Source organism: Salvelinus alpinus, chromosome 31 (genome assembly GCF_045679555.1).
Source record: "Salvelinus alpinus chromosome 31, SLU_Salpinus.1, whole genome shotgun sequence".
NCBI classification, from domain to species: domain Eukaryota; kingdom Metazoa; phylum Chordata; class Actinopteri; order Salmoniformes; family Salmonidae; genus Salvelinus; species Salvelinus alpinus.
In genome coordinates this window covers 10484541-10628719 of record NC_092116.1, presented here as the reverse complement: position 1 = coordinate 10628719, position 144179 = coordinate 10484541, and the positions used below count along the sequence as shown (strand labels likewise).

The window sequence follows — 144179 nt, the reverse complement described above, 5'->3', positions numbered from 1 at the left end:
GTTTACTTTAGAATGTTTTTTTCTCCAGGAAAACAAGGAAGAACTCGATTGATCTTCGATTTGCATAATCCATTTGCGATTTTACACGCCTCATTTTCACCTAGGGGTCTACTGTGGATCGTCAAACTTTGATATACCCAAAACCTGCAACTTATAAATATGTATCGAACTAACTGAGTCCAATTTCAAACAGGGAACATCTCATGGCATGTTGTGCAAGTTAGAAATGTAAGCATGTCTACCGGTAGATGCCAGAAATGACATTGAGGTCAATATTTATAATGTTAAGTGCATACATTCTGATTCCTCTAGGCCCTGTCTGTTGCGAGCAAATAAAGAAAAGACCAGATACTCTTCTATACACTACCGCCCATCCCTACACCCATCGGACTGCCATAAGCCTTTAACACAATGAAGACCTCTTCATAGTGCCAGAGACCCCTTACCATCCACCACTTCACCTACATGCAGCTAGTCTTTTAGGGAGATTGAGTTCTCTCTGTGTGCATTAAGTGATGAAAGTCAGGTGCTGCCATATTAGTTGTCACTGAGGGATTCCGCAGGTGAGCCTTGAAGCCCTCCTCCTGCTTTGACCGGAGAGAAATAAGAGGAAGGGTAATGCCACTTTGGCAACACCAAGGCAGCGCAGGAGCTAAGATAGAGTGGGCGGCCTGAGGCATGACGCTGCATACAAGTCTATAGGCTGCATTTACACACAACACACACACACACACACATCTCGAAGAACCAAGCCCGTGGACACAAAGCGCTGTCTCCCAAATCATTTCTAATTACCGAACCCTGGAACGGTGGGCGCGAAGCGGGACTGGAATCGATACTAAAGACTAACACCAAGCTAATTAATATCAAGGTGATCCAAATAGATTTCCATAAACAGGTAGATGAGTTGGACAGACCTTTTGTGGGGTTGGCTTCATTGTCATTCTGCTGCTGGTGGCAGCTGGTGTTTGAGATTCCGCCATCGTGTCCCTTATGTAACGACTACAATGACATGACTAATACAGTGAAAATACTGAGAGAGAGAAGAAGAAGAAAACTAACAGAACTCTGTGTAGAGGACTCCCGCATAGAGATTACACTACTTGAAGTAATACGTCAAATAAATAAAAGCTGAAGTGAAATGCTTGGAGGCGGAATGCATAATGCCGGGAGATTTGTCGGCAGAGTAAATAACACCACAAGGTTGGAGGGTTCGATGTACGGCGGCGAGGTGGCAGCAAACAAACCGCAAACAGCGTTTCACGCTGAGGAGCTGTCAAAGCCTGTTCGCAGAGGCTGACTTATTCAATAGGTTACAAGGGCTGACCAAACAAGAGGTTCACTTCGCATGCAGCCCTAACATTGGGCACTTACTGATGCAGTATTCTTGGTTATGATTGATCACGTGAGAACAAAAAGTGTTTCATTTGGAGGCTGAGTGTATGCATGCATACAATCCAAAACATTTATCTTCATGTAGTCACTGGTTCCTTGTAAAGATGTCATGCATGTCATTTAAAAAAACAAGGTTGAATGGCGTGCGGTGATGAACCGAAATGTGATCGAACGGACACGTGCTTGCATAAAAAGCAGCTCAGCATCCCTTCTAAAGGTTCTCCCTTCCATACGGTTATCAAAAGCCCTTTTCAAAATGTAACTGTCACACAACGGCTTATGTGGTGCACATCTCTGAACCGATCAAGTTATACATAAACATTCCCCTAGCAGACTCAGATAAGCTAAGCTATAGACATGCAGAGGGTGGAGGAGGAGAGGGAGAGTTATCAGGGGTCAGGTCGACCCTGTCCATTCAAACTCCCCTCTCCCTCGCTGGCATTTTATCCTAATTATAAGATTTACTCCGTAATCCTGAGCAAAGCCTAAATCTGTCATATCGAAAAAATATTTATACGCTGGCCAAAGGGGAAGCTCATAGACATTCTCTGCGCTTCATGGCTTCTGGTATCCTTTTTTACCCCCTGCTCCGCAGGAGGTCAGATACCTACGTGGCAACACAGACTTATGCAAATAGAGCCAGCACACCTGCAGTGTTTGTGTGTGAGGAGACGCACGTAGCATGGAATCACGATCCCCGCTGGGGGTCTAGAGACCACAATGGAAGTTTAGCTCCCAGCGGGGAGGGTTAAATACGTAAACCATTATGAAGGTCAGGCGTTCGGACTGTTTTGTTTTACTGGGGTTCACTGGATCTAGTACACCAAGGGTTGGCCTTGACATCAACAGAGCATGACTTAGCCCTAATGGACTTATCCTTCTTTGCAACACTTGATTGAACAGAAAACGCAGAACACTGTTTTTTTTATTTTTAAAAGGTCGTAATGAGTTGCTGATATTAGCTGAAAACCAGGAAATTAAGAATACCTCGAGGACTGGAACCACCAGCCAAAACATCACAGCTTTAGAAGCTTTGAGACAGTCACGCAGGGGTTAAACGCGGCGCCTCCTCTGACAGCCAAGGTTGGGGACCACCAGCTAATCGCGTGCCACTACAATTAGAGGTGACAGGGAGGAGGGTCCTGACTCCTGACCCCCATAAACCTTGTCTGCAGAGAGTTGTCAATCAGCTGCGAACGAGGGAGGCGAAGGGAGAGAGACCAGTGGCGTGGCCGTTATTGGCGTGATGGGCAACCGGGAGTCCGTCGGAGATATGAGGCAGTATCAGGGGGAGTGGGGAGATGGGGGGGGTCATTAAATGACAGCCATATCAGTTGAGGTCATGATGAGGGGGTTAATAGCTGGCATTCACACATAGGAGTCACACAGCTGTTTCCCATTGTCGTTATGCACGTGAGTGTCCTTATCCAGGATAAGGTCTCCAACAAGGGCTTTGTTCCACCATATATGTCATGTAAGACATTGTGAGAGAGAATGTTACTGTACATGTGGTTCCACACATTTCATAAACAGTAGCAGCAGTAGCAGTAGAAGTAGTAGTAGCAGCAGTAGTATCCAGTGGTGGAAAAAGTACCCAATTATCATACTTGAATAAAAGTAAAGATGCAGTACCTTAATAGAAAATGACTTAAGTAAAAGTGAAAGAATTTGGTTTTAAATATACTTAAGTATCAAAAGTAAAAGTAATTTCAAAAATATACTTAAGTTTCAAAAGTAAAAGTATAAATAATTTCATTGCTTATATTAAGCAAACCAAAACAGTACATTTGATCAAAATTAAAAGTCTAAATCAAATCAAATTGCTTATATTAAGCAAACCAAAGGGCACAATTTATTTATAAAAATATTTTTACAGATGTTGGAGTGTGCCAGGGGCACAAACACTCAGACATAATTAACAAACGAAGCATTTGTGTTTAGTGAGTCCACCAGATCAGAGGCAGTAGGATGACCAGGGACGTTCTAATGATAAGTGTGTGAATTGGACAATTTTCCTGTCCTGCTAAGCATTCAAAATGGTATGGGTACTTTTGAGTGTTAGGATAAATGTATGGAGTAAAAAGTACATTATTTTCTTTAGGAATGTAGTGAAGTAAAAGTTGCTAAAAATATAAATAAAAGTAAAGTACAGATAAAAAAATACTTAAGTAGTACTTTAAAGTATTTTTACTTAAGTACTTTACACCACTGGCAGTAGCAGCAGTAGAAGCAGTAGCAGCAGTAGTAGTAGCAGTAGCAGAAATGCATGGTAGTAGTAGTAGTAACACATTCAAATGTACAATTTGAAATGTATAAATGCTTGAAAGCAAAGCAACAAATCTCATATGTATGCATAAGGTACTACAGTGAGATCCTGTTTAGATTCCATCAAGATGGACTTTTCAATACAAGTGAATAGAAATTTAGTAAAGATAACGCTTCTGAAATACATAGGGACTCGCATGTTTGTTAATATTCTCCAAACAACAAGATTAAACAAAATATGAATGCTAACTACAGCAAATAAGTGGCAAAGGGTGTTCTGGTGAATACCTAATCACGCATATAGTTAAAATGGCAGTGAAAGGAAAAATAATAATTAGTTCCAATACCCCGAGGGCTGGGATTTTATGGCTGGGATGCAGAGGTGATCCCCAATTCCCACACAATATAAAATTCACATTTACCAAAAAGAAAAGGGCATTTTACGAGCTTTCAACAAGAACATATTTTCCTTCGTCCCATTTTGCCTGAGAAGGAAGAGAGAGTGAGAGTGAGAGAGTGAGAGAGTGAGTGAGTGAGTGAGTGAGTGAGTGAGTGAGTGAGTGAGTGAGTGAGTGAGTGAGTGAGTGAGTGAGTGAGTGAGTGAGTGAGTGAGTGAGTGAGTGAGTGAGTGAGTGAGTGAGTGAGTGAGTGAGTGAGTGAGTGAGTGAGTGAGTGAGAGAGTGAGAGAGTGAGAGAGAGAGAGAGAGAGAGAGAGAGAGAGAGAGAGAGAGAGAGAGAGAGAGAGAGAAAGAAAGAGAGCAATGGCTGTATTTAGAACACTGGGCTGCTAAAATAATATCACACTCATTGTTATCCCAGCCCGGCACCACATTTTTCTGTTGCTCTAATGCACTCAGACATACTGTTGTCCTGACAACACAGGCCGCCTCCCCCGCAATCCCCACTTCAGACAGATTTGGAGATACCTTGACACTGACGACAATACAGGCAATGTCATGACAACCTGTTAGTAGGGTAGAGTGTTTCCACATGGGGCGGGTGATGGAGTAATGATGGAGAGGGAGAAAGGTACCGAGAGACACACAGTCCTAGTCGCTGTTATTTTAGAGAGGGTGTGATGAAGTTAGTAGCACCAGCTAGTTTTGCCTTTAGCTCTTTGCTGGTGGCCTTGTTCCTCCTCCTAACCGTGCCTTCCCCTCAAAAGCCCAGCACAATACATCATCAGGAGCACCAGGCAGCAGCGCTGTAATAACTCTGCGATCTCTAGAGCAAACAACCGGTCCCACCGACCGCATTAGAAACTTTTTTATTTTTTCTTGTTATCAGCTGAATGCGTCAACGACACACCGGCAAGCGCCATGGAACAGAAAAGCTGCACGGGCTGAAGGAAGAGTGATACACAAACACACAACTAAATCACCAACTCAATACAGATTCAGCGAGAGAATAAAAAACAGAGGGAGAGAGAGAAAAAGGGAGAGTACAGAGACGCTCTCAATCAGTAAATGATGCCCATTCAAATTTTGTTCCCTTCCATCACTTTAAGAATTAGTTATTTTATCACTACAGAAAGACCAATTGTCCCTAAAGCTGTATTTTACATTAGCGGAGTATGTGTAGAGCAAACGACTTTCAATAAGCTGACTGACTAGCTTTTATACTCAAAGGAGAGAGAGCGAGAGAGAGAGACAGACAGAGAGACAGAGAGCGAGAGACAGAGAGAGGGGTAAAGATGGATGTGAGGAGGGAATATCAGTTCACATGCACAATGGATACAATTCATCTTTGGCGGTGTAATTTCTTATTAGAAGATTATTTTGAGAAGGGGGCTGGTGAGATGGGAGGGAGGCTGAGGCTAAAGTGATAGATAGCGAGTGTTCGACACAGCTAGCGGAGGTAGCGTCTTTCACCAGCGGCGGGATGGAAGGAAACGGGACATTGCAGCAAATATTTCCCCCAACAATCACGGCCGATGACAGGCCGAATCAACTATGACATCCCCTAGTCAATATTTTAGACGGCTACAAATTGAGATGGTTGGGGATAAAAATACAGCCTGACAGCAGAACTAATATGCCTTTCTTGTGGTGTTTCTGCCTCTGGTATTTTTCTCTGACTGTGCTGTCGGGTTTGGAGGGTTGGCAGTACCAGCATGCCTTGACGTACCTTGGTGCCTGATGGCCGTAGTTGTTGCTGCCTCACATTACTACAGTGATATAATAATATAATAATAATAATAATAATAATAATAATATAGGCCATTTAGCAGACACTTTTATCCCAAGTGATTTACAGGCATGCCTGCAAACATACAGAAGAGGTAGGGAATCCGCTAACTTTAACGGGCCAAAACCTTTGAAATGTCCTCTCGAACGTTCTGCATCACTGCATCTGTTTTCCAACTAAGACTTACTACTGCGAGAAGGCCTATATTCCCCTCATATAACCACAATATAATGCAGCATGGTCATGGCACCAGAGGTATCCTGCAAAACTTCAGTATTAAACCTCAGGATGACAGAGCAATACCTTAAATTTGGGTAGGGTGATACGGACAAACGACAAGCCATTATGGGAAGATGTGTTTGACATTTTAAGTCTGGGAGACTTGGAAAGGCATCACGTGCAGCATGGAGATCATTGCCCCGTGGGTTCATTTCTGGTGGCTCACAAGGCCACGATGAGCACTGTGTTAATCTCACCAGCCAGAAAAATCAACCCAGGCACAGCCCTGCTAATACCAAGCCCCTCTGGAACTGCTGGCTTTTTTTTTTCTTCACTATGTTTCACCATCAATAAGAGATCAAGTACCCCTCGCTAATGATTCTGCCGCTAATATTGATGCCCTGTACTTAGAGGGAGGCCAAGCCTCCAAAATGTCAACAGTGGCATTTTTATGCACTAATGCCATATGGGTGCAGTGAGCTGGTAAAAAGCTTTTCCTCACATCGTGCCACGCTCAAATGCTAATACCTTCTGTGCTCGCAGGTCTTCGCTTCATTTTCAGGCGCCGTTCGGCTAGATTAGCCATCGGTGAGCGTGGGTCTCGCGGTGAGCGGTCAGCCCTTGCTGATACAGAGGAAGTTAGCGGCGGGGGGGTGGGGGTTATGACTCAAACCCAACAGATTGGTGTGGCGCTGAATGAGGACGCACAGTGCGTCGCCCAACCCGACGTCCCAGTATTCCTCTGGTTAAGGACCTTGCCACTCCAGCTCGCCATTAGAGAGAAGCGGGACAATAATATCCCCCAAAATTCCGGGGAATAACAGTCTTTGCATGGGCGCTATAATAGGTGACCGTGCATGACAGTGCTCAGAAAGTGTGACAAACAAAACAGTGGGAGATATCACTCAAGCCCATTTTAGGCTATCACTGTTATTCAAATGTGCTTTCTCTGTGTCCACAGCCCCATGCCCGCGGTGCTCATTTCTGTTTTTGCACCTTCACACCCTATTTTAGTTTTCTTTCACATCAGGGTTATTTTGAATAATCTTAGGCAAACTGCCATCCTACCAGGGGTCTCCAAATAGTATCCGGCAGCAAAAGCCTGTGCCGACAGGCAGGCCGAATCACGCATTGTGAATGGATTTACTTGGAAAAGAGAGGAGGCTTTTTTACTACAATATTTCCACTCGCACGTCAAAAAAGCAATTGCGGTTTTAAAAAATTAACATTTAATTGCCTAGGTATGCATAATCATTAGGATCTCTCAGGATCATTAGTTTATATTTCTCCTCAGAAATCACAGTAATATGCGGTGAAAGATGCTGAATGTTTTCTAAGCTGGAGTCCAGGAGAGAGCATGGGGTTCCTTTCTCTGAGACAGACCGATACAACGCCATCCTCAATTTGACAGGCCTGCAGGCCACTCTCCTTCTCCCCCGCCACACTCCACAACCCCACTGACCGACACTACTCATCTTGTCACTCCTCTCCCCCACAATGGCTGCCATTGCCTTCTTTTTTGCCTCGTCAACCAGACTCGCTCTAAATTATGTTTTTTTTGTATCTCTCTGTACAGAAGGGGATAGGGAGAGAGAGACAGGACTTTACTCACGGAACAGGTTTCAAAAATGAGGTAGATAACCTCTGGAGCGCTTCCCTCTCTTGCACACTTGTTACAACTCGCAGATGTTGCCACCCCTCCTCACCTCCTTTGCGGCGAAGCAGAGGCCTATACACTGGATGTTGGTACATTGCAAAAAAGCGCTGAGGCCAGGAGAACTGCAATGTTTATCTGTTGTGGAGATCTCGAGATGAGCTGACTTGATCTAAAGCAAGCAGGGCTCGGGGGGAAAAAGGAGATTTCTAATCCTAAACAAAGGAGAGGAGAGATGGGAGCCGCTTTACCTGATTTACATACACTGGCATCACAAGCACAAAGTGACGGGGTTGCAATCCTGGCAAAAATGTCACCCTCATTTGAGTGACCTCCATGACTGGCATAATCTGCCATTTAGATAGCAAGGAGTAATCCAAGAGATGTAGATTATTTGGCCTGCTGAGCCATTTAGGAGATAGTGTCACGATGCTGACCGAGCAATCCAAGATGATATGCACTGCCTGCGCATTTCCAAAGCATTGTGTTGAATCAAAGCTTTAACAGCGATGTATCGTCTATGGCATGTGTGCCCAACATCAACACCTCTTCCCCATCTCACCTGGAGCAAAGGAAATTGCTGATGCAGTTGCCAAAATCGGGTCTCTCAATCTATATGTGCATATCTTATTAGCCAGCTTATTGTTCCTAAGCAATTGGCTAGCTTCTCGCCCGTGTCTTGCTCTCCATTCAGCCAAAAAAAGCAATGCATAAAGGACAGCTTATGGGGGGGCTACTGCTCAAAGATTTTACATCTGCCTATTAAATGGCAAAGATGACCTCTGCGTAAAAACTCATTCTGGGCAACCAACCATATCTGCCCATTCAAAACTGTGCAAAAATAGTCTCATAATTCCCATTTCAAGCTCTCTATTGCGATATTAATTATAAAATAACAGATCTATAATAAATTAATTTGCCGAAGCGAGGGAATGCATCAAACGGCGGGCCAACCGGCTCTGGAATCAGAGATAGTCTTTAATCATCTGTTGTTCTTCAATGGCGAGCAGAATGAAAATGGTTCCTCAAATTAAAATGTCCGGTCATTTTTGGCCACCATTTGAAGCCAGCAGCTGTGGAACAAAAGGCCTAATGCAGTGTTCTTCCCAGTTTGTTGCCGGGTTCCTTGCTGCTTCCTTCCTATCATGCCGAGATAGACCGCTCTGGCTTTTCTCGGTGAACACACTTTCCCGCCAAGGGAACCCAATCTCCATGCAGAGATGAAATGCATGTCGATTTTAATAAGCATTTACAGGGGCACGTATCGATGTGTGCACACTTCCGCTATAAATAGATTATATTTAAACCAACAACGCAACGGTCTATATGCATGCATGTGTGGGGGGAAAAACAGGAGGATGAGACAATCCTGGCGAAATGTGATTTACCTTTAATAATGTACTGATATTCGGCTGGCTCGGGGGAGTGTGTGTGTGTGTGTTTGCATGTAGGACAGGACATTATCTCATGACAACTGGCAGCCGCAGCAGTCAATTAATAAAAAATGGCAGGGAGCATTCACAAGAAGCTGGTCCATGAGATCGGCACTATTCTTGGGAAGCATAATCATTCCACCTCCCTCCGACTGTGCGTTCCTTCGCCACTGTGTGACGTCAGGCGCAGCAGTTATTGTAGGTAGGACAGGGGTGCTCCATTACAGCACAGACATCTGAAACACTACTGACACACATATCCCGGCCGTGCAATGTGGACGAGGGGTTAGTGGTGCTAGGGTTAGAGAGCTCCACACACGACAATGGTACTGCAACGGTCGACATACCGCACCTGATGCTTACATAAGCAATTGTCCAAACGAGGGCAATTCTTTGATCCCCTCGTCTCAACCCCCTTGCTTTATTAAAACAAGCTGCAGAGAGCTTGCCATTTGCATGCTGGATGGTGGGTTGGCACCGGGCCCACACCACGAGACCCTGGCACAGGCCAACGTAGCGCCACGCGCCTGCCCAAAGCTGGCGCCAGCCTCTCCCTCTCAACCTACGTCCAGGGCCAGGCGTGACGTAAGCCAGAGATGGGGATATTTTGGGGCGATGGAGGCATACACGATCTCGCTGAACGTAGCAGGATAATTTTAGACAGATAGGCGAGATTCCTTCCTAGCACTACGCTTTATGAGGCAACAGCCCCAGTGGAAAGAAATACCACACAGGGGGAAAGAAAGACAGGAAATAGCTGACACCATTTACAGGCCAAAACACAGCGTTGGCTGCTACACTGACTTTTGACCGTCTTCTAGTTACAGTCATGTGAATAGCATGCAGGCTTCTGGCAGGATGCCACGTCTAATTTAGTGTGCCTTATCATGACGATATGGAGCTAAAAACAGCAGTCCTGACATCTTTAGATGGTAACCTTGGTATTCAGACCTCATTTCGGGTATCCCATTAACTGAAACGCAGTCCCTTTGCTAGCCAAAGTCGTTTTCCAGTGATGTTGTTATGCCAGTGATATTCGTTTCAACAAACCCATGCAGTGAAAAATGTGTGGGGGTATATTCATGTAACGTCTTCAAAAATAAAACACTTTTGGAGGAAAGGTATTTTGCACAATGAAAGGACAACAAGGGTTTAAAAACCAAGTAAGCCATCTGAATTAAACAAGCAGCAGCTTCTCCAGGCTTAGAAAAGTGCTGCATCGCAAATAGTACAGCCGCAGCACTTTATCTTCGGTAATTCATATACATGTCTGCACAGATACTCATATTACATTGTCACTGCCTGGCCTCCCTGTGTGTATTTCCGTTTCCCAGATTCAGTGCACACCCTGCGCCTTTACATCATGTGCTCCGGAGAAATGAGAAATGCGAACATCCTTATAATAGTGGCGAACAAGGTGCTTTGACTGGGTACACAGGCTTCCGCTTTCCGGGCTTCCTGTTGCACAACTTTGTGTGGACGTTGCAATTTCCCTTTCCCAGGCCTAGTGTAAAGCGATACTACCATCTCTCAGAGCGGACCTCCGTTCCGGACCATCGTGAGTGATCCATTGCTCAGCGATGCCAAATGCACCCTTTTAAGTCCTCGTTCTTCTAGCCCTGGCAGCATCTCTCCTCGTGCTGACCAACAATCAGCAGTTTCATCCTGGCTGTGTTGCGCTCAACCAACGTCTCACACAACCCACACACACACCTGGTAGAACAGGTCAATGCCTTGGAGCCTGTGATGTGTCTCCTTATTAATAGGCAAATCAAATGCTTGAGTACCCACTTTTTCTGTATGTTCCCTCTCAGTTCTATGCTCTTACAGTACAGTTGGATTTACCAGCATCTCATGGGCGCCCAAACCACATTTAAACAAAAACGGCACATGGTCACTAAAACTACAACAACTACTGGTATATTAGGTAGCAATTCCTCTTCTTAAAGGTTTCACTGGCAAGTACAATGGTAACACTAAAGTTCAGTGTTACCATTGTACTTGCCTGACTGAAGCACAAATAGTGTGACAATAGTTCCAGCAGCGGATTGACTATGAAATGCTGTTTCTAAACAACGCTCTAGGGTCACGTTCATTCTTTCAGAATAATGTTTACAAATGGAGGCATTGCTCTACAGTGTTCCAGAAAACACTGCTTGAAGTCTGGGCCCAAAGGTGAAAGTCATTTTGTGCACATTCATACTACCCATTAAATTTCCTATATCTCCTTTGAATGACAGCATTTTAAAAGCAACTTTCCAGCCTGAGCTGTTCAGTGCATCTCACCTATTATAAAGCATGTCATTAAAAATGGGTAGGCAAATTAAACATACATTTTTTTTCTAAATTCCTATCAACTTGCCCTCCGGCTACACAGCACAAAGCCAGTAAAGCCTGATTGCACTCATGATGATTCCTACTCAGACGAAAGTAAATATGGCACACCTAGTTCACCATACCTTATGCAATAATTAGCTCCCGGAACAACCAATAAAAGAGGGAATGAATGTTTAGTAGCAAGGAAATACAAGTCATGAGTGGGAATGAGAGAGGGTAAAAGATGGGGGGGTGAGACACAGCTGTGTGTAATCTCGGTGACATTGCGCTTGTTCAGCAATTAGCGGCCGGGGAGAGAACATACGAAGAAGTGACAAATGAGAACCCACTACCAGCTCTAAAAATAAAATCACACACAAGAAAAAAAGTATTGAAAATTACAAGGAAACAAAACGAGCAGATGTAAAATTACAAACAGTGTCGACATTCTTCTGGAGTGTCCGTGTGTTTAGTAGGTCTCCGACTGAGTGGTGAAAACTTGGCCCTTTCCACGGCTCGTTCCGCTAATCGCACGGAAACTCAGACTACTTACAGGAGCAATAATGAGAAAGTATTTTTTTTACTAATTTCTGCTGGCTCCGCTTCCATTCAGTTTGATTGTGTGAGCCTTCTGCATCATTACGGAAACATCTGCAGTGACTCACAGAGCATAAGCCACCGAGAAAAAGAGTTAAGATGGAGAAGAGAGAGCGGGAGGGATGGAGAAGAGACAGGGAGCGGGGCATTAGAGAGAGAAAAACCACAAGCCGGCGGAAAAAGATTGGGTTTTAATGCTGCTCGAACAGAACATGGCGTTACTTCATGTGCATACCGCCTCCTATTGTCCAGATTTCTGATATGGAAACAGACAAGAGCTTGGATACCATGGCCAACGATAGAGATGTTTCCAAACTTCCACCTCCAAGCAGCTGCTTGCTAATCTCCTCTACCAGAACACACTAAACAGCTGACGACCCCGTAATCTGATCCCAGTGCAGTCATTAACTCTGGAGCCAAGAGTGGGTGTCTTCCCAATATACAGTCGCGTAAACAAATGAAACCCGATTTATGTCCATTGTCTGTCATTCGACTGGGCCTTTCATGTAATCTCATTTGAATATGCTTGTTAGGCCAAATTCACTATCATTTCATCAAGCTGTCCCGCGGCTCGTTACATAGGCGGCTCAATGTTTACGCAGTCTGTCTGCTTGTGTGTGTGTTGTTATCCTTCTTCAGTATGAAATGGCTGGGCTATAGGGTTCAACTGTCATGCTTGTTTATGTCGTGGTTTTAAAAAAAAAAAAAAAAATCACCTTTATTTAACCAGGTAGGCTAGTTGAGAACAAGTTCTAATTTAAAACTGCGACCTGGTCAAGATAAAGCAAAGCAGTGCGACACAAACAACAGCACAGAGTTACACATGGAATAAACAAACATACAGTCAATAATACAATAGAAAAAGTCTATATACAGTGTGTGCAAATGAGGTAGGATAAGGGAGGTAAGGCAATAAATAAGCCATAGTGGCGAAATAATTACAATATAGCAATTAAACACTGGAGTGATAGATGTGCAGAAGATGAGTGTGCAAGTAGCGGTACTGGGGTGCAAAGAAACAAAATAAATCAAATAAATAACAGTATGGGGATGAGGTAGTTGGATGGGCTATTTACAGATGGGCTATGTACAGGTGCAGTGATCTGTGAGCTGCTCTGACAGCTGGTGCTTAAAGCTAGTGAGGGAGATACGAGTCTCCAGCTTCAGTGATTTTTGCAGTTCGTTCCAGTCATTGGCAGCAGAGAACTGGAAGGAAAGGCGGCCGAGGTAGGAATTGGCTTTGGGGTGACCAGTGAAATATACCTGCTGGAGCGCATGCTACGGGTGGATGCTGCTATGGTGACCAGTGAGCTGAGATAAGGCGGGACTTTAGCCAGTGGGTTTGGCGACGAATATGAAGCGAGGGCCAGCCAACGAGAGCATACAGGTCGCAGTGGTGGTTAGTATATGGGGCTTTGGTGACAAAACGGATGGCACTGTGATAGACTGCATCCAATTTGCTGAGTAGTGTTGGAGGCTATTTTGTAAATGACATCGCCAAAGTCAAGGATCGGTAGGATAGTCAGTTTTAAGAGGGTATGTTTGGCAGCATGAGTGAAGGATGCTTTGTTGCGAAATAGGATGCAGATTCTAGATTTAATTTGGGATTGGAGATGCTTAATGTGAGTCTGGAAGGAGAGTTTACGGTCTAACCAGACACCTAGGTATTTGTAGTTGTCCACGTATTCTAAGTCAGAGCCGTCCAGAGTTTTGATGCTGGACGGGCGGGCAGGTGTGGGCAGCGGTTGAATAGCATGCATTTAGTTTTACTTGCATTTAAGAGCAGTTGGAGGCCATGGAAGGAGAGTTGTATGGCATTGAAGCTCGTCTGGAGGTTAGTTAACACAGTGTCCAAAGAAGGGCCAAAAGTATACAGAATGGTGTCGTCTGCGTAGAGGTGGATCAGAGACTCACCAGCAGCAAGAGCAACATCATTAATGTATACAGAGAAAAGACTTGACCCGAGGATTGAACCCTGTGGCACCCCTACTGAGACTGCCTGTCTGAGAAGTAGTTGGTGAACCAGGTGAGGCAGTCATTTGAGAAACAAAGGCTGTTGAGTCTGCCAATAAGAATGTGGTGACTGACAGAGTCAAAAGCCTTGGCCAGGTCGATGAATACAGCTGCACAGTATTGACTCTTATCAATGGCGGTTATATCGTTTAGGACCTTGAGCGTGGCTGAGGTGCACCCATGACCAGCTCTGAAACCAGATTGCATAGTGGAGAAGGTACGGTGGGATTCTAAATGGTCGGTGATCTGTTTGTTAACTTGGCTTTCGAAGACCTTAGAAAGACAGGGTAGGATAGATATAGGTCTGTAGCAGTTTGGGTCTAGAGTGTCTCCCCCTTTGAAGAGGGGGATGACCTCGGCAGCTTTCCAATCTTTGGGGATCTTAGACGATACGAAAGAGAGGTTGAACAGGCTAGTAATAGAGGTTGCAACAATTTCGGCGGATAATTTTAGAAAGAGATGGTCCAGATTGTCTAGCCCGGCTGATTTATAGGGGTCCAGATTTTGCAGCTCTTTCAGAACATCAGCTATCTGATTGTTTCTCGCTCGGTCCAAACACCATCTTCTGTCTGCCTTTAAACACAGAGAGACACTCAAAACACACATACAGTGCCTTCAGAAAGTATTCATACCCCTGGACTTATTCCCCCTAGAAAATGTATAGCCTGAATGAAAAATTGATTAAACATTTTTTTTCCTCATCCATCTACACACAAAACCCCAATTAAAAACATGTTAAGAAATGCTTGCAAATGTATTGAAAATGAAACATATAAATCTCAATTACATCGGTCAAATCAAATTTTATTGGTCACATACACATATTTAGCAGATGTTATTGCGGGTGTAGCAAAATGCTTGTATTCACACCCCTGAGTCAAAACTTTGTAGAAGCACCTTTGGCAGCGATTACAGTTGTGAGTCTTTCTGGGTAAGTCTAAGAGCTTTCCACACCTGAATAGTGCAACATTTGCCCATTATTCTTTTCAAGATTCTTCAAGCTCTGTCAAAATGGTTGTTGATCATTGCTAGACAACCATTTTCAGGTCTTGACATAGATTTTCAAGTAGATTTAAGTCAAAACTGTAACTCGCCTACTCACTGTCTTCTTGGTAAGTAACTCCGGTGCAGATTTGGCCTTGGGTTTGTCCTGCTGAAAGGTGAATTAATCTCCCAGTGTCTGGTGGTAAGCAGACTGAACCTGGTTTTCCTTTAGGATTTTGCCTGTGCTTAGCTCCATTCCATTTATTTTTTATCCTGAAAAACTCCCCAGTCCTTGACGATTACAAGCATACCCATAACATGATGGAGCCACCACTATGCTTGAAAATATGGAGAGTGGTTCTCAGTAATGTGTTGTATTGTATTTGCCCCAAACACAACATGTAGTGTTCAAAACAAAAAGTGAATTGCTTTGTCACATTTTCTTCAGTGTTACTTTAGTGCCTTGTTGCAAAATATTTTGGAATATTTTTTATTCTGTACAGGCTTCCTTTTTTCCCACCTCTGTCAATTAGGTTAGTATTGTGGAGTAACTACAATGTCGTTGATCCATCCTCAGTTTTATCCTATCACAGACATTAAACTCTGTTTTAAAGTCACCATTGGCCTCATGGTGAAATCCCTGAGAGGTTTCCTTCCTCTCCGGCAATTGAGTTAGGAAGGACGCCTGTATCTTCGTAGAGACTGGGTGTATTGATACACCATCCAAAGTGTAATTAATAACTTCACCATGCTCAAAGGGATATTCAATGTCTGCTCTTTTTTTACCCATCTAACAATAGGTGCTCTTCTTTGTGAGGCATTGGAAAACCTCCCTGGTCTTTGTGGTTGAATACAGATTCAGATACAGTTTCAAATTCACTGCTCGACTGAGGGACCTTACAGCTAATTGTATGTGTGGGGTACAGATGAGGTAGTCATTCAAAAATCATGTTCAACACTATTATCGCACAGAGTGAGTCCATGGTAGTTATTGTGTGACTTGTTGAGCACATTTGTACTCCTAAACGTATTTAGGCTTGCCATAACAAAGGGGTTGAATACTTATCAACTCATGACGTTTCAGCTTTTCATTTTTTATTCATTTGTAAAAATTTGAAATGAATTATGGGGTATTGTTTTAAGGCCAGTGACAAAAAAATGTCAATTGAATCCATTTTAAATTCAGAATGTAACACAACAAAATGTGAAACAAGTCAAGGGGTGTGAATACTTTCTGAAGGCACTGTACACACACATACACACTCTCAAATACATACAGAGACACTCAAATACATTCCAGCCATGACACTGACACCCTACAACCGACCCCATCAACTTTCCAGTGGCCTTTGTGAATACAAGGCCAGGACAGTTGGGAGGGAGACTTCTGCTTGCTTTTATCATTTGGATCATGTCTGCACATTAAACTTACAGAAACCGAGCGGCCCCTTCAGATGGCAGCCTCCTCCGTTTGCCAATCTGTCAGTGTGAACACGACTGCACATGTAATCAACGGTGAGCCCATCAGAGTAGAGAACGCCTTGCTTTTTTTTTTCCACGGCAGAGCTTCCTGGCTCGGTCCCAGTGGTTTTAGAAGAATGGGATTCGACTCCTCTCTCCCGCTGAACGTGGAGGAACAGGTGCCCGTGAAATTAAAGTTTGGCTGTTCAGACGTGTGGCAGGAAATATGAAAAAAAAAAGAGCCAGCGTTGCAGACAGAAGATTACCTTGTGAGGGCGCGAGGGCCAAAAAGGATAGCAGAAATGTCCATAGTCAGGGTTTCCACAGAGTGAAGACAACCCGTAACAGTACAAAGGCCAAGAAATCCCCTATGAATTGGGCAATAACGTCTGGATATTTTCTTCCTTCTCTCTTGGTTTGGTCTCTGGAGAAAAAAAACTGGACCTGCCCACAGAGCTTTGGCTGGGTCCCGACTGCTTGCTTCCTGCCTGAAGTGCTATCCAGAGATACTGTGGCATTCTATCTTTGTGCCCCTCTGCTTATTATAGATTGCATTAAGATGCCTCTAAATTGGACTTCTCTGGCAGCTTTCGAGCACCTTGTTTGTTTTAGTCTTCTTGACGCTGTGAGTCAGAGTTGTATTATTAAGCCTTTCAGAGATAAAGGATGAATTAAAGGGACAATCAAACAAAAGGCTGTTACTTCTATCACGTATTGCTTTTCTGTCAGCAAGACACAAATGCACTTAAATGCTAAATACTTAATGAAGACAAAATAAGAGTGGACAACACTTCCTTGCCTTTTAAACAGTATGAGCTCATCTCTTGCTGGGGTACTATGAGGAACAACACCCCCACACACACACACACCCTGCCTCTGTAGAGGTCACTGTTCTAAAATACGAGCCAGTTTATTACCCCCATTTCCTGCATGATGTCTGTTGAAATGACGACTGTTGAGAGGCCATCTCCTTCACCAGCGCACTACACAAGGGTTCAGAAAACCGCCACACACAAAACAGAACTAAATAGGAAGGGATAGTGGTAGGACAATAATCTGCTGATTGTCTCCACAGTGCTCAATTCTACACTGTAAGACATTTTCCTCGGTTGGCTGGGGATGGAGCACAATGTAAATGAACGATTACATTTTGCTACATTATGAAGAGGTTCCCCTCTTAGGTTAGGCTGATTTGTGGGCCCATTTGGTTATATTTCCAACACAGCTCACTCCGTAATGCTTGTACCGGGCCTGGAATGGTTGTGTGGTGGAAGCAGTTCAATTAATACCGTGCCACCATAAAATAACTATTGAACTGACAAGCGGCTGAATGGATGAGCGTAGACGCCCCGGGCAAGGGGGGGATGTTTGACTGGTTGAAATGTACACTAGCAAAGCATGCACTTTTGGGGAAGATGTCTATGACTAAATATTCAACTCCCACTATCTCGTAGCAGAAGAGACAGGTGACAGATGAGCCCGTTATTTCTCAAGGCATCGACAAAAAGTTGGCTCATTTGAATATGTATGTCCGCCACTAAGGCTCGTAAATGATCGCTGGTGATCAGGCCGCAGCCCTTCAGTGAGGCGATGAGATGGATCAACAATGGCAGCTGTGGAGGTGAGCCATATGAAGGTATGAAAAAGCTGCCAGAGGTGAGAGCATTCAGAGCTAACCCAATCTCCCAAACAGTGAGAGAAGAGGGGGAGAAGAAGCACAAGGAATCAGAACCACCTTTATGTACAGGAATTTGACTCTGAAATGGCGCTGCTACAGAGTTACAGACAGACAATAACAGACAGACAAACAGACTAAATATATAGGCGCAGAATATACACAATCCGTACACTATATGCACTGAAGCCAAAAATGACAGACTATAAACACTATAAGCTACATTATGTGTAAAGATGGAGGACTGAAAACAAATTAAAAGAGAACAATTTAACAGGATGATGTGCAATGGGGGAAATATATACAGTATGTGGGAGTCAGTCCACAGACAAAACGGATGCAGCAGGGAGACAGGGAATCTGGGGGAGGCCGGAGAACACTCACACAGCAGTCAATAGAGAGAGAACTCCTGGCCACACTCAAGCCCACAATGTTCCCTGCATGCTGATTAATCACTCGAGAGCGCGGATGACTAAGTCAGGTTCAGACAACTGCGGGGCACATGGGACTTTTTAATTGACACTTTTTCCACATCCAGGAAGTAGTCTTGTCTTAGTCACGGCTGCCATCTCTGATTGCAGTCCATCAGACTGAGATAAGTTTTGACTGTACTCACAGCAGGTGTTATTGCTCGTGATGGTGCCACAGTGAGTCGTGAGATTAACATTTCGCCGTGGTTGTCTACTTTTGCAGTTTCCAGGGAGGCTGAACTTTGACAACAGCTTTCATTAAAAAAGATGAGCTTCCAGGAGAAGGAAAGAAGTAAAAAACAGTACCAAGTAAATTCATTCAGATTGTTCGGGCATTAGAAAAGTGACAGAACTCCTGAGAGCTGTCTTTTTTTATACACATCCCATGCAACAAAAAAAAATGGTTGGTGTCATAACATGGTTCACATTAGATTCAATTAGCGTTTGTCTAAATGAATTAAGAGGCTTTAATGCTGTTGCTGTCTCAGTGGTGGTATTAACCTGGTGGCTCTCATTAGACACCCCTGGCTGATAAAGAGAGTAGGGAGCGGCAGTGAAGACAGACACCTCGCGCTGACAGGGGTGACAGAGTGGATCAAGCCAGCTCATGAATAGTAATGGCCGCCGCCATGTCCCCGCCGCTCTCCCTCATGTGAGGAGTGACTGACTCCGTGTCGACAGAGCCCAGGGCTGCGGGGAAAGGGAGACAAGGCGAGAGGGGAAGGAAAAGAAGAAGAAAAACACCAAGCCACCACGACATGAAGGCAACGTCATAACGTTCTTTGAGCTGTCAAAGTTGCTGCCGTCATCTCCTGGAGATAGGCAAATAAACACAGTAAGAAGGGAGGTCGGACTAGATTTCCGGTCTGTGCCCTTTGGGGGAATAGGGAAGGCACTGGAGCATCTCAATAAATCAGGCCGAGGTGCCGTTCTTAATGCACTCCCCAGAACTATCGATAAGGGAAGAGAAGGCAAACACTGCCATTCGGAGGAGTGATGTCACTGATAACCTGCCGTGCCCGTACTCTTCCCAGCTCGGCGGGCCTGGGCCAATCGATCACGGCACAATGCTTCACTTGGCAAATGCATAGGTGAGCAGAATGTGAAATAAAGAGTGTAGAGAGAGAGTGGAACAAAGCCCCGCTCTTCAATAGATCTGGGTATGAGAGCTCACTGCAACATACAGTCCTGTATCGACAGACGCCAGGGCTGCTCTCCTGTTCTCCTACTGAGCAGAATGGACGTCACACTCCAGTCGACTTTAAAGCCTTGAAAGAGTGGAGCGAAAAGGAGCAGCACCTCCGCTCCCAATGTGTTTTTAAATGTCTTGTCTGTTGTTCTCCTCTCTCCTGTTCCATTTATCTCAGGGAAGAGGATGACGACTAGAAGTGGGGAGCACAGCTGGATCCCTGAAATGTTCATTTGTTCCCAGTGAACCCCCCTGGCCCACGGAGAGATCTCGCTTACGGCCCTTCCTTTTAGCCCCCAAAAAAGGTCATACTGCCAGCCAGCTCTTTCACGGGAACATGCAGTTCCTCTCATTTAAAAAAATCTGGACTGCCTCTAACAGCATCTCTCTCTCAGCACTCAGACGCGTTGGCTTTTTTATTCAACTGTAATGGAACGTTATTTTCCTGCAATTTCTTGTTAAAGGTCAAATGCAGCTGTTTTTATCTCAATGTCAAATCATTTCTGGTTAACAATTAAGTGCCTTACTGTGATTGTTTTGAACTTTGCTAAGACTGTCTGGGAGTGGTCTGAGTTGGGAGGGGATATGCTGTTATACGCGGAGCGCTTTGGAACTGTCTTTCTTATTGGTCTACTAACTAATTTACTGCCTGACTGCCAACATTTCAGGCAGTCAGTCTTATGAAACAGCTCTTACACTTAAAAGGGCAATGTCATAATTTTCACAATTCCACAGTATTATTCCAACCTCACAGTGTGGAAATACATAAAACACAGGGAAATCACGTTTTGTACTGCACTGAACCTTTAAGGTGTGCTATGTGGCATCGAAAGCTAGGTGGGTGTCCAAATAGAAAGACACATGGTGGCAGGTGAAATCTAAAAGACACATGGTGGCAGGTGAAATCTGATTTGATGGAATGTTGTTGCTTAGATACAGGATTCTACTGGCATATATGAGCAATTGGAGGGTGTTTTATTTAATATGACTTAATTCTGACTAACAACAGAATAATAGGCTGCATGTTAGCACATTTACTGAGTCCTATGGCAATTCATTTTTCTATTTCAGCTAGTATACTAATACTAACTTTCAAAAAGGGTCAACACTCTGCTACTAGTAACGTGAGCTTATGTACTTCATGCTGTTTCGCGCTCTTTGGCATAACTCTGTTTGTTTCCTTCACTAGTTAATCCATTCAGTGGGTAGAGGTAAATGTTCCTTTGACTTCGACCTCACCTCAAGAAACTGAGAGTTAATGAGAGTTAATATAAACTTTAAAGACCCACTTTCAAGCAGGCAGTAGGGCATTAACGAGACAGGTCGGGTATAATCACAAGCTTAATTCTTTGGGTGGCATAACTTTAGTTTCCTTTTTGTTCAATCGCAAAGTATTAGCTAAATGAATCATTCTGTTTTCATAGTGTTGGATCACAGAGGGGCACATTGAATGATGGGGAGGGGGGCAGGTTTCATTCATTATGGAGTCTGAGAAAGCTGAACATAATTTCCGGCATCCATTATTCACACAGCCTGTTTCTTTGATAGCGCTCCCATTGTCCCCTAAACGTCCCAAATCACCACAGAGTCGACGGGGAAGACTGAGTGCACACTCAGCAGGAAGTGAGGGGATAGGGTTTCCTATTGGTGGGAGCTGAACTGGAATCCAGGAAGTATCAAACTGTGGACCACCACCTACACAAGTTCATATATATTTAGTCATCTGTCACAACCAGAAAGATACCTAGCCTTTACCTAAATTAATCAGAAAAAAGGGGTCATTTTTTATTGAAAATGTGTGACGAGCAAAATCAATGCAGCCACTTCCTACCTCTACATTTTGGGGTATTTTCTGCTGTTGTGGAGCGCTATTCTCTGAAATCAACTAGATACTCTCTCCACTGAAGGTGAAAGATGCCATTTTCACTCATGAATATCTTTTCCCTGTGGACTAAGTCTCTAGGTGAAAATATGAAAATTAGGTATGTATTGACTTTCAGAGACAAACTTTATTCCTGCTGATAAATAACACATACAGTGGGGAGAAGAAGTATTTGATACACTGCCGATTTTGCAGGTTTTCCTACTTACAAAGCATGTTGAGGTCTGTAATTTTTTTAATCATAGGTACACTTCAACTGTGAGAGACGGAATCTAAAACAAAAATCCAGAAAATCACATTGTATGATTTTTAAGTAATTAATTTGCATTTTATTGCATGACATAAGTATTTGATACATCAGAAAAGCAGAACTTAATATTTGGTACAGAAACCTTTGTTTGCAATTACAGAGATCATACGTTTCCTGTAGTTCTTGACCAGGTTTGCACACACTGCAGCAGGTATTTTGGCACACTCCTCCATACAGACCTTCTCCAGATCCTTCAGGTTTCGGGGCTGTCGCTGGGCAATACGGACTTTCAGCTCCCTCCAAAGATTTTCTATTGGGTTCAGGTCTGGAGACTGGCTAGGCCACTCCAGGACCTTGAGATGCTTCTTACGGAGCCACTCTTTAGTTGCCCTGGCTGTGTGTTTCGGGTCATTGTCATGCTGGAAGACCCAGCCACGATCCATCTTCAATGCTCTTACTGAGGGAAGGAGGTTGTTGGCCAAGATCTCGCGATACATGGCCCCATCCATCCTCCCCTCAATACAGTGCAGTCGTCCTGTCCCCTTTGCAGAAAAGCATCCCCAAAGAATGATGTTTCCACCTCCATGCTTCACGGTTGGGATGGTGATCTTGGTGTTGTACTCATCGTTCTTCTTCCTCCAAACACGGCGAGTGGAGTTTAGACCAAAAAGCTCTATTTTTGTCTCATCAGACCACATGACCTTCTCCCATTCCTCCTCTGGATCATCCAGATGGTCATTGGCAAACTTCAGACGGGCCTGGACATGCGCTGGCTTGAGCAGGGGGACTTTGCATGCGCTGCAGGATTTTAATCCATGACGGCGTAGTGTGTTACTAATGGTTTTCTTTGAGACTGTGGTCCCAGCTCTCTTCAGGTCATTGACCAGGTCCTGCCGTGTAGTTCTGGGCTGATCCCTCACCTTCCTCATGATCATTGATGCCCCACGAGGTGAGATCTTGCATGGAGCCCCAGACCGAGGGTGATTGACTGTCATCTTGAACTTCTTCCATTTTCTAATAATTGGAGTCTGTTTGATTGAGTGTGTGGACAGGTGTCTTTTATACAGGCAACGAGTTCAAACAGGTGCAGTTAATACAGGTAATGAGTGGAGAACAGGAGGGCTTCTTAAAGAAAAACTAACAGGTCTGTGGGAGCCGGAATTCTTACTGGTTGGTAGGTGATCAAATACTTATGTCATGCAATAAAATGCTAATTAATTACTTAAAAATCATACAATGTGATTTTCTGGATTTTTGTTTTAGATTCCGTCTCTCACAGTTGAAGTGTACCTATGATACAAATTAAAGACCTCTACATGCTTTGTAAGTAGGAAAACCTGCAAAATCGGCAGTGTATCAAATACTTGTTCTCCCCACTGTATATATTGTAAACCAATGTAGCTTCTTTTTGGCCCGCCAGCCATACATAAGTCCATGAAAATGCCCTCAGCCCTCAGGTTTGGGATGTACAGTATGTATTAAGGAGTACATTTTCTGAAGTGGAAAAATAGAAAGGTATTTCATTTTTATTAGACAACAAACATCATAGTGGAATAAGGCCTTCTCCAAAGGGAGCTAACTCGACAGCATCATCAATCCTTGAAAAAGTGGTTACTTTTTGGAGAGAGCACCATCATTCAGATAACAAAGGTTTGGTAAAGAGAAACAGCTTAATTACCGACTTCATGGGGTTCACTACATGAATCTAATAATGGCTGGAACTGTACGGTTTAATTATAGTATAATTACACTGTCATTACATTTTCATAGCCACTACAACAAATAATTCTATCAAATTTGGGTTACGAACAGAACAACTGATGTTTATATTTACATCAAAAACACTTACAGTTTTCTCCTGCAGGAATCAACCATTTGCGATGTGTCACATGTAATTTCGTCCCCAGGTTTAGGGTAAACAAACACACGCTCATGGCCTTCTTAGAGGCTCCACCTCCGTTGGGAGTCAGACTGCTCCTTGTTAAGGATCAATTTGTCTGGACAGCCTTACAAATTGCACAAAGAGACAAAGTTGTCTTTGGCGTGAGCTACGTTGATGGATGTCCCCACACCTGGGTCGTAAATCCTCCCGACAGTGTGGAGACAAATCTCTAGCGTGCGTTCTCTCCCTGTCACGGCTCCCTCCCTCCCCTTTCACTTCCTCAACCCCCCCCCGCCCCTCACCCAAACCGAGAAACACCATGCGGTTCAACGTTTTTAATAGATACCCAAAACACACCACTCGCATTTATTCCCCTTTATGTTTTGCATCAAAAATGTGCAAACTAGCACTGGCAATACAAAAATATGCTTATCAGACACTTTATATGTAAATTCGCAGTGAGCAGTGAGTGGCAGTGAGTTTATATTGTGAGGCTGTTACAAAAATTAAAAACGCCATCCTGGTGAATACCAGATGAAGTCATTCCACAATAGTTTTTTTTAATCATCCTTTTTTTTTGTCAGCTTACACGATATCATCGCTATGTGCGAGTGAGCGACGCACAAGAACAAGCAGCCGGCAGGCGCAGTGTTTAAACCCCCAAAGTTATCAGCAGTCGTAGATAAAACAACTTCTCCAGGGGGCTGCCTTCTGAGGGAGAAATCGCAGTCTTCCCAGGGGAGGCCACACCACTGTTTGTTTCTGCTGAAACACTACAGGCTCCATTTTAAAGCCCCCCCCCCCTCCTCCATAATCAAATGTGATCTGCTCACACCAGCCATTCATCCTCCCTCGGGAAGCCCTGTTCTGAAGGAACTAAACTACATTTTCATGCAGTCCCCACGCACAAGACAAAGTTGTTGCGAGATAAAGAATTAATGAAGATTAAAGTCAATTAAAGAGTGAAAGGACTCTAACAATGCACAAAAAAAGCAGTTGGGAAAATTTGAGAAGAAAATTCTTAACTCTGTGTGGCTGTGAAAATGCAGCAATTCCAAAGATAAACTTAAGCCTGTGTGTAGGCCTATTTTCGAAGTCTATCTGGCTCTGTGTACATGTACAAGAGGGAGAGATGTACAGTATGTGTATATGAGAAAGTTTGCTGATCTTTGCGTGGGTATATTTCAGGCAGTGCTTCTGGTGTGTGTGTGTGTACTATGTATGTGTGCATTTCAGTGTGCGTAGGTGTCTGAGTGTGCAAGCAAGTACGAGCAAAATAAGCCATCTGTTCAGGATTCACCTGAGCACTGGCACTCCACTGATTAACGTGACTTGACAGAGAAAAGGATTTGGAGAGAGCTGAAGTTTAAACTAGGCACACAGGGGGTGAATAGTAGATTTCCTCTGTAGTATGCATGTTAGTGTCCTCACGATTTTCATACCGTAAAGGATAGGTATAAATAATTAAGCAGGCTGTTCCCCCAAATAGCCGCAGAGCAAAAGAAAAGAGGGGGGAAAGGAGGGAAAAAAGGAAGAGCCAGCCTGCTAGCAGGGTTTTAAAGTACCAACAACATCCTCATACAGTAATTAGGTCCTCTTTACAGGAACCGCCAGGAATTTCTTTGAATGCAAAAGAAAATGTAATACTTCCAGGACAAGTTTTCTCCAGTCTCTAGTAATTAAAAGGGAAACCTTGCTGTCATCTAAAATGGAAGGCGACGTCGCAGCACACTCCATATTCCCTGGCACTTTAATGAGAGCAATAAATGCTTTGCTCATTCTGGCTATTTATACATTTTTATGGCACAAATTGCGGCTTAAAGGGCATAAATCACAGGAATGACAGATGAAGGACAGCACAGAGGCCCTCCAATAAGCGATGCAAATGGAAAACTGTGGCCCTGGCAGTTAATTAGCCAAAGAGGGCCTAATCAGCGTTTTGGATGCCCGTCCCTCCCCAGGTGATGCGCTAATAGGAGACGCTTGAACAGGTACGTATGAACTACGGTGATGTGGAAAGGTGGCACCTCATAAGCCCAGTCTGACACCTCTCGAAGAAAGCCAATGGAGGCGAAAAGACCAAAACCGATGTGGAAAACTAACAGACCCACATTTAATGTTGCTACTGTTCAAGGATGGCTAGTATCTAAGCATAAACGTTGAGTCATTACATGCCATGGTGACAAATCACATACAATAAGATACTGTGAAGTTGGGAATAGGAGGTTGCTGGATCTGCTGTTCGCAATGCCTATAGTTGGGTCTGGCAGTAACCTCACAGAGTGGACAGGGGGCGCTGCAGAGTGCACTGTAGCCAGGAAGGCACAGTATGAGAGCCATCATTAGAGAGCAACAGCCAGCAGACCAGCAAAACACTCGCCGAGATAAAACACAAAACGCCCGCAGCGCTCTGAAGTCAACCAGAACAGTTCCCTATGCATTTCAAATAGACTCCAAAACAAAAACAGGAGGCTCAAGTTTCATAATCTACCACATAATCAGCCAGCAAGCAAATCCTGCTCCACTGTGGAAGAGAAAAGACAAAAGAGAGGGAGGGGGGGGGGAATCAAAGTCAGGTTGTCCTGTGATGCTGTAAACAGGGATTCTTTTTTTCTCCACAATTAAAGAGTGGTGGTTATTGATTTCCAATGGGGTTCTTAGTTGACTCGCTGGCTGCTGTCACAATGAGGCTCGGGGTAAGGTGACCATGCTCTCTGCGCCTTGCTTCATGCTCCACCAGCCAGCATGATAAACCTCAGATGTCATCAGCCAGGTAGGACGCCCCCCCCCCCCCCCCCACCACACACTCACCGACCCCCCACTTGAACTTCCACTGGCACCGCGGCAGCATACACCCATGGGCTGGTGCCCCGTTGACACGGCCCACTTCATGAACTAATAAAGTCAGCTAGGAGTTACTGTAGCTAGCCTATGTTAGAACCAGAAATGCTCAAGTCAATGTGAAGAGCTTATTATGTTGTCCAAGAAGACCCAGGTGGTTTAAAACACACAAATGAAACATACGTACGCTCACCATAAAACAGACCCTTGTTTCAGATCAAAAGGTGAAGTAATGCAATAAGAAGAGTAATGGAATAGCATGACAAGCATTATGTGAGCTGGCTGCAGCTACAGACAGAGATGAGCTTATGGGCCAACTCCTCTGGAAAACAACCATAAATCAGAGACAAGCCGTCAAGAGGAACAGATCCATCAGAACGGACCTGCAACAACCCCTGACATTGACCCGTGTCAAAGATAAATGGGGGGGGGGGGGGGAGAGAAAAAAGGCTATGCAGATTGATTCAATGTTGAAATGAGCGCTCTGTTTGTCATGTTTATCGATCCCATGGATAATTTACTGATTCCAATGTTGTTTGTTCCCCAAGTAATGACTACACGTCAGGGTTGTAATTTGACAGGCTGCGGGGCACTAAGCACGGCGGCTGATTTATGTGCACGATAGTGACCCGAGGCTATGGAGGAAGCATCATGCTCGACGCACATGTAGGAGCACACATTGTACATGTAAATATTGTTAGAGCCTTGATTTGTTCCATTTATTGTACAGTAACTGATTCAAGGATTCAGCACTAAACATCCGCTGATCAGTAGGAGTATAATCTTGTATGGCTACAAGCTAAATCGCAGCATGATTAAAGTCTACAATTAAAGCTCTTGATGATGCACTGCAAACAGCATACACACGGCAAAATCCTTACACTGTCATTTGTCAGTGCAGATTGCTTTTCGCAACGAGTATTGTACCCACATTCTGGCACAAAGTATTCATTATGGATTCTGCGCCTACTATTCCTATGGATAGACAATTTGTTTTCAGAGGATGAAATGTCACGGAGGCCAAATAAGCAGTTTTCCTGGACAGAACAACCCAGAACGGCCTGGAACAACAAAGCACATGTATTCATTACATCACCTTATAAACCTTGCTGCACTGAATGCACTAGGCCGTGATACAAATATGCTCGGCAATAGCGGTCAGCAAATGTATTCAACCCATCATTCTGACAGACAGAATGACATAACAGAGACAACATTAGCAGCCCATATCAATGTATAAAAACAAACGTATTGACTGTCAAGCCACTGGATGCCTGGGGCAGCTTGTTCTTGTCTTGGACTCTTGAACCCGTGCCACAGGCCAAGATTCCATGGTGTCGGAGACAGGTGGGGATGATATTCCAGTGTCAAACGCAACCTTGTGTTCCCTGGGTCCCGTTAGGGGGACATGTCTGGGTGAAAGGGGTCATGGAAAGTTCTGTTGCCGAGCGGCGATAGGTGAGAAAGCCTGCAGAAGATCTTCCAGAGCAAAGAGAGGAAAGAGACTGAGAGAGCGTTTCCTTCCCTCAACGGTAAAATAGACACAATCTGGCTGCATGATGAGGGCAAAATTAAGTCCAAGGAGCGACTCTGATGAATAGAAGACGGAACCAGCATTAGTTACTCTGGAGAAGGAAAAGCAGAGCCCTTGGCTTGTTTACCACTTTGCCAGGAAACAACTTTTCATGATTGCTTTGTAATTATCTCCCTGATAATGTAAAACGCTTTTCTCGCGCTCTTTCCCTCTCTCACTCTCTGTTGGTAGTGGACCATGAAAATTAATAAAGGATTAGCCCAAATGTTAAACTTTTTATTGGATGGGTGGGGGCTTGGTGGGCCGGTAAGGCGTGCCCCAGCAGATAATCAACTAATAACACTAAAATGCTTGTGCCAGGGCATGAGAACGATTGTACATAAGGATACCTATTGTTTTGTGCACCAGCAACCTTTCCCGTTCTTACGAGGTGCTACTTTGACCAAAAAGTCTATAACTCCCTCTATTGTGCGGCTTAACGAGACATTAGCCGTGCTAACAACCAGGCAGCCGATGTTGGACAGCTGAAACCCGAATGTGACTTTCTGTGTAAAAGGCGTTTTTTTTAGACACTCACCACTCCCTGAGTGCAGGTTACAATGAAAAACAACTCTCTGGGTCGCCATCTCAACAGCTTGTGATGGCTTTTACAATGGGACCCCCAGGGGCTACGGAACACCATAAAATGTCTTGCTACCCTCAAATAGATCGGGTTAAATCTGCCTCTGTTGTTTGCCGTTGCTCCCAGATATAGAAAATGCAGAACAGCAGCCAATTTAATCTCCAAGCTTGTAATGCTGTTTTATAAAGATTACTGCCTAAAAAAAGTAGTTTCCTGTTCTATGAGAGCTGCTATCTGTTTGTGTGGATAAGGATGATGGTGGATTAGCTGTTTGTTTGTACCTTCCTTTAGAACTAAGTTTAAAAAATGAAAATATATCTGTAGGGAACTACTTTTTCCAAATTCTAAAGGATGAAACATACATCAGAAATTATGCATTGCCACAGTAATTGTTAAAATTTGTATTTGTGTAGTTTCATACCAATCCCTATCCCTAGGGGCGGCAGGTAGCCTAGTGGTTAGAGTGTTGGACTAGTAACCGAAAGGTTGCAAGAGCAAATGCCCGAGCTGACAAGGTAAAAATCTGTAGTCCTGCCCCAGAACCAAGGCAGTTAACCCGCTGTTCCTCGGCTGTCATTGAAAATAAGAATTTATTCTTAACTGACTTGCCTAGTTAAATAAAGGTTAAAAAAAAAATTATGTATGTTTCACATATTCCCAATGCATTTAAACAATTGTATTTCTTTTTGGTATGGGCGGGACAGGTTTGGGCTGTGTTGGAAGTTTGGGTCTCAGTGGCACAGCAGTGTTTGCAGAGAGAGAGAGGAAGTGACGTGGAGGGTCTACTCTGTGGAGGGCCCACTCCCCCGCCAGGCCTCCCATCTCAATTAGCTCAGCTCAGCCAGGCTTTCTGCTGATAGGGGAAAATCAGCAAGCTGAAGAGGGAGAGGGGGGCAACCCTCCTCACGCACATGTAATATACAGCCCAGGGAGTCTACTTGCCTCTCTCTCGCTCTGTGTCTGTGTGTGTAGCTCTCATCTCGCCACTCTGATGGATTGGAGCCCCATGGTACTTTCCTTAACAAGCACCTGGACTACACTAGGGCCGTACTTGCTGAAATGCCGAAAGTCCACTGATATTAATTGATGTGCATAGTCATAGTGAAAGTTAATAAGCACAAGAGAGACTTATGAAAAGGTGAAATGAGTTCATCTGTCTGCACTGTTGGAGCAGATACAACCGACTAGCGCTAGATAACGCTACCTAGCAAAATGTGTGTATATATAATGACAATGGGAAAACAGGTTTTTAGAAATGTTAGCAAATGTATAAAAAATTTAAAACAGAAAAACCTTATTTACATTAGTATTCAGACCCTTTGCTATGAGACTCGAAATTGAGCTCATCCTGTTTCCATTGATCATCGTTGAGTTGTTTCTAAAACTTAGAGTACACCTGTGGTAAATTCAATTGATTGGACATGATTTGGAAAGGCACACACCTGTCTATATAAGGCCCCACAGTTGACAATGCATGCATTGCATGCATTTCTGCAGCATTGAAGGTCCCCAAGAACACAGTGGCCTCCATCATTCTTAAATGAAAGAAGTTTGGAACCACCAAGACTCTTCCTAGAGCTGGCAGCCCAGACAAACTGAGGAGGGCCTTGGTCAGGGAGGTGACCAAGAACCCGATGGTCACTCTGACAGAGCTCCAGAGTTCCTCTGTGGAGATGGTAGAACCTTCCAGAAGGACAACATCTCTGCAGCACTCAACCAATCACACCTTTATTGTAGAGTGGCCAGACGGAAGCCACTCCTCAGTAAAAGGCACATGACAGCCCACTTGGAGTTAACCAAAAGGCACGTAAAGGACTCACAGACCATGAAAAACAATATTGAGAGCGCTCATGACCTCAGACTGGGACAAAGGTTCACCTTCCAAAAAGACAATGACCCTATGACCCTGCCGAGACAACACAGGAGTGGATTCGGGACAAGCCTCTGAATGTCCTTGAGCTTGAAAGGATAAAAATGGGAGATATATAGGTAGGTGTACAGGTGTGCCAAACTTGTAGTGTCATACCCAAGAAGAATCAAGGCTGTAATCGCTACCAAAGGTGCTTCAACAAAGTACTGAGTAAAGGGTCTGAATACTTTCCGAATGCACTGTATGTATGTACAGCACCAGCCAAAAGTTTGGACACACCTACTCATTCATGGGTTTTTCTTTATTTCTACATTAAAGAATAGCGAAGACATCAAAACTATGAAATAACACATATGGAATCATGTAGTAACCAAAAATATTAAACAAATCAAAATATACAGTGGGGCAAAAAAGTATTTAGTCAGCCACCAATTGTGCAAGTTCTCCCACTTAAAAAGATGAGAGAGGCCTGTAATTTTCATCATAGGTACACTTCAAATATGACAGACAAAATGAGGGGGAAAAAATCCAGAAAATCACATTGTAGGATTTTTAATGAATTTATTTGCAAATTATGGTGATTTTATTATGGTGATCAATTTATTGCCCTGGCCACATCTGCATCTTCCGGCGCCGACAGAGATGGCCGCCTCGCTTCGCGTTCCTAGGAAACTATGCAGTATTTTGTGTTTTTTATGTGTTATTTCTTACATTGTTACCCCAGGAAATCTTAGGTTTTATTACATACAGTCGGGAGGAACTATTGGATATAAGAGCAACATCAACTCACCAACATTACGACCAGGAATATTACTTTCCCGAAGCGGATCCTCTGTTTGTTCCACCACCCAGGACAATGGATTGGATCCCAGCCGGCGACCCAAAACAACGGCGCCGCAGAAGGGGCTGACGGAGCGGTCTTCTGGTCAGGCTCCGTAGACGGGCACATCGCGCACCTCTCCCGAGCATACTACTCGCCAATGTCCAGTCTCTTGACAACAAGGTAGACGAAATCCGAGCAAGGGTTGCCTTCCAGAGAGACATCAGAGATTGTAACATTCTCTGTTTCCCGGAAACATGGCTCACTCGGGATACGTCATCAGAGTCGGTACAGCCACCTGGCTTCTTCACGCATCACGCCGACAGAAACAAACATCTCTCTGGTAAGAAGAAGGGCGGTGGTGTATGCCTTAAGATTAACGAGACGTGGTGTGATCATAACAACATACAGGAACTAAAGTCCTTTTGTTCACCTGACCTAGAATTCCTTACAATCAAATGCCGACCGCATTATCTACCAAGAGAATTCTCTTCAATCATAATCACAGTTGTGTATATCCACACCCAAGCAGACACATCGACAGCCCTGAAAGAACTTAATTGGAAACCACATATCCTGAGACTGCATTTATTGTAGCTGGGGATTTTAAAGGCTAATCTGAAAACAAGGCTCCCTAAATTTTAATCAGCATATCGAATGCGCGACCCGGGCTGGCAAAACCCTGGATCATTGTTGTTCTAACTTCCGCGATGCATATAAAGCACTCACCCGCCCTTCTCTCGGAAAATCTGACCACGACTCCATTGTGTTGCTCCCAGCCTATAGACAAAAAATAAAACAGGAAACGCCCGTGCTCAGGTCTGTTCAAAGCTGGTCCGACCAATCCGATTCCACGCTTCAAGATTGCTTCGATCACGTGGACTGGGATATGTTCCGCATAGCGTCGGACAATAACATTGATGAATACGCTGATTCGGTGAGCGAGTTAATTAGCAAGTGCATTGGTGATGTTGTACCCATAGCATCTATTAAAACATTCCCCAACCACAAACCGTGGATTGATGGGTACCTTTCGCGCAAAACTGAAAACGCGAACCACTGCTTTTAAATCAGGGCAAGGTGACCGGTAACATGACTGAATACAAACAGTGTAGCTATTCCCTCTGCAAGGCAATCAAACAAGTTAAGCGTCATTATAGAGACAAAGTAGAGTCGCAATTCAACGGCTCAGACACGAGAGGTATGTGACAGGGTCTACAGTCAATCACGGACTACAAAAGGAAAACCAGCCACGTCGCGGAACACGATGTCTTGCTCCCAGACAAACTAAACAACTTCTTTGCTCGCTTTGAGGACAATACAGTGCCACTGACACGGCCTGCTACCAAAACCTGCGGGCTCTCCTTCACTGCAGCCAACGTGAGTAAAACATTTAAACGTGTTAACCCTCGCAAGGCTGCCGGCCCAGACGGCATCCCCAGCCGCATCCTCAGAGCATGCGCAGACCAGCTGGCTGGTGTGTTTACAGACATATTCAATCAATCCTTATCCCAGTCTGCTGTTCCCACATGCTTCAAGAGGGCCACCATTGTTCCTGTTCCCAAGAAAGCGAAGGTAACTGAGCTAAATGACTATCGCCCGTAGCACTCACTTCCGTCATCATGAAGTGCTTTGAGAGACTAGTCAAGGACCATATCACCTCCACCCTACCTGACACCCTAGACCCACTCCAATTTGCTTACCGCCCCAATAGGTCCACAGACGACGCAATCACACTGCACACTGCCCCAACCCATCTGTACAAGAGGAATACCTATGTATGAATGCTGTTCATCGACTACAGCTCAGCATTTAACACCATAGCACCCTCCAAACTCGTCATGAAGCTCGAGACCCTGGGTCTCGACCCCGCCCTGTGCAACTGGGTCCTGGACTTCCTGAGGGGCCGCTGCCAGGTGGTGAGGGTAGGTAACAACATCTCCACCCCGCTGATCCTCAACACTGGGGACCCACAAGGTTGCGTTCTCAGCCCTCTCCTGTACTCCCTGTTCACCCATGACTGCGTGGCCATGCACACCAACTCAATCATCAAGTTTGCATTTGATTTGGACCCTGGGCATCTTTCTTTTGGTGTTTTTCAGAGTCAGTAGAAAGGCCTCTTTAGTGTTGTAAGTTTTCGTAACTGTGACCTTAATTGCCTACCGTCTGTAAGCTGTTAGTGTCTTAACGACCGTTCCACAGGTGCATGTTGCTTGTTCAATGAACCATAAACAATTAATCATGGGAAACAGTGTTTAAACCCTTTACAATGAAGATCTGTGAAGTTATTTGGATTTTTACGAATTATCTTTTAAAGATAGGGTCCTGAAAAAAGGGACATTACTTTTACACACACACACACACACACACACACACACACACACACACACACACACACACACACACACACACACACACACACACACACACACACACACACACACACACACACACACACACACACACACACACACACACACACACACACACAGCCTTCAGAAAGTATTCAAACCCCTTGATGTTTCTTCTTTGTTATTTTTTTCTTTACAACACTATACTTGGAGTATCGATATAATATCATCCAAAATAATATTGTGATATGTAACTGTATCGATTTTTTTCTCCACCATCACTACTGTTCTGCTCTTGGATCATCATATGATACATACTACCCATTTTTTACTCTATGGGTCTTATATGCAGTTGGTGTGAAACCAGGGCCAAAAATAGGTTCCAAGCTATGGACTGGAATCTCCTGGCAGATAAAGAAAGTTCCAACAGCTCAGGCAGAAACTCTCAGCTAACAAGCCTTTTACATCTGATTATAGCATGACTTCAACTCCCACACAAAGTGAACAGCCAAACGGATGGGCTCAGCAGCACTGAGTCTCATACAAAAACACAAATTCAAACTTTTTTTCTACTTTCAAACCAACTCTCCGTCCTCCACTAGATGACTTTACGACAGGGCGGTCCAATCTGAAAGCAGGTGGTCCACATTTCAGATGCAGCGCATAAATCATTGAGATGGGCAGCGGTCGGACGTGCTTCCAGGATGTCCTAAAAAGTCCAAGGTCTGGGGAGGCGAGCCGTCGCCACGGCGCAGCCTCCCTCCCACCCACAGCAGGGGAGCAGTCCTATCAGGGGTAAGCACGATGCACATGCATGTTTGAAAGGCAAAGTGGAAGAAAAAAAAGCTCACGGAGGAAGAAAGATGAAAAAGAGAGAAAGTGCTTGGGCAGCAGAACTCAAGGCCAAAATCTATTTAATCACAGAATAAGGACAGTTCAAGAAGTGGCAATGTAATAATCCACCGCCTCTCCCAGTGACCCTGCAGCCGGCGCGTTTTATGACAGTGAATACATTTATGTGCGAACCCGCGCCCACCAAGCTCATTTCATCCGGTCTAGAAACGGGCCTAGAAATTAATAAACCTTTTCAACCACACCCAGCCTAGGTGCTTGAACACCCAGCCCACCTCCTATGAAATTCAACCCAGCTGCCGCAGTGAGCAAAGTAACCGAATAAACAAACCAACTAAACTGATAATGACGATAAGTAATAACCCGGGCAAAATGAAAGGATGAAGGTCAGTAATTGCGAGGCGGTGAGAGATAGGAGGGTGGTGTGTTTTGTTTTTCTGCTGTGGCAGAGAGCGGCCAGGGGTCCGTGTGAGCATGTGCGGTGGGCTCCTGGGCGGTGTAGGAACACGTTTGCAGATGTTAAGAAAAGCAATTAAATCGGCAGTTGAGATAATCAGAGAGAGAGAGAGAGAGAGAGAGAGAGAGAGAGAGAGAGAGAGAGATGGGTAAACACTTGTTTACAGCCCTGCAAGCACAATCATAAGCTCAGAGGCTCAGTGCTGACACAGAGGCCCTCCTTTTCAAGTGAAATTGCCAACACTTCAGATGCACAGCTCAATGTTTGCTTGCTTACTTCCCAGTGAGAGAGAAAGCAAGCCTTACCTACCTTCAGCTGAACTTCCTTTCATCTCGACATTGCATAGAATATCACTGTATCATGAGTGGCAGGCGGCATTTCTCGCCACATATTTACCAATGGACCGAGCGCCATTGATAACGAGTACAACATAAGTCGCTTTAGATTCCACCTCAGAGTACGAAAACAAACGTTGAATTTACATGATAATCATCAGCAGAACTGTGAGATAACTAGGCTATATCAACGAAACAACTATAATAACCCATTTGTGATGTACATAGAAGTGTAAACAAACAGAAACCCTTTACTGGGAAACTAACCCAAATTCTCTTTGAAAACCATGTTTGGGAGATTTAATTTTTTTTATCTGACAGCAACCCCCCCCCCCCCCCCCCCCAAAAAAAAAAACAGGCTAGTCTTTTCATTTGATCTTTGCAGACCAATTAAAGCAGGTAAGTTATCAGCTACATGTTCTTCTCTGGGTTCTGTTGCACTGCCAGGATTGTCAGTAATATCTTGTAAAAGATCTTCAGCGATACTTGTTATGTGTTCAGGCAAACGATGTTGCCTATACATAGCGAGGTATTAAAGGCAGACAGTCATTTAGCAGGCCAGTGTTGAGTAAGTAGCGTCACTTTCATTAAGTCTGATGAGATAATTATCCATCCATTTCATGGCAATATGTTGCAAAGTAAAGAAGCGGTTAGCTCATTAAACCACTAACGTGCCTTATTCCTGTGGGCTTATATCAAAGGAAAGATACTGGGAAAGCACTATACTTATTGACAGAAATGGGTCTGCTAACTTACAATCTAGTAATAAGACAATTTCATTAAAGTGGGAATATTAGCAGGGACAGTTCTAGCTGAATTGCTAGACAATGCATCGCAATAATGAGGGAAAGCATGCACAGTTTGGACAGACATTCAAAAGTGAAACAAAAAGATTTTTGTAGGATATCTTTTTTTTCATGACATGTACTGAATGTAGGAAGAAATTCACAGCAGCTTAGCTATGATATTTCAACTATATGATATACGATAAGAGGGTCTGGTCTGTCTATCTCCAATCTTCCAGCAGTGTTAGCACTATGGGAATCAAATACTAACTGTCAAACCTATAGATCCTTTCCAATACCCCCCCGCCCCTAGATAATCATTTGATACACGCTGCACAGTACAAATGTACCTTTGCATGGAGTGAATAAGGTGGCATTTTAATTTAACTCAACTGCAGTGTAGCAACCCAACCTGAACCCACCTGTGATACAATATGCTGAAGGGGAAACAGGCTAAAAAATGCATGAGTCCTCAGAAACTACTCTGAGACCGGGGATGTGGTACCTGCAGGTTTTTGAAGCCTCTGAATGGTAGGCATCACGCTTTACAGCCCAGGCAGAGAGTGCTTGTGTGCTTTGTCAAGACAAACTGAATACATCGCTTTTGAAGAGCGAAGGGGCCAAACAGCGACCGAGTGTGGAATTTTTAAAGGCATGCAGCGCAAATGTCTGATGAAACTTTCAGCACCTTGGACAGCTGTCTGAAGAACCCCCAGACAAAGGGAGACATGTGTGCTGCTTTCTCTTCACATAGATAGACACAGGGACCATAGAGTTGATTTGGTCAATTAAGTGGACATGTCAACCCATTTTCCTCATGCAGCTCAGTGGTCTCGCTGTCTGCTCTTTTAGAATTGGAGGCAGTCACCCCACCACAACAGACACACACAAATAGCCTACCCTACACACACACTCTCTCTAACCCCCGGCAGGAGCCAGCGATTCCACAGTTTTCCCCAGGCCTCCGTGTCTCAGACTGAATAATGTAGAGCCTTTACCCAGTACTCAAGCATGAGTGGATAATCTAGCCACAAGGACAGAATGTGTCAACATTTCCTTTATTTATTTATTTATCTACCCCCACACCACTACACCGGGAGCTGGGAAGGGAGAGGCAATGTTTTCATCTCAATATCAAATCATTTCTGGGTAACAATTAAATCCCTACTGTGATTGTTTTCAATTAAAATGGTCAAAAATAAGAAAAAAAATTGCTTCTTAGCAAATAGCAATTTCTCAAGCTAAAATTTTGCTAGGACGGTCTGGGAGTGGTCTGAGTGGGGAGGGGAAGACTGAAAACAAGCGGTTATTGGCAGAGAGGTTTGGAACTCTCTTTCTTATTGGTCTATTAACTAATTTACCACCTGGTTATTTGTGTTAGTATTTATTATGGATCCCCATTAGCTGCTACCAAGGCAGCAGTTACTCTTCGTGGGGTCCAGCAAAATTAAGGCAGATACAATTTTAAAAACATTACAATACATTCACAACCGATTTCACCACATATCTACAACACAAAATCCAAATAAAATCAAATTGTATTAGTCACATGCGCCGAATATAACAGGTGTAGACCTTACAGTGAAATGCTTACTTACGAGCCCCTAACCAACAGTGCAGTTTAAAAAATATATAAGAATAAGATATAAAAGTAATTAAAGAGCAGCAGTAAAAAATAACAATATATACAGGGGGGTGCCGGTACAAAGTCAATGTGCGGAGGCACCGGTTAGTTGAGGTAGTATGTAGGGCGGCAGGTAGCCTAGTGGTTAGAGCATTGTACTAGTAACCGAAAGGTGCCTATGTTTGTGTTGCTTCACTGTTCCATAAGGTGTATTTTTAATCAGTTTTTTTTTTTTTTTTATCAAATTTTACTGCTGGCATGAGTTACTTGATGTGGAATAGAGTTCCACGTAGTCATGGCTCTATGTAGTACTGTGTACCTCCCATAGTCTGTTCCATGTCACCAGCAGGCCAAAACGCCATCCCATCAAAACAGGCTGAAATTTCAGGGGGCCTTTTCAAACAGCTCTTACACAAAAAAAGGGCATTATCATCCTTTTCACAGTATTATTCCAACCTCAGTGTAGAAATATACACTGATTGTACAAAACATCAAGAACACCTGCTCTTTCCATGACATAAACTGACCAGGTGAATCCAAGTGAAAGCTATGGTCCCTTACTGATGTCACTTGTTAAATCCACTTCAATCAGTATAGATCACAGGTCTCATTCCACAAATGGCCAAGTGGCTGAGGGTTTTCGCTCCTGCCTTGTACTTGATTGATGAATTAAGATGACTAATTAGTAAGGAATTCCCTACACCTGGTTGTCTAGGTCTGAATTGAAAGGAAAAAACAAAACCTGCATACCCTCCATGGAATGAGTTTGACACCCCTGGTGTAGATGAAGGGGAGAAGACAGGTTAAAGAAGGATTTTCAAGCCTTGAAACAATTGAGACATGGATTGTGTATATGCCATTCAGAGGGTGAATGGGCAAGACAAAATATTTAAGTGCCTTTGAACAGTGTTGCCAGGCGCACCGGTTTATGTCAAGAACTGCAACGCTGCTGCGTTTTTCACGATCAACAGTTTCCCGTGTGTATCAAGAATGGTCCACCACTCAAAGGACATCCATCCATTATGTGCAGGTCAGTGACCAAAAATAATCTAATTTTCAATTTAATCCATTTTATATTCAGGTTGTAACACAACAAAATTTGGAAAACGTCACGAGGTGTGAATACTTTCTGAAGGCACTGTACATATTCCCACAGTATCCATATCAGTCTTTTTTTGTTCTCATAATAACATTTTCTTCCTCATTTTGTATCCTTTGGATATTTTTTGTGCTTGTAATAATTTATGTCATATGGCTTCAAATTGTGCAATTTTGTTTCTCTCTGTAGCCCACATTTTTTTTTAAATATTTGAATAAAGCATTTGATTCATCCACTGTCTTAACGATGGAGGATCATTTGATTTCAAGTAAAACGTTTTTTCAAATGATTAATGAGAAAAGTATGGTCCAACCCATTGGGTATCTCACCGCACCCCCATATGCCATGTCTTGAAATATGCAGACAGACAGATTAAAAAGAAATGTACATTGTAAAATGTAGGATAGCCAACTTTCTAAATCCCTTTGAAAACAGGCTATCTGGCATCGATTCTAAACAGTTATTCTAGTGTAAAAAATTGACTACAAAGTGCAAATAGGATCATTTTGGTCATAAAGTCAGTCCCATCTAAAATGGAGTTTGGAAGGTTTGGTTTTGATTTGACCATGTACATTTCACACACTTAACTGTGGGTGAACAGCTGCTGTGATTGCGCTCTATACAATAGCATAGACAGTGAGACAGACCTGCCCAGAAGGTCTGACTTCGTTTTAATGAGACAACACCTTGCACATTTTTGAACATGAGAAATACAGCACCACACACTTTAGTTAGATGTAAAATTACACAACTAAAACATCCTCGGCAAAAACATCAAAATTAAATCCACTGTTCTTAAATGATCTTAGATTCATTCTGGTTACTGAGGAAGTGAAATAGGCTTGGGGGACAAACATCATTAATCAAATGGAATCGGTCAAGAAACACACGTTTTTGGTACCCTTCCTCAGATCTGTGCCTCGACACAATCCCGTCTCTGAGCTCTATGGACAATTCCTTCGACCTCATGGCTTGGTTTTTGATCTGACATGCACTGTCAACTGTGGGACCTTATATAGACAGGTGTGTGCCTTTCCAAATCATGTCCAGTCAATTGAATTTACAACAGGTGGACTCCAATCAAGTTGTAGAAACATCTCAAGGATGATCAATGGAAACAGGATGCACCTGAGCCCAATATCAAGTCTCATTGCAAATGATCTGAATACTTATGCAAATAAGGTATCTGTTTTTCAATATGTCTAAAAACCTGTTTTCACTTTGTCATTATGGGGTATTGTGTGTAGATTGATGAGAAACATTTTTTTAAATCCATTTTAGAATATGGCTGTAACAAACTGTGGGAAAAGGGGTCTGAATACCTTCCGAATGTGCTGTATATGCAGCCCATATGTAGTAGTAAGCACACTGGTACTTTGTATGATCTGTATGGTAAATGTGTGAAATTATGTGGCTCTGAGTTTTTAATTACATCGCTTAGTTTCTGTTGCCCCACTCATTTGCACATGTGGATTGAGAGTTTTTGCTTGGGTTTCACTATGCAATCGGCAAAGTCTTAATGGTGGCACAATTATATGGCATTCACAATGACATTAATAATGTTTGGGATGCCTTTTGTTTTCCCTGCCTAAATACTGTTGCAATAGGATTTTTTTAGCATTGCCAATTAAAAGCCTGGTTTAAGCACCTAATCCGCTTTAATTCGCAATTGCTTGTAATTCAAAACAGTTCTCCATGCTAAACAGCAAGTGTTTTGTTTCAATGTGTCCTCCTGCTACAGTATTGCAACTGACCTGAATACAATTACATAAAAGCAACCTTTCCAAGAAATGTATCTTTAACCCAGGAGACGCCATCCAAGTAAATTTAAATCAAGGAATTCAAGAAACATACCCTTTATTTTGGTATCAATCAAGCGGAACGATTTGCTAAATAGTTGTGAGCCCTCATAACACTCACAGCAAATACATTCACTCCCATTCTTGTTAGGGAGATGATTATAGCTCACACGTTCGCAAATTACAATCCTTGGAATTCGATGAAGACAGATTTCATACGTCAACATTAGTTTTTAAAGCCGAATGATTGGGCTTAAAAAAAAGTATGAAGGTAATTATCTCCAGACACTATACGGCTGTTCTGTAGAAGCAGTTGTAGGCCTAGTGCTGCAGGATGAAAACATGGCAATACTGCTCATCATCAGGTAGCTTTGTTTGAAAACCAATAACTTGTATATCACTTCAAATTGCCTCACATATACAGGCATTGCATCCAATTGGTAGTTACAGCCTTGTCTCATAGCTGCAACTCACGTACGGACTCGGGAGAGGCGAAGGTCGAGAGCCGTGTGTCCTCCAAAACACAACCCAACCAAGCCGCACTGCTTCTTGACACAATGCCCACTTAACCCGGAAGCCAGCCGCACCAATGTGTCGGAGGAAACTACGTACACCTGGCGACCGTGTCAGCGTGCACTGCGCCCGGCCGCCACAGGAGTCGCTAGTGCACGATTGAATGAGGACATCCCTGCCGGCCAAACCCTCCCCTAACCCGGACGACGCTGGGCCAATTGTGCGCCACCCCATGGGTCTCCCAGTCGCGGCCAGCTGTGACAGAGCCTGGACTCGAACACAGAATCTCTCTCACTGCGATGCAGTGCCTTAGACCACTGCGCCACTCGGGAGGCCCCGACTCACTTATGCTTTTAATGCAAAATGTAGTTTATCTATGGAGCATGCAGCCAGTAGATATGAAATATCAAATTTTATTTCCTTCAAAGCAATGTTGTGTTCCTGTTGGTTCTGATTTATTGATAGGACTTCTGGCATAAGATTTATTCTCTCTATTGGGTTAATTCATTATTGATTTTGAGGGCGTGCAGTAGTTGTTTGATCCCTTGCCCAAAGCTGTGTAACTTTAGAATGGTAGCCTATCTGAGTTATGGGGGTTGCTGTTTCCTGGAGAGTATAGGGCAGGCACTTAGCCGATGCATTTCAATTCCATCAGCATATCACAAGTAGAAAAGTTATATCCAGACTGAAACAAAAGGTTCACAATGCCTGAAGATGGAAATGTAAAACTATGTTGAGTGGTACAGAGGCATTCTGATGTAATGGAAAGTCAAATTAGTAAGATATAGCAGTGAGTTTGTATTTAAACCATAGTAGGCCTATAATTATTGCAATTTTAAATTATGTTATGTATGATATTATAAACTGGATGGTTCGAGCCCTGAATACTGATTGTCTGACAGCCGTGGTATATCAGACCATATAGCACGAGTATGACAAAACATTTATTTTTTATCGCTCTAATTACATTGGTAACCGATTTATAATAGCAATAAATCACCCTGAGGGGGTGTGATATATGGCCAATATACCATGGCCAAGGGCTGTGTCCAGGCACTCCGTGTTGCGTTGTACTTAAGAACAGCCCTTAGCCGTGGTATATCGGCCGTATACCACACCCCCCCAGGCTTTATTGCTTAAGTAGCCTACAGGTCAGGATATATTGAATGGGTGATGTCACCTCACATGTCATGATAAGCCTATCAAGTTTCCAAAGGTTTATTTGGTGGGATGCCCCAGCATGGGGACAGTGATGTAGCCATAGTGCAGTAAAGTAGCATAGGAATTAGGCTAAATTTAAATAAAGACAACTCTTCTTAAAGTGGGAATCAGGAGTTCAAATAATATCGAAGCTTTTCCCGCCCATGTTTCAAGGATGGGGCTGGAGAAATTGAACCACTCAAGTTCATAGACAGGGATATGGATGCAAGGGCTGACCATCCATGATATCAACATTCTTGTTTTAACCATGTCTTGAGGCTATAAAATGTTTTATATTTACTTTCAAACATTGTAATAAACCAAGCTTATATGTTGGGTTTTTATGGGGTACAACTGTTGAACTAAGCTCATGAGGCATTTCTAAATGATATTCTTCAAGAATCAAATGTGTACATATTTAATTCATTTATAATTCAAAAAAGGTATGTAGCAACTGCTGATTGCCCCTTTAACTGAATTGTCGCCATCAGCACGTTGCATCTGCCAGACATGGTTAAATTGCTTTGCACGATTTCCTAAACTTCATTTATGTCTACCTCGGTTATTAAAATGATACATAGCAGCCTAGACTACGAGCTATTCACTGCTGCGCTTCTCAATGGGTTTGAATAAATCCTAAAGCATGCACCTGCTCGCGGCCAAGGACAGGATGGATACTTTCATAGAGTCGGCGAGGAAGAGTGAAGTCACGTTCCTACCTGCTCATATGAATTCTCCCAGGTGAGGTTCAGGAGGCAGGAGGAAAACAGCTCATCTTCTGTCAGCGCATAACCGTCCATGGTCTGTTGTGTCGCGACGAGTGAGTAGAATTTTTGTTCGGAAAGGTTTTATTTCTTCCCACGACGAGTATTTCTGCCCCGCTTGCTGCTCTGGCGCCGTGTATTAAAACGAACGACCGCTGTATTGCTTGCTGGCTCCGTCACGTGGGCACCTTCTCCCCAAAACCGGGGATGCAGGACTCCTTCACTGGACCAAGATTCTAGCAAGTTCGTTTTTTTTTGTTTTTTTTTCCTGACGACAGTCAATGGCCTGTCAGCACAATAATTGAACCAACGTTTGGCAAACTTTTTACAAACTTATTTGCAATTGTTGCCTTGCAGTCAGACGTTGTGCTGGTGACTTGGCATAAACTTCAACAGGTAGCCAGCCTAGTTAACGTTACCTCATGGGGTCTTTTCTCCATAATGTTGCCTTAGAAACTAGGCTACATCAGGTACTCTTGATTTCATACAGAGACTGAAATAACTGAAATTTATATTTTTTTAATGTAGTGAAATCAAGTCCAGTACCCATAGATTAGAGTGCCATCCCATTTATATGGTACACATAGCCTACCTGTTGTGTGCATAATGGGGAAAAGTATAACATCTATAGTATGTGATTCATTGACCATACCATAATTTGCTCTGCATTTCATCATTGAGAAGCCATTGATTGGTCAAGCTAATGCTGCATTGTATGTCAGGGATTCACACGTACTCTCCCCTACTTATTTACTTGGACAGTGAAGCTATTACTTTTAACTTGGCACTATAGTCCAGCATTTTTTATTTAAGTTCAAATGTTTGAGGAAACAGTACATAATGTCACATATAATAAGACATACATCATGTCTCTTTTACCGTTTTGAAATTAATGCACTTTGTGTGTCTAGTCCTGGCATGTAATGGTGTTCTACACAAAACATTAAGAACACCTGCTCTTTCTATGACACTAACCTGGTGAATCCAGGTAAAAAACCTATTATCCATTATTGATGTCACTTGTTAAATCCACTTCAATCAGTGTCGATGAAGGGGAGGAGACAGGTTAAAGAAGGTTTTTTTTTTAAAGTCTTGAGACATGCATTGTGTATGTGTGCCTTTCAGAGGGTGAATGGGCAAGACAAAATATTTAAGTGCATTTGAACGGGGTATGGTAGTAGGTGCCAGGCGTACCGGTTTGTGTCAAGAACTGCAACACTGCTGGGTTTTTCCACGCTCAACAGTTTCCCGTGTGTATCAGGAATGGTCCACCAAGGACATCCAGCCAACTTGACACAACTGTGGGAAGCATTGGAGTCTACATGGGCCAGCATCCCTATGGAACGCTTTCAACACCTTGTAGAGGCCATACCCAGACAAATTGAGGATGTTCTGAGGGCAAAAGAGGTAGGGGGCACTCACTTTGTACACTCAGGCAGTATCAGCCTCTCTCCAAATGGGAGATGCTAACCTCTCAGCATTACAATAACAGGGGAGGTTAGCATTTTATATCATACCCCCAAGACATGCTAACCTCTCACCATTACAATAACAGGGAGGTTAGCATTTTATATCATACCCCCAAGACATGCTAACCTCTCACCATTACAATAACAGGGGAGGTTAGCATTTTGGGGGGTATGATATTTATGCTTCTGTAATTTTCTCACTCATCATTATTCACAATGAATTCATAATTATCCATAAACATAGTGGCATCCACAATGTAGAAGTGTTCAGAAACATTCTATTGTTATTTGCAATGTGATTCCAAAATGACAAAGTATTTTCCATTAATTTCTATTCGGCAAAACAAACTGCAAATGCATCCAACAAGTTTGTAGAGTCACAAGCATGATGTAGTCATCGCGTGCTAGGAATGTGGGACCAAATACTAAACCTTTGACTAGATGTAATACACAAAGTGAATTTGTCCAAATACTTAAGACACCTTCAAATGGGGGGACTAGATACATAAAGTGCATTAATTTCTAAACGATAAAAGAGATTTGGATTTAAAAAATGTTTTCATCAATCTACACACAATACCCCATAATTAATTGGAGTCCACCTGTGGTAAATTCAATTGATTGGACATGATTTGGTAAGGCACGCACCTGTCTATATACAGTTGAAGTTTACATACGCTTAGGTTGGAGTCATTAAAACTCGTTTTTCAACCACTCCACAAATTTCTTGTTAACAAACTAGTTTTGTCAAGTTGGTTAGGACATCTACTTTGTGCATGACACAAGTCATTTTTCCAACAATTGTTTACAGACAGATTATTTCACTTAATTCACTGTATCACAATTCCAGTGGGTAAGAAGTTTACATACACTAAGTTGACTGTGCCTTTAAACAGCTTGGACAATTCCAGAAAATGATGTCATGGCTTTAGAAGCTTCTAATAGGCTAATTGACATCATTTGAGTCAATTGGAGGTCTACCTGTGGATGTATTTCAAGGCCTACCATCAAACTCAGTGCCTCTTTGCTTGACAACATGGGAAAATCAAAAGAAATCAGCCAAGACGTCAGAAAAAAAAAAGTTACACCAGCTCTATCAGGAGGAATGGGCCAAAATTCACCCAAGTTATTGTGGGAGGCTTGTGGAAGGCTACCCAAAACGTTTGAACCAAGTTAAACAATTTAAAGGCAATGCTACCAAATATTAATTGAGTGTATGTAAACTTCTGACCCACTGGGAATGTGATGAAAGAAATCAAATCTGAAATAAATCCTTCTCTCTACTATTATTCTGACATTTTACACTCTTAAAATAAAGTGGTGATCCTAACTGACCTAAGACAGGGAATTTTTACAAGGATTAAATGTCAAGAATTGTGAAACGGAGTTTAAATGTACTTGGCTAAGGTGTATGTAAACTTCCGATTTCAACTGTAAGGTCCCACAGTTGACAGTGCATGTCAGAGCAAAAACCAAGCCATGAGGTCTAAGGAACTGTCCGTAAAGCTACGAGACAGGCTTGTGTCGAGGCACAGATCTGAGGAAGGGTAACAAAACATTTCTGCAGCATTGAAGATTCCCAAGAACAGAGTAGCCTCCATCATTCTTAAATGGAAGAAGTTTGGAACCACCAAGACTCTTCCTAGAGCTGGCCGCCCGACCAAATTGAGCAATTGGGGGAGAAGGGCCTCTGACAGAGCTCTAGAGTTCCTCTGTGGAGATGGGAGAAACTTCCAGAAAGACAACCATCTCTGCAGCACTCCACCAATCAGGCCTTTATGGTAGAGTGACCAGAGGGAAGCCACTCCTCATTAAGACGCACATGACAACCCCCCTGGAGTTTGCCAAAATACACCTAAAGACTCAACAATGAGAAACAAGATTCTCTGGTCTGATGAAACCAAGATTGAACTCTTTGGCCTGAATGCCAAGCATCACGTCTGGAGGAAACCTGGCACCATCCTTACGGTGAAGCATGGTGGTGACAGCATCATGCTGTGGGGATGATTTTCAGCGGCAGGGACAGGGAGACTAGTCAGGATCGAGGGAAAGATGAACAGAACAAAGTACAGAGAGATCCTTGATGAAAACCTGCTCCAGAGCGCTCAGGGCCTCATACTGGGGCAAAGTTTCAGCTTCCAACAAGACAACGACCCTAAGCACACAGCCAAGACAACGCAGGAGTGGCTTCGTGACAAGTCTCTGAATGTCCTTGAGTGGCCCAGCCAGAGTCCGGACTTGAACCCGATCTAACATCTCTAGCGAGACCTGAAAATGGCTGTGCAGCGACGCTCCCCATCCAACCTGATACAGCTTGAGAGGATCTGCAGAGAAGAATGGGAGAAACTCCCCAAATACAGGTGTGCCAAGCTTATTGCGTCATACCCAAGAAGACTCAAGGCTATCATCGCTGCCAAAGGTGCTTTAACAAAGTAGTGAGTAAAGTGTCTGAATACTTATGTAAATGTGATATTTCCCTTATTTTTAATACATTTTGCTTTGTCATTATGGGGTACTGTGTGTAGATTGAGGGGGGAAAAAACAATTAAATACATTTTTGAATATGGCTGTAACATAACAATGTGGACAATGAAAGAAAAAAAAGAAAAAAAGAAAAAGTCAAGGGGTCTGAATACTTTCCGAATGGACTGTATGAAAATACCCTCAAATAAAAGGTGACATTCTGTACTATCGCCTAATATAAGACATTTGATCTCAAATCCAAAATGCTGGAGTAGAGCTAAAGAAAAGTTTTAGCTTCACTGTCCAATTAAATACGTAGGGGAGTGTACATGTGCAAGAGAAGAGACATAACAACAAGATGTCAGATTGACCCAGAAAATTTTCAGAGGAGGGGGTGTGTCAGCTACCAAAGAGAGTCCACCCTGGTTCCTGAACTCCCACTAGGCCAAACATCTACGTTTTCCCCCCAAATTCAAATCGTATATCTTCCCGGAGGCCAGCGCTCACGCAGTTTGGTTTTGGGTTGTTGAGATTAAAGCAGTGGTTCCCAAATGGTTTTGCCTCGCGACCCAATATTCACATTGCGGAAGTCGCCAAAATGCAATCTGGAAAAATATTTTTAATGCTATATTGATAGAAGTAGCAATTACATGACAAAGGAAAATAGTAAATAATTACATTTTGCCCATATTCTTCATTAAGAACATTAATAAGATCACTATTTTGAGACCATAAAATCTACCAAATCCGCTAAATAGCGCTGCTAATAGCTCTATATTAAAAATACTATGATTGAAGAAAAATTGTTAAGCGATTAAATTATTTAATCACTTTCTACCTGGGTTTTTAGTTGTTTAAATTCAGACTGGAGTATTTCTCAACCCCAAAAAATATATAAATATATTTTTTCCCCAGACACCTGCGACCCATTCAAAACCTCACAACCCAACAGTAGAGAATCACTGGATTAAAGGATACCAAACATTGCTCATCAAACAAGCCTGATTCTCTTGCCTTTACTCTTGACTCACCAACAGAGCTTGTTTGGAGGGCTGTCTTTTGCCTGTTATCATGACTTGTAGCTGAGGACTACAAAGCAGCCAGAGCCTTTCATTCTCTCCCTGTATCTCTCTTTGCTCTCCTCCTCGTTTGATTTGACGTGTGTTTGTTACGCATCAGCTGTGACCTTTTTGAATTTTGGTTGAGTGGCTCAATGTTGTGCATTTTCATTCACACACAACTGGTCATACACTTCACTGGCTAGAGTAATGTCAAAATGAAATGGACACTGATGGTATTAACATGGAAGGAGAAACTGTGTTCACTGTAAAAGGCTTTTCATACAGCAATCAGATTTCAGCATGGTCACTTGGTTTGGAGGAAGATAAGAAAAACACATGTTTAATGTGTCACAGTTAATGTGGCCAATAGGGAATTCATGTATCATGCAAATTTCACATCAAAATGCATACTGTAATTGTATTTAATATGATCAAATTGTCTTAATTGGGATTTACCACCAAGGATCATTAGTGTCATGTTTCCACTATAATTTCTCCTACACATTCCTCCTATATTTCTCCGGACTAGTGATTGCTAATGACCTTTCCTATTAAGGTCATTAGTTAGAATTCCCAAGTGTGGTACTGCCTTATAGAATGTCTGTAAATAGCCTAAACCTTGTTTCTATGGGTAGAAAAAAAATAGGTTAACCAATTAAGTAGTAAGAGTAAGGAGGCCTAGATGAAAGAATAGATATGGGGGGGTGGGGGGGTGACGCACGCAATATGAACACTGGGGGGGGAGCGTGGTTTGTGCTTTATCTCTGTCATAATCTACCATAATCTGTCCTCTACTGTAGATTAATTTAAAGATTGCAGAGCACCATGCATTTACACAGCACAGGGGAGCTGCACAGCGAGAGAAATCACAATAGTCTGAGCAAGCTTTTTAAAAACAAATGTAGTACGGCACACGCTACCCTTCAGGGTCCATTGCAATGTACTGAATCTTTGCTTTCTCTGATCTCCCTTTCTTATTACGTCTAATTCTAGGGGCATATTTGTTTTTCAGAGAATTCACATTGACAGGTAGTAATAATCCACTGTGACAATCATGTGTGCCATTTCAATACTGGTATATTTTAATAATTTACATGTTTTTTTCATAAGGGGACCACACCAGTGAACTGGTTAGGTGATATGTCAGTATATCCATCTACTGAGCTTGAGGAAATAGATGAAGTCACAAATGATGCAAATATTGTTTTTCATTTCCTGCCAGCACGTTTCTGCATAGATCCCTCTAGTTGGGGGGCGAGATTAATTTCCAATTGGCAGCTCAATTTTAAATATGCAGACTACCACCCACCTCCCCCTATATAGCCAATCTATCAAGCCTAACCCGGTGGTTCATGCATATATACCATATCACATAAAGGGCTGGCAAGCGACTGTCAGAGATGGCATGATTGAATTGTTCCGTTGCACTGTCACCAGAGAGGCTATTACTTCAAATTAGCATACAAATTCAAACCAGGACAGATGGATTTGTCACATTCCAGTCGCCATCTTCCTGTGAGATTGGCTACTCTTGTGCTGCGTGATGGAGATAAGACACCTGTCTGGGCTCGTATCGGGAGGAAAGTCTGGTGCAGGATGGTAGGGGGCTAGATGGGTTAGATGGTGGAAAGGGTTTGTGAAACACTGAGGTGTCTTGCAATAACCCCCTCCCAAACTGATGAGGCCTCCATCCAGCGCCCCATGGGTGGTCCAGAGATGCAGTCGTTCCCATACAAAGTGGTGATTTGTGTGCCGGTTGGCTAGCCATTTCCTCGTCCTTTTGTCTCAGAATTTGTGGTTTTGGTAAGTTATGTTCACAGACCGCTGTTGAATGGTCCCTTGTGTTGTCCTCTGTCACATTCAAAGGGGGGCACATCAGCAAAGGCTGAGAATGACCGTGTCAGCAGGTGAGGGTTGGGTGAACAGTGATGATCTGAGGTTACTCTGGTTCAGGCAATCTCCTTCCTCGACATAATAATGTATCCATGGCCTTTTATCACCCAGGACTAAAGGTTCCTCTAAAATAGAATGCATTTGCTGAAATTATACAACTCCTTTATACTGAAGCATGAGATTACTAAACTTCGATCATGACTGCTTAGGCATAAAAGAATGCCATTTAAAAATGGGGAAATATCAGCTAGTATGTTCAGACACAGAGGACATTATGTTTACATAACACACATTTCACCATGCCACCGAAATTAACTGTACTACACACCATTGTCTTCCGACAGATGGAGACACTAACGCAGCAAACGTTGTCAGTGCAGACGGCCGTCGTAATTCCAAAGGATATATGGTGGATGGGTCTAAAAAGGACATTTTGTTAAATATATGTTATGCTTTCACTGTGTGTCATTAGCCACTCACTAATAACATATAACAAAAAAAGGAGTGATTTTTCTTTTGTAATTATGTATGACAGAATGGATCGATTGGAAATATTGAGCACGACAATTACCCAATCATCTCAAACCTATGGGTTTTCCGTCGTCTTCAGTTAGGGGTGCTAATCTCCCTGGCACCATCTCGTGGTTACATTCATGTTCCTGTGCAAAAAGTAGTCGATTTAAAAACTTGGGCTGAAAAACTTGCCTCCCAACAGTCCGGAAATATAAAATAAACATACTAATCTCCTGACTTTGCATACTGCGCAAACCATAGCCTTAATACTCCCTCAGTAGTATAGGGTGCCACATTCCCCTCCTCTCTCTCCTCTCGCTACTAAAGACCGCTCTGAACACACTTAAACTTCCCCTCCCCACTTGGCTGACTTGCCTTTGAAACTTCAATCAGGGGGCAAATGCTGAGTTAAGGGTCGCTTTTGAAGTTCGTCTTCCTCAGTCGTGTCTCTTAGCATAAGACTCAACACTTCTCAGGCACACGGGTGAGATATATTACGCCATAGGTGGAGAAAAAAATGATTTGGTCCTCATGTAAGACTAATGGATCATCACGGAGCTAAAACAAAAAGACCCCTTGGGTGCCGTGGCAAACTGCGTTCTCGCCCACGTAGTCAGCTGCAGAAACATGAACCGTGCTGCTGCAAATGCTTCAGTTTTTGCCCAGCAACACAAGGGCAGCCATTTTTAAAAGAAATGGACATAAAGTACCTGCAATGGCAGAGGTGTCCCAGACACAGGCTGCCATTCAGGTGAGATGAACTGGACCACCTTCACAGCCTTACTGAGAATATACAATGAGGTAGAGAAAGAGGGAAAAAAAGAGAAATGTCACAACAGGGAAAAACCAACAGAATTACCCCGCAACGGTCAGAGTGTATAAAGCACCATATATTAGGGAATAAGCACTAAATCTCAAAGAACTGCATCCACAGCCATTGACATTTTTCTTAAGGCATGATCCACCATAGGGGGGACTAAAACGCCAGAGTTCATATAACTGTCAGGAGGCTTTAACTCTGAATAATATAGAGATTTTATGGAAGTTGCCGAGCCTCAAAAAGAGCCAGCTGAAGCTGCCTTGGACACACACTGCGAAACCCCCTCAACCCAAAGCAGCCACGAGGGAGTCTTGAGGGGTGGAAGGACCCAAGATGCTCCACCAGTTGGGCTAGTCTTCTTTGGGACCTGGGCTGACCTGAGCCTGGGGAACAGCCCTGTCTTCAAGGCTCTCATCTCTAAGGAGTCCTGCGTCCAATTTCCTGTGGCTTCACGCACCGCCTCACACAGCGATGCGTTTCATTTGGGCTGCTGACCCATCGGATGACAGGGGAGCTCTCTAAGAAACTTCTCCAGGGCTCATCAAACTTTCTTGGCTAGAGAAGCAAATAAATATTAAATTCCTTTGTTCAAAGTTTGATAAGAAGTAGCTGTCCAATCCTGATGACAAATTAGGAAGTGTACTGAAGAACGTTTAGAATGTTATTGGGTCCTGTTTCAAATTATTATTTAGCCTCATCAGTGGCTTGACAAAAGCTTGAGCAATTATATGCAACTAAAGACCCTACCACTCCAACAGATCCAGGCAAAGAGATTTCCACATCTTTTTAACCCTCGTCTATGATTACTTTCAGACTAAATGTGATATATGGAATTTTCCTGAAATGTGCAGACTTCAAGTTATTGGCTGATATACACTGAATAAAAATATTTTAAAAACGCAACATGTAAAGCATTGGTCCCATGTTTCATGAGCTGAAATAAAAGATCCCAGAAATGTTCCATACGCACAAAAAGCTTATTTCTCTCAAATTTCTGTGCACTAATTTGTTTACATCCCTGTTAGTGAGCATTTCTCCTTTGCCAAGATAATCCATCCACCTGACAGGTGTAGCATATCAAGAAGCTGATTAAACAGCATGTTCATTGCACAGGTGCACCTTGAGCTGGGGACAATAAAAGGCCATTCTAAAATATGCAGTTTTGTCAAATCCCACAGATGTCTCAAGTTTTGAGGGAGCCTGCAATTGGCATGCTGACTGCAGGAATGTCCACCAGAGCTGTTGCCAGAGAATTTAAGGTTCATTTCATTACCATAAGCCACCTCCAACGTAGTTTTAGAGAATTTAACAGTACGTCCAACCGGCCTCACAACCGCAGACCACATGTATGGTGTTGTGTGGGCGAGTGGTTTGCTGATGTCGACGTTGTGAACAGAGTGCTCCATGGTGGCGGTGGGGTTATGGTATGAGCAGGCAGATGGTACGGACAACAAACACAATTGCATTTTATCGATGGCAATTTGAATGCACAGAGATACTGAGATGAGATCCTGAGGCCCATTGTCGTGCCATTCATCCGCCTCCATCACCTCATGTTTCAGCATGAAAATGCATGGCCCCATGTCTGTACACAATTCCTGGAAGCTGAAAATGTCACAGTTCTTCCATGGCATGCATACTCACCAGAAATGTCACCCATTGCGCATGTTTGGGATGCTCTGGATCGACGTGTACGACAGCGTTTTCCAGTTCCAGCTAATATCCAGAAACTTCACACAGCCATTGAAGAGCAGTGGAACAACATTCCGCAATCAACAGCCTGATCAACTCTATGCGAAGGAGATATGTCGTGCTAAATGAGGCAAATGGTGGTCACACCAGATACTGACTGGTTTTCTGACCAAAAGTATGTGGACATCTGCTCGTCGAACATCTCATTCCAAAATCATGGGCAATATGGAGTTGTTCCCCCCCTTTGCTGCTATAACAGCCTCCACTCTTCTGGGAAGGCTTTCCACTAGATGTTGGAACATTGCTACGGGGACTTGCTTCCATTCAGCCACGAGCATTAGTGACGTTGTGCACTGATGTTGGGCAATTAGGCCTGGCTCGCAGTCTGCGTTCCAATTCATCCCAAAGGAGTTCGATGGGGTTGAGGTTTGGGCTCTGTGCAGGCCAATGAAGGCCTTCCCCAAACTGTTGCCACAAAGTTGGAATAACAGAATCGTCTAGAATGTCATTGTATGCTGTAGCGTTAAGATTTCCCTGGCATCCGCCAAACCCAGATTCGTCCGTTGGACTGCCATATGGTGAAGCATGATTCATCACCCCAGAGAACGCGTTTCCAGAGTCCAATGGCGGCGAGCTTTACGCCACTCCAGCCGCGCTTGGCGCATGGTGATCTTAGGTTTGTGTGCAGCTGCTCAGCCATGGAAACCCCATGAAGCTCCTGACAAACAGTTCTTATGCTGACGCTGCTTCCAGAGGCCGTTTGGAACCTGGTAGTGAGTGTTGCAACCGAGGACAGAGCGCTACACGCTTCATCACTCGGCAGTTAGATTCTATGAGCTTTTGTGGCCTACCACTTCGCGGCTGAGCCGTTGTTGCTCCGAGTAGTTTCCACTTCACAATAACAGCACTTGCAGTTGACCGGGGCAGCTTTAGCATGGCAAAAAAATGTGACAAACTGACTTGTTGGAAAGGTGGAATCCTACAACGGTGCCATGTTGAAAGTCACTGAGCTCTTCAGTAAGGCCATTCTACTGCCAATGTTTGTCTATGGAGATTGCATAGCTGTGTGCTCAATTTTATACACCTGTCAGCTATGGGTGTGGCTGAAATAACCGAATCCACTAATTTGAAGGTATGTCCACATACTTTTGTATATATAGTGTATCTGTGACCAACAGATGCATATCTGTATTCCCAGTCATGTGAAATCCATAGATTAGGACCTAATGATTTTTTTAAAAAATTGACTGCTTTCCTTATATGAACTCAGTAAAATCGTTGAAATTGTTGCATGTTGCGTTTATATTTTTGTTCAGTATACAGAGTACATATCTATAAACACAAAAAATAACTAATTGATTTCCAAGGCCAAGCTTGAAAATACCAAAAAATGCAAAGACCTTCATTACAAATTATTAGTTTATTCATGTAATTTAAAATGGATGACCAGGTGATTTCCCAGTCCGCACACCACTATAATCTCACATTTGTTCACACAAGGGGAGCGCCCTTATGTCCATTAACATTAAAATACATTAAAGGCCCAATGCATCTGTTTTTATATCAATATCAAACCTTTCTTGTTAACTAAGTACCTTACTGTGATAGTTTTCAATTAAAATGGTCAAAAAGAAAGCAATTTCTCAAGCAAGAACTTAGCTTGGATTGTCTGGGAGTGGTCTGAGTGGCGAGGGGAAAACGGAAAACTAGCTGTAATTGGCAGAGGTTTGGAACTCTTTCTTATTGGTCTATCAACTAATTTACAAAAGTCCATCCCATCAAAACAGGCTGAAATGTCAGGCTCTTTTCAAACAGCTCTTACACTAAAAGGTCATTATCATTTTCACAGTATTATTCCAACCTCAAAAACAATATATAAAACACAAGACAATTACGTTTTTAACATTTCAACCTATTGAGCCCCTCCCCCTAACATAACACCAAAGTCTGGTAGCTATACAAGCAAGACGGTGGGTGCTAAACCGTCCACGCTGGTATTTTTCCTTAAATTGAAGTCAAAGTTTGTTCAATGAATTAGCATGGAATGTCTCTACCTAAGTACATTTTCAGTAAGAGTTCACACTTTCTAAAAAGGAATGTCAACATCTACATAAATGGTCATGCTTTACCATGGTCAATGGCAGTAATTGTGTTGACCGCTAACTCCCACCCGGATCAGCCGCAGTGCCAACCACCTGTTAATCACAAATGACTACAGGTGGTCAAAATAAGGAAGACCCAAACAAAAAGTATGAAAATAATACATTATGAACCAATGAGAAGAAAATGCTTTTGAAGAAAATGAAGAGTGCTCAGATAGAGTTCAGATTTCCTTAGTGCTGGTGGTGATGGTATTGTTCTCATACACACTTGTAGTGTTAGTACGGAGAGTATTCCTTGGTTGAGTTTTTAGCAACGATGCGCTCCAACTGTCTCTTGGCTTCACAGTTGGGGAAGTTACCCATCTCATAGTACTGCGGGGCGATTTTCACCAGCCTGGGAAAGGACACAAATAAACAGTCATGAAATGTGTCTGGATTGTGTGTGTGTGTATGAGAGAAAGAGAAGGAAGGCTTTCTCTTCCAGATAGACAGAGAGAGATTGGTGCAGACATGTAAACCAACAACGCGCACAGTCTCACAAACACATAAGGAGCGGGCTGACTGCTTTTTTTTTTTTTTACACACGCTACTCACATTCTCACCAGTCTAGAAGGAAACATGAACACTAGAAGCTGTAGTCTCTCTCTGGAATATGGATCTAGGAGCAGGCGGGTTGACTGCAGGCAAACACATACACAGACGCCTAGAAGAATCTAGGAGAGGACCGACTATAGTCAGGAACACACGTACTAGACATGATGGACCTGGGGCTAGGCAGGCAGTGAGCTTACCACTCTGGTTTGATGTCGGTGCAGGTGCGGATGTAGTTCTTGGTGGTCAGCACAAACTCATTGTACATCACCCACTCCGGCTTGTGGTCCAGCACAGTGGAGGGGTGCAGCTGGACCACCTGGTTGTCCTTCACAGTCAGGTAGTGGCCTGTACGCTCCAAATGGGCTACCTGTCAATCACATACAGAGACAGGAATAAGTAGGCTAGATATTAGCTGCACAGGGCACATGTTCACACAAGACTAACTACATTTCAAGAGGGCTTCCATTGACATTTATTAACAAAATCTCACTAATGCATACAGTATCAACTAATTTAAAGTCCATACACGAGGGATATGCATCTTTCTCTTTCAAGACGATTCGATATGTATCTAGATACAGAAACAATACGTTTTAGTTTGAAATTATTTGATTAGAGGAATGAATCGATGCGGTTCGGTGGGATACGATTCGATGCTCTAACATCTGTTGCATAAACACATACATTTTCCATTTTCAATTAAAATCTGCTGAGCTGACGTGTGTGTGTGTGTGTGTGTGTGTGTGTGTGTGTGTGTGTGTGTGTGTGTGTGTGTGTGTGTGTGTGTGTGTGTAAATTATGTACAGTATATGTCTATGGTGTATGTAGTCACCTGAGCCACTGTCAGATTGGGTGGCAATGTATGATTTTCTCTTTTGATCTGAATTAAACATGTTTTAGCTAGTAATGTATCAAATAATTAGCTATGGCAATTAATAAATAGCACAACTTTGGATTTCACCCCGTCTCAAAATGAATGGTTTTGATCGTTATGTAATTATCAACTTGACCCTATATATCTAAAACTGACCATATACACAGATTATTTAAAGCAAAACTACCAAAACGATTGCTGATGGGGAACCTGAACAATCGTAATAAAATCCAATATAAGCCCCGATCAGCAGGTATAGGCTATAGCCAGATGAAAGTTGTCTCCGGTAGCTTACTTTTATTCCGGTAAAACACATTTTTCAACTGCACAATAACCTATCAAATTACATTGGTTTTCACTCAACTAATAAAGCCTAATATTGTGCAAGCCGGTTTACAAGCATTTAAATGCTGAAGGTGCCGTGCAGATGTGCAAGATCAGGAATAGTCCGCCTACATCTTGTTGGTCAGTGCACGAAGCCGCACAGTGAGCAGTTTGACTAGGCTACTGATATTGCCTGGGGTGTTTCAGCATGAAAAATGACTTGTAGATCAAAGACGTTCAACACAGTTACATGCTTAGTTTGCCACTGAAGAAGAGGACGTATCAGTTGTCACAAAAGAGTAGGTATTTTCAGAAGGTAGAAAAAAGTTATATGAGCAAAACATTTTAGTGAACCGGCGATTCATAACGTTTGAATCTATTTTTTGACCGATGCATGCAACGTTTGGATCGGTTTGAGGTCCCACAGACCAATGCACTCAAATCTTAAACATTTGAACCAGGGACCGATGCATATAAAACGTTACATCCCTACCATACACGCACAGAAACACAGTATCAAAGGTTTACTGATCAGGCACTCCTGTTTTTTTAATCCTGAGGCGATTTAACATAGTTTTTTTTTACCATCTACAATCCCTGCAGCCGAATCGGCCTATTCAGGTTTGAACTAGACTGACCCCATGGAATGTAGTGTACATCTTAAAGTACAATGAACACAATCAATTACACAGAAAAGGGAAGAAGAAGCAGCTCTGGGCTGAGGCATTTTAACTTCAGCAGAATTTGCCAAGTTAAGGAGGGCGGTTCATTTTTGGTTTCCGTTCGGGGTACTTCAATATGCAGACGATGGCTGCTGTGATTAACGAGGCCAATCAATCAGTCTCAATAAAGACCTCTCCAGACAAAGACATGCGCTCAAACGCCTCTAAACTGCAATATGAGCTACAAATGTGTCTTTGCGATAAAAGGTTAATGTTGACAAATATTTGTATATTAACGGCGTAATTCAACTTGTCAGGTCGCTTGTTTTCAGGTTCCCCCAGAAATGGACTTTCAACAAAATGTCATGTATTTTCCCTTAGCAGGCAGCAAATTGCCTTGAATTCTTATTATGTGTTTAACTGGTAGTGCGCCTGTGTGCGCACACTTAGGGGAGGCGATCCATTACAATAAGTATCTTGACGTGTTGTGTTTTAAGCAACAGTGTAAACACCTGTTAACTAAACAGACATGGTGAGTTCGAGAAAAGAACACCAAGGTGAAGCACAAAAGCAGCGCTGCATCTTACTTCAGTCTTAAAAGGGTAATCTGCAGTTGCTACAAAGAATTTAACTTCTGTCTCATGAGTTTAGTTCAACTGTCGTACCCCATCAGAACCCAAAATATAAGCTTGTTTTACGCCAATGTTTGTTAAAGTAAATGTAAAACTATAGCCTCAAAACATGGTTAAAACTATCATTTTTAGATCAGTCCTTGCATCCATAGCTCTGTGTACGAATTTGAGAGCGTTTTGAGAGCGAACATTTCTCCAGCCCCATCCCTCAGCTTTTTACTGAAACAGAGGCGTGGAGTACGCTTTGTTATTGTTTCAACTGTTGATTGCTACTTTAAGGCATGGCATTAGTTTGACACGCTAACAAGCTTATATTGAAGACACTGACTAGGGTTAACTGACTAACCCACATACTCTACTCTGGCATGTGACATTTTTGGAACATGTACAAGGGACTAGCCAACTACCCAAAGGTCAAAACCAAGTGCTGTGTTGTTGGGGGACAATATGGCGCCATAGAGCATGACAACACATTCCGAGAGAGAACCCTCTGGGCCCTTCCTTTCTCTGTTTGGCCAGTGAGCACTGACCTGCATGAAGAATCCTGTGACCAGCGCTCTGCGAATGTTGATGTAGTAGTCTCTGCTGGTGAACTCTGTGCTGCGGCGGGGCAGGCTGAAGCGGTCCATGATCCGGGACAGCTGCTGGCGCACGTTGTCGGCCGACATCAGCGACCTGTAGTTCACAAAGTTGTCGTAGCACCACTGTGTCGACTCATGGTCTGTGAGAGGTGAGATATAGATTTACAGTGCCTTCAGAAAGTATTCACACCCCTTCATTTTTCCATATTTTGTTGTGTTAAAGCCCGAATTTTAAATGGATTAAATTTAGATTTTGAGTCACTGGCCTACAAACACACAATACCCCATAATGTGTAATTATGTTTTTAGAAAGGTCTACAAATTAATGAGTCAATAAGTATTACACCTCTTTGTTATGGCATGCCTAAATAAGTTCAGGAGTAAAAATTTGTTTAACAAGTCACATAATAAGTTGCAAGGACTGTGTTCAATAAATAGTGTTTAACATGATTTTTGAATGACTACCTCATCTCATATCTCACATACACTTATCCCTCAGTCGAGCAGTGAATTTCAAACACAGATTCAACCACAAAGACCAGGGAGGTTTTCCAATGCCTCGCAAAGAAGGGCATCTATTAATAGACGGGTAAAAAAAATGAAAAGATATTGAATATTCCTTTGAGCATGGTGAAGTTATTAATTACACTATCAATACACCCAGTCACTACAAAGAAACAGGCGTCCTTCCTAACTCAGTTGCCGGATAGGAAGGAAACCACTCAGGGATTTCACCATGGTGGTGACTTTAAAACATTTACAGAGTTTAATGGCTGTAATAGGCAAAAACTGTAGTTACTCCACAATACTAACCTAAATGACAGAGTGAAAAGAAGGAAGCCTGTACATGCATCCTGATTGCAACAAGACACTAAAATAAAACTACAAAAAATGTGACGAAGAAATTAACGTTTTGTCCTGAATACAAAGCGTTATGATTGGGGCATATCCAACACAACACATGAGTAGCACTTCATATTTTCAAGCATAATGGAGGCTGCATCATGTTATGGGTATGCTTGTCATCTGCAAGGACTAGGGAGTTTATGATAAAAAATTAATGAAATAGAGCTAAGCAGAGGCATAATCCTACAGGAAAACCTGTTTCAGTCTGCTTTCCAACAGACATTGAGAGACAAATTCACCTTTCAGCAGGACAATACCTTAAAACACAAGGCCAAATATACACTGGACCTGCTTACCAAGACAACATTGAATGTTCCTAGTTACAGTTTAGACTTAAACTCGTCTTGAAAATCTCTGGCAAGCAATGATTAACAACCAACTTGACAAGAGCTTGAATAATTTTTTTAAGAATAATGTGCAAATGTTGTACAATCCAGGTGTGCAAAGCTCTTAGACTTACCCAGAAAGACTCACAGCTGCAATTGCTGCCAAAGGTGATTCTAACATGTACAGACTCAGGGGGTTGAATACTTATGGAATCAAGATAGTGTTTTATGTTTTACAAAAGTTAGAATTTTTCTTCCACTTTGACATTGCAGAGAATTTTGTGTAGATTGTTGACAAAAAGGCACTGTATGTTAGGTGACATTAAGGTTGGCTTACCGGACACAGATTAAGCCTAGTCCTGAATTCTAATAAAGCATGCTCAATGGACATTCTGTGGGACACGTACTCTGTTTGAAGGCGTGGTAGACATTGAGGAGGGTCAGGTGATCTCCGTCAATGTGGGCGAAACGCATCTTGGACTCGTCGGCCGCCTTCCTAGCCTCCGTGGGTCGTACGAAGCACTGTGGGACTAAACAAGGTTGGTATGGGCCCCAACACAGCCGCCCATAGGGATGAGTTAAGCAATTCCCACAGAGAAGAACAAGGCCTCGGGTCAGAGGCCAGAGAGAGAGAGCACTTCACAGGGCACAGAGCATTGCCACAGGTGCGTGTCAGAAGAAGGGGGTGAAGGGGGGTTGGGAGAAGGCAAAGGGGGGTTGGCTTTCTCCTGCTTTGCGCAGGATTGAGTTTAGCTGTTTTAAGACCTAACCTCAACCAGGGTATGAGAGGTGCATAGAAAGGGGCTCCAACCCCCAAAAAATTATCTTGACTCAAACTGTTTGGCTAAAGGGCATTTATAAGGCTAGCCTGCATCTGACTCATAAGCTCTTTAAGCGGTGGTGCAGAGGGACACCAAAGAAAGTGTCCTCTTAACCACTCAATCTTTGCCTGAGCACTTTAGAGGGAAGACTGTGGTCTTGCATCCACGCGGAAAAGCACTTGTACATCAAAAGGCTGCATCAAACACCTCCCGCCTTCCCAAAACTTGTTGTGAGCAGCCTAACGTTAAAACATGCTCCATCCTGGGCTTAACGGGTGAAAGCTGAGTGTTTATCGATTCGAACCCATACACTTGGTTGCCTGGGCGATGCGAGGCCTAGTATCCACTGCTGACTCGGTAATGAACTCAGCAGAAAACCGGGTTCCTTGACACACCAGTTATAGATGTGCAGCGTGTCCAAACAGCTAGTTAAATTCCCTTTCCCTCTGTTCAAAAGCATCGGATTCATCTCAATGAGCAGCACTCTGCTTTGGCAAGCCTAAAGTGCAATTACTGCCGCAGCACATTGGTGCTGCTTAGACTATAAACTCATTAATTTACTGTAGACACGCATTTTTCCTGCCTGACAAATATTAACTGACTGACACCACCAACTCCTTCTGCTCTACTCTTTCTACCTCACTGTGTTCAGTGGGGTCGTGTGCAAAGTTAAGGCCCATTAGAGATTAAATTTGCTATCAGCCGCAAGTCAAATCACATTCATCAACATCGTTATTGAAATTCACAGTTGCAGAGATGGAGTTCAGATTACACCTCCTATACACAGCTCTTTTTAGAGCTCCATGTACTGCATCAGTCCTAGAGTGATGCCATTGCTACAATGACAGAGAGGCATGGTTTTATGTTCTTTCCCGGACAAATATGTTTTTCTAACGAACCAGGTGTGAAATGCTCGGACCAGCTCTAGACACCAGACAAACAAATCTAACGTCAACAACTGCATATCAAAGGCTAGAGTAGGGTCTTCATGTTGTGTCTGCAGACCCAATCACATAAAAGTCTTGAGTTTCAGGAGAAGTTCATTACTTTTTCATTTTACTTAACTAGGCAAGTTCATGACTTTAAACATATCATCTAATTATCTCCAAAACCTGTCTGGTGAAATAGACTAAACAAGAAAGGGGTCAAGGGTGAAGGGATCTAGACAACTAAGAGAAAAAAAAGTTGCAGATGCAGGGCACTGAATCCATCTTTTGTGGAGGATGAAGGGCAAATTTGTCATGAACATACAACTTTCACAGGAAAATTAGTGTGCACAATAATGACGGTGGCTTGTGATGGGCATACCACACTTTTCTCCCTGAGTATTACCTGACAGCATGGCTGTGATGGACAGGATCTCATTGGAGCAGTTGAACTCGCAGGAGGCAATCACCATCTTGGCTAGCTGCGGGTCTAGGGGGAACTCGGCCATCATGGAGCCGAGCTCCGTCAAGTCGCCGTCATCGTTGAGCGCCGCCACGTAGTTGAGCAGCTCCAGGGCCCGCATCAGGGTTTCCGGTGCTAGAGGGAGACGAGAGAGGGAGACGAGGGTAAGAACATATTTGTACTATTGTCAACCTCTGCCATCTTGGACCAGGTCTTTTCACACAAAAACTACATTTTATATCAAATGAGAGTAACCTGGATAAATAAGGTTTAAATAAGAAATTGAAGAGAAGCACAGGAAGCGCAAGGGATGGCATAAGAGGAAAGAGAAAAAATAAACTGCACAGGAAGAAGATGGAAAGAACAGAACACAAGGGGAGATTAAAACAAGCACCTCTATATGTGATGGCCGGTTACCCCGGACGGAAACTTTAATGGTGGTGGGGAGGCTCATTTTTCATCTTCCGCTCCGCTGATTCAAAACAACTCTAATGCAATTACAGGGGAACCCTTCACTTAATGCATCAAAACAGGGCTCCCACCGTTTGGTTAAAAGATTTTCCCCAAGATGCAATTATTGACCTTCGGCTCGGGAGAACTGAAGCCTAATGACCAGTTGCATGTCAACTGAAAATTAGCTTCGGCTTCAGCTTCAGCTGAGGGCCGTGTTGTTCACTTTAATTTCTCTCAAATAAGGAATAAAAAAAGCCTTTTTCAAAATGCAAGCAGGTATTTTCTTATGACGAACAAATCGATTCAGGGCATCAAACCTACTTTTGTTATAGAAAAATTAGATCTAGCCACATTACTTACTATATCAATGGCTTGTGGCGGACGCACTCCTTTTGGAGGAAAATCTGATTTTGCAGTATCTGTAACATGATGAACAAGTGTGGAAATGCAATCTATACATGACGCACCTCATCAGAAATAAACTATTGACCGCCTCAATACATGAGAATCCAATATATTAACCAAGGGCCAAATCAATGGGACTAAAGGCTAAAAGGTACATTAAACTCACATTGGCTTTGAAATGTACTACTCTGCAAATGTCAAGAGGCAAATGAATCCCACCTAAGGCTGGTCCTTCCTGTAAATCGCTACTGATTTCTCTTGGACTTTCCATGTGATTTGGTGAGCCGCTTCACGCCACTGCCACTGTGCTTATTGAGCGTGGAGCGAGGCAGGTTGACAGAGAAATAGACTGGCCGCTCGTGTGCTCCCTGGATTACAGGGTGGAAACCAATGTTCTCCATTAAGATTCAGGCACAACTCAAATGCAACACAGACTAAAAGCCAATGGCCTCCATGCCTGGGTTCTTTGGTTAACCTTAAAATATATGGACCCCTCCAATCCTTGCCCACTCCGAGGTATCACCCTGCCTGTACCTTTTCATTGCATACAGCCACAGAGGAGAGCAGCAGCTCAATGACAATGTCCCCACTTGCCTTAATGACAGCATCACAAACCCAAGTCGTGATTAAATCCTTTTAATGTGCCCAAATTGATGATAAATGAAAACAAATGGCTGATAGGACGCATCCCCCCACCATCATAGCGGCAGAGGTTTTCAATCGTCTCAAGGTAGCATCCCATCTCTCAAGCCCTTTGAGGAGCTGACATTTTATTCATTGGGTTGTGTGGCCTCATCAGTCAGATGACGGTGTGTGGACAATCCAAATGGCTACAGGCTAAGGCAGGGGTTCCCAAACCTTTTTTGGTCCGCAACCCCGACATGTAAAAAAATATAAAATATAAATATAAAAATCAACGCCCAATATTTACTTTTTTAATTGGGGCTATGCCAGTCTATTACAAATTGGGACTAGCGCTCTGGCCTATCGGTTAGAGCGTTGGGCCAGTATTTCAGAGTTTCTCTCATGACCCCATTTTTCAAAATCAGGCGACCCCTAGTTTGGGAAATGCTGGGCTAAGGAGCAAAACATGTTCCAATCATGCCCCTCTACCTGGAGACCCAAATCCATTGCTCTCTTTAACCAGTTCCAGAGATCCACTTGGCTGAACCGAAAACTCTGGCGTAGCCATCCTGGGAGTGGTTCTTCTGCACCGCATGTCAAATTGACCTGTGCGCCGGCGAGATACAAAGACTTTTCTTGGAGGAGAAGCATTGAAGTGCGTTGGAGCGAGGGCACAGCATACTCCGGCTATTCATCTTTCTAGTCCAATCAGCTCCTGTTCCCGGGGCGCTAAGCAGCTAGTTAGACGGACCCAGTGCCTCCACTGACAGCGTGTAGAACTTCCAGGGACAGCCTTTTTTTCTAAGTGGATGAATAAGGTAATCATTCCTTCCCCTCATTCCCAGTTAGACTAAATGGACAAGGCTTGAGTGGACCAGGCGGGGGGCTAACCCTTAAGTGCTAGGAGACGTATAGTTGTGGGAGAGAACTGAAGGGGGTGGGTGGTGGAGGTTGGGGGAATAGATCAGTCATGTTTCACTGGCGGAATATAAAGAGAAGGCAATAGCCAAGGTGATACCGGGGCTATTGATGTAACCAATTTCATTCTCAAAATGGTGTTTGGCGCCGTGGATGGGGAGAGATGGGTTTAATCTCGGAGGTGAGATGAAAACTGTATTAAGGTGGAGGGGTTGGGGGAGTCTGGGGTTAAGGCTATGGACAGAGACCGAGGGAGGGGGGGGGTTCTCCTTGGGGAGAGTAAGAACACACACATGCTGTGTTGGCTCCGGGGCTGCTGGGAAGGGAAGTAAGTGACATTGGGACGAGACAAGGCACCTCTTGTGCGTTTTGGCCAGGCTCCAGCCCAGTGCAGATGAACAGTGGGAATAGGGAGCGCCTGGAGAAGCGACAGCCCAAACACACATCGACTGACCAGCCAAACTACTACTCCCTAGTCACTACACCATGTCCACCCACAGCGGATAGAAACAGACTTGTTTTGACAGTGCAGTTTAACTACCTATTCCGGCAAAGGAGCAAAGAACCACAAGGTCCAATGTGGCCATTATGCTCAACTTCCAAGACAGAACAATTATTTTTGTCTCTAAAAACACTCCACATTTTCTCTTTTTCATTTTTCATTTTTCTAGGCTCATAGCTGACCCAGATTGAGTGTCATACATCAAACATTTTCAGTTCAACAAAAAGGTTTTGTGGACCTGAGAGCAACAGTTTATACCTGTCCATGTCTATTCATTAGCCCTTAACAGATGATTCTGTGATTGAAATGAGACAGAAATTCACCATGATGTTATCTATCAAAGCCTAAACTTTACAACTTGAGGCCCCATTCAATCAATCTCCGTAACTGGGTTTCCAGGATAAGTCAAGAACATTAATCTCTTTTAAGTAAAAAAAAGTCATGTTTGGCTTTGTGATTTACACTGTGAAACAAAGAAAAACTCAGCAGCATATACAATCACACTGTGTACACACACTGTGCAGAAAGAAATTAATTTAGCCTTGACTGAGATTGACTGAATAGTGCCTCTAGTAACACAAAAACAAGATATTAACACAACAAGAAGATCTATCCCTTTTGTCAAAATGCAATACAAGAGCTCTTACCTGGTGGGTCCATGAAGTCGAAATGTACCAAGTCGTCGATACCTAGCTTCTTGAGCTGCAGCACGACCGAACCCAGGTTGGACCTCAAAATCTCTGGATACGTGTTGTCCTGTGACAGAAGAAAGGGAGGGGAAACCGGAGGAGACGGTTTCAAATCAAAACAAATTAGTAAGGGTGCTGATTATCTCGTCACATGCACTCGTACGTCAAAGTGAACAGAAAATAGAAGTCTAGGGACGTTTGAAGGGCTATTTAACTTGTTTTAAAATGCCCTCTGCCAGTCAGTGTGACGTGAAAGAATTACCCTGTTAAAGTGGAGGACTGGGTCTTTCACGTGTTCATTTGTCACAGGGGGGGATCCGTGTCACTGGCGCAGGTTATTAAAAAGGGCTGTGGGTGATTGGTGGGGAATCCAGCTGTCAGAGTGAAAAGGGCTGAATAAGGAATAGGCGACTTGTGTTCTAAGTGGAAATACTGGATAGCTGGGAAATGGAGATATTTATTTTCAGTGTACAGGTATAATTAAGCCTCATATGCCTTTTCTCCGTATAGTCTAGAGGTACAAGTGCACTGCACTTATAAGAATCACAGATACAAGTAAGCAATGAACGACGATGCTCTGTACACTCTCTGGAAATAATGTAAGACCTAAGTATGTCTCAACCTCGGGACATTAGCATTCCTAAGCAGCTTCAAATAATCAAATCGGTTATAGACAACAATTCATATGGGACTAAAATAATTCTTATAGCAGTACCACTACTAACCTGCATCTCGGTCTTGTAGGCCTTCTCTGTGTAGAGGCGGAAGCACTTCCCTGGGCGTGTCCTCCCGGCGCGCCCCGCCCTCTGCTGGGCCGAGGCTTTGCTGATGGCCGTCACCAGGAGGGACTCCACTCTGATACGAGGGTTATATACCTGGAAGGAACAGCAAGGGGGACAGGTGTGATATTGAGAGGATTCAAATCACTCTTTTCACATACAAACACAGGTATACAATCATTTACAAAAGGGATGAGGCATAGGGGGCATCATGGTTGAGAAATAGACCAGCATTTATATGCAGGTTACAGGGGGAAATTGAGTTTCACACATACACAAGAGACACTTACACACATATTCCCAAATCACATACACACACAAGCACATGTGCACACACAAGCACACACAATCCAACCAGGAAAATATATCATCTCTGATTGAGCCACGTGTATGACTTGGCTCTGGGCTAGAGAAATGTCAGAGGAATAAATAACAGGCTTTTCCATCTCTGCCGCTGTCAGGTGCAGCGCTGCTCTGTTTATCTGGGGATTTTCAGGCAACAGAGGCAGATGATCGGAGAAGATTAGGCTGAGGGGGGGTGGATGGGGGGTGACGCAGGGGAGGAAGGACAGCGGCAAACCTTTTGCTTGGCAAATCCGGGATCAATTACAAACACCACGCCGTCGATGGTCAGGGATGTCTCGGCGATGTTTGTTGAAACCACGACCTGCGGAAATGAGTACAGCTGGGTTTAGAGTCAGTCGTTAAGGAGGAGTTGTGGGAAAGGGAGAGTAACATGGGTCGCGGCCCTGTAATGGAATGGCACTATTCAATCACTCACTCATTCCGGTATTTGGTCATTTGATAGTTTAATAATTCAGTCATTCACATATTCATGAATTCTCAATTTTGACACAGAGTCTAGTCATAAGGTGTTGAATCTGTGAGGGAAATGATTGGGTCATAGGTCAAAACCTACTGCCATTGGGGGAGGTCAAAATATCTTAGTATGAGAGAGAGACAGAGCAAATGTTTTAATAAAAGGAAAAATGACCAATAGTTAATTTGTGGCCCCATACACATCCCCCTTTAGTGGAGACACTGCTCAACACTCAAGTCACTACACTTCTACAGCGAGCACGCATCAACATCTGAATGAATTAGGTTCTGCAGACACTTCCATGGCCCATCGCAGACACACTGTCTAATAGGACCCAACAGGGCAGTACTGCAACAGTTGTTGCAATCAAGTCGAATGAGGCGTCTGCAAACTGCAGCGGGCTGCCTCGCCGCTGAGAGTCCCTTCCACATGTATTAACACTGCTCTTTTTGGAGGGGGTGCCGCTGTCAGCTCGCAGCACGCTACCAGTCTCCACGAGACGTCATCTTCTCTCTTACAAAAAGCCCCTCCCACAGGTCTTCAAAATTACAACAAATAATTGATGTAATAGTTCCTTTTCCAGCGGGTGGCCTGCATTTAAAATGCAGTTCTTTCAGAATCACTGTGTACGTTGACGTTCATCCTCCGAGATTATAGTTTGACAAGACTGGAGGAATTTGTTTTAGATTAAAATGAAAGTTGCGGTGAAAAAATGAAAGGAAATCAAATTCTGACTTGCTTTCTGAGTAATGGAGCCTGTCGCCTTCAACAAACAAAGCAACACGCGGATGTTTCATGCGCCCCAAGGTGCAGGCGTCGTGTGGCAGCAAGAGAGCGCCCACCAAATTAAAATCACTCACTCCGGCAATCAGAGATGTGCTCAAAACCCACCTCGAAATAGAAGCGAAGTTGCATTAAAATTAATACGCTCGGAGGATTGCGGCAATTATGTTTAGTCACAAAAAATGAGTCACGGCAAAATGAGGCTCTAAACTAGAGCAGGTGATGAGAACAGAGATTTGTTTTCAACTGCTTCAAAGCCAAGGAGGGGTTTTCTTTTCCTATGATTCCCCATTTCCAAGTATAATGTTAGAAACATTACAGCTGGGTTTCTTTAAGAGAAATTCATCCGAGATACCACATAGTAATACTTAGAAGAAGCAGAGGGGAGACGAGGAGGAAAAAAAGGCCACTCCTCAGCTGTCAGAAGGGTGCGTCGGTTGATCAAAGCATCAGGGCCCGGCTGCAACATTTATTTCCCCTAAAATTTAATAGGGTGCAGACAAATACTGCGTAAGGGAGGGGAGAGAAATAACTGAAATGAAAAGCCGTTTGGGTTGTGGTATCAACGCAAACGGGGAAGCTGCTGTGGAGTTGCACGTTTCCCAGTCCCAGATCTTTTTCTATTACAATTATCCCCTATAGCAAGGCTGTCTATGAGCAATGACAGCTGAATCGGAGCACCGAAATCAAATGAGTCACATCACCCTATGGGTCTCTCTCTGTCAGCGTTTACACAAACAGGAGAGGAGGGGAGGAAGGCAGATCTGCAGCTGCTCTCACGCGAGCCTTGACCGCCGCTGGGGGGGTGTTCCCGTTATGTAACGGCGGAGCCTGATTGGCCCCAGAACCCTTCGAACTACGTTGTGCACCATGGCACTGAAGACTGAGTCAAACAGGCAGAAACCTGCTGTACTGGGAACTTCCACTCCCACTCCAATGTCTCAGCATAATGTAGGGGGGTGGTAATAAAATTGCTTCATTGCATATTCTGTCCACTGCCACTTCTTTCATATAGAAAAGTAATACCAGTTCAACTGCAAGCACAGGAAAGATGCTAATAATGAGTTATCCATTTGCATTAAATCTCCAAAAGCATTGAACAGACACTTCCTTGCAACGAATGACAGGCGTGAGAAACATTCTCCAAAGGAAAAAGACAGCATCACTTTCCTCTAACAAATCTACCAATCATGTACTTAATTTGTTAGTGTACATGTGAATGCATTTTGTTAATGCTTTCACATCTCTTGATCAAACATTTGCCGGTGCAAAAATCCTATTGTGAGTTATCATGAGTTATCATCCATCGATATGGGTCCAAAACAGATTCTGAGCACTTACCGCCCATCCTGCGTAGCTCCGTTTCGTTTGGCTGTCTAAAGCTGTGAGCCTTAAAGGCTTTTCAAAATCCTACCTTTTAAGCGAGGATTTCTCTCCAGCCAGAGAATGCCTGACTGTTTAGTTATTAATGCCTTGAACATTTTTATGGGGCCCAGCCCTTGGCCTTGTGTAATTCTGCCGTCAGAAGTAGAAGCATTCTGCTTTCTATTCATGCTGAGGAGAGAGGCTAGAGCCAAAGACGACCCATTTTAAACCTGTCAGAAGGCAGCCTGGCCAAGCCAACGGTCACTTCGATTAGTTTACACCTCCCCCTCGGGAGGGATGTACATCTTGATCGGATTGAACACTAAAGGTGCATTGCAAGAATCAACGGTGGCAGGTATCACTTCACAATACATCTGAGGGGATATCTTTGAACTAAGAGGAATCAACCACCTTTTAATACAAAATTGAATGCTGACAACTAGAGCAAAACTGTAATTAAACCAAAGCCAATTGCTTGTCAAAGAGTTCAAGACATTAAGAACGCCCAGCCACATTCAGTGACCCGTAGGTGTGGAGAAATTGCGTCTTCTTTGAGTCAATGACCCAGCTGATAAGCAATCTTGAACAATGTTGGCTAGCCTAGCATTGACCGGCAGGTTGGGCCATCATCTCTGGAAAACAACAATGTCGGCCAACATTTCCCAAGAGGAACGGGTGGCAAGGAGCACCTCGTGTCCTGTTCAAAGGGAGCTGTGAAAGGTTCAATGGGATGACTCCCACCAGTTTAGGCCAATGACCTGTACGTCAGGGAAGAGTCAGTCAGTGCTTTAGCAGCTGCCACGGTAGCTAGCCTGTCTCCTCACATTTCATAACCATATAGGAGGGCCTCTCATTGACTGCATTGATTCAGAATGCGTCTGGAGGCTGGGGCCTGTTACACAGAGAAGCACAGTGCGGCTCCTTCCTGTCTGTCTGTCAGCTGTATTGAGCGTTCCAGACTTTTCATCAGTAATATCATTAGAGCATCATCTCTGCGCATTATTTCTGGGTTATTAACCTGCAGGGGGCGAGCACTGTGGCTAACAGGGGCCATCTTTCACTCCAACCCTCTGGGAGGAACTGCCTGTTGAAAAATAAAACCTTCCCTTGATTGGTAAAAATGGAGGGCGCCTCGAACAATTTGGGCCCTGCCACATCAGTGACTTACTGGAATGGATCCCAGCGGGCGTGCGTCGCTGACTATTGAAGGGATATCCACACACGTGTGGATGATAGAAAACAAACCTAACGCTAAACAAGAGCCCATTTGTCAAAAGCGCATAACGATGATACTTTGAAAGGGAGAGGGGGGATTAAAGTCTTTGCTAGTAATCACAGTGAATTGAAGCTCCAACACTAAATCATTAAAATGTTCTAAAATGGGAGATCAGTGGCTTTTCTGAGGAGACATGACGGGCAAGCAAGTTATGTTAATGGAGGGAGTGCTTAATGCAACCATTAGCATGCGGCACAGCAGAGGCTGGTAGCCTTAATTCTTTCATTGCCTCTCCTTGGACTTGCTTGGGTGACATCTCACCTAAGACTCAGCCACTGACGGCGTCAGACTGACAACAGAAGGCCAAACTCACTCTGTGCATGCTTTTGTCCATTCAAGACAAATGCCATTGGCGACCACTGCTACATTCAAGACCCTTGACCAATTGAGCTTAGTGAAAGACCAGAATTGATGATATTCATCAACCTGGACATTTGAGTGAAAGCAAGTCATATAGGGTGTTCAATGATCACTGCGACCTACACGGTCATTCTAGCCTCACTCTCCCTGTTTGCAATGTAAGTTCAGACACCAGCACACCTCCATGTGACAGTCCCTTCAGGCCAGGTATGGGGGACAACATGAAAAAAAACTACCTGAGAGGTAGCACGCTGTTGAGACAGTCTGTAAACACCAGGAGTCTGGCACTGCTGAGAGTGCATGTTGGGAAGAGGTTCAGTGTTCAAAGAATTGTTGAATGCAAATTTACAGCCACTTACCAATTCTCCCAACCACCCAAAACACCCCGCCCCAATCTACAAAGATGTGGAGGTGGCGTCTCCTGGGACCAGGCATCCAAACCACTCCCTGTGCTGCCCGTGTCCTTCTTTCATGTCAACATCCCTTTGAACACCGCAAGCAAACACAGGGATGATGTTTGAACTTTGGAATGATCCCAGGCCCTGGCTTAGGCCAAACTGTTGAGCCTCCTTTACACAAAACACACACACACGTGGAGAAGAGAGATAAAATAATGTCACACCGGGAGGGTGAGCGAGGGAGGCCGGAGCAAGCATTTCATCCGACTCGTCTTGAACAACAGGAAAAGAGGGGTCTGTCAAACTGCTGTGGATCAAACTGCAGCGGTAGAAAGGAACGTGATGACAGCAGCCTGCCTAGAATTGCCTTCGGAAAGTACTCAGACCCCTCGACTTTTCCCACATTTTGTTACGTTACAGCCTTATTCTAAAACTGATTAAATATATGTTTTTTTCCCCTCAGAAATCTACACACAACACCCCATAACGACAAAGTGAAAACAGGGTTTTAGAAATGTTTGCAAATGTATTAAAAACAAAAAACAGAAATACCTTATTTACATAAGAATTCAGACCCTTTGCTTTGAGACTCGAAATTGAGCTCAGGTGCATCCTGTTTCCATTGATCATCCTTGAGATGTTTTTACAACTTCATTGGAGTCTACCTGTGGTAAATTCAATTGATTGGACATGACTTGGAAAGGCACACCTGTCTATATAAGGTCCCACAGTTGACTGTGCATGTCAGAGCAAAAACCAAGCCATGAGGTTGAAGGAATTGTCCGTAGAGCTCCGAGACAGGATTATGTCGAGGCACAGATCTGGGGAAGGCTACCAAAAAATGTCTGTAGCATTGAACATCCCCAAGAACACACTGGGTTCCATCATTCTTAAATGGAAGAAGTTTGGAACCACCAAGACTCTTCCTAGAGCAGGCCGCCCGGCCAAACCGAGCAATCGGGGGAGAAGGGCCTTGGTCAGGGAAGTGACCAAGAACCCAAGAGTCACTCTGACAGAGCTATCGAGTTCCTCTGTGGAGATGGGAGAACCATCTCCACCAATCAGGCTTTTATGGTAGAGTGGCCAGATGGAAGCCACTCCTCAGTAAAAGGCACATGACAGCCTACTTGGAGTTTGCCAAAATACACCTAAAGACCCTCAAACGATGAGAAACAAGATTCTCTGGTCTGATGAAACCAAGATTGAACTCTTTGGCCTGAATGCCAAGCGTCACGTCTTGAGGAAACCTGGCACCATACCTACAGTGAAGCATGGTGCTGTGGGGATGTTTTTCAGTGGCAGGGACCGGGAGACTAGTCAGGATTGAGGGCAAGATGAACGTAGCAAAGAACAGAGAGATCCTTGATGAAAACCTGCTCCAGAGCACTCAGGACCTCAGACTGGGGCCAAGGTTCACCTTCCAACAAGACAACGACCCTAAGCACACAGCCAAGACAACGGAGGAGTGGCTTTAGGACAAGTCTCTGAATGTCCTTGCGTGGTCCAGCCAGAGCCCAGACTTGAACCCGATCGAACATCTCGGGAGAAATCTGAAAATAGCCGTGCAGCAATGCTCCCCATCCAACCTGACAGAGCTTGAGAGGATTTGCAGAGAGGAATGGGAGAAACTCCCCAAATACAGGTTGGATGAAGGGTCCCTTGGTTAAAGGGTCATACCCAAGAAGACTCACGGCTATAATCGCTGCCAAAGGTGCTGAGTAAAGGGTCTGAATACTAATGTAAATGTGATAGTTTTTTTATTTTTAATACATTTGCAAAATAAATATGGGGTATTGTGTGTAGATTGATGAGGGGAGGGAAAAAACAATTACACCAATTTTAGAACAAGGCTTTAATGTAACGAAATGTGGAAAAAGTCAAGGGGTCTGAATACTTTCCGAATGCAGTGTATATATAAAAATGATCAGGCGGTGACTTCATTATTCCAAATAAGTCATCAATAATCTTTTGGGGCTCCAATGACAGCCAAATCAGCCTCGATTGGGTAGGCAGCACACAATGAGTCATTCATCAAATCCCAGTCAGATGTTGGGGCAAATGTTCGCAAATTACTGGCGGTGTGACAGGGTTTTGATATTCCATCAGAATCCTTGCCAACAGCGTGGCCGTCCAGGTGGTTCCACTGCTGTGATTATAGTGCGCTCGTTTGAACACCGAGCCATAAACAAAACGCTGGACAGGTTTGCGGTCCGTATTAATAATGGAACATGAAGTCGAAGGGCCGTACATTGCTCTGTGGGACCAGTTAAGGACAAGGGAACAAGAAGAGGGGAATGTTCACACATTCTTTTGTAGATGAGCAAAGTTCCGGTAATGCATGCTGCCTTTCCCTGGCACTGAGAAGACCAGATGATTGTGGCCTCTGTTCTCTGAGAGAGAGGCTGTGCAAAACCAATAGAGGAGTGCAAGAGATTAAAAGACTGTGGCTTCAGTGCTTTCCTCAGGCATGGAGGGAGTGAGTAATACCCCAGTTATATTTTAGAGCAGGGAATCATATGCTGACAAAAGCAGCATATGTTGTGTGAGTCAGTCCTGCACCAAAGCTGAAGCGGGAAAACAGTTTTTCTAACCCCCCCCCCTCCCACTCCTCCCTCTCCATATCCACCCACCTACTTCCCTGTCTCTCTGCCACTCTGCATTTCTCGCTTCCTTTAGCCCTCTCACTTTCTCCCACTTTCACTCCCTCCCTCTCTGGAAGGGAGATATTGAGTTGCTGGGATGCCCTGTGCTGCTGAGGAGTGAATCGAGTGGCATTTACCTTCCTCCCGATGGCTCCGCTGGGCTTGCGAGGTGGTGGCGGCTCAAAGATCCTTTGTTGCTGCTGGGGCGGGAGCGTCGAGTACAACGGGATGATTTTGATGTCCCCCGCGTCGTGTCCCAGGTCGTCGATGTCCCTCTTGATGCGCTTGCAGGCCTCGTCGATTTCCTGAAAGATGAAGCGGAAAAAGTAAAAGGGCAGGCAGGTGAAGAAGGGTGGCTGACGAGGAGCAAGCATTTGGGCACACAGTAACCTGGGGCTTGGTTTGAATAACACCTTGAGAGACAATGGGGAGAAAAAGGTCTGAAGAGGAGAGGCGGGGTTAGAAGGAGAACATTTGTTCTGCCCATCTCTCCATCTGACTGAGGAAATTAAACCTGGACTGCCGCGTGCTTGGTTGAGCTCCCCATGGCTGTGTTGTCAAATGCAGCAATCAGGAGAACACAGACACACACGGTTCATTATTCCATACCGCAATATTGTAGGGGAAATGTGAAATGAGAATGCTGCACTGATGCATAACCAGCGGCAAATCATGGCAGATCAGTTTAGTGGAGCTGAACATTATAGAGCCAGTGGGCTCCCAGACAGAGAAACTTAACAACCAGGGGAATAAGAAAACATGACAGACGACAAAAGGCTAGGACTCCGACTGAACTAGGCAGCCTGAATATAATAAACCAACATGGTACGGACTGCAATAATGTGACGTTAGCAAATGCAACATATCAAATCGGTAAACGGCCCATGAATAATTAAGACTATTACTTTGCAATCGACCATGCCCACGAGAACCCTAAGTGACAAGCTTATATACAGCCTACATAATACTATATAGCCTGATAAGTGTCTATGATTCCTGGAATATCTACACTAAACACCACACTTGTTTTTCCCCCCATCTCCAGACATAGGACAATGTTAGCTATGAAAAGACCAGAAAACGTACTGAAGCGATAGCCACTGCCTGATTAAGTCCATTTTCATGTCCATACTTAAAGGAAAGGTTGCACGAGATATATATATATATATATTCCACAAATCTAACAGCTAAACAGTCTTCATGCAAAACATTTTTTTTTTTTTTATACACTTCTATTTTCGCAATTTGAATTAAATGTATTAACTCATACCAACAACACATTGCGGCTTTGACGTCAAGAGAGGAACAGCCTACTGGTGGCTTCGGTGATAGAGGCGAATCGGGGAAAGTAGGTACTAAAGTGCCCAAAGTGTTTTGTCATGTTATGTTGCTAGTAGATTATTTTAAAAACTAACTAACTATTTTGTGCACTTCACAAAATAGATGGCATCACGAGGAAAGGAAATTATGTGGATATAATGAAGCAACATTTCAAGACATCAGTCAGGAAGTTAAAGCTTGGTCGCAAATGGGTCTTCCAAATGGACAATGACCACAAGCATACTTCCAAAGTTGTGGCAAAATGGCTTAAGGACAACAAAGTCAAGGTATTGGAGTGGCCATCACAAAGCCCTGACCTGAATCCTATTGAAAACTTGTGGGCAGAACTGAAAAAGCATGTGCGAGCAAGGAGGCCTAGAAACCTGACTCAGTTACACAAGCTCTGTCAGGAGGAATGGGCCAAAATTCACCCAACATATTCTACCCGAAACATTTGACCCAAGTTAAACAATTTAAAGACAATGCTACCAAATACTAATTGAGTGTGTGTAAACTTCTGACCCACTGGGAATGTGATGAAAGTAATAAAAACTTATTCTCTCTACTATTCTCTCTACTATTATTCTGACATTTCACATTCTTAAAATAAAGTGGTGATCCTAACTGACCTAAGACAGGGAATTTTTACTAGATTAAATGTCCGGAATTGTGAAAAACTGAGTTAGAATGTATTTGGCTAAGGTGTATGTAAACTTCCGACTTCAACTGTAACTTGCAGGATATCATGGTGTCTGATGTTTGTGTTAGCCATTACACCAGGATTTACTATTACTACTGCTAGTAACGTTAGTACTCAGGTTAGCATGTGGCTAGCTATAGCTACCATCACCCAACAACAGTTTGGTTATAGATGTTCAATGTCTACTATGATGGTAAAGGTTTATTTTGATTTTGTGTAACAGTACAATAAATGTTGATGTGCTGAACTGCTAATACAGTGCATTTGTAAAGTATTCAGACACCTTGACTTATGCTACATTTTGTTAAGTTCCAGCCTTATTCTAAAATGGAATTAATTGTTTTCCCCCTTATCAAATCTACACACAATACCCCATAATGACAAAGCAGCAAAAATCAGGTAAAATAGCAAATTTACATAGGTATTCAGACCCTTTAATCAGTACTTTGTTGAAGCACCTTTGGCAGCGATTACAGCCTCAAGTCTTCTTGGGTATGACGCTACAAGCTTGGCACACCTGTATTTGGGGAGTTTCTCCCATTCCTCTCTGCAGACCCTCTCAAGCTCTGTCAGGTTGGATGGGGAGCTTCGCTGCAAAGCTATTTTTAGGTCTCTCCAAAGATGTTCGATCGGGTTCAAGTCCAGGCTCTGGCTGGGCCCCTCAAGGACATTGAGACTTGTCCCAAAGCCATTCCTTTGTTGTCTTGGCTGTGTGCTTAGGCTTAGGGAACCTTGGCCCCGGTCTGAGGTCCTGAGCGCTCTGGAGCAGGTTTTCATCAAGGATCTCTCTGTACTTTGCTCCGTTCACATTTCCCTCAATCCTGATTAGTCTCCCAGTCACTGCAGCTGAAAAACATCCCCACAGCATGATGCTGCCACCACCATGCTTCACCGTAGGGACGGTGACAGGTTTCCTCCAGACGTGACGCTTGGCATTCAGGCCAAAGAGTTCAATCTTTCACCAGACTAGAGAATCTTGTTTCTCATGGTCTGAGAGTCCTTTAGCTGCCTTTTGGCAAACTCCAAGTGGGCTGTCATGTGCCTTTTACTGAGGAGTGGCTTCCGTCTGGCCACTCTACAATAAAGGCCTGATTGGTGGAGTGTTTCAAAGATGGTTGTCCTTCTGGAAGGTTCTCCACAGAAACTCTGTCAGAGTGACCATCGGGTTCTTGGTCACCTCCCTGACCAAGGCACTTCTCCCCCGATTGCTCAGTTTGGTGGTTCCAAAGAGTCTTGGGGTGGTTCCAAACTTCTTCCATTTAAGAATGATGGAGGCCACTGTGTTCATGGGGACCTTCAATTATGAAGAAAAAAAATTGGTAGCCTTCCCCAGATCTGGGCCTCGACACAATCCTGTCTCGGAGCTCTACGGACAATTCCTTCAACCTCATGGTTTGGGTTTTGTTCTGACATGCACAGTCAACTGTGGGAACTTTTATAGACAGGTATGTGTCTTTCCAAATCATGTCCAATCAATTGAATTTACCACAGGTGGACTCCAAGTTGTATAAACATCTCAAGAATCATCAATGGAAACTGGATGCTCAATTTCGAGTCTCATAGCAAAGTTTTTTTTATACATTTGCAAACATTTCTAAAAACCTGTTTCTAAAAACCTGTTTTTGCTTTGTCAGTATGGGGTGTGTAGATTGATGAGGATAATGTTTTACTTAATTCATTTTAGAATACGGCTGTAATGCAACAAAATGTGGAAAAAGTGAAGGGATCTGAATACTTTGATGTTTCAAAGCTGTTAGTGGGTAGGTAATATGGGTGTAAAAGGGGCCATGCTAAAAGTCTGTGTGCTGTAAAAGTGATTAAAAAACACTTTTTTTTATCTGATATAGAATAAAGAAATCACAGGATATGGTCAGATGATAAGTTGGCTTTATTCAGAGTGCCAAAATATTTTTTCAAAAACAATGACGACTCTATGATGTGGGTCTTTACCGTCTTATGTGGACAGTGACTTCACTCCTGTTGTGTGTTCTTCTCTTGACATCACTTTTTCAAAACACTTAAAATTGATATGTCGTATTGGGACTTTTAGTTGGAAGGATGAAACCAATCAGAATGTTTAAAAGAAACCTAATTCTGCAATCTTCCCTTTAAACAAGAACACCAACATGTAAACGGCCACAGCCTGTGCTGTTGCTCCACCTTCAGGCCCTAGGGAGCTGTGCAGCTCCTTCTATAGTTTGGTTGAGGGTCACGTGACAATTAGCACTTACAGATTAAAATAAATGTTTATTTGGAGTGCGAGAAGGAGAAGGGGGCTGGGGCAGAAAGGGGTATAGGGGCTTGGTGTATTCTGAAATTATGGGAACCATATTTGATAGTAATACCAAAGCCACAATGTGACACTGACTGCAACCTAGAGATACCCAGTAGAACAGATGCTCTCCTTTGACCTGGAGCGTTTACTCTTTACGTGGCATTTACTTTACTCAGGGTAAGCACTGGCCAGGCTTTGCCCCGATTGAGTAAAACACAAAAACATAGGGAGCCTCAGCTAGGATTTCTCTGTGTGTTTGTGGACTTTGTTTGCAGACAGTAATGCATTCCTAGCCCAATTTTTCCCTGCTGTGTTCACTCACTACACAAGTCAAATCCATCCCACCGATGGCCATGTAATCAACACGTTGACAAGTTAGAGTGGAAAAGAGTAATGAATAGATTGGTAAAATTAGCCTGGGTATTAATAGACCATCAACCCTCTGGATGCAGCAGCTGTCATGAAAAGTGGACGCCGTTGCCAAGGCGCCGGGATTGAGCTGGTGTGCCAGTGCCTGAAGAGAAATGGAGCGCGTGCACAGCGGGGCGGCCAGCCAACTGTGAGAACCTGCACACCAGCCGGCCCACGCGACCCCAGGAGCGATGCGGTGGAGCACCAGGCACCTAACCAGACTCAATTAGGCACTCGCCTCGGTCCACTTAATTAGCAGAGGCCCGGGCGAATCTTTACGTTTTGAAGTGAACCGCTGAGGGGGCAGCTTAAATGGTGGGACTTATCAGGGCGAGGCAGCTGTGATAAGTTTTGCCTCTCTTTTTTGGGGAGTTTGAGTTTGTCCCTGCCGCGAACCATTAAAAAACAGACAATCTCCCCCAAATACTTGGGAGGGAAAGAAATCCGCCGCCTTCGCTTTTCATTTGTCATAAATTAAAACAGCTTTACCTCAAAGACAGAACTACGTTGTAGATCTGCGTACCCGATCATTAGTCAACATCAAAGTTGCGGGACGACGAGAGGTTGAGATGCGCTCCGGGGAGGCACTATTTTAACGCCCATCTCCTCCAGAGCTACCTCACATTGACTTCTTTAACCCAATTAGGAAAGTGTTAATGAACTCGCCGTGGGAGTGCTCGCTGACTGCACTGCTTGCTTTGCCTCGGTAGCCTGACACCTCGACGCGTTCAGCGTTATTGAGCTAGGGGAGGTGGGAATGGGGGTGGATACTCAGCAAGAGACGTTGTCCACCTCTAAACAATGTTTAACGCATTTCCCGCAAAGAATCTCTTCTCCTCTGCACATTCAAAGAGGGGAGGCCAATGCTGTTCCCTGGCTGTTCGAGTGGCTGGAACACCACTAATCTAATCTGAAGGATACCACTTCAAATACAATGCTCCTCCGTGACTTCATCCCTAACATAACGAACCAGGCATCGATCCGGCATCTGCAAATGAAAACGGATGTAGGTGCGCGGTAGTGCCGTCCCGCCGATGAATGACAAATGACTGCCGTTAATGAATAGGCTGCCATATTATCTGACTGGGTGAGCCCTCGGCAGATATGATTTATTTTTAAAGATGGCTACGCTGGATGATGACGTGGCGCTAACGTAAGGGAATCCATACATTCAAAATGAGAAGCTCCAGGCACATTAACATTCAAGCTCGGTCATAAAGGATACTTAGAGATTTATCTAGCCTACTTCCCCAGAGTCAGATGAACTTGTGGATACCATTTGTATTTCTCTGCATGCAGTTTGAAGAAAGTTGCTAAGTAGCGTTAGCGCAATTGCTAACTAACTGTTCCCATAGACTTCCAGTCATTGTGCTATTGCTAGTTAGCCTTGGCTGGCAAAACTACCTCTAACTTCTTTCAAACTGGACACAGAGACATCTTTTTTTATTTAACTAGGCAAGTCAGTTAAGAACAAATTCTTATTTACAATGAGTGCCTACCCCGGCCAAACCCGGACGACGCTGGGCCAATTGGGCGCCTCCCTATGGGACTCCCAATCACGGCCGGATATGATTCGCCCTGGATTCGAACCAGGGACTGTAGTGACGCCTCTTGCACGGAGATGCAATGCCTTTGACCACTGCACCACTCGGGAGCCCAGACATACAATTGGTATCCACAAGTTAATCTGACTCTGAGGAAGTAGATAAAGGGTTTCCTTGCCAAAATTTCCAAGTATCCCTTTAAACTCAGTCTAGGGTTGCAATCATACAAACCTCACGTAATTAGTTCTCATGTCACAACCATAAGCTACACGAACTGTTACATTACGTAGGGAGAGAATGGTGAGAATAATAGTGTGGCACTGCTGAGCCCTGAGACAGGCTGCCTCTCCCACTCGTGAACTGGGAGGCAGACAGATGTTTCTGGGGGAAGGCAGGCAGGCGTGTGCCCGCCCAGCTGTGACCAAATTCATCATTATGGGCATAAACCTCGCCCTCCATTACACATTAGTATACAACATTTTTAGGAGTGAAATTTCAAGGATTCATGGGGCAGGCAAAATCTGGGACATTGTCTTTTTTTCCCTCTTACCAGGGTAATGTTCCAAACAGGAAAGGCCACATGCATTCAATATCTCTATTCATCTTTGATCATCTCGGTCGTGTGCGTGCGAAAAGCTGGAATGGTGGCAGAAAAGGGCCTACCTCTTGTCCAGTGAGGAAGAGCAGACAGTCACCCTCCTCCTCTTCACACATGTGGATCTGGATAACGGTGCGGATGGCTGCCTCCAGGTAGTCCCTCTCGGGCTCCGGCGTGTAGAAGATCTCTACCGGGTGCGTGCGTCCCGGGATGGTCAGCAGTGGACAGCTGTCAAAGTACACCTGGAACTTGCCGGCATCCAGCGTGGCGCTCATGACGATGACCTGATGAGACAAAAGACAGGGTGGTGAGAGGTGGACTGGGAAGAGAAAATGGCTGCCGATGGGGTTATATGATGCTATAGGATGAAGTTGCCCCTAGACACTGATCAGAGTTCTAGATTATAGTTTGGCCTAATGGTTCAGATTCTGATTAGCGTTATCTTAGATCAGTGTCTAAGGGCAACCTGAAACAGCAGCTTTTAGCAGGAGCAATACTGTGAAGAGAGGAGCTTACATATAACCAGGGGACAGCGACGATAGTATAGTGTAGGTAGATAAAGGTTAAGGTAGGAGTATTTAGGAGTTGACGAATGGTAGGGTCTGGTGTAGCCTCACCACAGGGGAGTTAAGAGTGATAGTCGACACATGTGACTGATGAAATGGATAAGGCCTAGGAGGTAGAACATACAGTACATTGGGAAAGTATTCAGACCCCTGGACTTTCCCCACATTTTGTTATGTTACAGCCTTATTCTAAAATGTATTAAATAAACAATAATGATCATCAATCTACACACAATACCCCATAATGACAAGGCAAAAACCGTTAAAAAAACAAATAGGAAACGTAATAGATACCCTCTATGCAGGAGAATAGGAAGTGGGCGTGAGCCAAAAAGAGAGTGTAGATTGGACCCTGGCCAAGTGAGAGGAAACAAAATGGTGGACATATCACAGGAGGACAGAGCCCCTGACCCATGAGGATCACAACGCTCACTGCCCGGATAAGTCTCGCGGGCACACCATGTTCTCCCTTAGGGCCCATTAAGCACATTAAAATTCTGATGGTGGGCGGCGCGCCTCTCTGCTCTCCCATTTTCACTCTCAAATATTTCGGTCCACGTTCTATGCGCTACTTCGCTTTACGCATAACAAGACATTATAATTCCTCTTAATCAAGGCAAATTACACTTCAAATTTGGGAGAGGGGGGAGATTGGGAAGAGGGACATGAGCAGGGCCGGTAAGATCATTGCCACTAACCTATACCTTATTTAAAAGTCCCTGAACACGTGTGTAACCTTTGATGCCGTCCCTGACAACAACTAGTCATTACCCATCTGTTTTATGAGAATTGTGTCCGGCACATTCGGCCTATAAAAACTGAACCCCCACCCCACCCATCCCTGTCTGATTCTCTTAAATGGGCTGACCCGGGCAGCAATCTCAGTGCTGCCGCAGAGGAGACTCGCCGTGCATTTCTGAGCTGAATGGCTGACGTTTGTCTTTTCCTCAATAGACACACAGCAGTCAGCCCGTGGAGAGACTGCCACACTGAGGATTTTTAGGGTGGGGGGTGGAGTAATAATTGAGTGTGTGTGTACACAACCAGGTGTGTGCACACAGAGAGGCAGGCTCTCGTGTAGGATAGAGGACTAGGTCGGAGGTAGGATTTGATTCTAGGAGAGTGAGCTGAGGAGAAGACATGAGGATCAGACGGTACAGGGCTTTGAGAAGCAGTAAAGAACACAGCAGAAACTGCTTCTCCAATAGAAATCCCTGATCGCTTGTAGGCGATGTCATGGTGACGTTAGTTAGCTAGCTAAGCTCATGCGCAGAAACACGTCATAGGTCTGCAGGTTGTGTCGAACTGCGGCCGTTAAATCAAAGGCACTCTTCCGATATAAAGTTGTTTTTGATTCAAATGAAAACGTGTCAATTTGTCACTTTCACAAGGTTGTAGTAACGACAGGTTCAGCTACTTGAGACATTGGCTCGAATATAGGTTCTGCCTTTAGAAATTGAGAAAATGAACAAATAAGGAAGAATTTTTCACTTCTATCATTGACTTCTCAAACCATAAAAACGTTTTTTCCACCTTTGGATTTAGAAACTCTGTGGCATGACTCTATGAGATGCTGTGGAATGTAGACTGGCGAGTGGAAACTGTTGGCACGGCCAGGGTTGCATTCACCTGGCACGGATCAGATCGCTTTCAAGTGGTGCACAAAGTTAGGAAACATTTAGATAGAAACACACCATAGAACTGACATGCTCCTCTGACAAGTAAAGTCAAGAACAAATAAGGTCAGCTCTGTTCAGGACATTTCTACCTGCAAGGTTCAGTACATTGCACCCAGGGGTATGGGGATTTGACGTGTACCTTGAGGTCTGACCTCTGTCGGACCACCTCTTTGAGGACGCCCATGAGGATGTCTGTGGCAAGCGTTCTCTCGTGGGCCTCGTCCAGGATGACGACGCCGTAGCGCTCCAGCAGAGGGTCGTTCATGGCCTCCCGCAGCAACATACCGTCTGTCATGTACCTGCACCGAGGGAGGAAACACAATGGGTAAGTCTTTAAAGTGGACATTTTCATCGAACAATTTAACTACTAACTGTGTACTGCCAAATTAGCCAGTTCTCTCTTGTAAAGAATATTTGAAATCTAACTTTTTTTTGCTAACAGCGAAAAACAGGGAGGTACTATCTGAACATGCTAAATGTTCAGATAGCAATACATTTTTCAACGGAAAACATATCCTACGAAGCGCCCCACTAAACCCCAGTGAAATAAAACAGTTTTTTTGGCAGTTCAACTTCAGTAGAGACTGGCACTTACTTGAGGAAGGTCTTGGCCGAGCTGCAGTCCTCAAATCGAATGGAGTAACCGACCTCCTGGCCCAGCATTACGTCCATCTCGTCGGCCACCCTCTGGGCCACGCTCATGGCTGCCACCCTCCTGGGCTGGGTACAGGCCACTGCCTTCTTAGGTCCGCCCAACCCCTTCACCATGTCCACACACCACTGCGGGATCTAAGGAGGGAGAGGGGGAGATGGAGAGAGGAAGAAGTTACTCAACCACACTCACTTTTACAACCCCTTGACCTTACACAAATCAGCAACCAAACCAATACCACTCAAAAGCGCTTTATAAAATGGCACTGAAGATAGCTTTGAGTCAAAAAAATGAATGATAGCATGGATGTTTTGGAGAGCAAAGAATAAAACTGCCAGTTCCTGTCTGTAAACCCCATGCCACCATCCCCGATCACTTCCACTCTCTGATAATCAACTGCGAGCTCCAGAGAAGTTGAGATGATAGCTTGTATTAGACAGTCTGCCAGCTTTCTGCTGATAGGCACTCCCGGTGGGGATCCCCCCGCTCACTGTTCAAAAGACGAGGGGACCTGCTAAGAGCAGCCTAAAGTTAGAAACTGTTTCTTCTGCCGGATTAGCCTTGTGCTCGGATGAGTGCCCGTTAGTGGCAACCAACCTCTTTGCTACGGGGAAGGGAAACACACTCTGCATTTAACATTTCAACAAATCAAGATGGGGGGAAAAGGAGATGAGTCACAGCAACAGGATTATTTTGAAAATAACGGGAGAGTGTGTGAGGGCAACAAGGAATCTCATAGGAAACAGTATTGAGTTATCAGTTGTCTTTTCTCGGCTGTGTTACTGTTTGTTCGTGAATACAATGATATATTGCTTGGAGAACAACGAATAGATACATTCCGTCTCACCACATTAATGTAAAGCCTCTACCCCTTGTCCAGCTTACCTGCGTGGTCTTGCCGGAGCCCGTCTCTCCGACGAGCACGAAGCTCTGGTGGCGTCCCAGAATGTCGTTGAAGCGCTCCTTGTACTCCCACACTGGCAGCTGCAGCCTCTTCTTCAGGATCTCGTAGTAACGCGGCGTGTGGGGCAGGTTGGTGAACGGGTTGATCTGCTGCTGCATGGCCGTCTGCTTGTGGGAGAGGCCTGCGCTGCCAACAGCCGGGTTCAGGGCCATGCCAGAGGGCTTGACATCCCGGTCTCTGTCCCTCGACCGCTCGTCGCGGTCCCTGTCGCGGTCTCGCCTGTGGTTGAGGCATGAATGTGAGTAGTGTGACAGACTAGACAAAGCTTCTTTTTTTTATATATATATCGGCCAGGCCCCATTCCCGTCTCTTTTCCCATCACCATTCCAAAATGGAATGAACCCAACAACCAACACAGAAATAGGACAGCTCAGATCCTACAATGTGCCGCGGTTCGGCTATGTCATGTCCTTTTCCTCAAATAACATGAAAAGGTTACTGCGCATTTCCCTTTCACGCTGCAGAAGGATGTAATCAAGTGTTGCATGCAAAGGTCACATTAATAAAGAAATTAATAGGCTAAAATATCAAAAGTCAAAAGGGGAACACTTTCCTTTTACAAATGGGTGATATCTTTATTTCCTTTTTATTATGCTACAACACGTCTGCACCCCAGAACCAAAGTATTGAATTTCCTTCCTTGACCAGACCAATGTTGAAGACTCCATTTGAAGAATTGGCAAAAAGCTAAAACTGGTCTTAGCAATGTAGGACATCATGTTGGCTTGGGTACATACATACACCAGCTGACCCTTCAGAACTCATGTCATGTTCTTATGGGCCTAGAATGTTGACATTTCAGTACCCAATTATTGCAAAGGACTTAATTAATGAATGAATCTTGTTCTGACAAAGTTGGCCATGTGTTTCAGCACCACGTTGATGTCCACTGACAACTGAATCATCGGATTATATACAAATGAGACATTTTATATAGCTAGGGATTATATAAAGTATTATAGAAATGTATCAAGTCTGTGACTTAGCTAGTTAACAGTGCGTTATGTTTCTTTAACACATATTTTACAAGGTAAGTTGACTGAGAACACATTCTCATTTACAGCAACGACCTTGGGAATAGTTACAGGGGAGAGGAGGGGGATGAATGAGCCAATTGTAAACTGGAGATGATGGTATGAAGGCCAAATTGGGCATTTAGCCAGAACACCAGGGTTAACACCCCTACTCTTACAATAAGTGCCATGGGATCGTCAGTGACCAAAAAGAGTCAAGACACCCGTTTAACGTCCCCAATCACTGCCCTGGGGCATTTGGGATATTTTTCTTAGACCAGGGGAACGGGTGCCTCCTACTGGGTCTCCAACACCACTTCCAGCAGCATCTGGTCTCCCATCCAGGGACTGACCTGGACCAACCCTGCTTAGCTTCAGAAGTAAGCCAGCAGTGTAATGGATGCAGGGTGGTATGCTGCTGGCATACCCAATGGACAGAAACGGCTTTTCGGCTAGTTTCAATCAAAACAAACCTAAAGCATGTCAGCTAGCCACTTACATTTATTGTTTAAAAACACAAATAATATAGTTAGCTAATATAACTAGTTAACATTATTAACTTGCCATGATAGCGGTCTAGCTAGCATTAGCAATACTACAGACTGGATGCTAACTAGCTATCTACACACCTAAGTTACCTACCTACCTTATGGCCACGCGCAGTAGGCAACCCACGTGCATGAATGATGCATCTTTTGCACTGTTCTGTAACGTTAGCCTGGTTTAGGAGCTTCCTAACTATGTTAGCTTATACTGCGTGTTTATTTAAAATACTAGATAGCTAACTAGCGTAACTAGGCTAGAATACTTTTTCTCCGCATGCACGACCTGTCCCTTCGCCATTTACATTTTATCTAGCTAGATAGCATGCGAAAGACGTTAGCTGTAGCCAAAAAACCTTCTGCACTGCAGTGCCCATGAAACACGAAAACAAAGGATCCTCTCCCTATTATTCCCTATACACACCCATCAGAAGACTCTCTTTTTACTCGATGAATAACAATAATCAACCAAACCCAACCGATGTCGTTTAGACATACTTTTTTTCCTACACATAAATAGCTATCCACAATAAGGAACAAAAGTAGGTCAATGCCATACAATTTCTGCACACTTCTGCCAAATATATTTAGAAATCGGTCCTATCCAATCGTTCTATCTGTGCTGCTGCTATTGTTAAGCACCACAAGTATGGCGACCGGAAGCACTTACCTCATCATTAATATCTCTGCGTAAATGACAGAAAAACAGCAATTTAGCGTGAGTTTCGTCGAGCCAGATACATTAAATAACGTTTTTATATTAGCAAAATATTGCGACTTAAATATTTGCGCCACGGGGAACTGTAAAGGACAGCTGCTGCCGTGGACGTGGAGTCAGTTGTTAGCTGTCTGGGGGATGTTGTGGCTTGCACCAAACTCAGCCTCCACCTAATACATAAAAAAAAAGAGGGTCCATGTGCAATACCAACATTGACCGATTCCGATGGTGAAACTCAGTTGTAGAATTCATCCCAAAGCCAAACATTTTATAAATAACATTATACGACAAATATGTATAGAGGGCTGTCAAAGTGTTTGTTATTGCAAGACAGCCACATTATGCACATTCTGGATGTAAGTGATTATTTCAAGCCATGTCAATCTTTCAAGAACATTTGACAAACATTTTCAATGTATACACCTCTCTTCCAAGAGATTTCTTAAATGTTTCAACCTATAAGATTATGTAGTGATGAATCAGCTGACACTGGAGACGATCATTGCCGTTGACACAGGTAATTACACAGCCTGGACATTCCTAACAAGCTTTGTAATGGCAAATGGCTCATTGCTTGTAACCAGGGATTGATGGTGATAGGGAAGGAGAAGTCAACGTTATAACAAAGCCTTACTAATGCTCTTTATCCAAGGCTAATTTAAAATATCAGGTCTTTTTCTCCCTTTCTTTCACAGGCAATTAAATAACAGTCCAATTGTGTGTGAAATAGGTCTGCCAAACAGAGCTGCTGACAGACAGAGGACCAACACCGACACAGGAAAGAATAGCCCTGTTATTTCACTGTGAAAAGGGACAATAGCATGCAACCTGAATGGAAACAACCTCTCAATAATATCAAGATGAATGGATTGCAAAGCTGCACTTGAAACATCAAGTAACTGTATAAGCTATGAATAATTATTATTTCCAATCGACAGTAAACAGGTATTGTTTAAAATAGTTATTTCAGATTTTCAAGATCTACAACTTGTTCATAGTTTTGCACCACAGCCGTTTAGTCATTCACCCACATTTTTGACTTTGACCTCACAGAATAGAATCAATAAAAAGTCAAGTAGAGGAGGTAAATGCCATGTGCACATCGAATAGTGTAACTTGAAGTAGAAGTAAGTTGATCTAATATTTTCTCATTTAGAAAAAGTTATATACACTACCGTTCAAAAGTTTGTGGTCACTTAGAAATGTTCTTTTTTTCCATGAAAACATACATGAAATGAGTCGCAAAATTAATAGGAAATATAGTCAAGACGTTGACAAGGTTATAAATAACGATTTTTAATTGAAATAGTAGTGTCCTTCAAATGTTGCTTTCGTCAAAGAATCCTCCATTTGCAGCAATTACAGCCTTGCAGACCTTTGGCATTCTAGTTGTCAATTTGTTGAGATAATCTGAAGAGATTTCACCCCATGCTTCCTGAAGCACCTCCCACAAATTGGATTGGCTTGATGGGCACTTCTTATGGTCAAACTGCTCCCACAACAGCTCAATAGGGTTGAGATCCGGTGACTATTATGGCCACTCCATTATAGACAGAATACCAACTGACTGCTTCTTCCCTAAATAGTTCTTGCATAGTTTGAAGCTGTGCTTTGGGTCATTGTCCTGTTGTAGGAGGAAATTGGCTCCAATTAAGAGCCGTCCACAGGGTATGGCATGGCGTTGCAAAAAAGTGATAGCCTTCCTTCGTCAAGATCCCTTTTACCCTGTACAAATCTCCTACTTTACCACCACCAAAGCACCCCCAGACCATCACATTGCCTCCACCATGCTTGACAGATGGCATCAAGCACTCCTCCAGCATCTTTTCATTTTATCTGCATCTCACTAATGTTATTTTTTGTGATCCAAACACCTCAAACTTAGATTAATCTGTCCATAACAATTTTTTCCAATCTTCCTCTGTCCAGTGTCTGTGTTCTTTTGCCCATCTTAATCTTTTCTTTATAGTGGCCAGTCTGAGATATGGCTTTTTCTTTGCAACTCTGCTTAGAAGGCCAATATCCCAGAGTCGCCTCTTCGCTGTTGATGTTGAGACTGGTGTTATGCGGGTACCATTTAATGAAACTGCCAGTTGAGGACTTGTGAGGCGTCTGTTTCTCAAACTAGACACTCTAATGTACTTGTCCTCTTGCTCAGTTGTGCACCGGGGCCTCCCACTCTATTCTGGTTAGAGCCAGTTTGCGCTGTTCTGTGAAGGGAGTAGTACACAGCGTTCTACGAGATCTTCAGTTTCTTGGCAATTTCTCACATGGAATAGCCTTCATTTATCAGAACAAGAATAGACTGACGAGTTTCAGAAGAAAGCTCTTTGTTTCTGGCTATTTTGAGCCTGTAATCGAACCCACAATTGCTGATGCTCCAGATACTCAACTAGTCTAAAGAAGGCCAGTTTTATTGCTTCTTCAATCAGAACAACAGTTTTCAGCTGTGCTAACATAATTGCAAAAGGGTTTTCTATGATCAATTAGCCTTTTAAAATTATAAACTTGGATTAGCTAACACATCGTGCCATTGGAACACAGGAGTGATGGTTGCTGACAATGGGCCTCTGTACGCCTATGTAGATATTCCATTAAAAAAAAGCAGTTTCCACCTACAATAGTCATTTACAACATTAACAATGTCAACACTGTATTTCTGATCAATTTTATGTTATTTTAATAGACAAAAAATGTGCTTTCCTTTAAAAAACAAGGACATTTCTAGGTGACCCCAAACTTTTGAACTGTAGAGTAAGTATTCACACCCTTTACTCAGTACTTTGTTGAAGCACCTTTGTCAGCGATTACAGCCTCAAGTCTTCTTGACGCTACAAACTTGGCACACCTGTATTTGGAGAGTTTCTGCCATTCTTCTCTGCAGATTCTCTCAAGCTCTGTCAGGTTGGATGGGAAGTGTCGCTGCACGGCTAATTTAAGGTCTCTCCAGAGATGTTTGATCGGGTTCTAGTCCGGGCTCTGTCTGTGCTACTCAAGGACATTTAGAGACTTGCCCCGAAGCCACTCCTGTGTTGTCTTGGCTGTGTAATTAGGGTCGTTGTCCTGTTGGAATGTGAACCTTAGCCCCAGTCTGAGGTCCTGAGCATCCTGGCACAGGTTTTCATCAAGGATCTCTCTATACTTTGCTCCGTTCATGTTTCCCTCAATCCTGACTAGTCTCCCAGTCCCTGCCACTGAAAAACATCCCCACAGCATGCTGCCACCAACATGCTTCACTGTAGGGATGGTGCCAGGTTTCCTCCAGACGTGACACTTGGCATTCAGACTACAGAGTTCAATCTTGTTTTTTTCAGACCAAATTATCTTGTTTCTCATGGTCTGAGAGTCCTTGAGCGGCCTTTTGGCAAACTCCAAGTGGGCTGTCATGTGCCTTTTACTGAGGAGTGGCTTCCGTCTGGCCACTCTATTTTTTTGTACACTTCCCCAGATCTGTGCCTTGACACAATCCTGTCTCGAAGCTCTACAGACAATTCCTTCTACCTCATGGCTTGGTTTTTTCTCTGACATGCACTGTAAACTCTGGGACCTTATATAGACAGGTGTGTGTCTTTCCAAATCATGTCCAATCAATTGAATTTACCACAGGTGGAATCCAAAAAAGTTGTAGAAACATCTCAAGGTTGATAAATGGAAACAGGATGAGCTCAATTTCAAGTCTCATAATAAATGTGCAAACATTTCTAAAAATCTATTTTCGTTATGGGGTATTGCGTGTAGATTGATGACAGACAAAAATAACTTAATCAATTTTGGAATAAGGCTGTAACATAACAAAATGTGGAAACAGCTAAGGGATCTGAATACTTTCCGAATACACTGTATATACCATTAGGAGAGACTAAAGATAAATAATATACTTCATTAGAGATCAATTTTTAATAAAGCAGTACAATCTAAGGTGAGTGTGTTGGGGTCAATGAGAGGTGTTGCATAGAATTAAGAAGGTATGTCGGATATTATTCATCCTAATCAGACATGTTTTTTACATGGATGATACATTGGAGATAATAAGACAAGTACTCCAAACAATAGAACACTATGAAAAATCTGGGAAACCTGACCTGGTATTCATAGCGGACTTTGCAAAGGCTTTTGATAAAGTACAACTGGAATTTATTTAGAAATGCCTGGAATATTTACATTTTGGGGAATCTCTTATACAATGGGTTAACGTTATGTATAGTAACTCTACATGTAAAATAGTAAATAATGGCTACTAGAAAGTTTTAAACTGTCAAGAGGCGTAAAACAAGGTTGTCCATTATCGACATATCTATTTATTATGGCCATTGAAATGTTAGCTGTTAAAATCAGATCCAACAATAATATCAAGGGGCTAGAAATCCAGGGCTTAAAAACAAAAGGTGTCATTTTCTGCTGATGATTCATGTGTTCTTTTAAATCCACAATTTGGATCCCTCCACAGCCTCAGAGGATCTCCATCTTGTCTCATCGCTGCAACTCCCCAATGTGCTCGGGAGGCAAAGGTGGAGTACAATGGGTCGGAAACACTGTTCACCTGATGACCGAGGTCAGCCTGATGGTATTTAAATTGCCATTGATAAAATTAAATTGTGTTCATTGCCCGTAGCTTATACCTGCCCATACCATAACCCCACCACCACGTGGCACTCTGTCCAGAACATTGACATCAGCAAACTGCTCACCCACACAAGACCAGACATGTGGTCTGTGGTTGTAAGGCCGGTTGGACATACTGCTAAATTCTCTAAAACAACGTTGGCGGCGACTTATGGTAGAGAAATGAACATTCAATTCTCTGGCAAAAGCTCTGGTGGACATTCCTGCCGTCAGCAAGCCAAATTCACCCTCCCTCAACTTGAGATCTGTGGCATTGTGTTGTGTGACAAAACTGCACATTTTAGAGTGGCCTTTTATTATCCCCGGCACAAGGTTCATCTGTGTAATGATCATGCTGTTTAATCAGCTTCTTGATATGCCACACCAGTCAGGTGGATGGGTTATCATGGCGAATAAGAAATACTCACGAACAGGATGTAAACAAATTTGTGCACAAAATTTGAGAGAAATAAGCTTTTTGTGCGTATGGAACATTTCTGTGATCTTTTATTTCAGCTCATGAAACATGGGACAAACACTTTACATGTTGTGTTTATACACTATTTTTGTTCAGTGTACATTCATGAAATAAACATTTATTTAAAGCGTCACTCAGCAGTTGAAACAATGCGACCTCACCCGTGTCGGTAAAAAGTTAAAGGACAGGGCTGGAGAAATGTAGCCACTCTCAAATGTATAGGCAGGGCTATGGATGCAAGGACTGACCATCCGTGAAATCAAAATTATAGTTTGAACCATGTTGAGGCTATATAGTGTTTGTTTACGTTTACAAACATTGGAGTGAAGCAAGCTTATATTCTAGGTTCTGGTGGTGTACGACATTTGAACTAAGCTCATGAGACATTTATAAGTTATATTCTTCAAGAATCAATAGGTTTATTTCATTAATTCAGAAGTCCAAAAATGGATGAACAACTGCAGATTGCTCCTTTAATGTAAACATATTGTATTTTGTTAATGTCTAGTCCTGATATGTCTATTTAGAATCTGAATGCATTCATACACTGAAAAGAAACAAAATATCTGCGTAATATACAATTAAATAACAAGAACACCATCACATTTTACAGGACCACTGTAGGAGACAGACAGCTTTGGGAAACGACAAATCACACAGTTAAACAGCTGCCCTACTCACCTTACAATAAAAACATTTTTTTGTACATAGGGCAAGTTAAAGCACTTATTTAGCCAATCATAAGTTATAAACATTCAAAGGGATAGTGTGACATTTTGGAAATGAAGCCTTTTTTTTTTTACCCAGAGTCCAATGAACTCATGGATACCATTGTTATGTCTCTGCTTGCAGTTTGAAGGAAGTGGAAGGCAGTTTCTGGAGCCATTACTAACTAGTGTTAGCGCAATACCTGGAAGTCTACAGGAACAGCTAGCATGCTAGTTGTTCCTGAAGACTTCCAGTAGAAAAGAAGGGCTTAATTGTCAAAATGTCACAGTATTCCTTTATTAAAGGACAATCACTGTGGAAAATAAGTCACCCTATGCCCATGCATGAATTGCAGCATTATTTCATAAAGTGGCAGCAATATCCATGGTTTAATCACAAAGTTAGCCACATTTGAAATGTTAAAGGTCAGTGCTGATGAGCACCTTAGATGGGGAAACCACATAAATATCAAAATTATATATTAGGATTTTCACCCCTTATCCTTTCAGATATAGATAGAAAAGGTTTTATATGCCGGTGTCCCAACTTCAATCATTCTAACTATAGACACACAAATTGATGTGGATATGTCTGCTTGTTGTCACATTACATTAAGCGAGCTAAAGCTGGTTGACTCATCAGCACTGTGTGAGCTAACGCTAACTCTCCTACATCCACTGTATACATCTCTCTTGGCAACTGTGTGGTCTGGAATGATGTGTTAGCTCAATGTGATGCCCTAACCTGCTTTTAAAGGCTTAATGCGTGACTTTGCTCATGCAGGTGTGTCATTTCATTTGACAGAAATAGCTCAACCATTACTCACACTAGAAAAATAAGTGTTTTTTCCCCCTTCAACATTTAGCTCTAGTCATCCCGATCTCATTTTAAAACACCAGCCATAAAGCGAGTGACTAACCAGGTTGTTGGATGGCTCATTTTGCCTGAGTGAGACGGTGTTGCAATGATCAAGAGGGAGTGTGTGGGAGTTCTAGATGACAAAGCTGGCAGTTTCTAAAGATGGTTGTCACACACTGGAGTAATGGCGGCCCTGCAGGTAGTGATGCCCTGAGGCGATGCACTGGAGCAGCCAACTCTAGGTAGGGTGGGCATTGAAACGCTCTGACAACAATATGCCAATGTGCATGATGGGGCTTCTCTCAGCAAGGAGAGGGCACACAGACAGGCACAACACACATTTTCAATAGTTATGCCAAAGATTGAGTAGGGGGGGGGGGTTGAAGGATACTCAATAACACATGTCAATTGACTATCCTGTAGAAGCTCCAAACATATCAGTCAAACTCATTCCTATCCAGACCTGGGTAGAATATGTATTCAAAATATCGTAGTTGCACTTGATTTAGCTCATCAGGCACAACGGCACTAACAGAATAGTCATGCAGGACGGGATAAGCTGGTCTGTCCCCTTACTGCATGGGCTAGATCAGTGGTTCATGTCTCCTCTTATAGCTCCAGCCCACCCTCTTATCTTAATAGAGATCACACTGTAGGACTACACCTTGACAGTGTGCTGACCCCCCCGGCGTGGCCTCTGCTTATCGGCCCACCACAACTCCCCCTCCATCCATAACGTCATCTGACGCCGGCCTCACTGGGGCCCTTGGAGCCATTTAGGTGCCGCGGTCGCTCGTTTCCAGAAAGAAAAAGCGGAAACTGCAAGGTAGGTCACAATGGATAAAGAACCCCCGTCAACAAATGTAGAAGAGCGACGGGGATGGAAGTGTCTAAAGTCGAGCGAGGCGCCACTCGACACGACGCGATTAGCTACTCAACTTGGGTGATTTACAAAAATAATTTGCATAACTGCCCACGGATTCTCCAACTCAATTCCCTGTGCATAAACAAATCAAATTGAATATAAATAAGGCCATAAAAAGCAACAACCCGAGCGGTTCCGCGTGTTGTTTCCCTGGGACTTTGCCCTTGTGGGGAAGCACGACACATGTAATTGAATGTAATAAATAACAGTGGAGAGACGTAACTCTACAGTATATCTAGGACATTCGTGGAGGTTGATGTTGGGTTTGGGTGATTGATGCTAATGTTAATGCTAACGGGCGGCTGCTTTATTTGCTTCTTTAATCAAGGACAGTATCATCGAAGCCATTGCACTGACGTATAGGGATCCGAGCGAATAGACGTAATGTAATAATCACAACATTGTTCAATAACCAGTTGCTCGCACAAGGGTGGGAACGAGGCGTATGGCTCATCCATGCGTGGGTGACAAACAAGCTGGAAAAAAGATCTGACAAGACATTTCACATTGTTTTTCCACCTCCCCATGACAGACCCGTCATCCACCGAGCAGAAAGTTACACTTTTCACATCACCAGGTGACAACCTGGTGGGCTCGCTCGGTGCACTCTGATTGGTTCCCTCTCTCAGGGATTGTTGACAGAAGTCAGGTAGCATAAAGAAGAGAGAACTGAATGAAGCGCAGGACATAGACACAGCCATTGGCCATCAGTGGCCAGGGCACCTGGCTGGTAAAGTAATTAACCCCGCTGAGTGGTTGGCGTGGAAACCGCTGACTCCAAGTGTCCCACCCCCTCCCCTATCCCCCTAGTTCCCTTGGCGATGATGGGGTGTCAATTCCCCCCACATCCAGCTGCCTCCTGCCTCCTCAAATCACACCTATTAGAGCCAGCAGGCCCCGTGGTGACCCAGCTGGGCCACTGCGTCTGTCTGTCCAGGGTAGTGTGTGTGTGTGTGTGTGTGTGTGTGTCCAGGGTAGGAGGAGAGGGGGGCAGGTGGCTGAAGCATTTGGAGCAAAGCATCTCACCACCACTCCCTGTGAGAATGTGATTAGATTGCAGTGCTGCCAAAATCACCACACTGGATCTCACACACTCACTGAGGCACATATAATAAAGGCACAGCTGTGCACACACACACACACACAGTGTTAACAAATACTATTATAAACAAAACTACATTACTATTCTAAACAAATTCATACTAACATAAGGGTGGGGTATGGGTCGGGGATGTCTCTGTCAGAGATGTGGGGCTGAGATTAGTTTTGGCAGGGGCTGCACAGTGGTGACCATGGCCTAATTCTACCTGCTGTGGCAGAGAGACCCCACTCACAAGGAGCAACAGCAAGCTAGCCTGGCAGCGCTCTGCTCTGAGACAACCACTTAACAACCAAATATAGCATATATATATGCATACAAACACACACAGTTGAAGTCGTAAGTTAGGTTGGAGTCATTAAAACTCGTTTTTCAACAACTCCACAAATTTCTTGTTAACAAATAGTTTTGACAAGTCGGTTAGGACATCTACTTTGTGCATGGCACAAGTAATGTTTCCAACAACTGTTTACAGATTATTTCACTTATAATTCACTGTATCACAATTTCAGTGGGTCAGAAGTTTACATACACTAAGTTGACTGTGCCTTTAAACAGCTTGGAAAATTCCAGAAAATGATGTCATGGCTTTAGAAGCTTCTGATAGGCTAATTGACATTTCAGTCAATTGGAGGTGTACCTGTGGATGTATTTCAAGGCCTACCTTCAAATCATGGGAAAATCAAAAGAAATCAGCCAAGACCTCAGAAATAAAATTGTAGACCTCCACAAGTGTGGGTCATCCTTGGGAGCAATTTCCAAACGCCTGAAGGTACCACGTTTATCTGTACAAACAATAGTATACTAGTATAAACACCATGGGACCACGCAGCAGTCACATCGCTCAGGAAAGAGACGTGTTCTGTCTCCTAGAGATGAACGTACTTTGGTGCGAAAAGTGCAAATCAATCCCAGAACAGCAGCAAAGGACCCTGTGAAGATGTGGGAGAAAACAGGTACAAAAGTATCTACATCCACAGTAAAACGAGTCCTATATCGACATAACCTGAAAGGCCGCTCAGCAAGGAAGAAGCCACTGCTCCAAAACCGTCATAAAAAAGACAGACTACGGTTTGCAACTGCACATGGGGACAAAGATCGTACTTTTTGGAGAAACGTCCTCTGGTCTGATGAAACAAAAATAGAACTGTTTGGCCATAATGACCATCTTTATGTTTGGAGGAAAAAGGGGAACGCTTGCAAGCCGAAGAACACCATCCCAAACGTGACGCACTAGGGGTGGCAGCATCATGTTGTGGGGGTGCTTTGCTGCAGGAGGGACTGGTGCACTTCACAAAATAGATGGCATCATGAGGCAGGAAAATTATGTGGATATATTGAAGCAACATCAAGACATCAGTCAGGAAGTTAAAGCTTGCTCGCAAATGGGTCTTCCAAATGGACAATGACCACAAGCATACTTCCAAAGTTGTGGCAAAATGGCTTAAGGACAACAAAGTCAAGGTATTGGAGTGGCCATCACAAAGCCCTGACCTGAATCCTATTGAAAACTTGTGGGCAGAACTGAAAAAGCATGTGCGAGCAAGGAGGCCTAGAAACCTGACTCAGTTACACAAGCTCTGTCAGGAGGAATGGGCCAAAATTCACCCAACATATTCTACCCGAAACATTTGACCCAAGTTAAACAATTTAAAGGCAATGCTACCAAATACTAATTGAGTGTATGTAAACTTCTGACCCACTGGGAATGTGATGAAAGAAATAAAAGATGAAATAAATCATTCTCTCTACTATTATTCTGACATTTCACATTCTTAAAATAAAGTGGTGATCCTAACTGACCTAGGACAGGGAATTTATACTAGGTTTAAATGTCAGGAATTGTGAAAAACTGAGTTTAAATGTATTTGGCGTATGTAAACTTCCGACTTCAACTATATATATATATATATATATATATATATAATGAGCCTCCCAGGTAATCCTGTCATAGGGAGAGGAGCAAAAGTAACCCTAGATGTCAATCAATCCGTGAAATAAGATTGTCTTTAATAATTATATTGTTGAGGCTAGATGTGTTTTTTATTCTTCTAGATCATGGATAGTCAAGCCTCCTTCTGTAAAGCTATTGGGTGTGCAGACTTTTGCACCAGTCATGCTCAAACACATTTGGTTCAACTGCAGGACATTGATTCGCTGATGTGTTAGAGCAGGGCTGGAGCAAAAGCCTCCACACCCAATAGCTCTCCAGGAAGGGTTGGCCACCTCTGCTTTGGATATTGGAATGTCACGTCTGATACAAAGGAATTGGATAATAAAGTCAAGCCATATCTAATCAGTGAGTCTTAATGCAATTTGTTGTACAGACCTGAAGAGTTAAACAATGAGCATAGCTACTTTCCTTTGCAAATGAGAATAGAAATTCCTCTAAGAGAATATAAAAGTATACTGGTAGTGAGACGCGGGAGGATTCTGACTTCCCACAGTGCAAGCGGCAGGCTGTGACAGACCATCAGGGATCGGTGCAGGGAGGGGAGGGGGAAAAAGTGAATTGTCAACTTCAATCCATGTCACAACTTGAGCAACCCAGCGAGAGCAGCTGAAATTGCTCACTTCTTCAATGCCCAGGGCTCTCTGAGCGGCAGTCAGTTTTGGTTGACTAGTACAGGGCAGGTCACGTATTGTAACCTAGGTTACAGTCTCACTTCTACAAAACGACAACTACCAGCTCCACGCCACTGCTCAGAAAATAACAAATGTGTAGTTCTACTGTTTACCCCTTTGAGTAGTTAAATTTCACACAGACATTAAAGTCAAATTAGGCAAGATACCGGAGGATGAGGAACCCCCTTATCGTGGTGAATTGGCACGCAGGTTAGGCATTTCGCTAAAGCCCAAGGCACCACGTCGTTTCACAATTTCATTAGCAGCAAATCCCATCTGCTTTATAAAGTCATCAGATTCCTCGAAACGCCTCGCCAATATGCCAAATAAGCTGGCTGGCAGCGGGCCTACTGTGTGTGTGTGTGTGTGTGTGTGTGTGTGTGAGTGTGTGTGTGTGCGTACTGCGTACACACCATGGCTTCCCGGGATTCTATATTTTTTTCTTCCTCTATTTTGTGTCAAAGAGTAAAAATAGCAAGCAGCCTTCTGCAGAATAAGCACTTCGTGGATTCTGGCTTTGATGCCGTTTGCTTGGAGAGGCCAGCTGCCACCTGAATGTGGGAAAAACTGAATCTGAATACCTTAGCAGGGCCTGGACTTTGGCTGTAAGTGTCTGTGTGTGTGTCAGAATTTTGGGGCAAGTACATGAAACTTTGTGTGACAAAATTAGTCAATGTGTTTACGTACAAAAGTGTAGTAAGACTGTGTGTGTGTGTGTGTGTGTGTGTGTGGTTATGCAGCTGGTAAACAAAGCTTTATAAGAGTAGACAACCATGACAATCAGTTGGTTGTGAAAACAAGGACATTGACATTCCTCAGGCAGCACTGAGGCCCGTATTGATTATACGTCTGTGCTCCTATGCAACAAGTTAGACATGTGACACTGCAAGATATGACATTCAAAAAGTCAGTCAAGCTCATTCAAATGGATTTTAAAATGTAAAATGATTTAAATATTCCAGTGTATATAAGGCACATGCAGTCACAAGCTATCATCTACTTTTCCATTAGAAACAGAATAAGAAAATGGCTCCATAATTGATTAGTGACTGTAACTATAATCTATATACATAAAGCTACAATAATACAAATACATTAAACTCTCAAACAATGTTCTTCACAGATTTCCATGCAAATCTAATACATTCATCACACTAACTCACAGTGGCTCCTGTATGTGGACAACGGAAAAAAATAAAACAGCTCTCATTTAACTAGCAACCCTTAGGAATAAACAGGAAGCAAACAGCTGGGATTATCCTACCATGGAGGCAGTTTGCAGGGGGACTTTGCTATCTTTGCTATTTTCTTAGCTAAATTACTCCTGTAGGACATTAGACTTGCAAGTGGATTGATTTCAAGATTGTCTGCTCTTTTCAGAGGAACAACACTATCTAGATGCAAAGTACACTTCAGGCACTGACTGTCAATGGGAAGCTGAGAAAGTGTTCTCTCTATCCATTCTATAGACTCACGCAAAGAATGGCTGGGAGCACAAAAGGGGTGTTGGTCTACATTGTGGAAATGTTGCTAGTGAGTAGTAATGCAACCAAGACAAACATCACTTTTCAATGATTGTCGCTATGGCAACTGTCACTCTGTCCTGATTGACAGTGCAGGTCCCACCCATCTGTGCCACCCCAGTCTGGGGTCTTGAATATGGAAGCTGGCTTAGAGGCATCTTCTGTGTCAGGGAGTCCTGTGCTTGATCATGGCAGGTCGAATGACCCGCCTCAAGGGTGTCATCTATGGTAGCTTGCATTACAGGCAGCTGTGGGAGTTCACCCAAGTCTGACTCCGCCTCTAAGGGTGGGGGGTTGAGCGCCAGGGCCGCCTCCTCTCCCTCCTCCACTGTGGAGCCCAGCTCCTCGTCCACTTTCACCTCATGCCCCTCCTCCTCCACGGGACTCTGCCCCTCTTCCAGCTCCGCGGCAGCCTGCTCCTCCGACAGCGTCACAATCTCCACTCCCCGCCTGTCACTCAGGCAGATGCAGTTAGCCTCCGCCCCGTCACTGGGCTCGGGTGCGCCCTCCCCGCCGACGCCATCTGCGCCAAAGTCACTGCCAGCTGTGGCCCGTTCCCACGACGATGCTCCCATTCTGTCGTCTAGTCACATTGGGAGAGAGGAGAAGAGTTCATTGTGAGAGGGTAGTTATAATGAAGCTGTAACTCCCTCTAAACTCTACCTAGTGGTAAACTGCCCTCCCGGAGAGCTTCTGCGTGTCCAGGCTTTTCCTCCTAATCTGCTATAACACAGCTGGTTCAGCTAATCAAGGTTTTGATAAGCAGCTGAAGCATAGTTGAGTTTTAAATCAGGTGTGTTTGAGCAAGACTGGAACAAAAGTTCCCCAAAGCCCATTAGTAAACTAGGTTGAGTTTTTCCTTCTACATATAGAGTACCTTAACAGTCCTATCAGGGCCAGTTTCATAATGCGCCTCAGAGTAGGAGTACTGATCTAGGATCAGTTTTGCTTTTCAGATCATAATGAACAAGCTCGTATGGACAGAGGGGCTTGATCCTAGATCAGCACTTCAAAACACCAACGTGTTCGGTGCTAGGGGACGCAGTCTGCTGATATTTGCATGTTGCAGTAATGCTTGATAGTGGTCAAAAGACAGTGGTGACCCAACCAAATTCCTGTCGGTCCTTAATCTGCATGTTATATCCAACCAGCCTGGGTGTATGTAGAGCTGTGTAAATGGATTATGCATGAGTGTAAGCTATGTAAAACCAACCAAGTTAAGTGAGTGAATATGCAGTGTGAACGTTACAGACATTGAAAACAACACACCACATTACTCTGAGCACCTGTAAAGAGTTGATAGTTAAATCCTCCCTTTAAAATTGACAGAGAATTAAGATGCCATTACAGGATTAAATAACTAGCCACCCCTACTTCTCTTTGGAGTTGGAGGCTGTGTCAATCGACAAAAGTTATTTCAATAACTTGTGACTCAAGCACTTCCACGACAAAGGGCTAAAAATAGCGACGCCCCTAAGTTCTGCTTCCTCTCCAAAATATTTCTCCCATTCCGCGGATTACTGACCCATATTTGTGAATGTTCAGTCAAAAAGGTTAAAGACAGACCACAGAGAACACTTGCCCCCACAAAAGAGAAGGAAAGAAAATTCACACCAGCATCCATATTTATAGGGCCCCCCTTCCAAAAACACACCAACTTTTTGAATGTCAGCGGGCGAGAATTGTGCTCACATTTCCAAAATGCCATGGCATTTGAGGAGCATCAGGTACTTAGCCGTCAGCACCAATGAGAGGCCAGCGTTGGAGGAGAGGCGGGAAAGGGGACTGGGCGCAAAATGAAGAAGGGTGTGTGGGGAGAGGGGGCTGGAGCTAATTACAGAGTTTCAGCCTCTGCCCGGGGGGGCGACGTTTAACGAACGGCGAAGCCCAGTTACACACAATTACACACTCACCTTTAGGTGGCTGCGTTGCTGCGTGCGAGTGTGGCTGAGGTGGGCACGGCATGATGCTGGGCGATAGGAGCTCGGGTCGCTGGCTCTCGCTCAGCATAATGTTGTCTCGTCCCCCTGTTAACCCAACAAACCCACAGGGGAACAAGAGTTACCTTCTGGGGGAGTTTTCCCCCACCCAGTCAGAAAATAAAAACACCCAACAGACACAGACGCTAAAAACATGAGGGTGGTTTTCAAAAAAGGTGCGTGTGTAAGCAGGGAAGGACTGCGCGTGCTCCTACACACAGATAAAGTCATACTCATCCAAATGCACACACACACACACACAAAACTGTGCTCACAGGAAGTGGCTGCAGTTCCCTGTCATCAGTCTTCATTAGTGATGGCTGCACGCCTCCTGGGCTGACGCCATATGCTACTCACAGGGGACCGTGCACCGTATACCAGACATCACACACATACCCACGCAAGCACAAACACACTCGACACAAACTAGGGTCACTCAAGTGTGAATTACGAACTAAAACATTAAAACAAACATAAACAAAAGCAGAAGAATGCTAAACATGGATGTCAGCATGTGAAACATGTTGACTATCAAGCATGAATGGCACAAACACTTATGTTATGAATGCAGGGCACTGCTCATCTTTTCTATAGTACACCAGGGGTCGGGGTCAATTCCTCTTCACGTTAATCTATGGCAATGGATGAACACTGTACTTTGATTGTCCTGTGAAGTTTCCCCTTTTACTTTCCTCGAAAGCTGTTTATGAAAAAGGACTCTGCAACTTAGTTTCTGTACACCTCATTTCAGACATTAGCATATTCATCTTAAATAAATGCCCATTGGGATACATGCACTGGCAAGGCTAAGTAATACTTCAAACTTTCATCTGGACGCTAGCCCTCATACAGGCTGAGAGCCTTGCTCGTTCGGAGTTGAGAGGGCCTTTGGTGACTTGAGTTTCTCAGGCTGCTTTTTAAAGCCAGTATTAAAGTGGTGATTATGTATGCAGAGCAGGGCCTGGGCTGAACGCAGCAGGTTTCAGCCCACGCCGTGCTCAGGAGGAGGTATGGAGGAGTGGGTTTATATCCTCCTGACAGCTGCCCATCCATCCGTCCATTCCTCCTCTCACAGACGTGCGCGCACACACACATTAATAACTGCACACACTCTAAGAGACAGACATCCCAACTCACACACACATATGCATGCATTAATCCTGAAGCCTATTTCTGCCAAAACATATCCTACATACATGCTAAAACAAAGATAGTAGAGGTACCAAAAGAAGTACTACCTCCATGAATAGAACTGCTTCTACCTTTACACTGATACCCAAACGATAACACCCCATACTGTAGGCCTATCTCCCTCATCCAAAACAGACATCTGACATCTCTCTGGTACCCAGCTTCTCTAGTCCCTACACCAGTCTCGGGAGGAGGGGGTCACCCGTCTCTTATTTTGACAACGAGGCAGGTCTGTCACGCCCAATACACCGTCTTTGTGAGATGCCGGCCTGCGCCCTCACGGACGTTGATCCGCGGAGAGGTGGCAACAACGGCAGGGAAGAGTTTGGGAGAGAAAATAGAGAAATCTTTGTTTAAAAATACCTGGGTAATGACATGTCTATCTATCAGGGCATTGCACACTTCTTCTCCAGTGTAGTAGGCTACTGTATATGCGAGTCTCACCCCGTTTGCTATTGAGTGTGGCTGATGCGCCCAGACAGGCTTTCAGTCTGCGTGTATTCCAGCGCTCATTGAACAGGGGATCGCTCCCAGGGGGGGTTTGGGTAGTCGAGTAAATCACAAGTCTATTTGAGTGAGTCGCTTTTGTTTTTTTACTCTCCCTTTTAACTTGTTGTTCGGGAACAACAACGCATGGCGTCTCCAATGTTTTGACTCGGGGCCTGCCCCCAAATCGTCCCCTCTGTTTTTTTTCACCCCGTCGTGTCTGTCCATCTTGACAAGGCCACTCTCTCTCTCAATCTCCATCTCGCCCTCTCCCTCTGCCCTACGCCGATTGTGGTGGACAGAGTCATGAGGCACTTTGGGCCTCGTCTACAAATCCCCTAATAACAGCACATTCCCCTAAATGTGTTTGTAATGTGGGCAATCATTTTCAGTAATGGATGCTTGTCAGTTTTATGGCGGAGAATGACAGTCTCATGACAGGCGAGCTTCATCGAGCTACAGCTCGCCACCTAAATCCCACCAATGCACTTTAAACACAGCACAACACCCCCCTCTGGTGCACACTGGAGAAACTGTTCTCAACGTCTGACTGGCATGTCTGTGCATTATACATTTGCTGTTCTTTCCATTAGATTGAGGGAAGCTGTTAAACTAGTTCAGATATTTACTAAATCATACGCTTAAAAAGTTAGTCTATTTCAGTATTTGAAAGCAGTAGGAACTGCCCATTTCGCAGGACTCTTATGTGACAGCATCAAGCTCCCCAAATTACCTGTCACTCATTAACCAGTAGTTTTGTAACACATATTTGTCCTGTTTCACTGCATGTACAAGTGGGTAACCTGTACGAGTGTGAGGTGTGAAATGGAAATGCGTTTTTTGCATATCCCAACTCCCCCCCCGAAACATCGGAGAGTGGGGTCACGGCCAGGGATCAGCCATTATTTACGGCGACCCTGGTTAAGTGCAGAGCGACAGATTTTTCACCTTGTCAGCACGAGGATTCGAATTATATAAATATAAAAACGCAACATGTATAGTGTTGGTCCCATGTTTCATGAGCTGAAAAGATCCCAGAAATGTTCCAAACGCACAAAAGCTTATTTCTCGCAAATTTGGTGCACAAACTTGTTTTCAACGCCGTTAGTCAGAATTTCTCCTTTGCCTAGATAATCCAGCCACCAGACAGGTGTGGCATATCAAGAAGCTGATTAAACAGCATCATCATTACACAGGTGCACCTTGTGCTGGGGACAAAAGGCCACTCTAAAAATGTGCAGTTGTGTCACACAATGTCACAGATGTGTCAAGTATTGAGGGATCGGGCAATCGGCATGAATGTCCACCAGAGCTGTGCTGAAGAAGTGTGCTCTTCAAGGATGAATTCCGGTTTCAACTGTACGGGGAAGATGGCAGACAGCATGTATGGGGTTGTGTGGTTTGCTGATGTCAACGTTGAGAACAGAGTGCCCCATGGTGGCAGTGGGGTTATGGTATGGGCAGGCATAGGCTACAGACAATGAACACAATTGCATTTTATCAATGTCAATTTGAATGCACAGAGATACCGTGCCGAGATCCGAGGCCCATTGTTGTGCCATTCATCCGCTGCCATCACCTCATGTCTCAGCATGATAATGCATGGCCCCATGTCGCAAGGATCTGTACACAATTCCTGGATGCTGAAAATGTCCCAGTTATTCCATAGCCTGCATACTCACCAGACATGTTACCTATTGAGCTAGTTTGGGATGCTCTGGATCGCCGTGTACAACAGCGTGTTACAGTTCTCGCCAATATCCAGCAACTTCGCACAGCCGTTGAAGAGGAGTGGGACAACATTCCACAGGCCACAATCAACAGCCTGATCAACTCTATGTGAAGGAGATGTGTCGCGCTGCATGAGGCAAATGGTGGTCACACTAGATACTGACTTGTTTTCTGATCCACGCCCCTGCCTTTTTTTTTTTTGATATCTGTGACCAGATGGATATCTGTATTCCCAGTCATGTGAAATCCATAGCTTGGGCCTAATGAACTTATTTCAATTCACGGATTTCCTTATATGAACTGTAACTCAGTAAAATCTATGAAATTGTTGCATATTGCGTTTATATTGGTGTTCAGTGTAGCAACCTTTCGGTTCCTGGCCCAACGCTCTAACCGCTAGGTTACCTACCTGTAGTTGTACCGACATTCAAATATATACAAAAGACGGACTCTCCTTTTATTCTGATAAACGGAGCAGTAAGTAGTCTCTCAGGAGACTGCTAACACAAATGTTATGAATCGAGTAACCAAACTGAGTAGGTGGCCATTGTGCAAGTGTGATTTAGCTCTGGGTTCTGAGGTTAAGCCGTAAGTGACTACATACAGCAGGTGAGAAGATCCCAACAGGTGACATGAATGCACAAGGAGTGGCCTTGAGCTGGAATGGAGGTAGCATTAGGGCGATGGATATGAGATGGCAGTTTTGGGGATGATGCCAAGGTGGCATGACACAATGGAAGGCATGGGCTAAGAAGGGCGGTATATACAGAACACATACTCCCTATTCCCAGAGAAACGTGGTAGGTCAGGCCTGTAGGCAGCCGCAGCCAGGGAGGAGATACCCAGTTAATAAAACAGCATTTCATTGGACTGTTCACCACCAATTGGTCAGTTCATTGGTAAATTGAAGTATCAATAAAAAAATTCTCAATAGGTAAAGCTGGGTATCATTTCATCATACAGTCCCATTGGAGCTAGCATTAACCAGATATTTCCAAAGAAATGTTGGTAGACAGTGTGTTTGCTAATGGTGTGGTGCATTGCTCTCTGTAGTGTTATTTAGCTGCAAGAATTAGTATTATCCACCCAACTAAAACCCCACTGTCTATGATTTACACTCATGTCAATAACAGTCAATGCGTTCGAACAACATTATTGGAACCAACCTGGAAGACTCCACAAGCCGGACACCTCTAATGTCTTCAACTTCCTCTCCAGCTCAGCAACTCTATTCCCCAGAATCCTGTGTGGAGAAGGTAAACTGGATGGTGAGTCACAAGGTCCCTTATGGCCCAGTGGCCAGACTGTAAACTAAGTGTGTCTCCACTGTTTGACTAGTAGGAGTGGAGAACAATGTGTGGCGAGGTTTATGAACTTACTATGGGTAAAGGTCAATGGAGACAAAGCACACCAGACGTAAATAAAGGATATGAAAGAATAAGAAAGGGAATGTGTGGGCTGTGTGTGTGCGCGCGCATGTGTGTGTGTAGGCCTGTGTGTACTGTAGAAATGTGTGTGCCAGTGTGTATACCGGTTGGTGTGTCTCTGGTGCTGAATGACCAGGTTCTTCTCATGGATGGTCTCCAGCAGGGCTGTGGCCAGGGACTTTAGGTCAGAGATGGACTGGGGCGTGGCCGGGAGACTGCAGCCCTGCTCCTCAGACAACAACTCCTGCACTACAGACACACAGACAGACGAGCGAGCGAGCGAGAAGATAGCAGGAAGAGGGATAAAGAAAGAGGGAAGAGTAATAAGTCGTTGAGAAGAAAAAAATAAAAAGACAGGAAGGGAGAGACGGGAATAGAGAGAGGAGGGGGAGAAGAAAGGGGAGGACATAAGTGAAACAGAGTGAGGGAGATGAAAACAGATAGCGAGACTGACAAAAATAGGAGAGAAACAGTATATAGACAGGAGCGACACACAGGGTAGATGAGAGGGATAAAGAAAGAAAGAAAAAGCGAGAGAGTGAGTGAAAGAGTGACAGAGCGATAGAAACAGCTGTCTGTACAATAGGTTACCTCCCTGCTTCCTCTAGCTTGAACTGCTGCCCTACTGTGCTGGCTCTGCCGAGAACTGTCAATCAAGACCTATGCTTTGTATCTCTGCCAGAACTCTGAATACAAATTAGGACGAGTCTCAGGTGTTTCAAAAGTTAGGCACTGGAGACTAACATAACTCTAATGAATAAATAATGTCTACTTCAGACAGAATGGCCATTACAGGTACTTATTTTATTATCTGGAACCCTGGTGGTGTAGAATAAATATGATAGGCTTTTACAAGAGCTGAAAATAGTTTCTACACGTCAGTGTGCTACTGTAGCTTGATTTCTTCAAGTAAATAATGTAATGCAACTCGCACTCACTGCCACAATACAGGTTCTAGAATAGATCCTTCAAATCTCAGGGAAGGTTAAATCATTGCAGTGGGCTTGCACTCACTAGCTAGTTAGTTCACATCTTCTATACTTATGCGTCACTGGGCTATGCATTACCTAGATTCAATGACAGAGGAGCTCACTTAGAAAGTTCCTAACTGCTCTTCTCAGATCAGTTGCTCTGACCAGCATCCTTATCTTACTCACTACAGAGCTACCAGTCTGAATTGGGACCTGCCATGTGGGAGCTGGACGCATCTGTATGCGATGGTGGTGTACCTTGTTTGGCAGAGAGGACTCCTGTTAGAGCACTGCTGTTGGACTTCCCAGACAATTTAGAGCTCTTCCTCCTCTCCAACGCAGTCTGCAAAACAAATACACCCACCTCTATCAGCTGTCATCTCTAACTCTCTTTGGGACTGTCAAGAGACACTGGCTAGAATTCAATGTAATTGCAATGCAATGTTGACACAGCGCCTTTGTTTACTGCATGCACACACACACACACCTTATTCTGAAGTATCTAAACGTGAGGAGAGTCTGACGGTAAAGAAAGTTACTTGTTACTGCAATGCGGGTATTGAGCCCACTCTCACAGACAGACAGAATGACAGAGACCTCTCTACCTTGTATTTCATGATGTTAGACTTCAGCAAGTTCACCTCCTCTTGGACTTGGTTGAACCTCTCATGTAAATACCTGACAGAGGGAAAAAATTGTTTTAGATTAATCTTTCTGGGCAAAAGAAGAAAGAAGAAACAAAAGCAGCAGCAAACAACAATTATTCAACTAGAAACACACACAGAACACCCTATGCCTACCTGGAATAGCAAGACATTGAAATAGTGCCAACCTCACAGTGTATGAAAATGTCTCCTATGGTGTACAGAAGTAAAAATAAATTGTGCGTGCATAGCCTAATATACATTGGAGGGTATTTAATTGTGTTGAACATTGTGTGGCATGTCATTTTTTTACCTACCTTAATTGAATGCACTGACTGTAAGTTACTCTTAATAGGAGCTTCTGCTAAATTACTCAACTGTAATGTAAAATGTAATACTAGCAGAGAAAAGTCCACCCCCCCTCACCTGTTCTCCATACAGAGGGCATCCACGTCGATGATCCGGGTCTCGTGGCCACCCAGGATATGGTTGAGCTCCAGGTTGAGGCGCTCAGCCTTCTCGCTGAACACGCCACGCTCTGCCTTAACATCCTCCAGCTCATCAGTCAGTGCCTTAACACTGTTCTCCAGCTCCTCCATCTGAACACACAGAGAGACAGTGGGCGAGAGAAACAGCGAGAAAGCGAACGAGAGAAACAAAGAAAGCGAATAGGACACGGTTGTCTCCTATCTTCCATTTTTGCACTATTCTTAAAGTGCTGAAGAAGAAGAGGCACTGGGTCGTGTTCATTAGGGCACGATGTACCATAGAAAAAGAGCATTCCCATTAGACAAGATCCCTTCCCACCTGTAGCCCTGCCTTCTCCAGTTGGTGGACCAGGTCTTCTCTCTCATGGGCGGGGAAGTGGCGTGCCCCCACCTCCTCATCCCCCAGCCTCTGTCTAGTGATTGTCATCCTCAGCAGCTGTGGACCAGGGAGAGACGGGTCAAATAGAGGAACAGATTCACTGAGTTAGTATGAAAGATGTAAGTTTGTGTGTGTGTGTGTGTGTGTGCGCGTGTTTGATGCCCTACCTTGTTATCCCCCTGGGCCTCTGCCAGTCTCTGATTCAGCTCCTTCACCTCCTCGACTAGCTGTTTCCCTCGCTCCCTTGCGTTTCTCAACAGCTGAGCCAAGTTCACCTGGGGAGAGGTCAGAGAAATAGAAGAATGCTTTTACTAATTCATATAAGACATAAATGTCGTCTTCTGCTGTACCCAACCCCTCAGACACACAAGGTTGGCGATTGAAAGAGCAGGATCAAGTCAAGTCAAACTGGGGAAGCGTCAGATAAACCTTTGTCCATCATATAAACATTGTGATAAAAGTATAACATATGTAACAGTTTGAGGGATATAGAGTTGAAGTCGGAAGTTTACATACACTTAGGTTGGAGTCATTAAAACTCATTTTTCAACCACTACACAAATTTCTTGTTAGCAAACTATAGTTTTGGCAAGTCAGTTAGGACATCTACTTTGTGCTTGACACAAAGTAATTTTTCCAACAATTGTTTACAGACAGATTATTTCACTTATAATTCACTGTATCACAATTCCAGTGGGTCAGAAGTTCACATACACTAAGTTGACTGTGCCTTGAAACAGCTTGGAAAAATTCCAGAAAATTATGTTATGGCTTTAGAAGCTTCTGATAGGCTAATTGACATCATTTGAGTCAATTGGAGGTGTACCTGTGGATGTATTTCAAGGCCTACCTTCAATCTCTGCTTTGCTTGACATCATGGGAAAATCAAAAGAAATCAGCCAAGACCTCAGAAATAAAATTGTAGACCTCCACAAGTCTGGTTCATCCTTGGGAGCAATTTCCAAACGCCTGAAGGTACCACATTCATCTGTACAAACAATAGTACGCAAGTATAAACACCATGGGACCACGCAGCCGTCATACCGCTCAGGAAGGAGACGCGTTCTGTCTCCTAGAGATGAACGTACTTTTGTGCGAAAAGTGAAAATCAATCCCAGAACAACAGCAAAGGACCTTGAAGATGCTGGAGGAACAGGTACAAAAGTATCTATATCCACAGTAAAACAAGTCCTATATCGACATAACCTGAAAGGCCGCTCAGCAAGGAAGAAGCCACTGCTCCAAAACCGCCATAAAAAAAAGCCAGACTACGGTTTGCAACTGCACATGGGGACAAAGATCATACTTCTTGGAGAAATGTTCTCTGGTCTGATGAAACAAAAATAAAACTGTTAGGCCATAATGACCATCTTTATGTTTGGAGGAAAAAGGGGGAGGATTGCAAGCCGAAGAACACCATCCCAACCGTGAAGCACGGGGGTGGCAGCATCATGTTGTGGGGGTGCTTTGCTGCAGGAGGGACTGGTGCACTTCACAAAATAGATGGCATCATGAGGAAGGGAAAATTATGTGGATATATTGAAGCAACAGCTCAAGACATCAGTCAGGAAGTTAAAGCTTGGTCGCAAATGGGTCTTCCAAATGTACAATGACCACAAGCATACTTCCAAAGTTGTGGCAAAATGGCTTAAGGACAACAAAGTCAAGGTATTGGAGTGGCCATCACAAAGCCCTGACCTCAATCCTATAGAAAATGTGTGGGTAGAACTGAAAAAGTGTGCGAGCAAGGAGGCCTACATACCTGACTCAGTTACACCAGTTCTGTCAGGAGGAATGGGCCAAAATTCACCCAACTTATTGTGGGAAGCTTGTGGAAGGCTACCCGAAATGTTTGACCCAAGTTAAACAATTTAAAGGCAATGCTACCAAATACTAATTGAGTGTATGTAAACTTCGGACCCAAAATTCACCCAACTTATTGTGGGAAGCTTGTGGAAGGCTACCCGAAATGTTTGACCCAAGTTAAACAATTTAAAGGCAATGCTACCAAATACTAATTGAGTGTATGTAAACTTCGGACCCAAAATTCACCCAACTTATTGTGGGAAGCTTGTGGAAGGCTACCCGAAACGTTTGACCCAAGTTAAACAATTTAAAGGCAATGCTACCAAATACTAATTGAGTGTATGTAAACTTCGGACCTACTGGGAATGTGATGAAATAAATAAAAGCTGAAATAAATCACTCTCTCTATTATTATTCTAACATTTCACATTCTTAAAATGAAGTGGTGATCCTAACTGACCTAAGACAGGGAATTTTTACTGGGATTAAATGTGAGGAATTGTGAAAAACTGAGTTTAAATGTATTTGGCTAAGGTGTATGTAAACTTCCGACTTCAACTGTAGCATGGGCATTAGAGACAGCTTAACTTACCTGGTTGCGTTTTTCAGGTGGTAAAGAAGGATCTCCATCCTGAAAGAAATAAACATTTTACTAAAAGTTGATTCAGAGCATGAACAGTGGTCCCATTGTTTTGCCCTCAAAATACTAATGCTAAGCTCTATCAAATTTAAACAAACATTCATGGGTCACTGATTTTCCAGGTCCATAAACCACTTTTTAGAAACCATAAAACAAAGTCAAAGTAGTCATTTGGCCGGATTATTACTTTAAGGCAAATCATTACAGATAAAGAAGATTTCTAAACATTGAACATAAATCCTATAGACAGACTCACAATGAGCTCCCTGTACTTCTTCTTGAGTCCTTGGTGGTGTTCTCGCAGCTGGTTGGCCATCAGCTTGTACTGGTCTCTCTCCTGTTGACAGGTGTCCAGCTCTTTGGACAGGATCAGGAGGGCCTCCTTCTTGCTGTCCAGCTTACGCTTACACACCAGGAACTAAGAAGCAATATAGGGGAGGGTACAGACTGGGAAGTAACACCGGTTCCTACTGTGGATGCTCAAGTTACATGTTCGGATGTCAAAGGAAAAAACTATTGCTCCCATTGTGATAAAGTGTAAGGACAGGTTTGTATTTCAGAAAGTGTGGGCTTTGCACCAATTGTGTTGAATAGCTTTCATTTCATTTGATTCAAAGCTTTGAAAGGTGAAAATAATATGGTGAAAAACTAAATCAAGGCCTTTTCATTAAGTTATTTAACAGGAAAAATAAAATGAGAACTAAACAGTTAAGCGTTTACAACCATGGTACTACTTTCTAATCTCATCCTCACTTTTGCATACACAGTATACTGACAATTCAAGACCTTGGGACTATAAAAAGGGTTCTATCTGCACAAAGCATTGTTCTGAGACATTCAGCATTAAAGTTGAATTAAAGTGAATTCTTCTTTCACAACACATCAAAGTCCTAACCTTAAAAAAGGTACCCGAAGTGCAGAGCATCAAAATCCTAAAGACATTTGTAAATCATTTATTTTATTTTTTGGGGGGGGGGGGGAAATCGCAGACAGCACTGTATGGCTCTGAAATGTCATTCTTGGTTCAGCCAAAACGTTTTATCTGGCCCAGAAAGTTACAATTATTTCAATTTCAATTGAAAAACTCTAGACATTTAATGAATAACGACAACACCCTTCCTTCTTTCTAATCACATCATCAAATTAATGTTCGTCACACATTTGTTAAAGCAATATTTCCCTAAAATGATAAATACACCTTATCATATGGATAACTAGCAACATTGCTAAGGTTTAGCTCTGGATGAGTAAACTGATATATTTGTCTGGTCTCTGACATCCAAAGTCAGTAAACTACTTGCTAGTTATCAATAAAATGTTAGTAATTTTAGTGAAATACCTCGTCCATGGAGCTTTTCGTATTGATATAGAACAAGACAAAAACAGCAATGCCTCTAAGGGCCTTAAACGTGCTCTAAAGCACCTGTATTTATTTGTTTGGGTTTTTACCATAAAGAGCTTCTTCTTCAGAAAAGGTGATATAAAAATAAATTCTAAGTAATTACAAAAGAGGACCAGAACCTATGATATTAAAAATAAAGGACTTGAGACTATACGGTTCTATCTGCAAAATGCATAGTTTTGAGATTGAGTATTTTTCAAGTCCCAGATCTCAGAACTGTTGTGACATCTTCCTCTTTCATGACTCAATAAGTATATCACTTTACATACAAGTACAGTGCATTTGGAAAATATTCAGACCCCTTGATTTCCCCCCCCCACTTTGTTACATTACAGCCTTTTTCAATCTACACACAATACCCCATAATGACAAAGCAAAACCAAATGTAGAAATTTGTGCAAATGTTTTATAAAATAAAATAAAAAATGTACATAAGTATTCACAGCCTTTACTCAGTACTTTGTTGAAGCACCTTTGGCAGCGAGATAGCCTCGAAACATCTTGGGTATGAAGCTACAAGCTTGGCACACTTGTATTAGGGGAGTTTCTCACATTCTTCTCTGCAGAGCCTCTCAAGCTCTGTCAGGTTGGATGGGGAGCGTTGCTGTACAGCTATTTTCAGTTCTCTCCAGAGATGTTCGATCGGGTTCAAGTCCGGCCTCTGGCTGGGCCACTCAAGGACGTTCAGACACCTGTCCCGAAGCCACTCCTGCATTGTCTTGGCTATGTGCTAAGGGTCGTTGTCCTGTAGGAAGGTGAACCTTGGCCCCAGTCTGAGGTCCTGAGCAGGTTTTCATCAAGGATCTCTCTGTACTTTGCTCCGTTCATCTTTCCCTGGATCCTGATTGGTCTCCCAGTCCCTGAAAAACATCCCCACAGCATGATGCTGCCACCACCATGCTTCACTGTAGGGATGGTGCCAGGTTCCTTCCAGACGTTACGCTTGGCATTCAGGCCAAAGAGTTCAATCTTGGTTTCATCAGACCAGAGAATCTTGTTTCTCATGGTCTGAGAGTCCTTTAGCAAACTCCAAGTGGGCTGTCATGTGCCTTTCACTGAGGAGTGGCTTCCGTCTGGCCACTCTACCATAAAGGCCTGATTGGTGGAGTGCTGCAGAGATGGTTGTCCTTCTGAAAGGTCCCGGACCTGCTGTGTTCGCTCTGTCTGTCTAACTCTGAATGCTCGGCTATGAAAAGCCAACTGACATTTACTCCTGAGGTGCTGACCTGTTGCACCTCTCTACAACCACATTGATTGTTATCATTTTTCTAGTCACCGTGCTTCTGCATTGCTTGCAGTTTGGGGTTTTAGGCTTGGTTTCTGTATAGCACTGTGACATCGGCAGATGTTAAAAGGGCTTTATAGGCACTGGAGGAACTCTGGAGCTCTGTCAGAGTGACCATCGGGTTCTTGTTCACTTCCCTGACCAATGCCCTTCTCTGATTGCTCAGTTTGGTCGGGCAGCCAGTTCTAGGAAGAGTCTTGGTGGATTCAAACTTCTTCCATTTAAGAATGATGGAGGCTACTGTGTTCTTTGGGACCTTCAACGCTGCATAAATGTTTTGGTACCCTTCCCCCGAGCTGTGCCTCGACACAATCCTGTCTTGGTGCGCCATGAACAATTCCTTTGACCTCACGGCTCGGTTTTTTCTCTGACATGCGGTGTCAACTGTGGGGCCTTATATAGACAGGTGTGTGCCTATCCAAATCATGTCCAATCAATTGAATTTACCACAGGTGGTCTCCAATCAAGTTGTAGAAACATCAAGGATTATCAATGGAAACAGGATGCACATGAGCTCAATTGTGTCTCATAGCAAACTTAAGGTATTTCTGAAATTTCTAACAACCTGTGTTCACTGTCGTTTTGGGGTAGTGTGTGTAAATTGATGAGGGAGAAAAATAATTTCATCAATTTTAGAATAAGTCTAACGTAACAAAATGTGAAAAAAGTCACGGGGTCTGAATACTTTCCGAATGCACTGTGTTTTGCAGATAGAACCTTATAGCACCAAGTAAAAAGGTGTTTGCGGCCTCCCGAGTGGCGCAGCTGTCTAAGGCAATGCATCGCAGTGCTAGAGACATCACTACAGACCCAGGTTCAATCCCAGACTGTGTTGTAGCCGGCCGCGACCGGGAGACCCATGTGGCGGCGCACAATTGGCCCAGCATCGTCCGGGTTAGGGAAGGGTTTGGCAGGCCCGGGATGTCCTATTGCACTCTAGCGACTCCTTGTGGTAGGCTGGGCACATGCACGCTGACTGCGGTCACCAATTGGACGGTGTTTCCTCCGAGTTAAGAGAGCAGAGTGTCAAGAAGCAGTGCGGCTTGGCAGGGCTGTGTTTCGGAGGACGCATGTCCCTCGACCTTCGCCTCTCCTGAGTCCGTACGGGACAAGACAAACTACCAATTGGATATCACAAAATTGGGGAGAAAACAGGTGTAAAAAAATGTATAATCTGGAGTTTTCGCAGATAGAACTATCTAATTAAATGTTTTTTATCGTAAATGTACATCGCACATGTAAAGGACCACCTAAAGAGAAACTATGTGAATGTAACCGATGTAAAATGGCTAGCTAGTTAGCGGTGGTGCGCGCTAATAGCGTTTCAATCGGTGACGTCACTCGCTTTGAGACCTTGAAGTAGTGGTTCCCCTTGCTCTGCAAGGGAGCGATGGGTAACGATGCTTCATGGGTGACTGTTGTTGATGTGTGCAGAGGGTCCCTGGTTCGCGCCCGGGTCGGGGCGAGGGGACGGACTAAAGTTAAAACTGTTACATGAATAACTAATTTCTTTACACCAAAATGTCATATAGAACCTTCTAGTCCCAAGGTCATGAATTAGTACAGAAAAAACAAGTCCAAGAAATGATCAGCCCAATTATTGACTAAAATACATCTCATAAACAGTAACACTTGTCAGCTAACAGTAACAGGTAAATCACTTGTAATTTGACTTACAGTATCACCAGTGTGGCTGCTAGCGCAGCACTGATGGAAGAATAAACAGTTGCCTATGCACAGTATGCATTGTGTGAAGATAAGAAACACTGGAATATTCATGTGGAACCTTCCCCCCCACATACAGGTTGTCATGATAACAGGCACTCAGTTATGCAAAGGATATAGAAGTGATAACCAGTAGTAGCAAAGTGTAATATCCGCAGTAAGGACATGACACAGCCTTCTCAATGAATGAACTAACTGTGTTCCCTCAGCCATCATACCTGGTGTGGTCCAAGGAATGACTGTGTGATTGGTACACTTTTTGTGCAAACATTGAGTGTGTGCTCATTCTGAAGCCCAATAACGGGTAGGAGATTACAGGTTATAGCTGATTATTATTAAAATCGAGCCATTTTCAAATTCTAACCCACGGGATAACGACTGCCCCCTCTCATTGAAGCCACGGAAGTTAAAGTCCGACTGCGGTACTGCAGGCATTGTTTGCAGAAAACATGATCCCCCATTATACTAAATGGAAAAATCACCATCGTCGTGGTCAATCTGTGTAAAAAATATAATTGTTTCTAATACACCAGATGTATATCCTTAAACCAAATATTTTTTATCCTTTTTGTTTGTTTGTTTAAATCACACACATAGAACCAGATGGTCACTCCGACAGAGCTCCAGAGTTCCTCCAGTGCCTATAAAGCCCTTTTAACATCTGCCGATGTCACAGTGCTATACAGAAACCAAGCCTAAAACCCCAAACTGCAAGCAATGCAGAAGCACGGTGACTAGAAAAATGATAACGTATTAAGAAGTGAAATTCCACAAATTAACTTTTGAGAAGGCACACCTGTTAATTGACCTGCTGTGTTCGCTCTGTCTGTCTAACTCTGAATGCTCGGCTATGAAAAGCCAACTGACATTTACTCCTGAGGTGCTGACCTGTTGCACCTCTCTACAACCACAGATAATTGTGTTGGTAATAGCAGCCTGCAGTACCCTGGTCGGCCTTCAACTTGAGTTAAAGGTGCTGCATGGCCAATCTGTTCTCTGCAGTTACATTCATGTCATTTTTCAAAACGGTTTTAAATGCTTTTAGGTGTCATCCAGACGTCCATGGGAGCACTATACTACGGCCCCAAATCAATGGGTGCTGGCCTGAGTGATTTATGGAGGTTTGGGGGGGTGATAAGTACAAGTAAACATTTATAAAAAATGATGATAGTAAAATGTGACTAAAGTATTTTCATACAGTTCTTATTCATGTGTAATTGACGTACAAATCGAAAGAATTTCAAAAAACGGTCCAGAAAGCACTTTTTTAAATGGAATATATGTTTTTTCCACATTTTTAACATTTTTGACTTTTAACTTTTGACTTTTGACTTCTTATGAAATCACATTCCAAATGCACAAAACATATTCCTTAAGTACAAGTAAACATTTATAAAAAATTATGATAGTAAAATGTGACTAAAGTATTTTCATACAGTTCTTATACATGTGTAATTGACATAACAATCGAAAGAATTTCAAAAAACGGTCCAGAATGCACTTTTTTAAAGGGGGTGATACGTTTTTCCAAATATTTGACATTTTTGACTTTTGACTTTTGACTTCCTATGAAATCACATTCCAAATGCACAAAACATATTCCTTAAGTCCAAATAAATATGTCAAAATTATTATGTTAATAGAATTTGACAAAAGTATTTTCATACAGTTCTTACACATGTGTAATTGACATAAAAATCGAAAGAATTTCGAAAAACGATCCAGAAAGCACTTTTTTAAAGGGGGTGATACATTTTTTCCAAATTTTTGACATTTTTGACTTTTGACTTTTGACTTCCTATGAAATCACATTCCAAATGCACAAAACATATTCCTTAAGTCCAAATAAATATGTCAAAAATATTATGTTAATAGAATTTGACAAAAGTATTTTCATACAGTTCTTACACATGTGTAATTGACATAAAAATCGAAAGAATTTCGAAAAACGGTCCAGAAAGCACTTTTTTAAAGGGGGTGATACGTTTTTTCCAAATTTTTGACATTTTTGACTTTTGACTTTTGACTTCCTATGAAATCACATTCCAAATGCACAACACATATTGCTTAAGGCAAAATAAAAATGTCAAAAAAATTATGTTAATAAAATTAGACAAAAGTATTTTCATACAGTTCTTACACATGTGTAATTGACATAAAAATCGAAAGAATTTCGAAAAACGGTCCAGAAAGCACTTTTTTAAGGGGGTGATAAGTTTTTGCCAAAACTTACAAAATTTCAAAATTTGGCTCTGGGGTCTTGACTTGCGTTACAGTAAGCCTATGAAAAAATAAGATGGAACTCACACGCCCACTATAGGATTTTTGGGGTGTTACACAGCTCATTTACAATATGGCATTTGCCACCAACTTTGGACGAAACACCGCCGGTTGCAATATGAAATCCCACACAATCCCATCGTGTGTATGGTTCGCTCTCTGCCAATAAGTTGCCATGTTATTTTGTACAATTGGGGGGGGAGTTCCCTTACAGTTATAAGGCCTCTGCAGAAGTCAGGGCATTCATACTTTTTGCACTTCGCGGTGCAGCGCATAACTGTTGTGAAGGACATTTTCGAGGAAGTGAGTTTGTGTATATACAGGACCTCCCGCCCCCAACTACCGTCAACCAATCATGTCAATGCGGAGATATATGGAGCCCTCTGCACGGTTACAAAAATTGGGAGGCGCATGGCTATGCGGTACGGAGCTCAATTTGGCCTCTGCAGGCTCCGCAATAGCGTCACACCCTCCATACGGAACCTCCAACCACATTTTCGGATCAAGCATAAATTAGCTCTTAGTCAATAAGAGGGGGCAGCACTGAGCTAGCCTGCAACGTCACTTCCTGGAGTAAAGCTAGAGGGATAACTGAGCCCAAAATCTGTCTCCTCCAGCAGGTGGTGTTTACATTTTTTAAAAATCATAAATTCACTTACCAAGCGAGAAGTTGTTGTATGAGGTCAATGAGAGTATCGAATTTGGTTAACACATTTTTTATAGCTTATTTGCTACATGTGGTTTATTTGATCGAATGGAAGTATCATAATGATTAGGTTGTTACGAGTGTAGTGATAAGTAGGACATGTGACATCCCGGCAACTTTGATAAAAAAGTTTTATATCGGAGTTGTGCCTGGTCGTCACTAATTACCACAGCCAAAGTTGTAAACCCTGCCTATTTCCATTCTTAAAATGTGATTGACATTAACCTTAACACCGCTAACCTTATCCCTAGCCTTGAATTAAGACCAAAAAGCTAAATTGTTGTTTTCATGAATTTTTACAATATAGCCCATTTTTACTTTGTGGCTGTGGTAACTAGTGGAAACCGTTGTTCCTATTTTTCACACGTATCTGCTCTTTAATTGTCTAGAATGGTCCCATCTGATCTTGCCTCCTCCCGATGGCATTCCAGTTTTGAAGACATTTCTTTTCATTAAAGCAGCCACTAGAGTATCTGGTCAATATAATGGATAATCTGTGGAGTAGTTCAAACTTCAACTTATTCTTGTTATTGATGGCATGTCTTGTTTTGAGTGGTTTTAAATTGATTTCATGTCAATGCTAATATGGCTCAAATTCGCTAGCTAGCCTAACCATCAACTATGTATTTGAGAAACAAGTGGTCATTGTGCAAATGTATTTATGTTTTCAATAAACATTGTAGACCAAATATAACTTAAATGTTGTCAACATCATTGTTGTTGCTAAACAACCAACCCGTCTATTCATGGTTTGCATGTTTAGTCACAATATTGTTTTGAATGTTCGTTTTGGACTGAGCATTCTACTCAATGCATCGTCAATGAATGCTGATGAAAATTTCATCAAAAGTGCATTACAGTGGATTGGAAATACAATGACATTAAGGAGTAGGCAAATAATTAGCAGGAAAACCTTTTGTCATCATTTTGATGCCGCCATATTGACTTTAGATGCAGCTAAACTAGCTAAGAATAAAGGCACCAGATTTTAGCTAGCTAACATTCGCATTGCTAGCCATTTTTTATGAACTTTAGCAAAAAAAATTTAGGCAAGTCAGTTAAGAACAAATTCTTATTTACAATGACGGCCTGCCGGGGAACAGTGGGTTAACTGCCTTGTTCAGGGGCAGAACGACAGATTTTTATCTCGTCAGCTCGGGGATTCGATCTAGCAGCCTTTCGGTTACTGGCCCAACTAGACTACCTGACGCCCCAGCTAATGACCAGTGGTGTAAAGTACTTAGGTAAAAAAAAATTGAAAGTACTTAAGTCACTTTTTGGGGTAATCTGTACTTTACATTTGACAACTTTTACTTCACTACAATCCTAAAGAAAATAATGTACTTTTTACTCCATACATTTTTCCTGACACCCAAAAGAACTCGTTAAAATGTTTATTCTTAGCAGCACAGGAAAATGGTCAAATTCACACACTTAAGAGAATATCCCTGGTCATCTCTACTGCCTCTGATCTGACAGACTCACTAAACACACATGCTTTGTTTGTAAATGATGTCTGAGTGGAGTATGCCTCTGGCTATATCACACACACAGTACCAGTCAAAAGTTGACACACCTACTCATTCCATTTTTGTATTATTATTTTCTACATTGTAGAAAAATAGTGAAGACATCAAAACTATGAAATCATGTAGTAACCCCAAAAAATTATTGTTAAACAAATATAAAATATCTATATCAATTAGATTCTTCAAAGTGGCCACCCTTTGCCTTAATGACAGCTTTGCACACTCTTGGCATTCTCTCAACCAGCTTCATGAGGTAGTCGCCTGGAATGCATTTCAATTAACAGGTGTGCCTTCTTAAAAGTTAATTTGTGGAATTTCACTTCTTAATACGTTTGAGCCAATCAGTTGTGTTCTGACAAGGTAGGGGTGGTATACAGAAGATAGCCCTATTTGGTAAAATACCAAGTCCATATTATGGCAAGAACAGCTCAAATAAGCAGAGAAACAGTCCATCATCACTCAAGTACTTTGAAAGTTTCTTCAAGTGGAGTCGCAAGAACCATCATGCGCTATGATGAAACTGGCCATCACGAGGATCGCCACAGGAAAAGAAGACGCAGAGTTACCTCTGCTGCAGAGGATAAGTTCACTAGAGTTACCAGACTCAGAAATTGCAGCCCAAATAAATGCTTCACAGAGTTCAAGTAACATACACATCTCAACATCAACTGTTCAGAGGAGACTGCGTGAATCAGGCCTTCGTGGTCGAATTGCTGCAAAGAAACCACTACTTAAGGACACCATTAAGAAGAAGAGACTTGCTTGGGCCAAGAAACACGAGCAATGGACATTAGACCGGTGGAAAACTGTCCTTTGGTCTGATGGGTCCAAATTGGCGATTTTTGGTTCCAACTGCTGTGTCTTTGTGAGACGCAGAGTAGGTGAACGGATGATCTATGCATGTGTGGTTCCCACTGTGAAGCATGGAGGTGGTGTTGTGATGGTGCTTTGCTGGTGACACTGTCAGTGATTTATTTAGAATTCAAGGCACACTTAACCCGCATGGCTACCACAGCATTCTGCAGCAATACGCCATCCCATCTGGTTTGCGCTTAGTGGGACTCAAATGTTTTTCAACAGGATAATGACAAAACACACCTCCAGGCTGTGTAAGGGCTATTTGACCAAGGAGAGTGATGGAGTGCTGCCTCAGATGACCTGGCCTCCACAATCACCCGACCAAAACACAATTGAGATGGTTTGGGATGAGTTAGACCGCAGAGTGAAGGAAAAGCAGCCAAGAAGTGCTCAGCATATGTGGGAACTCCTTCAAGACTGTTGGAAAAGCATTCCAGGTGAAGCTGGTTGAGAGAATGCCAAGAGTGTGCAAAGCTATCAAGGCAAAGGGTGGCTACTACAGTTGAAGTCAGAAGTTTACATACACCTTAGCCAGATACATTTAAACAGTTTTTCACAATTCCTGACATTTAATCCTTGTAAAAATTGTCATAGGTCAGTTAGGATCACCACTTTATTTTAAGAATGTGAAATGTCAGAATAATAGTAGAGAGAAGGATTTATTTCTTCTTTTTTTTTCTTTCATCACATTCCCAGAGGGTCAGAAGTTTACACACACTCAATTAGTATTTGGTAGCATTGCCTTTAAATTGTTTAACTTGGGTCAAACCTGTCGGGTAGCCTTCCACAAGCTTCCCACAATGAGTTGGGTGAATTTTGGCCCATTCCTCCTGACAGAGCTGGTGTTACTGAGTCAGGTTTGTAGGCCTCCTTGCTCGCTCACGCTTTTTCAGTTCTGCCCACAAATCTTCTATAGTATTGAGGTCAGGGCTTTGTGATGGCCACTCCAATACTTTGACTTTGTTGTCCTTAAGCCATTTTGCCACAACTTTGGAAGTATGCTTGGGGTCATTGTCTATTTGGAAGACCCATTTGCGACCAAGCATGTCAATTAGCCTATCAGAAGCTTCTAAAGCAATGACATAATTTTCTGGAATTTTCTAAGCTGTTTAAAAGGCACAGTCAACTTAGTGTATGTAAACTTCTGACCCACTGGAATTATGATAGTGAATTATAAGTGAAATAATCTGCCTGTAAACAATTGTTGAAAAATTACTTGTGACATGCATAAAGTAGATGTCCTAACCGACTTGCCAAAACTATAGTTTGTTAACAAGAAATTTGTGGAGTGGTTGAAAAACGAGTTTTAATGACTCCAACCTAAGTGTATGTAAACTTCCGACTTCAACTGTACATGATTCCATGTGTTATTTCATAGTTTTGATGTCTTCACTATTATTCTACATTGTAGAAAATAGTAAAAAATAAAAACCCATGAATGAGTAGGTGTCCAAACTTTTGAATGCTACTGTATAACAAGGCAATTAGAAATGGCAGACGGGCTCATTTTTCTAACTTGATCACTAATAATCAGAATAATTTGAGTGCTCGTCGACCAAATCCTGCACCCGCAAACCTATGTGAACTTTCCTCCACATCTAAATGTAATGAGTTCACGGCATAAGATACCCAGCCTAATGTTTGTTATCAGACAAGCAAGACCTGATGAGAAGTGTGATGATATGTGCCCTAGCCCACCACGCAAAGGCACTATGGATTTATTTTCCCTGCTTGACACAGGCACGCTCAGGAAAGTGACATCACAACTTAAGCATTCTACCTGCCTTCTCGATCCTATCCCAACCACCTTCAAAACAGTTTTTAATTGCATATTTGAAGAAGTGCAAGCTATTGTTAAAATCGCTCACTATTCACAGGCACTTTCCCCACTGCACTAAAAACTGCTATGGTGACACCCCTTCTGAAGAAAATGTATCTAGATTCTTCAGCTCTTAGCAATTTTAGGCCAATCTCCAACCTTCCATTCTTAAGCAGAATTCTGGAGAAATTGGTTTTCTAACAGCTTAATTACATTAAGTGCCAACTAACTCATTTAAAAAAAAATGTTTTATTCCAATCTGGTTTTCGGGCCCACCACAGCACAGAGACAGCCTTAGTTAAAGTGGTAAATGATCTTGGAGCCAACAGAGTCCAAACAGCTCTCTGTCCTTGTACTCTTGGATTTAAGTGCTGCATTCAACCCTATTGACCATGATGTCCTTCTGGACAGACTGGAGAGGTGTGTTGGCCTCTGGTCCAGTTCTAAATTGGTTTAGGAACTATTTAACCGGTCAAGAGTTTGTCATCACCCTTGGTGAACATAACTCAGAGAAAATAGATATCACATGTGGCTTTCCACAAGGTTCGATTTTCGTTACGGTACTGTTCAGTATATATACACACACGTTATCCCTTGGCAGTGTTATCAGAAAGGTCAGCATTGCTTTTCAATGCTACGCAAACGATACACAACTTTACATTTCTGTGTCCGAGTATTTTAGCTCCACAGAAATTATTAGACCCTATTAGTGATTTAAATATCATGGCGCACAACTTCATCTAGCTAAATCAAGACAAGAGCAAGGTACTTATTGTTGGGGCCAAAGCACAGAGAGAATACTGCCACACATTTTAATTCACGGGCAATAAAGATAAAATCCCAGGTAAAAAAACCTAGGTATTATTTCAGATTCTGAACTCAATTTCAAATCACACATTAGGAATGTGACCAAATTAGCTTTTCACCGCCTAAGGAACATCGCCATTGTGCGGCCGTTTCTCCCTCAGGCTGATACAGAGAGACTCATCCATGATTTTATTACAAGCAGGCTTGACTACTGTAATGCTCTCGTCTGGTCTACCCAAAAAAGCCATTGGTCAACTGCAAAACGTACAGAATGCTGCAGCACAGGTACTGACCAAGACCAGACGGAGAGCACACAATACATCGGTTTTAAGGTCTCTGCACTAGCTGCCTGTCAGTTTTCGAATTCATTTAAAGATTTTATTGGTTTTTAAAATCAATCTATGATTGTGCACCCCAATACATGTCAGACATGCTTTTAAGTTAGACTACATGACCAAAAGTATGTAGACACCTGCTCGTCGAACATCTCATTCCAAAAACATGGGCATTAATATGGAGTTGGTCCCGCCTTTGCTACTATAACAGCCTCCACTCTTCTGGAAAGGCTTTCTAGTAGATGTTGGAACATTGTTGCGAGGACTTGCTTCCATTCAGCCACAAGAGCATTACTGATGTAGGGCGATTAGGCCTGGCACGCAGTCGGCGTTCCAATTAATCCCAAAGGTATTCGATGGGGTTGAGTTCAGGGCTCTGTGCAGCCCAGTCAAGTTCTTCCACACTGACCTCAACAAACCATTTCTCTATGTGTAACAGTTTAACTTTACGGGCGTCCCCTCGCCCCGATCCGGGCGCGAACCAGGGACCCACTGCACACAACAACAGTCACCCACGAAGCATCGTTACCCATCGCTCCACAAAGGCTGCGGCCCTGGAGAGCAAGGGGAACCACTACTTCAAGGTCTCAAAGCGAGTGACGTAACCAATTGAAAAACTATTAGCGCGCACCACCGCTAACTAGCTAGCCATTTCACATCCGTTACATATGGACATCGCTTTGTGCACTGGGGGGCAATGCCATGCTAAAACAGGAAAAGGCCTTCGCCAATCTGTTGCCACAAAGTTGGAAGCATAGAATTATCTAGAATGTCATTGTATGCTGTAGCATTAAGATTTCCCTTCAATGGAACTAAGGGGCCAGCCCAAACCATGAAAAACAGCCCCTGACAATTATTCCTCCTCCACCAAACTTTACAGTTGGCACTACGCATTCGGGCAGGTAGCGTTCTCGTTGCATCTGCCAAACCCAGATTCGCCCGTCGGACTGCCAGATGGTGAAGCGTGATTCATCACTCCAGAGAATGCGTTTCCACTGCTCCAGAGTCCAATGGCGGTGAGCTTTACACCACTCCAGCCGACTCTTGGCATTGCGCATGGTGTTCTTAGGCTTGTGTGTGGCTGCTCGGCCATGGAAACCTACTTCATGAAGCTCCCGACTAACAGTTATTGTGCTGACGTTGCTTCCAGAGGCAATTTGGAACTCGTAGTGAGTGTTGCAAACGAGGACAGACAATTTTATCACTTGGCGGTCCCGTTCTGTGAGCTTGTGTGGCCTACCACTTCACAGCTGAGCCGTTGTTGTTTATAGATGTTTCCACTTGGCAATAACAGCACTTACAGTTGACTGTGGCAGCTCTAGCAGATTTGGAGGATTAGTGTTAAAAATACGTTGTGATAGGCAATATGCGCACACACAACCATATACTTATTCAAATTGGCTAGATAATAGTAACAAAATACATATCTCGAAGTAGACATTTAATTTCTCTTTCCATATGGTAACCCAATTCTATATGCTAAGCATCACTGATGGCTCACGCAACCGATTATCACAGTGTTTTTGCAGCGCACTCACCTCGCTCACCAGGCCTTGCCAGTCACTTTCACTCCTTTTCGAAGAATTCATAATTTCGCAGCCTCTTCCAACACGCAAATTTCACGATTTTCCTGTATTAGTTGGTACGCTACTGTCTTCAGCAAGGTGACTTCTCTTCTTTTGACTCCTCCTCCGCTTCGCTGCATCTATGGCAGCTCTATTAAGCTGGCCCGCACTGAACCAGCCTCTGGCCAATCACGTGACCGGGCGAAGTCGGTGAGGGAAGAGCGCCAATCAAATCGAATAGCAATCTGAGCCGCTTGGTTATGTTGTCAACCAGGCAGCATGGTCAAGCGTTCAGATACATATACATATTTTTTACATAAAATATATGTTCTCATTTTTGTTTTGAGCTGTCGGACAGAGCGGGATACCTGCCTCAAGTCTGGGAGACAGCCTAGTTCCATATCGAATGCAATCAACTTTCAGCCGGTGGAAAACACGCTAACACGGGCGTCCGGGCGAGATTAATCGAATCCCCTCTGTTATTACTCATGTCAGCTGTTGCAGGTGGGCGGGGATGTCCGGGTGGGTTGGCAGAGGATGGATATAATACATTTCTATTTTATCCTCGGCCTATTGTATTGAGAGAGGTGGTCAGTTTATATAAACAGTGAGCAGAGATGGAACATTTTGTCAAAGAGGATATGAGAAAGTCCTTGTAAGATATTTGATTTACCTTAGAATTAACGAGACTACAGGGACTTGCTCTGGGGTTGTTCTAGCTTACTAAATTCCACTCACTGGTGAAGGACGTTTTTGATGAACTCCAATGTAGTGGAGCTGAGATCAGGCTGAGTGGAATTCAGCTCTGACGACATCGATTCGACCAAGATAATACTTTAAAAAATATTATGAAACGCTAACATTGTACCTATGTTTGCCCTTTGTAGTTGCATGTCTTTGTTTGTTTGCTGAAATCCATACTTTTTCAATACATGTTAATCAAATACAACCACCGACTGTTTCTTTATTGGGATTCCATTGTCACATGCCCATTTGCGCTGAGTTTCATTTTACAGCAATGAGCAGTCACAGATTGTGATTAAAGTTTATTGAAAAAGTATGGCTTTCAGCAAACAAAGTGAGGCACGCAACTACAGAGGACAAACATAGGTACAAGGTTAGCGTTTCATAATTATTATAAAGTATTGATCTTGGGACGAATCGATGTAGTTGGAGCTGAATTCCACAAAGCCTGGTCTCTGCTCCACTCTGTTGTAGAGTTCATCAGAAACTTTCTTCGCCGTGGAGTTTAGTCTGAACCAGTATCTGGGCAGAGGAGGAGACTATGAATTTGATGAGTCTTCTCTCTAAGCCCAGTTAGAAACCATTAATTCTCACATTAGACAAATTTGAAAGCGTAATGTCAAAATACATTTGTTACTCACTAAATATGGAGTTTCGCTGAGCAACTATCATAATTTACTGCCATCAGCCCGGTATGTACTTCCCAATTTGTTTTCTTTCTTTTTTACAAGCAACCCGAAAAATTGTCTTGTCTCAAAAGTGCCTTCAGAAAGTTATTACACCCCTTGGCTTTTTCCACATTTTGTTGTGTTACAGCCTGAATTAAAATTGGATGAAATTGAGATTGTGTGTAGATCCGTGACAAACAATACCCCATAATGTCAAAGTGGAATTATGTTTTTAGAAATGTTTACAAATTAATACAAAATGAAGAGTTGAAATGTCTTGAGTCAAGAAGTATTCAACCATTTTGTTATTGCAAGTCTTAAGTCACATAAGTTGCATGGACTCACTGTGTGCAATAATAGTGTTTAACATGATTTTTAAATGACTACCCCATCTCTGTACCCAACACATACAATTGTCTGTAAAGTCCCTCAGTAGAGCAGTGAATTTCAATCACAGATTCAACCATAAAGACCAGGGAGGTTTTCCAATGGTTCACAAAGAAGGGCACCTATTGGTAGATGGGTAAAAAAACAAAAGCAGACATTGAATATCCCTTTGAGGATGGTGCAGTTATTAAATACACTTTGGATGGTGTATTAATACACCTAGTCACTACAAAGATACAGGCGTCCTTCCTAACTAGGAAGGACATTTCTCAGAGATTTCACCATGAGGCCAATTAGGATTTTAAAACAGTTACAGAGTTTAATGGCTGTGATAGGAGATAACTGACGATAGATCAACAACATTGTTGTTACTCCACAATACTAACATACATGACTGAGTGAAAAGAAGGAAGCCTGTGCTGAATACAAATATTCCTAAACATGTATAGTGCAATAAATGTGGCAAAGAAATAAATTTGTTGGTCCTGAATACAAAGAGGGGGGGGGGGGGGGGCATATCCAACACAACACATCACTGAGTACCACTCTTCATATTTTCAAGCATAGTGGTGGCTGCATCATGTTATGGTTATGGAATTGAGCTAAGTACAGGCATAATCATAGAGGAAAACTTGGTTCAATGTTAATTCCGTCGTTGGATGAATGAGACCAAAGCGCAGCGTGGAAAGTGTTCATAATAATTTAATACTGAAACACCAACAAAATATAAACGAACGTAAAGTTCTGCAGGGCTGTACAGCAACTGTGCAAAAACAAGATCCCACAACTGAAGGTGGGAAAAAGGGCTGCCTAAGTATGATCCCCAATCAGAGACAACGAATGACAGCTGCCTCTGATTGGGAACCATACCGGGCAACAAAGAAATATACAAACTAGAATGCCCGCCCAAATCACACCCTGACCTAACCAAATAGAGAAATAAAAAGGCTCTCTAAGGTCAGGGCGTGACAATCAATCTGCTTTCCAACAGACACTGGGAGACATTCACATTTCAGCAGGACACTTGGTTAAAATACAAAGCCAAATATACACTGGAATTTCTTCCCAAGACAACATTGAATGTTCCTGTGTAACCTAGTTACAGTTTTGACTTAAATCAGCTTGAAAATCTATGGCAAGACTTGAAAATGGCAGTCTATCAATGATCACCAACTACCTTGACAGAGCTTAAAGAATGTTTTAAAGAATAATAAGCAAATATTGTACAATTCTATATACAATATTGTACACCATTCTGTATACATCTGGCCCTTCTTTGGACACTGTGCTAACAAACCTTCAAATGAGCTTCAACACCATACAACCCTCCTTCCGTGGCATCCAACTGCTTTTAAATGCTAGTAAAACTAAGGACATGCTCTTCAACCGATTGCTGCTCGCACCCTCCCGCCCGACTAGCACCACTACTCTGGACGGTTCGGACCTAGAATATGTGGACAACTACAAATACCTAGGTGTCTGGTTAGACTGTAAACTCTCCTTCCAGACTCACATCTCCAATCCAAAATTAAATCTAGAATCAGCTTCCTATTTCGCAACAAAGCCTCCTTCACTCATGCTGCCAAACATACCCTTGTAAAACTGACTATCCTACCGATCCTTGATTTCGGCGATGTAATTTACAAAATAGTCCCCAACACTCAACAAACTGGATGTAGTCTATCACAGTGCCATCCGTTTTGTCACCAAAGCCCCATATACTACCCACCCCTGCGACCTGTATGCTCTTGTTGACTGGCCCTCACTACATATCTGTCGCCAAACCCACTGGTTCCAGGTCATCTATAAGTCTTTGCTAGGTAAAGCCCCGCCTTATCTCAGCTCACTGGTCATCATAGCAACACCCACCAGTAGCATGCGCTCCAGCAGGTATATTGCACTGGTCATCCCCAAAGCCAACACTTACTTTGGCCGCCTTTCCTCCCAGTTCTCTGCTGGAAAGAATTTCAAAAATCTCTGAAGGTGGAGTCTTATATCTCCCTCTCTAACTTTAAGCATCAGCTGTCAGAGCAGCTTACCGATCACTGTACCTGTACACAGCCAATCTGTAAATAGCACACCCAACTACCTCATCCCCATATTATTACTTACCCACTTGCACCCTAGTATCTCTACTTGCACATCATCATCTGCACATCTATCACTCCATTGTTAATGCTAAATAGTAATTATTTCACCTCTATAGCCTATTTATTACCTACCTCCCTACTCTTCTACATTTGCACGCACTACATAGATGTGTCTATTTTTCTTTTCTATTGTGTTATTGACTGTATGTTGTTTTTGTTGCACTGCTTTGCTTTATCTTGGCCAGGTTGCAGTTGTAAATGAGAACTTGTTCTCAACTGGCCTCCCTGGTTAAATAAAATGAAATAAAAAAATAAAAAAATCCAGATGAGCAAAGCTCTTAGAGACTTACCCAGAAAGACTAATCCCTGCCAAAGTTGATTCTAACATTTATTGTCTCAGGGGGTTGAATTAATACTTATCTAATCAAGATATATTACTGTTTTATTCACTTTGATATTACAGAGTATTTTGTGTAAATCCATTTTAATTACACGTTGTAACACAACAAAATGTGGAAAAAGTCACGAGGTGTGAATAATTTCTGAAAGCGGTATTGTTTTTGACCGAATTCTCTTTGATTTTCACCTCTCGGTGAAGTTAAATGTGGAATGCCTGTCATTAGACAGCCAACACTTCCTGTCCCTTCAAAATACGAGTTCAACCTTCGAACCAATAGCTGCCTATACCGTGCCACAGTGTCAAGGTGAGATTTCTAAATTTTACTAAAGTTATACTGTTACACTGGCAACAATTTAATTACGCTTTTTTTGCCGATGTTTACCGACACCGGCCATATTCAACGGGTGTTGAGCGCTAGTAGATATATTATTCCACGCTCTGAAATCGGAATAGATAGCCGATAGAACTTTTGGCATACTAACTAATATATATACTATGACCAATAAGCATACTATACTCAATTAACGTCACAAATAGTACGGTTAGTATGAGTATTCGAACACAGCATTTGTCTGGAAATAAAATAAACTTCTCAACTGCGTTACCCATTCCAGTCAGCAGATGACGATGTGCGTCTTTCGGGCGATGCTGCTAATGTGACGTATATTCTAGTGGACGGGACCAGATGCTTCTTCAACAACAGCTAACGTTAGTCAACTACCTCGGTAGGTTGATAGCCAATATATAGCTGAAACACTCCAGCGCTTTACTGTCGGTTGTTTTGGTGTAACGTTATATTAATCACAGTGTTTTAAACACACTGCTGTTGTATCTACCTGTTACCCCATTTAATGTCATACTTTGTTGTTAGTCAGCTAAGTGGCTGGTTGGCTAGCACTAATTTAGCTAGCTATTATCCCCGACCATGAGCTCACTAAACTACTCTTCCCCTGCAAAAAAAAGAGGTCTGCTGGACGGAGAAAGAGCCTCTGTGGCTGAACATTGTCGTGAAAGAAGAGAAGGAAGAGGTTGATGTCACAGTGAAAAACGTAGAGGGCGAGGCTGTTACAGCGAAAGAAGAGGAAGACGCGTTCAGAATTAAAGACGAGGATGTTGCCATAAAAGAGGCTAACGTTACTACAGTTCATGGAGTGAAGATCGAAGGGGAGATCACTGTCACATTGACAGAGGAGACCGGAGATCTGATTAACAATAGTAAATACCGCCGTAATGGGTTTTTACTTTAGATATTCAGAGTCCGCTCGTCAGTAGCTAGCTTTCCATCCAATTGGCAACAGATTTTCATGCGAGTATAAATAAAATATGCGCATTTTCCCACCAGAGATGTTTCCATCAAATTCACTTGAGGATAAAAGTCGGCGCGTGATGACGTAGTGCACATAAATACCTGTTGCTTTAAATTCCCATGTACCGAATAATTATATAGCGATTATTACATTATGGACAAAAGAGCGATATTAATTTTTCAAATGGCAGCCAAGCATCGATCATCATGTCAATAGAATAAGACCCTCGGTATTTATTGGAAAGGAGCATCAAGCTCATCACCTTGCACTTTCACCAACCTGTGAAGTTCATAACTTATTGCATCAGTAGCCTAATAAATTGTATGCTTTCCGTGCTTATAGACAACTGTCATTACTATGCTTGCCCTATGGATAATATCATGCTGTTGAAGATGATGAATTCCCCTCTTTACCGGTTACTCCGTGCAAACCTTTACCCTCCAAAAAACCCAACATGAACTCTGACATCGTGGCATCTGCTTACTCATCAACTCCAGGTCTGACGCCATTGAGAAAATGGTAGGTGCGAACACCATGGTTATCGAAGGCTTGAAAAAGACTGGAGTTTGCATGTGGTGAAATCAAGGATGTGAAAATGAGTGGCAAAAGTTGAAAAAAGTGTGGAAAATAATAACAATGTCTACCATAGACATCTCACTGATCTGGAACAATACACAAGAAGATGGAACCTGAGACTCTACTGCGTGCCAGAGGTGGAGAATGAGGATGTGCGAGGAGAAGAACAAAGTTGGTGATACCATCGACGTTGTGCATCGCCTCTGCAAGATGCAACAGCAAACGATTCAAGACCAAGGGGTATCATCATCCTCTTCACTGCCAGATTCTACAGGGATGCTGTCTGGAAAGCTGCTAGGAAGAACACCTTCCTCCAGAGCCATGGTATGCGTTTTGCTGAGCATCTCAGCCCGGAGAACATAGAAAGAAGGAACAAGTTGTGGCCAACGATCACGAAATGAGGGAAAGGCCGCTTACTTTGTCGGAGGACGAGGCTCATCAACGGTTCAGAAATCCATATTCCTCCCTAAAATCTCACCAGAAGGAACAGATTGATGGTTTCGGACATGATATTCTCATTTTCCTTGTGTTGATTAACGTTAACTAACAAGCATCAGGTAACTATTTTTCAGAATACTCAGGTACCTCAATTTTTTTTTTTTTGTATGACCAGAAGGCCTATTTTGTTTACAAACTTACGAAGAAGAATGAAAGTTGTATTTATTTTTTTATGTATACAGTAACTAAGATACTGTTTTAAAGGGAATTCAGGTCTGCTCTGACTTTACATGGTTATTGTTCTATTTAGTTATTAATACTTATGTCCAAGTGAAAAAGGTCTTAGGAACATGTATATGTAAAAAAAAAATTTAAAAAATTTAATGATTCGTTTTCATATGCACTTAAAATAGTAGTGTACCCACATTGCTTGCAGAAGAAGATGAAAATTCTCTGGTGCAGTACTGTATCTACTGCGCCAGCCATGGGTTCCCCTTCACCAGACAGAGGCTGATGAAATACGCTGATGAAATACGCAGGTATTTGGTGTTCTATGTATGTAGAATGCTGGACTGACTGTTCTCAATGTGTGTGATGTAAATATGGATGTGTGTGGTGATGCCAAAATTAACTTTTTCATTCCGGATGGACAATTTCATATTCTATTATATTGTAGGTTTCGACACCCAGGGGGAAACAATCCCACCACTGAGGAAGAGGTGGTGGGAAATGTTCAGGAGGAGGCACAAGAACCTAAGCATAAGGAGGCCGGACACCCAAGACAGGGGGAGAGCTCAGTGTGCCACACATCCGACAATGGACACCTTCACTTTTTATGAGAAGCACTTAAAGGAGAGTGGGTTGAAGGAGAAACCCAGACAAATCTATAACTGCAGTGAGTCTGGGTTCCGTAGCAACCAGAGCAGGCACAAAGTGCTGGCTCCCCGGGGTGCAAAACACGCGTACCAGCAGGCTATGGAGACCAAGGAGCACATCACAGTGCCTGCTTCAACGCAGCTGGGGAGGACGTTCCCCCGTTTATCATCTACCCCAAGTGTTTCCCCGTTGGCCACTATACACTGGGAGCCCCCCCCCCAGCCTTGTATGTGCGGTCAAACAGTGGTTACATTGACGGGAACCTGTTCAGGAAGTGGTTTCAGCACAGTGGTGCACCCTCTCCTTCTCCTCTTTGATGGACCTCGAGGTGCTCGTGTGCGGCACTAAGGGAAGGGGTTATACTTCTTTGTCTTCCACCACACTGCACCCATGTCCTGCAGCCGCTGGACGTGACATACTTTGGCCCTTTAAAGGCTGAGTTCTCCAAGGTAGCTGGAGACCTTAGACATTTTAACCACTCCTACATGGTAAACAAATCAGAATTTGCCAGAGTATTCTGCTACCCATACCAGCGCTGCAAGGACATGCGCTATGTGGTGGAAGGGTTCAAGAAGTGTGGCCTTTTCCCTTTTGACCCTTCAGCCATTGAGGGTCCAGTTTAATGCCGTCTCGGTCCCTACTAGGTCCCAGCACTGCCTCTCCTGGAACCAGCAGCACTGTGCCTTCCACCAGCACCGGGGAGGAATACACACGCAAGTGGCAAGAGAGGGGTGAGAGGGCTGAGGCAGAGGAGAAAGAGCGTCGGGCAGCCTTCAGAACACAGGGCACAGGAGATGGCTGCCATGGATGAGACCATCGACGCCGTCGCCTCTGCTGGACCCCCGCTGGAACCACTCCTGACAGCTGCATCACCACTGCCAGTGCCTCCCAGTGTGCAACACCTGTAGGAGCCGCCGGAGTCCCCACTATTTAACTTTTAACAAGGCACACCTGTTAATTGAAATGCATTCCAGGTGATTACCTCATGAACCTGGTTGAGAGAATGCCAAGCATGTGCAAAGCTGTTATCAAGGCAAAGGGTGGCTGCTTTGAAGAATCTAAAATATATTTTGATTTGTTTAACACTTTTTTGGTTACTACTAGTGATGCACAGATATGACATTTTTGGCCGATACCAATATCCAATATTTTCCCTGCCCAAAAAATCAATAACGATAACCGATATTTAAAATTTTACCGGCCTTTTAAGCATTCTAGTACAGTTAAATAGTTAACACACACACATGGACGCAGCGGGCTAAGGCACTGCATTTCAGTGCAAGAGGCGTCACTACAGTCCCTTGTTCAAATCCAGGCTGTATCACATCCGGCCGTGTTTGGGAGTCCCATAGGGCAGCGCACAATTGGCCCAGCGTTGGCTGGGGTTGGTCGTCATTGTAAATAAGAATTTGTTGTTAACTGACTTGCCTAGTTCAATAAAGGTTACACACACCACACTGACCAAAAAGTTATTTTGTTGACATTTACGTATGTCCCCATTACCAGTAAAACATAATCAAAACCTATTTCTTTCACTTACTTGCTGTGCTGTTTCGTTGTTCAGTCATTTCATTCTCAACCAGGATTTATATGGAACGCCGTTTGCGTCTTTGTGTGTCAAAAAGATGCACGTCAAATAACACTATTTAACACTAATAAGCTTGTTGACCAATCAGGACCTGAATATGACTGCACGTCACATAATAATTTACGTAGCTATTACACACTGATTAACTATATAGCTAGGTGTCATCTAAAATAACCCTAATTTATAAGACAATAAGGATTAGCCACAATAGTGGACTTAGCGTTTAGCCTTAAATAAAAGTATTTAATTGACAGTGATGCAAATGAATACAAATAGTAGAATTATGCCATAATTGAATAGATCATGCTAAACGAGGTTGGAATGTTGTTGTATAAAATCAACAAATACAATAATTTGTTCATTTGAAAGAAATCTGTTGAAATCACACTGGATGTATTAGACTTTAGAATTGCATTGTTGGCATACTTATTTCACTGTACAGCCTTACCTATGGATTGTGGATCAATGACATGGTGGGGTATCAGTCTACTCAGTGACACCCAGAGAACATTAGTGTCATAGCTCTTATAGCTCTGACTCTGAAACAACTGAATTGAGCCACATTTATTTTCAACCGATGTGTATTGAACACTATTCCCGAGGAAAAACAATACTGCGTGGAAGTTTTGGAGTTTGATAACTCTGAGGAGGACGTTGGGAAAAAATATCTTTGGTATTGAGTAGACTGATACCCCATTTCATTGATCACCAATCCTTCGGTAAAGCTGCACAGTGCAATATGAATGTCAATACACACAATAGGCTGACGGGAGGTGATTTCACAGTCACAGTCCCGCGATAGGAGCTACAACGCTAGTATTTGCGTAAACTCTTCACAGTTGTGTTCTGTGGGTGTCACCGAATAGACTGATACCCCATTTCATTGCTTCACATTCCAACCTTGTTTAACATTATCTAGTCTAAATATGGCATGATTCCACCAATTGTAACCTTCTGCATCACTTTCAAAGAGGTACTTTTATTTTAAAGGCAAACCACAAATTCCACTATTATGCCTAATCCTTATTGTGGCTAGCTTCACAACACAAACCGGTCCAATCAAGCCTCACTAGTCAGATAGCTAGCTGGCTGCTTATAACGTTAGCTTTCGGAAACAGGGTTTGTGTAGCTGGTTAGCTATTTATTTTCACGAACTGAAGTTCAATGTCAATAGGCGAACAACAAGTGGCTACCGAGCTAATACTTACTCACAAGAATTCCTAAATCATTGCTAAGAATAATGAAAATGACTGCAGTTTCTACTGGTCATTGTTTTCAGGCTGGTTGTGTTGGTGCTGGCTAGGTACCCCAGAAGTTGCAGTCGATCAAATAATGCTTTATTACCAACGCGGTATTGTAAAGACATCGTTCATGGCCGGTGTTTGCTTGTTTGCAGACTTTTTTGTACAGCTTTGACAGTGCTACTGATAGTAGTGGTTGCACTTGGCTTGCACATGCAAATTCAGAATACACAACATTCTGTAATAGAACTGTGTTATTTGACGTGTCAAATTAAAAGCTTATTTTACGCATCAAATAGTTTTATTGTCAAATACTGTTATTTGACGTGTCTTTTTTGACACGCAAGGACCCCAACGGCGTTCCATAGTATGTCGTGAAGCTAATAGCAGTGATGCTATTACTGTGTAACTCCGGTAGGGCAACATCTGAAAAATAGTGCACTTGGTAGTGTGTACCGGTGCTCGATCAGTCGCGAAAGCCAACATCACCCACGACAGAAAACGGTTGATTGTCAAGGGCAAGGAATTCCATTATCTTGGCGTTGTCTCGCTGAAATTCTCTCAAATAACTGCTCGACCTGTTGACTGCTCGATTCACACAGCAGACATTGTGGGCTAGGTTAGGAATGCTGTGTTGCACGTGTAGTGCCAAATTTCACATGGCGTCATTACGTCATGTACCTACGTTATGTAGGTATGCACGTCAGCTTTGACATCAGTTTTGCACATCGGCGTTAAACTAGACATCGGGCCGATACCGATGTTGTCATTTTTAGCTAATATCGTCCAATTCCGATATGTTCACCAATATATTGTGCATCCCTAGTTACTACATGATTCCGTATGTGTTATTTCATAGTTTTGATGCCTTCACTATTATCCTACAATGTAGAAAATAGTAAAAATAAAGAAAAACCCTTGAATGAGTAAGTGTGTCAAAGCTTTTGACCGGTACTGTACATGAGATATTTCTGTATTTAATTTGATCAAACATTTCTAAAAACATTTTTCTCTTTGTCATTATGGGGTATTGTGTGTAGATGGGTGAGGATACATTTTGCAACACAATGTGGAATATGTGTGAATACTTTCTGAAGGCACTGTAGTTAGTTTAAAAAAATTATTTGCCTTCTGTAAGTTTAAGAAATATTGCCTAATGTCTTGTCATTCTATTACAAAAACCCCACATCTTCAAGATATTTTCAAATATATCTCCCTCATGAGGGGGATAATAAGTTAACCGAAGTCAAAAGTAAAGATAGACCTACCAATTTATTATAATATTTGAAGTGATAACAATTTTGTTTATGAATTATTAAGTGAATAAAACGTGTACAAAATCCGTAACAGAATGTCTGAAAAACCTGTAACATAATGACTGTAATTGAATTGACTAGAATGGGAAATAAAAGTAGTCACAAACCACAGTTGGGTCACCTGCTGCTGTTTTCCCTTCCACTGGTATGCTGTTACTATATGTTCAGCTCATAATTGTGAAAACAGTCTGGAAAATCTCTCCTCTCTTTTGCTTTACTTTGTAATGTTTGGTTCTAATTTTTCAAAGTAAACAACTCATGGACACTAGAGAAGCTAAACCAAGTTTGATTCTTCCCAAAGGGTCGACACAGCTGTATTCAGACAAAAACATGTTTCCACCACCACAAGTATATGGGGCGGCAGGTAGCCTAGTGGTTAGAGCGTTGGGCCAGTAACCGGAAGGTTGCTAGATCGAATCCTAGAGCTGACAAGGTAAAAATATGTCGTTCTGCCACTGAACAAGGCAGTTAACCCACTGTTCCTAGGCCGTCATTGTAAATAAGAATTTCTTCTTAACTGACTCGCCTAGTTAAATAAAAAAATATATATGTTGAAGTCGGAAGTTTACATACACTTAGGTTGGAGTCATTAAAACACATTTTTCAACCACGACTTCAACTGTATATACACTCCGCTTTAGGCACTCCTCCTTCTCTCCAATCCTTACATCTTATGGTTCGACAGGAAGAGGGTAATAGGGTAATGAACCATAATTTCTCCCTTCGGGGGATCTGACCTGACCTCAACCACTCCTTCGCCTAATCCACGGATGTCCATCCGCTTCCCCTATAGCAATCCTGTTACTTCCTCCCGTCCACCCAACACATTGCAAAGCCATCTGTCTTTCTATAGAGAACTATTATCTTCTGATGTAAAAACCCGTCTCTTTCACTCCTTTATATACTATGCTTCTGATCTATCATGTCTCTAGTATATCAATGTTCAAAGTTTACCCCGAATCCAACAGTAACAAGTCGAGTTGAGCAGCATGTCCATCTGTGTGTGTACTGTACAGTAATAGTTCAAGAACTTATGTTTCCAACCCAATGCTTTGTGCATAAACGGTCATCTTCATTGAGAAGCAACTTTATGGATGGTAGTATGCAAGCCATTCATAGGTTGTGTGCACGCAAGGCATCTTCAGAGGGTTTTCTTTTTTTGGTAACGCAAAGTAATGTAACGAGTTACTTTCCACAGTAAGTAATGTAACAAGTTACTTTTAAAAAGTAACATTCCCCAACACTGCAGCTATATGACATGACACATTGAGTTTTGAAAAATCTATTTTGGTTATTGAACTACAGTAAGTGAAGTGGCTTAACATCCGGTAACATAATTACATAATGTGTCCATGATCTGTACTATACAGAAATTCATAATTATTCATGTCATTATCTTCATGGTGAGGTATCCTGAATAGGTACACAAAGGTAGAAAATGTTATATCCTCTTTTGCGTGTTTAGTTATTATTCTACACAATAGCTATTATTCTAATGAACTCCGCCCCTCATAGATGTCTATGTTTCACAAGTTTGGACATCAAAGTACAGATAAGTAGAGTACAGCACAGAAGAGTAGGTTTGAGTTCAGTACAGTAGAATAGAGTAAAGTATTGTATTTTTCAGTATAGAAAGTATAGTATAGGACAGTAGAGTAGTGTTCAGTAGAGTATAGTTCAATACAGTACAGTGTACTGAAATCTACTGTACAGGCATTAATAATTGGCATACATTTTAAAGTGAGTCTCAGGGCAATTCAGTTACTGTGGAATTGCCCAATAGCAATAATGCCCAATAGCAATAAAGCACTTCAGGGGTTTGTTGTGTATATGGCCAATATGCCACACCCCTCAGGCCTCATTGCTTAATAATAGTGCTCTGCTGAGCCTAAAAACATAACATTCCAAGAGAGCAAGATTTAGATTTGAAGCTCTACATCATTCTTATTCCCCCCCAAAAAATGGAGTGAAAAAAACGCAGCAAGTTTTATATTTAATGATGAAATGTTGTGAAAACATGCCTTTGGGTTTTGAGCGATCTAGTTTGGATTAAACCTCATGTGAAGACTGTTTTATTATTTATCACTCCGTTTGTCTTTGGCAGGAGAGGGACCTGACTCTCGCCATGACAGCAGGAAAAGTTATTCAGGGGAACCAGACCCAGAGACACCCAAACCAGTGAGACGACACCACTGTTCTCAGTGTGAAAAGAGTTTTGCCAAGTTAGGGAGCCTGAAAAAACACGAGAGGACACACACAGGAGAAAAGCCTCACCACTGCACCCAGTGTGGAAAAAGTTTATTTGGTTATGTGACCTGAAAAGGCATGAGAGGACACACACAGGAGAAAAGCCTTTCCAATGTTCCCAGTGTGGAAAGAGTTTTAACGAAGTAGGGTACTTATTAATACATCAAAGAATACACTCTGGAGAGAAGCGTTACTGTTGCTCCAAATGTGGGACGACTTTTACCTGGTTAGGGAGCCTGAAAACGCATGAGAGGGCACACACAGGAGAAAAGCCTTTCCAATGTTCCCACTGTGGAAAGAGTTTTACCCAGGTAGGAGCCCTAAATAAGCACAAGAGGACACACACAGGAGAGAAGCCCTTCCAATGCTCTCTGTGTGGAAAGAGTTTTACTAAGTTAGGGGGTCTGTATAGGCATGACAGGGCACACACAGAAGGGGATAAGACTTACCACTGCTCCCTGTGTGGAAAGATATTTAACCGGTTAAGGCATCTGAATAAGCATGAAAGGATACATACACAGGAGGAGAAGACATACCACTGCTCTCATTATGAAAATACATTTTCCCGGTTAGAGGACCTGAAATCACATGAGAGAATAGAAAGGCTGTGTTCAGACTTATGTTTTTGACTGGGAATTTGTGTTTTTGTTTATGCCTTATGAAATCAAATTGTATATTTGAAAGCTTGCTTGAAAATAGGCTTATTTTTGTGTTATTGTTTTGGACATGATTATATATCAAATCAGATGTATTCATTTTGTATTATGATATATTGAATACAAGAATAAACCCCTTAGATGTTCATTTTATGATTTGGATATTTTAAAATGTAAATTGTTATGTAAGTAGGTAGCCTTGCACAGGGCTTGGCTATTCTAAGCCAGAAGGCTGATAGGCTACTGTTCCTATCTCCTATTTCTGTAGGTTGAGGCAGCTTGATTTACAAGTACACCCCCTGGACAGGATGTTAGTTTATACAATTATTATATAGATTAATGGTATTTTGCTTTTATTAATTCTAACCTTGAAAACCTCTTGAATTGAATATATGATTTGGATATTGCTAAATTAATTTGATTGGATAAATTGTTTGGATATTTCAAAATCTAAATGATTGAATCAATGAATAGTGTGCATTTCTTGTTGATGTATTTTATTGAGTTAATTTGTGTATTAGTCGTCAAGCTAAAGGTGTATGAAAATGTGATGTTGTTCTGAGAACATTGATAAGTTGTTGAAATAAATGTTCTCATCAGTATTATTATACCATGTCAGAGAAAATTCTCACTCATTTAAAGTCTGCACTAATCAACACATGCTTCTTTTTGTACGTTTTCGTGTAATATTATTCTTTAAATGGGGCAATTCGCAGTAGAAACAATAACAAAGCGTTCTTCCTGCCCATGTTTCAGTAAAAAGCTTTGGGATGGGTGTGGAGAAATGTAACCACTCTCAAATTCATAGACCAGTATGGACTGACCATCTATGATATCTAAATTATAGTTTTAACAATATTTTGAGGCTATACAGTTATGTTTTAAATATTTTGTTTAAATCAATCAAATGTATTTATTAAGCCCTTTTTACATCAGCAGATGTCACAAAGTGCTATACAGAAACTCCCTAGAAAGGCAGGAACCTAGGAAGAAACCTAGAGAGGAACCATGCTCTGAGGTGTGGCCAGTCCTCTTCTGGCTGTGCCGGGTGGAGATTATAACAGTACATGGCCATTTAAGGCCAAATTGTTCTTCAAGATGTTCAAACGTTCATAGATGACCAGCAGGGTCAAATAATAATCACAGTGTTGGAAAGGATGCAACAGGTCAGCACCTCAGGAGTAAATGTCAGTTGGCTTTTCATAGCAGAGCATTCAGAGTTCGAGACAGCAGGTGCGGTAGAGAGATAGAGTCAAAAACATCAGGTCTGGGACAAGGTAGCACGTCTGGTGAACAGGTCAGGGTTCAATAGCCGCAGGCAGAACAGTTGAAACTGGAGCAGCAGCACGACCAGGTGGACTGGGGACAGCAAGGAGTCGTCAGGCCAGGTAGTCCTGAGGTGTTGTACCGGGGCTTAGGTCCTCCGGGAGGGGAGGGAGAGAGAGAGAATTAGAGGGAGCATTCTTAAATTCACACAGGACACCGGATAAGACAGGATAAATACTCCAGATATAACAGACTGACACTAGCCCCCCGACACATAAACTACTGCAGCATAAATACTGGAGGCTGAGACTGGAGGGGTCGGGAGACAGTGGCCCCGTCTGACGATACCCCCAGACAGGGCCAACCAGGCAGGATATAACCCCACCCACTTTTCCACAGCACAGCCCCCACACCACTAGAGGGATATCTTCAAACCACCAACTTACTACCCTGAGACAAGGCTGAGTAAAGCCCACAAAGATCTCCCCCATGGCACAAACCCGAGGGGGGCGCCAAACCCGGACAGAAAGATCACGTCAGTGACTCAACCCACTCAAGTGACGCACTCCTCCTAGGGACGGGATGGAAGAGCACCAGTAAGCCAGTGACTCAGCCGCCGTAATAGAGTTAGAGGCAGAGAATCACGGTGGAGAGAGGGGAACTGGCCAGGCAGAGACAGCAAGGGTGGTTCGTTGCGCCAGTGCTTTTCCGTTCACCTTCACACCCCTGGGCCAGACTACTCAATCATAGGAGCTACTGAAGAGATGAGTCTTCAATAAAGACTTCAATGTTGAGACCGAGTCTGCGTCTGTCACATGGATAGGCAGACCATTCCATAAAATGGAGCTCTATAGGAGAAAGCCCTTCCTCCAGCTGTTTGCTTAGAAATTCTAGGGACAGTAAGGAGACCTGCGTCTTGTGACCGTAGCGTACGTGTAGGTATGTATGGCAGGACCAAATCGGAGAGATGGGTAGGAGCAAGTCCATTTAATGCTTTGTAGGTTAGCAGTAAAACCTTGAAATCAGGAAGCCAGTGTAGAGGAAGCCTTTACAGGAAGCCAGTGTAGAGGCTAGCACTGAAGTAATACGATCAAAGTTTTTGGTTCTAGTCAAGATTCTAGCAGCCGTGTTTAGCACTAACTGAAGTTTATTTAGTACTTTACAGGGTAGCCGGAAAGTAGAGCATTGCAGTAGTCTAATCTAGAAGTGACAAAAGCATGGGATTCACTTTTCTGTATAATTTTTGGACAGAAATGTTCAGATTTTTGCAATGTTACGAAGATGCAAAAAAGCTGTCTTTGAAATAGTCTTGATATGTTCGTCAAAAGAGAGATCCGGGTCCAGAGTAACGCCGAGGTACTTCACTAATCCCACGCTGAGGTCCGCCTGCCCACAGTTCTAGCCAACTACTCTAATATCCGCACCATTGTCACTTATGTTGGATTTAACAACATTCACTTTCGGCAATCTGAGGAATTAAAGAAGGACTACAACATTCTCTTAAACACCCTTGTTTGCACAGGAAAGAGAACAGTCATCTCTGGCCCCCTGCCGTGCTATAGAAGGGGTTAGGAACATTGCATCCACCTCGCTGCCCTAAATTAGTTCCTGAAGAAACTGCAAAGACAGGAATATCCCCTTTTGTGACAATTTTGACTTGCAATGGGAGCAGGAAATGGAAATGGAGGGGAGGTTGTTCCTCAGAGTTCACATCACCAAAGGAATTAACATGGTTCACACACACCTGCACAGTTGTGAAGAGGCCACGACAGCACCTCTTCCCCCTTGGGAGGCTGAACAGATTTGGCAGCTGCGCCTTTGAAAGCATCTTGACTGGCTTCATCACCGCTTGGTATGGCAGCTGCAAGGCACCTGACTGCAAGACGCTACAGGGGGTGGTGAGAATGGCCCAGTACATCACTGGGGCCAAGCTCCCTGCCATCCAGGACCTCTATACCAAGTGTCAGAGGAAGGCCCAACATTTTTTCAAAGACTCCAGCCACCTAAGCCATAGACTGTTTTCTCTGTTACCGTACGGCAAGCGGTCTGGAA

At 43.1% G+C, this 144179-nt stretch overlaps 1 protein-coding gene, 1 long non-coding RNA gene and 1 pseudogene across 7 annotated transcripts; 1 reads left to right on the top strand and 2 right to left on the bottom strand.

Annotated features, from left to right (window-relative positions):
* Positions 1 to 54650: 54650 nt before the first annotated feature.
* Positions 54651 to 87627, bottom strand: LOC139561904 (ATP-dependent RNA helicase DHX15-like). Of its 5 annotated transcripts, XR_011672241.1 has the most exons (15): positions 86843 to 87382; positions 85105 to 85402; positions 84163 to 84356; positions 83707 to 83866; positions 81388 to 81606; positions 74612 to 74779; positions 67411 to 67497; positions 66777 to 66926; positions 66010 to 66118; positions 62404 to 62595; positions 60658 to 60780; positions 58968 to 59158; positions 56143 to 56312; positions 55946 to 56064; positions 54651 to 55745 (listed from the first exon to the last, which is right to left on the bottom strand). XR_011672241.1 is itself a non-coding variant. In XM_071379317.1 (14 exons), the coding sequence occupies exons 1-14, from the start codon at positions 87414 to 87416 to the stop codon at positions 55628 to 55630; spliced, it is 2187 nt and encodes a 728-aa protein (XP_071235418.1). In that variant the 5' UTR covers positions 87417 to 87627; the 3' UTR covers positions 54651 to 55627. The 5 variants fall into 5 exon arrangements, 4 of the variants coding, with proteins under 4 accessions (XP_071235418.1, XP_071235420.1, XP_071235417.1 ...); XM_071379317.1 differs by lacking the exons at positions 55946 to 56064; positions 86843 to 87382 and adding an exon at positions 87409 to 87627; XM_071379319.1 differs by lacking the exon at positions 55946 to 56064 and having other exon boundaries at positions 86839 to 87381.
* A 12040-nt stretch (positions 87628 to 99667) lies between these two features.
* LOC139561766 (coiled-coil domain-containing protein 149-like) lies at positions 99668 to 126451 on the bottom strand (annotated as a pseudogene).
* A 5407-nt stretch (positions 126452 to 131858) lies between these two features.
* LOC139561772 (uncharacterized) lies at positions 131859 to 138067 on the top strand. 2 transcript variants are annotated; one of them, XR_011672212.1, is made up of 3 exons: positions 131859 to 133056; positions 133374 to 133476; positions 133614 to 138067. It is a non-coding gene; the product is annotated as an uncharacterized lncRNA (long non-coding RNA). The 2 variants fall into 2 exon arrangements; XR_011672211.1 differs by having other exon boundaries at positions 131859 to 133476.
* Positions 138068 to 144179: the final 6112 nt, after the last annotated feature.

Excerpts from the sequence above, each read along its gene's own strand:
- LOC139561904 (XM_071379316.1), bottom strand. The coding sequence starts at position 86,877 with ATGCACGTGGGTTGCCTACTGCGCGTGGCCATAAG. Across the intron at positions 67,498-74,611 it reads GCGGAGCCATCGGGAGGAAG|GTCGTGGTTTCAACAAACAT; the intron begins GTAAATGCCACT and ends TCATTTCCGCAG. Across the intron at positions 60,781-62,403 it reads CATCACAGCCATGCTGTCAG|TCCCACAGTGCTTCGTACGA; the intron begins GTAATACTCAGG and ends AACCTTGTTTAG.